A 144,179-nucleotide genomic window follows, 5' to 3' on the forward strand; every position below is an offset into this window, starting at 1 on the left:
GTCACCACATCACAGATAGACTTTTTATTTCTTTCAGAAGAAAAAAATGAGTCCAACGCTGAGAGTCTGGAGAAACGGTCCATTCAGGAGCAAACTGATCAAAATGGAACAAAAATCAAGATGTTTTCACCTATAAATGCCTGGACACATTGCAATGGAAAGACTGGAGATAACAGGCAGTGAAGAGACAGACTGAGAAACATACTGTACCATCAGAATTGCTCAGTTCCGGTCGTAAAAGACTTTACAGACTTGTTAAATGTATGTATTAGAGAGATCATGCTTAACTGACCAATAATGTTCAAACGAGTTGGGAGGGATAAAGATTAGTTTCATTATTTCGGAACCCCAGACTTGTAAAACGGTTATTGACCGCAGCTGTACCAACCTCATCCAAGGATTCCGAGTTTCACATATCTATGCATCTCTTGGAAATGGACCTCCAAATTCTACAACTTTCATATCTAATACTGCTAAAAGTAAGAACAAACTGCATTTAACCTAGGAAGGGATGCTAAGAATTTACATAGCCTTCATCTCTCAAAAATATACTGTAGCTTTACACTCACTGTATATGTTTCATGATTTTTCGATTACATCTAAGAGTAGAGGCAAGGTGATGATATATATACGAACATTAAAACAGAAGCGCCGACTGTGCAAATATTCGTGCGTCTCTCAAAAATTAACCTCCAGGCATCATGTAAAAGAGACATGAATTTAAATCGCATATGAAAGAATGACCTAATTTTTATAACCATTTCTTCATTTACTCATGCATGTATATCTATCAGGGCAGATCTTGAGACACTATTTTTTTTTTTCCTATATTGTTGCCTGACAACACATCCTGTGAAAAATACTCTGGACAAAATGATCTTCAGGTGAGTTATTCCCTACTGAGCAACGACCCCCTCATATACACTATCTTCCCTTCCATACTCTCATACCTTATTTATTCACCTTGTTCTCTGGTTACTCCGGCTCTTTAAAGCCACTTCACTTTTAAATGTAAAACCAAAGTTATTGATGCCACAGTTCACACTAAGACAAGGACAGAAATCTTAAATCTTCTCTTATTGCGCCCTCTATACAATATTATCAAGTTTAAGGATGGTTTTTCGCTGGTCAGGGAAAAAAGAATATATATCCTCCTAGCTACATCACATTAAAACTTAAGAACATTCCTTTTTCACAAGTTTCTCGCACCAATCCCTGCATCTCTCGAAGACATAATTTACTCTCTTTTCCACCCCCAGCCAGAAGTATGACTCACTCTTCCCTACATCTCTCGAATACTTTATTTACTCTCTTTTCCCATCCTAAAAATCAGACACACTCTACTCTCAGCTCCCCAGCATATAATGATGCAAGCCACGTTTACAGCCGGTTCATAATAATACCTGGGGGATATCTGAGGGACAGAAGATAGGATTCGTCTATAGCACAGTCAGCAGACTTGCTGAGAATAAATATTGACGCCATATCTATGCCCTATTACGGTTTCTATCCTTCTATCTGTGCCTTCATCTCTAGCTTCCTTTCTGGTCGTTCTACAGTATAGCCGCTGTTGCAGACGGCCATCGTTCTTCTCCTAGATCTATCAACAGTGGTGTTCCTCAGGGGTCTGTCCTATCACCAACTCTCTTCCTTTTATTCAGCAATGACCTTCAAAGCTGTACATCTAACCCTATCCACTCGTATGCTGATGACTCCACCCTTCACCTTTCCATTCAGTTCCCACAACGTCCATCTCAGCAGTTACTTCAACAAACAAGGGATGAGGCTATGGCACACCTGATGTCTGACTTGGCTCGTATCTCTGACTGGGATAAAAATAATATGGTTGTTTTTAATGCATCAAAGACTCAGTTTTTACACCTATCAACCCGACTAAATCTTCCACAGGTGTAACCACTAAATTTTAATAATACTCAGCTTAATCCTGCATCATCCATGAACATGCTTGGGGTTTCATTTACTCGGGACTTATCTCGGAAAGATCATATTGCATCTCTTGTAAAATCTGCTTCCAAGAGATTGGGTGTGCTAAGCCGACTCCGTTCCTTTTTTACCCCTGCACAATTGTTGAGTCTATACACGGGTTTTATCCGCCCCTGTGTGGAGTACAACTCGCATGTGTGGGGAGGTTCTCCACATACAGCTCTTCTCAATAGGGTGGAGTCAAAGGCTTTTCGTCTCATTAACTCTCCTCCTCTTACTGGCTGCCTTCAACCTCTGTCTCTTCACCGCACTGTTGCATCTTTATCTCTTTTCTATCGCTACTTCAATGGTCGCTGCTCCTCTGAACTGTCTGCATGCATTCCTCCACCTCTACGACAGGCACGTAGCACCAGACAAGCAGCAAACTCTCATCCCTTTTCTGTCCAACTTTCTAATGCAAGAGTTAACCGTTACTCCCAGTCCTTCATTTATGCAACAGGTCAACTCTGGAACTGTCTCCCTCTGTCTGTATTTCCTACTTCCTATGATCTCCAGTCTTTCAAACGCAGTGTGTCCAGGCATCTCGAAATGATCGGATCTTGAATTTGGCTCTCTCTTGTATTTTGTTCTTCTCTTGGAAGGAACAGTTTTTGCAGGCTCGTGGCCTTTGGTTCCTTCTTCCTAGCAAAAAAAAAAAAAATTACTCTCAAAACGTAGCAGATATGTGTTGTGAATCTTAACATGTCCTATTTTGCCTCGTTGTAGACTGACTGATCGATAAGATAGGAAGATAGATAGGCAGGTAAATTGATAAACAGAAAAATAAACAGAGTAGACTGTAGCACCAGTCGAGCAGGGCAGTACTCCCAAAGTGGATGGAAGGCTGATGATAAGGAGAGCTGGAGCACCAGTTTCATCAGCCCTCGGGACTAGTTCCTGACCACCCACCTTTGCTTAACTTTTTCAGTGTCTCAATAACACAGAGAGTAGGCCAGCATGCTCTCCAATTCAAGTTTCTCTATCAACACCAAACTACATGCACTGTACACACTACACTTCCTTCTCAAAGTTAAAAAAGTAAAAATGGCACAATTAATCATCCCTCGGAATCCTGGGGGGGGGGGGACTATATTTTCCTCCACTATCCGCTCCTCTCCCGGTGACGACTCTGAGAGATACCTGGAACCACTGTCTGACTCACTCCTTCTTCATTTCTGCAACATTCACGGCCTGTCCTCTGACTTTCTCTCTGTCGAACATCATCTCTCCTCCTTTAAGCCTCACCTTCTCTTCCATACAGAGATTCAGCTGTCTGAGGTAACTGACAGCAAACCCTTTTCTGTTTCCTCCTACTTTCTCTATACTCATTTCAAAGCCAAAGGTGGCTGTTGTGTATATGTATGCAATGATTTATCTTGCTCTCGTGTTCCTGAACTTGATTCATCTGAATTCTCTACTCTCTGGCTTCGGCTTTCTTGTCATTCTCTGACTAAATATATCTACGCTGTTCACTTATCTCCTAATTCTACTGACTATCAAAAATTCTTCGACTATCTTACTTCTACGATGGAACACATTCTATCTATTTCTCCTTTCTCTGAAATCTCCATTCTAGGAGATTTCAGTGTTCACCACCACCTTTGGCTCTCCTCTCTTTTCACTGGTCCACCTGGTGAACAAGCCTACATCTTTTCTATCCTTAATAACCTAGAGCAGCTTGTACAGCATCCTACCCGTATCCCTGACCGCCTTGGAGAGAGCTCCAACATACTTAACCTCTTCCTTACAACTAATCCTTCTGCTTACACTGTTAATCCTTACTCTCCGTTGATCACAACCTAATTACTTTGACTTGTCCTATTGCTCCAGCATGGCCAGTGGACCCTCCAAAGAAACGTTAACTGTGGCACTTTGGAGCTGCGGATTGGGAGGCCCTTAGGCAGTTCTTCTTTGATTTTCCCTGGAATGATTATTGCGTCCATGGACGGGAGCCATCTGAGTGTGCATTGCGCATTACGGAGGTTATTCTTTCGGGCGTGGAAGCAAGCATACATTCCTTTCTCATATCCTTTGACTAATGCAAGAAAGCCTTGGTTTAATCACGCTTGTTCTCATGTTGCCTGCAACAAGGAGAGGGCCTATAAAAGGTACCAGAACCAACCCACCCCTGAATTACATCTTGCTTATATTTTTGCCCGGAATCGTGCTGAGTCTGTTCTTCGCTCTGCTAAAAATAATTTCATCCGCACTAAATGCTCGCAACTCTCCAGCTCGTATTCTTCCCGCTCCGTCTGGCACCTTGCCAAATACCTTTCTAACAACTTTACCTCATCATCCATCCCTCCTCTATTCTATTCTGATGGCTCTGTAGCTATTTCTTTTACTGTTAAAGCAGATCTCTTTGCTCAGACTTTCTTCTCCAATTCCACCTTAGACGATTCTGGTAATGTTCCTCCATCACTTCCCCTCTCTGATTTCTTCATGGCTGACATTAAAATTTATTCAGCTCATGTATTTTCTGCCATCACTAGCCTTAATACAAACAAGGCATATGGGCCTGATGGAGTCCCTCCTGTTGTCCTCAAGAACTGTACTTCTGTGCTTACACCCTGCCTAGGTAAATTCTTTCGCCTTTGTCTGTCAACTTATACCTTTCCTTCTTGCTGGAAGTTTGCTCTCATTCAGCCAGTCCCAAAGAAGGGTGACCATTCCCAACCCTCTGACTATCGTCCAATTGCTTTAACATCCTGTCTCTCAAAAGTTTTCGAATCAGTTCTTAATAGAAAAATTTTAAAGCATCTTTCCTATCACAACCTTCTTTCTGATAGTCAGTATGGGTTCCGTCAGGGACGCTCCACTGGCGATCTTCTCACCTACCTTTCAGACTCCTGGTCATCCTCCTTTCGGGACTTTGGCGAAATCTTTGCCATTGCACTTGACATCTGAAAGGCTTTCGATCAAGTCTGGCATAAATCTTTAATTTCCAAACTGCCCTCTTACGGTTTATGTCTTTTATCTGTGCCTTCATCTCTAGCGTCCTTTCTGGTCGTTCTATAGCCGCTGTTGTAGACGGCTGTCGTTCTTCTCCTAGATGTATCAACAGTGGTATTCCTCAGGGCTCTGTTCTATCACCAACTCTCTTCCTTTTATTCATCAATGACCTTCTGAGGTGCACCTCTAACCCTATGCACTCGTAGCGGATGATTCCACCCTTCATCTTTCCATTCAGTTCCTGCAACGTCCATCTCAGGAGTTACTTCAACAAACAAGGGATGAGGCTATGGCAAGCCTAATGTCTGACTTGGCTCGTATCTCTGACTGGGGTAAAAATAACCTTGTTGTTTTTAATGCATCAAAAACTCAGTTTTGATACCTGTCAGCCCGACACAATCTTCCACAGGAGTACCCACTAATCTTTAATAATATCCAGCTCAATCCTGCATTATCCTTGAACATGCTTGGGGTTCCATTCACTCGGGACTTATCTTAGAAAGATCATATTACATCCCTTGTAAAATCTGCTACCAAGAAATTGGGTGTGCTAAGCCGACTCCGTTCCGTCATTACCCCTACACAGTTGTTGATTTTATACAGGGGTTTTATTCGCCTCTGTTTAGAGCACAACTCTCATGTGTGGAGAGGCTCCCCACATTCAGCTCTTCTCAATAGGGTGGAGTCAAAGGCTTTTTGTCTCATCAACTTTCCTTCTCTTACTGGCTCCCTTCAACCACTGGCTCTTCGCCGCACTGTTGCATCTTTATCTCTTTTCTATCGCAACTTCAATGGTCGCTGCTCCTCTGAACTGTCTACTTGCATCCCTCTACGACGGGCTCGTAGCACCCTTCTAGCAACAAACTCTCATCCCTTTTCTGTCCAACTCTCTAATGCAAGAGTTAACCGTTACTCCCAGTCCTTTATTTATGCAACAGGTCAGATCTGGAATTGTCTCCCATTGTCTGTATTTCCTACTTCCTATGATCTCCAGTCTTTCAAACGCAGTGTATCCAGGCATCTCGAAATGAACCGATCTTGAATTTGGCTCTCTTTTGTATTGTTTTTTTTTTTTCTTGGGAGGAACGGTTTGCTGACCCCTGGCTTTTGGTTCCCTCTTTCATGTATTAAAAAAAAAAAGAAAATAGATTGGCTGACTGGAAAGCGGGAATCCAGCACCCTTATACGTTATACAGTACGTTAACATGTTTTCGCCAATCCTTTCATCGTTTTACTTCTCTTTCTTGGTGATAGATGGTGCGACCATCAGCCACTCACTTCATGTAGAGCTGCCTATTTCTTGTTTCTTTATTCTATTTCTGTCTGCCTCTCTCTCTTACTGTTTTTCCCGTCATTCCTGGCATTTTTATTACTCTTTTCTTCACATCAGGTGTCTCTTCATTTAGTGACAACCCGAGTGGTTCTCTGTTACCCAGGAAACCATTGCTAACGCAAGGTGATAACAATATAACCAAATAATGGGGTGATGTGGAGCCTACTTTGACCCCTCTGTTAACTGGGTGGAGAGGCACATGCGACATCTATCAGGAAATCATACCTCCACCCTCTTCCCCGCGTCTTGCTGTGGCCAGGTACTGTCTACCACAAGGAACATCGGTTCATTACACGGGAAGGCCCTGGAGGGACAGTTGCTTGGCTGCGGTTGATGAGTCTGCCGACCTGACAGACCGGCTTTGCTCAGCAGCAACAACAACTACTACTACTACTACTTCTACTACTACTACTACTACTACTACCACTACTACTGCTAGTACTACCACTACCACTGCTAGTACTACTACTACTACTACTACTACTACTGCTCTTTCCTGTTCTCAGTCCTACTTGTATTCCCGTTTTCATTCCTGCTTCTATTTCTTGCTTCATCATTTTCCTTCTCTTTCCTTTATTGATTTCCTGCTTCCAGTCCTGCTTCCCCCTTGCATGTACATCTTATTCCCATTTCTCTTTTTCATTTTTACTGTCATCTGTTTTTTATTTTCTGTTTTATTAGTGCTTTTATTTATAAAATATTTCCATCTTCATTCTTACAACAAGAATTGTTTTCATTCCTACCTTCATTTCACACAACAGTTATTCTACAATTGTGAAAAGAGTCAAGTATCTTTTATCTGGTTTCAGGGAGGTTATGAATTATATCAGGTATAGGGGACACTTTGGACATTGGCAGATTCTGGCCTCTCTCTCTCTCTCTCTCTCTCTCTCTCTCTCTCTCACTGACCCCATTTCTCACTCCAGCCTTCCCCATCTTTCATATGCACTTCCCTTCATTAAATATAGCAACAGCCTCTCATATTCCTTCACTGCTTCACTCAGATTCTCACTATCTTGCACCGTTTGTGTTCCATAAGCTTAATTTCTCACTGATCTCTTTCCATGTTTTTTCTTATTCTTTTTCCTTTTTGCCACTTTCTCCCGCTCTCAGTCGCTCTCTGTCTTTCATTTTCTAACTTTCCTTCTGCTCCTTTCTTTCATTTCTCACATTCGTTCTTTCACTTTCTTTCACACTTTCTTGCCCTCACTTTCTGTCATTTTTATCTCTTTCTCTTACTTTCATTCACCCAAATTCTCTTATTCCCTCACGTACCTATTCTCACGCCCATTACTCTCACCTTCTAGTAACAGTTTTCGTCGCATTACGTGGATTCTTAAACGTCCTTACTAAGATTTTTTTTTTCATTTCATTCCCGCCACAGTCAGATGATTTATTTTCCGTTACCAAGAAACATTTCAGACTGGAATATTTAAATATGGCGTTCACTGACTTCATCACTTCTAAGGGGACTTCCCTAAGCTGAAATTAATGAAATATAATTATGAAGGTTTGATCTCACAGCTCAAGGTGTACGAATCTCTCTTAAGTCGAGTGATTTCGTCTGGTGGTGAAGAAGATAAAGGAGAAAAGACGACATTGTGTTGAATGAGTTAATTCCTTTGACTATGATGACTGCGATGCTGGAAAGTGAAGCCTTAATTTTTTTGTCATACCAGTTTTCCACATTCGTCCACACTAACCTCTCTCTCTCTCTCTCTCTCTCTCTCTCTCTCTCTCATTCAGTCTCCTTCCCCTTTCGACCAAGTAATTGCTCTCATATCCTCCTGCAATTCACTTCGCCTCTCTTTCAGTTCTCACCTTCTCTCTCCCTCTCGCTCTGCCCTTGCACTCTATCTCTTTCCTTTCGCCTGCGTTACGCTCAGTCATACTTTAAAACATCCTCACTCATACGCTTATGGTGTGTGTGTGTGTGTGTGTGTGTGTGTGTGTGTGTGTGTGTGTGTGTGTGTGTGTGACATGGTGAGGACCGAAATATTCATAAGTGAAGCTGTAGCGTGTGGCCAGGTCTCTGTCCTTGAAGACCATTTCCAAAGCATATAAAGATGAGAAAAGGTGTCAGTCTTTTGTGTATCGTTTACGGACACATTCAGCTCGTAGAGGCGTTCCATAAATAATCGCAATAATGATTTGGGACTTGCAGGGACAAGGTTGGAGAGAGAGACAGAGAAGTGAGAGAGAGAGAGAGAAAGAGAGAGAGAGAGAGAGAGATAGGGGGGGAGATGCTGAGCAATGTCGTATGTAGACAGGAAGAATAGTCAATAAATAAAACGAAATCATATTTATAGGGCTGAGTTTACTTATAACTGATCCAAATGAAAAATGCTTTTTTAGTCGACAATAGATAATTTGAGGAATGGGTGAATCCCCCGAGTAAGGACCAATGGACTATATAGCTCTGCAGGACAAGGAGAGATCCTTCGAGAGGTCGTTACTTCTCCCACAAGAGATACTCACCAGAAATACCCTACCCTGGTGCTGGATCAAACTGCCAACCCAACGGTCGTGAAGTGTGAGCTCTACCACTGAGCTATTCCTGCCTCCGTCGATAATTTGAAGAGAAATTTGTACATGTTTCTTTATATATGTCTCTGATAAATAACAAGTATTTGATCTCATGGGAAATGTAGCTTACATCCACAGGATAGAGGTACTGTCTCCACTTGGATCCTCTGACCACAATCTCATCAAAGCCTCAATAGTTAACCCCCAACACCTCCCCGTTCTGAACCTGTCAGGGTGACCCGGTGGCACTTTATCAAAGTGGAATGGATTTAGAAATTATCTTGCTGACATTCCATGGCAGTCTTTCTTCTCTAGTGATCCCAATTCTACCCAGTCACACATTTGTGACTTAATACTAGCTGGTATGGATTTATTCCTACCAAGTCAACAGTTCAGATCGAACTCTCCAAAATGGTTTGATGGCAACTGTGCCAGAGCAACAGCCCAAAAGTCATTAGCATATAACTCTTACTTATAATCAAAAACATCTGAATCACTCTCTCAGTTTAATATTGCTAGAAATCATGCAAAAGCTGTAATAAATCTAGCTAAATCAAACTTTCTTTAAAAGCAAGCATCAAAACTACTTACCAACCCTAATGACAAAAGAATATTCTGGTCAGCTCTTAATTCTTTCAGTAATAACTTTAACAAGGCATCTTCCATTCCTAAAATCTTCAGATGGCAACATTACAAATGACCCGCGTGGGGTATTTTTGCCTGTACATTTTCCAGAAACTGTACTATAGACGATACCAGCCAAAATGTCCCAGTACTAGAACTTGACTCTCCCGAAATTGCCCCACTTAAAATACAGACAAGATACTTAAAATCCATCCTAGACAGTTTACTTACCAACAAAGCTCCAGGCCCAGATGGAACTCCGCCAATTGTTTTGAAAAAGTGTTCCCTGAACTTGCCTCTGTTTTAGCTAAATTATTCAGACTATGCATACGTACTTCTTTATTCCCAAATTCATGGAAAGAAGCCAATATCCACCCAGTTCCGAAGAAAGGAAGTTCCTCTGACCCTTCCGATTACAGACCAATAGCTGTCACATCTCTTGGTAAGGTATTTGAAACTTTAATTAAATATGCACATTGTTAAACTTCTTGAATCCAACAACTTAAGTAGTGATAGACAATATGGTTTTCGCCACAAAAGATCCACCATTGACATACTCAGTCTCCTAACTCATACCATCCATTAATCAATTGATCTACATGGAGATACTTATGCAGTAGCTCTTGATATTTCTAAAGCTTTTGACAGAGTATGGCACCGTTTCCTGCTGTCCAAACTCCCTTGCAATGGACTAACGTCTTTTGTTTCTTTGATTTCTTCATATCTTAGTGACAGGAAAATAAGAGTAAAAGTAGATGATGTATATTCCAATTTCCACTCAAGTAACGCCGGCGTGCCGCAGGGGTCAGTTCTGGCGCCAACCCTACTCCTGGTTCATAATAATGATCTCTTATCTGTCACCCACAATCCCATCCACTCACACGCAGATGACTCAACACTACATAGTTCATTCACACTCAGACACCCATTTACAAAGTCTAATATCTACCTCTCAACTCAGTATAGCCGTCTCCATAAATCAAGACCTATCTACGATCAGTGAATGGGGACAAAACAATCTTGTCTCTTTTAATGCTAGTAAAACAAAATATATACAATTTACTAATAGACAGATATTGCCAGATTCGTACATTACCTTCAGTGCTACTAATATTCCCATCTCCAAAAGTATTGAAATTCTTGGCGTCTCGTTTAACAATGCCCTCAGCTGGACCTCTCATGTTGAATCACTTGCTAAAACCGCCTCAAAAAAACATGGATTATTCTACAGCGTCCGTAACTTCTTCGCTAATGAGCAGTTAGCTATAATTTATAATATTCATGTGCACTCTCAGCTTGAATATTGCTCACCCTTGTGGAATAGATGTGGAGAGGTTGCATTAAAACAACTAGACAAAATTCAGAACAAAGCTGTTAGAGTAATTAACAACCCTGCCATTACAAATAAACTACCTTCCCTGCAAGTAAGAGGGAATATTGCCTCCCTTGCATTAATTTACAGATATTTTTATGACAAATGCTCAGACGAAGTTGCGTCCATTGTGCCATCTCTCAATGCCTTCCCTCGTGCTACACGGGCATCTGGCAGCGCTCAAGGCTGGAATGTCACTCAGCCATATTGCAGAATTTCTGCCTATCAGAATTCTTTCATTCCCCGAACTGCATCTCTCTGGAACTCGCTTCCCCAGAGTTGTCTCCCTCCAAATTTCAACCCACAGCTGTTCAAGTCTAACTGTTATAGATATTTTATAAACAGAGGACACCAGTAATCTGGTGTATGGATAATTTTTTTTTTTTTTTAGTTTTTCCTTTCTCCGTTCTGTTATTAATATATATATATATATATATATATATATATATATATATATATATATATATATATATATATATATATATATATATATATATATATATATATATATATATATATATATATATATATATATATATATATGGTCAGTAATGCCTTTAAAAATTTCATTTGATTGTGAGCTTTTTCCTAGCGTTTTTATGGACTGTTGCTGCCTGCTGAATTGTGAAAGAACATATAAATAACCGAAATATTTTACCATTTTTCTTATGTGTCCAACTCTTGGCATAGGTTGCACAGCATGCTCCGAAGGCCCAGTAGTTCTCCTACATACCATACACCTCCACATGTCACCATTTCGGCGCTAACACCCACCTTCCATATTCAGTACATGCTAGGGCTGTCTCATACAGGACTGGTGTATTGGTATTAGAGGGGGTACTTTTACGACATGTCGGCTGGTCTTCTGGTAGATCAGTTAGGTCTGATTATATGGCATTCAAAACCTTAAACTGTTCTCCGTCCCAGCGGGGATTTGAGCCTGGGTCCGGTAGGACTGCAGGCCACCTCTCTACCGGTTGAGCCACAGCCTTCCCTGGCAGAAGAACGAGAGAGTCAACGTAAAAAAGGTGTGCAACTCTTTGGCGCTAACTGATCATGCACTATATTACACAGGCCAAAATGTCGAGGTCGTGATACAGCGAGGCGAGTCATGGTGGGAGTCGTGTTGAATGGAATCCTGTTATTATAAGTCATGTTTATCACGTTACTGTGAGTCGTCAACTAGTTTTAATCGTACACCTTTAGCATCACTATACGGTATCTCATGAACGGCTTGAGCTATCAACATAAAACCATCAGGGTATCAAGATACTGCCAAAATCTTGGATGAGTTCGAAAATGGGCACTTGCGGACAAGGCCAAGGTCACCCAAATGGCTGCCAATGGTCAGCTTATTTTTATCGCCCGCCTTTAGCACAAGGGCTTGAGCTATCAACGTGAAACCTTCTGGGTATCAGGATATGGCCTATATCTTGGACATGGACATGGTCAACATCAAATTCTGGCGGGCGGTTAGCATTCGGCTCCAGAATGCTTTTCTTACATAATAAACTGTAACTAATTATCAGTGATAATTGTAACCATCAAATACACCCTGTGAATGCGGATAAAACACCTTTAGCTCAGATTTACTAACTCCGATCAAGCCTTTAATTTGTATTTACCTGAGGACTCAGATACTATTATTTATGGTGGGAAAATGGTGACATCCATTTCTATGTTACGCCCATTGAGGTACAGGGGCTCGAGAATGGGCGAGCAAAGACTAGTATACAGTATATTAGAGTATTTACCATTCTACTTGACTGTATTACATGATCAAAAAATATCGACTACCCACTAAGGTGCCATTCAGAGTGGGGAATTTTAGTCACTAAACCACCAGATGGCTGTCATTCAGAATACAATTATTTACTTTGTACGCTTTAAATTCATCCACTGGGATCATCATAATTATACTGTATTCTGTAAGAAGAAATAAGAAGTTTCTTACTTTCTCCCATGCTCCCACTTTCATTTTATACTCTCCCACACTCTTGCACTTTCCTATAGCTCTTTACAACACTGCCACTTTTCTCACTTTCCTCTCACTCTCTCCCGCACTGATTTTCCCCTCCGCTCCTGCCCTGTGCTATTCCGGTGCTTGCCTTATACGTTAATATGTTTTCACCACTCTTTTCTTCACTGTACTTATCTTTCTTCGTGGTAGTTGGTGGCGAATATCATTCACTCACTTCATGTAGAGCTGCCTACATCTAGTTTCACCTTTATTTTATTTCTATGTCTGTCCTCTCATTCTGTATCTCCCGCATTCCTGACATTTCTATTACTCTTCTTTTCACTTCAGGCGCCTCTGCTCTTAATGACAAGCCAAATGGTTGTCTCTTACTCAGGAATCCATTGTCAACGCATGGCGATAACAATATAACTAAATAATGGGGTGATTTGGACCCTACTTTGGTCCCCATGTTAACTGAGTGGAGAGAGGCAAATGCGGCGTCCAACCAGAAATGGCCATGTACTGCTGTTTACACAGGGGAACATCGGTTCACTACACGGGACGGCCCTGGAGGGACAGTTGCTTGCCTGCGGTTGATGAGTCTGTCCGACCAGACAGACCGGCGTCACTCAACAGCAACAACAACCAAAACAACTGCTATTGCTACTACTACTAAAAATAATAACACTGCTACTACTACTACTCTTTCCTGTTTTCATTTCAGCTTTCTAGTTCTGTTTCCATTCCTGCTTTTACATCTTGCTTCATCGATTTACATCTCTTTCCTGCATTCGTTTTCTGCTTCCATTCGTGCTTCCCCTCTGCATGTATTTCTAATTCTCATTTCCCTTTTTCATTTTTACAGTCATCTCCTGCTTTTATTTTTAGTTTTATTGATAATTTTATTAATAAAACATTTCCATCTTCATCAGGATCATTTTCATTCCTACCTTCATTTCACACTACAATTATTCTAAGTTTCTGAAACGAGTCAATATCTTTTATATGGTTTTAGGAATGTTCTGAGATATTTCACGTATAGAAGATTCTTTGGGCATTCGCAGGTACTGGCCTCTCTCTCTCTCTCTCTCTCTCTCTGGGGGGCTCGGTAGCACAGTGGTAGCGCGCTGAGCTTGTGATCGGAAGGTCGCAAGTTCGAGCCTCGTGTACCCCCTCCACAATATGTCTACCCTCTATGTATATATGTCCCCCCCCCCAATGCATACATGCCCCCACTAAACTTGCTGACCTAGCACGCTTTCCCAGGGCCCCACGCCTGGGCGAAGGCATTATTGCATCAGTTCATAGCAGGCAGCCAAGACGGGCAGACTCCCTCCTGTAACCCCAGCGGGGCTATATGGCCTTAGTTGCCTAGCTCGGGGAATTCATTTCTCCATTTCTCTCTCTCTCACTGACCCCATTTCTCACTCGAGCCTTCCCATCTTGAATATGCGCTTCCCTTCATTTAAATATAGCAGATGCCTCTCTTATTCCTTTACTGCCTCACTCAGGCTCTCACTGTATCTTGCACCGTTTGTATTCCTTAATTTTTCTCATTTCTTACTTGCTTACTTTCTTTTTCATTTATTTCTCTCCATATTTATTCAGAGATGTGATTGTTATTTCTTTTTATTTGTTTCTTTTTGCCACATTCACTCTTAGTCGCTTTCTGCCTTCCATTTCCTTTCGTTTTGTGCGTTTCTTTCATTTTCTCACTTTCATTCATTCAAGTTCTTTCACACCTTCTAGCCCTCACTTTCTCCCATTTTCTTCTCTTTCTCTTACTTTCATTCACCCACATTCTCTCACTTTCCTTTTCTCACGCCCATTGGTCTTACTTTTTTTTTTTTTTAATCAGTTTCATTGCGTGGATTCTTCAAGCGCCCTCACTAAGATTATTATTTTCCATTTCACTCCCGCCACCGTCAGATTATTTACTTTCTGTTACCAAGAGACATTTCAGACAGGAAATTTTAAATATGACGTTCAATGACTTCATCACTTCTAAGAGGATTTTCGTAAGCTGATGTTAATGAAATATAATTATGAAGGTTACATCCCATATCCCAAGGTTTACAAATGTCCCTTAATTCGAGTGATTTCGTCTGGTGGTGAAGAAAATAAAGGTGAAAAGACGACATTGTGTTGGATGGGTTAATTCCTTTCACTATGATCACTGCGATGCTGGAAAGTGGAGCCTTAATTGTCTGTCATACAAGTCCTCCTCATTCTTCCACACTAGCCCCTCTCTCTCTCTCTCTCTTTCTGTGTGTGTGTGTGTGTGTGTGTGTGTGTGTGTGTGTGTGTGTGTGTGTGTGTGTGTGTGTGTGTGTGTGTGTGTGTGTGTGTGTGTGTGTGAAATGGTGAGGACCGAAACATTCAAAACGAAAGCTGTATTGTGCGGACAAGTCTCTACCCTTGAAGACCATTTTTAAAGCAGATGAGGTTGAGGGAATACTCCATTGTTTTGTGTGTCGTTTACTCTGACACATTCAGCTCGTAGAGGCGTTCCAGAAATAATCGCAATAATGATTAGGGATTTGCAGTGACGAGGTTGGAGAGAGAGAGAGAGAGAGAGAGAGAGAGAGAGAGAGAGAGAGAGAGAGAGACTGAAGAAAGTCGTATGTAGACAGGAAGAAAATTCAATAGATAGATCGTAATCATACTTAATGAGTTGAGTTTACCTACAACTGATCCAAATGCAAATTCTTATTTAGTCGACAATAGATAATGTGAGGAAAGGGTGAATCCCCCGAACAAGGACTAATGGACTATATAGCTCTGCAAGGAAAGAGAAATCCTTGGAGAGACCTATATTTCTCACACCAGATATGCTCACATGAAATACGCTACCCTGATGCTCTCTCAAATTGCCAATCCAGTGGTCGTGAAGCGTGAGCTCTACCATTAAGCTACTCTGGACCCAGTCGATAATTTGAGGAGAAATTTATACATATTTCTGTTGTACAGATCTTTGACGAATAACAAGTAATTGATATTATGGAAAATGTAGCCTATATATAGGCAGTAATGCCTTTAAAAATATCATTTGACTGTCAGCTTTTTCCCAGCGTTTCCATGGACTGTTGCTTCCTCCTGAATCCTGAAAGAAACTATAAATAAGCGAATTTTTTTACAAGGTGGCAGAAGGACGAAATAGTCAACGTAAAAAAAGGTGTACAAGCATTTGTCGCTAACTGATCTGACAGTATTACACAGGCCAAAAAGTCGGGGTCGTGTTATAACGAGCCAAGTTGTGGTAGAAGTCGTATTGTAAGGAATCATATTATAAGTCATGTTTAACTTGTTACTAGGAGTCGTGCTGTCCTGAGTTATGCTGTTAAAAGTCCTGTTATAACAGTTGCCATGTTATGAATAAATCATGGTATTAGGAGTCGTCTAATATCTCAGTTGGATTATAACAGGAAGCATCATCAAGGGTCGTATTATAATGCTATTAGTCGTCATGTTATTTGGATTTACATTATTGGTAGTCATGTCATTGGCAGTCATGCTGGTTGGAGTCATAATTGGCAGTCATGTTACGGGGAGTCATGTTGGTAGGAGTCATTATTGGTAGTCATATTATTAGGTGTCGTGTTGTCAGGAATCATTATTACCTCCGCCAACGAAGTTGGAGGAGGCTATGTATTCACCCATGTTTGTTTGTTTGTCCACACGAAATCTCCAAAGGTTCTCAATGAGCGTCAATGAAATTTTGTGTAAAGGTGACATGGGCCAAGAAAGAATTGATTAAATTTGGGGGCGGATCCTGATCCGGATCCGGATTCTGCAATGGCATTGGCGGAAGTATGAGATTTCTGAGTGCCTTCTAGGTGATAGTCATGTGATTAGGAGTCGTCTGTTTGGTAGGAGCCAGGTTATAAGGATTTATGACACCAGGAGTCATGCTATTGGGTGTAATGCTATGAGTTATGTTATTAGGAGCTGTTTTATAACAATGTCGTGTTTCAATGGGTGTCATGTTGTAACAAATACTGTTATGCAAAGTTAGAGTCATGTTCAACAAATTTAAGTCATGTGTTAGTATTTCTCCCTGTTTGCCTCAGAGTTCAGGTGAGAAAAGTGGGACGATGCTTCTTGCATGAACTGGGAGCTGTGGCGTTGTGGCTTTCTGGCTGGAGAGAGAGAGAGAGAGAGAGAGAGAGAGAGAGAGAGAGAGAGAGAGAGAGACAGAGAGAGAGAGAGAGAGAGAGACAGACAGACAGACAGACAGACAGACAGAGAGAGAGAAGCAATAAAAGGGAGACGGTGACGAGGAGGGAGAGAGACTGCATTACTTTTCACTATCGCCGATCAAGTGCTCCACCACTCACTTCATGCCCTGTGCAGTTAAGCATGGAGTATGGTAGCACTGTGTTTTAAAGTAATTATCTTCACTGGATAATTTCGCTCCAGTCACGTATGAGAACTGCAGGAGATCAGCCCTAAGTCGGTTATTTCGTCCATAGTTTCGAAAGTCGGGCGTCCACAATTCTCTCACACTATGTTATGCTGCGTTCCAGTGACTATGCGCCGACTGATAAACCAAAACGGTTTCCTTTAATCCAGGAAACCATTTACTACGTTGGGTAGATACCTAATAACCAACTGACGCCTGTTGGTTTAGTGGGCTAAGTTCCCAAAACCGGACTGAGCCCGTCAGATTATAATTCGAAGAACGCTTGAAGTTAATTGGAAAATAATGCCACTCAGGGTGTAGTGCGGATTGTCACTTTCACCTTAAATGTGGAGACTAAGTTAACTTGCCTCAGCCTCATTTGCTGCTCTTGGGCCAAAACAAAACAAAAAACTGGGGGCGGGGGGACTGGCTGATGGGTGGATGCATCAATGGATTACTGGACTATGGAAACAGGGATAATAGCCTATCCTCAGAGCACGATAACCAATAAGCCAATTTGGTTTCACAAATAATTAGAAGTTAAGTAAGGGGAGGCGGTGGCTGGATCGATAGAGAGTTGGCCTGCAGTCCTAATGGACTCCGGTTCGAATCCGGATTTTGGCAGGGAACAGTTTAAGGATTTGAATTTCATTAAAGCAGACTTTACTGATCTACCAGAAGACCCGCCGGCACGTCGTAAAAGCTCTCCCGTTAAATACCAATACTCCAGTCCCGTACGGGGCACCCCAAACATGTATTCATTATGGACGGTGGGTGCTAGCGCCGACATGGTGACTTCTGGAGGTGTATGATATGTAGGACTACTGGGCCTTGAGAACGGGCTATGAAGCCTATGCCCCATGTCAGACAAATATATATATATATATTTATATATATATATATATTCATAGATATATAGATAGATATAGATATATATATATTTATATATTTCTCTCTCTCTCTCTCTCTCTCTCTCTCTCTCTCTCTCTCTCTATATCTATATATATATATATATATATATATATATATATATATATATGTATATATATATATATAAAGTTAATAAAACAACACCACAACGCACACAGGAAAGCTTATAACCAAAGCTAACCGAACACACGACTGGATGCAATTAGGTGTAACTGGTAAAGAACGAGTAAGGGTGTGTGTATGTGTGTGTGTGGAAGGATTATGAGATGGATGTAGGTGAATGGTAAGCGTGTAAGAAGGGTGCAGGTATGGGAGTGGATCATGAGAAGGGGTGTGAGAGTGGTGTGAATGTGTGTGTGTGTGTGTGTGTGTGTGTGTGTGTGTGTGTGTGTGTGTGTGTGTGTGTGTGTGTGTGTGTGTGTGTGTGTGTGTGTGTGTGTGAGGATGATGTGAAAAGGAGTGTAGGTGAGAATGTGTGTGTAAGAGTAAAAAGTTTTAGAGTGGCAATGAGAGTGGTGTAAATTCAAGATCGGCCTAGGTGTGAGGACAGTATTAGTGTGGAAATAAATGTGGTGTCAGTGTGTTTTGAGTGTCAGAGGTAAAGAAAATGTCGGCAAGAGTGCATGTGAAAGTCGCAAGTGTGTGGGAATTGCTGTGGGTGTGACAAGAAACTTATTTTTCACCATGGACGTGGGTATTGAGATTCGTTTGAATGGTGTTGGTGTGGGGGCAAGAAGAGTGCAGGGGCGGGTTAAAAAGGAGTGTGAGTGTGAGTGAGAGAGAGCAGTGGGTATGAGTGCGAGTGTGAGTGTGACAGGGAGAGAACAATGGATGTGAGTGCGAATGTAGTATAGTATGTGTTGGTGTGGCTGTGTGTAAAATTAGAGGGGATGGTATACTGTATTTCCAAGAGTCAAATGGTGAAAGCATGCGAGAATATAGTGTGTGTGTGTGTGTGTGTGTGTGTGTGTGTGTGTGTGTGTGTGTGTGTGTGTGTGTGTGTGTGTGTGTGTGTGTGTGTGAAGAATGAGCCAAGAAACTGGGTACACTGCATTCCTCTGGGAACAGCAAGTGAGAATTTTCTTATTTTCTTAATATTCTCCTTACTCTTGCTTCTCATCCAGTGGAAATTTCAAAAATAGTAATTACTTCATACTACAATTACCATTCCTTCAAATGATAAAATATTTAAATATTTCCTTTCCATTTCAACTTATGTATAAGATTTAAGGGGAGATGAGGCACCATATGCAAAATTTGTATCTCTGAATATGATACACTGTATATACACATGTATATAAACATTAGAGAGAGAGAGAGAGAGAGAGAGAGAGAGAGAAATAGAAATTTAACGTGCTGTCTGTAATACAGTTATGATGCTCCTCCAGAAAGTAAAAGGGTGAGAGTAGGAGAACGAGAAGCAAACAGAGGAAAAAGAACACTAGGAGGAGTATGAGGATGAGGACAGCAGTAATATATTGTTGCAGAAGATACACACACACACACACACACACACACACACACACACACACACACACACACACACACACACACACACACACACACTGAACAGAGAGAGAGAGAGAGAGAGAGAGAGAGAGAGAGAGAGAAGAACAATAAGCTCTGGAGAGTGTAATATGGATGCTAATCCAGAGAAACTCCCTTTGGAGCTACTATGACCATATTAAGAAACTCTTTGAAGCTCTTCCCCTTCGCTGCTTTCTCATCTTGTATCTGAGCAATCTTGTTGATTCCATAAAGTTTAATTCAAATTAAGAACGATTCCCCCCTACACAAGCGGTTAATGAAACTGTATTTGACTCCTCCAGTAGAAGACCTCTTGTTTTATTTTACAAATACACAATATGGAACCCAGTAAAAGAAGGGTCATAGACAACTCGATCACAGTAGCTACGCCCTCGGGCCCTTTAATAAACTGTCAGGTGAGGTTCCAGTGATAAACTCCACGACTAAAAGGAATGCGGGAAGTTTTTGCCTTTTCAATTTACTCACTTATATCACTCAGGTCCTCATTTAAATGCATGAACCAATGATTCTTTGAAATTAATCCTCTGAAATTCAATTAGAACGAATTCTAATGTACCAGCAGATAGCCAAGTGAAGTCACGTCACGAGTATAAGCCCAGACCATCCCAATTTTATTCCAGTGCTCAGTTCTGGAGAGACTACCTGTACTTTCCTTCTTTATGGCAACGATTCAGTAAACACTTCGTGCAACGACTCTCGCCTGTTACATACCTACAAGTGGAATAGGAATCTATACTGTAAATACGATGGCTACTTATCTGGGAGAAGAATGTGACCTACAATAAAATGATGACTGTGTGTATATCTCCCCCATAGTCGCCAGGCATTAATGTAAGCCATCTTTTTCTATACAGTATTCATCGACCGACCTAGCCTCATAGTTTCGTGCAACGTTCAGACTCGGGTGTTGCAGCGGCTTTATCCCGGTGCTTCGTTTCTTCTTGCCAAACACGTTTCTGGTAAGTGTGCCGCACTCGAACACCTTTTCCTAAGCGATTTATTTTGTTTATTACACTTTACTGTCCTCTTCTACGGTACGTAAATCCATCCAATATCGCCATGTTCTGCATAGATAACACTCAACAGAATAATAACAAGACAAATCTAAAAATAAATCGCTAAGGAAGAGGTGTTAGGAAACTTCCTTAAACGACAAGAATACTGGCCTGTGTACCGTTGTCTCTGTGGATCGAGCAGTACAACTGGATACTTTGATTTAGATTTGAATAACTCCATGTCGTATTCCAAGAGAAGGTTGGACTTTACAAAAAGTTGATTATCCACCGTAATAACTTTGATGCAGTGAATGGCATGAAACTAAACCTTCTTTTCTTCGCTAACCAAACTACCAAGAACTTCACAATCGAACTAGAGAGAATTTTAAAGTATATCTGCCATACTGTGAACACTTCTTGAGATAAAGTTACGAATAATATTGACTATGTACCATGTTTTGTACACCCATGCAACTATCATACACTTAGCAAAGTAAACTGAATATTTAAGTGAAAATGCGGCAAAACAAGATGATTTTTGACAGTGCTCTATAATATGCGAACTAGTTAAATGTTTGAATATTACGATGTATTATTATTATTATTATTATTATTATTATTATTATTATTTTGTCTGCTGTTTCTAAACGATGCTGTTCAGGTTAGGAGGCTGCCCTAGCACTGAAGGGGCTACTAAAATATCTAACCTCTTCACTTCGAAAAGAGTATCCTTAAACTGAACAAAATAGTCCAGGAGAGTCAAGAATGAAGTAAATTAGACATCACTAGTCAAGGAGTTCTCATCAGTTTGGTGTCACGTATTTTCGTCTCCTTACCAATTGATTATGTCCTCCAGCTAAGACGAGACTTTTCGAACTAGAGAGGTAAGATATAACCTTCATTAAACCCTTCTCTATTTGGGAGTCTCATCTGTTGAGTAGAATAGTAGGAATATTACACAGGAAACATTATCATAGGGAAAGGTTAAACGCAAGATACTTTGTGATTACGTTCTAAGTTCTTACAGTAGCACTGTTATTGCTTACAGCGCTGCGGTGTAGAGAAACCATTGTATATGTCGATAAATTTTGAAGCTTCTGATGATGGTAAAACATGTCTACCCTTTCAGTGTCTTTCCTTGCTACACCCTAACTTGGGATGCAGGTTAATCACAACCATTAATGGGGTAAAACTGTTCACTCAAAATTCTCTAAGGATGAAGAGCTGGAAGTCATTTGAGTAGTTATAATTTTTGTATCGTCGGTCACTGTTTTCACAAGTTGCTTCTGAAACATGAATAAAATTCCCTTTTCTACTCCACTATGTTGTAACTTTGAGAACTGGCAAAACTGTCATTATAATTATCGCATTTATTATCACCATTAGCGATATTAAGTTACAGTACCATCATCATTTTGCATCATCGTCGTCGTCATCATCGTCGCCAATAGGCCTGTATTACTAAGGATTTCAGGGGCAGTGTCCAACTGTTTTTTTTAAATAACGTCTCAACAAAGCGTCGGACAATGATTTAACTTTGGCAGTGCATGTTTGAGACCCCGACCTAATTTGTAAAATTATGCTTTTGTACCAAATGTGTATGATTAAGGCATTTATAAGAGTAAATGTAGGGTAAACTTAGCTAAAATCGTCAGAGGCATGTAGCAAGGCTAGCTTCGGTCACGATACAAGCCCCGCCCACAATTCGGAACGTGACGTCGGTGTGACGTAGTAGTAATCACCGACGCAAGTGGCAGTTCTGTCTTTATGTAAGCTGCTTCAGATTCAATGCCTCAGGGTTACTCATATTTCTGAGCTGCGGCTGATTTTTAGAGTGACTGTACATCCCTCCAGACTCCCTATTAGTACATAGTATATGCATCGCCCTCTTACACATATTGTGACTTAAAACCACGCCGAGAAAAGAAAGGGATATGAGAGAGAGAGAGAGAGAGAGAGAGAGTGTACAGTATGTGGGGGGGGGGGTTAGAAAGATAGAAATGCCACTTGCGTCGGTGATTACTACTACGTCACACCGACGTCACGTTCCGAATTGTGGGCGGGGCTTGTATCGTGACCGAAGCTAGCCTTGCTACATGCCTCTGACGATTTTAGCTAAGTTTACCCTACATTTACTCTTATAAATGCCTTAATCATACACATTTGGTACAAAAGCATAATTTTACAAATTAGGTCGGGGTCTCAAACATGCACTGCCAAAGTTAAATCATTGTCCGACGCTTTGTTGAGACGTTATTTAAAAAAAACAGTTGGACACTGCCCCTGAAATCCTTAGTAGTCTGCTACAACATAAAGTTTACTTTTCTATTGCGATCTCATTAGAGAGTCAACAGAACTCTATTGTCATCATTATCCTCACAGTCATCATCATCACTGTGTGCAGTATGTCATTATCATCACACAGTGAAAGTTTTCATCATCATCATCATCATCATCATCATCATTATTAAAATAACTTTCTTGTACTATACTAGCTCAGTACAACAGAAAAAGAAACTATATTCCCCCACAGTGCTCTTAAATAATGTCCTAAATTTTACATTTTAATGCATCTGCGTTCGTACCCACCCTATTACACTCACTCTCAGGATCCTATCACTCACTCTTAGCTAGAGGAGAGTACAAGAGTTGTTACAATCATTGAACGATTAATGATATCGTATTAACACTCCCAGGCCCGTTTAATATATTCATCCCTTGAAAGATTCATATGGCGTTAATTGTGAGAGAATACAAAAGTTGGCCCGTCCAAGGAAAGGTGAGAAAGCAGGAAAAAATGCGTTCCCCCCCCCTCTCTCTCTCTCTCTCTCTCTCTCTCTCTCTCTCACACACACACACACTCTTCAGGAAAGGGCTTACATGCTGTTCCGCAGGATGAAGGTTGCAAGTGTCTCATTAAAACACTTTGTGTAAGGACTAGTGCTTGCCCACAAAAATTTGCGGGACTAGCTAATAGCCTTTCTTCACAAATCATTTGCAAATACCAATATCTTTGTTTCCATACAGTTCTTGAGTCCACAGTGACCATTCTGACCAACAAGTCGAAGAAAGAGTTTCAAATATTTTCGCGTGTCACGATTTCAACAATTTCGTTCTCTCTCGTCGCGCCCGATCACCAGTATTATTTTTCGATATATTTTTGACACTCCCTTGAGTTACCCCGACCTAATGCAAAAAGAATTAGGTCGATATCGACCACCATTCTCGTGAAAGAAACGAACAAACGCACAGACAAGCATTCTCTCATGTAGTGATTTCAGCAATTTTGCACCGTCACGTCTCGTCACGCGCAGTGGCCACAACAGGACGCAATAAAACTCTGTTCTGCTAAGTACAGTTTGTGACATAATTTTGCCTTATAGTTCACCTTTTCAAATGCAGGTTTTCCTTTAATGGCTAGTATTCCCAGGCTGAGAAGAGATTGGAAAGTTTATCAGCCATAGATGGTTCTCTTTGATATGATGCATTAGGAAAGAAAATCGTCTACATTCAAAAAAGGTGAAATAAACACAGTAGAATATCCCAGCAACTCACTGTACATTTTCAGGAAGTCATATACATGTTGTTACGGTCCCAACTTAATCTGAACATGACCCTAGTAGCCTGTAAGAAACTGGTCACTTTAACCTGTCTCTTTTGTTGAGGTTATATTGAAGGATTGTCTGTGTTTTGAATAGCAGTTGCATAAGGTGAGAAAGTGTGATATTTTGTGGATGCTGCAATGCAGTGAAGGCCATACGACACTGAGGCAGCAATATCAGTGGGGACATGATAGAAAAAAGTATCACATACCTTACACATCACATTGACATGGATCCTTTGTGTATGTGATGCTTACAGTAGTGTAATCTTAGATATTAAAAGAGAATACCTTGTGGTAAACAAGTTTTGAAACTCCTTGCATTTATGTATCTGTCTGTGCCTATCTCTATTTTTCTGCCTACCTATCATCTCTTCATAAATATCATTATTAGGTAGAAAAAGAAATTGAGGTAAACAGTAATTTGTAGGATACACTGTTTATCTTAATTATTTGGATATTATGTACGCAATTTAAGAACATACACATATGTTTGACCTTCCTTAACTCATGCATGCAGATCGCATATTCAACTTAATTTTCCACCTATATACAGTATGACTAGAATGTTGGGAGATATTATCATGGCATTGGCTCCAAGGGTGGGATTCTCAAAAATTTTATGATCAACTTACATTTTTAACTTCGATTCAACAAGAATCATGGGAAGATTCTGCTCATTACATTCCATGCTTTGTTTTCCAAAATAAAGAAATGAATAAATAGAGGAATAAATATCAGTGTGTCGATACACGCTATTATATAGGGATGGCCCTGATCCAGAAAGGATTTCCTTCTGAACTCCCAGACACAGAGGTTTTAACTTTTAGATTGGATATTCGAGCTTTACTGCACACACTACAACGGACAGCACCTAAAGCAACACGACAAAACGCTATAACACGAACGATTTAAACCTCAACATCTATTCCTTCTCCTCCTCCTATAGAATGGCCAATTTTTAAGGTATAACCGACCACTGTGGTTAATACTTTACAGATGAGATTTCCTTCTCCACCTGATGTGATACGTGATAGCAACTGAACGAAAAAGGTCATATGCTATAGGACAGGGGCAAGGTCAGCTTTTACAGATTTTATTCGATTTACACCAAACTTGGTGGGAGGGTTGAAGGCCAAAGATGTATGAAGTGATCAGTTTCATCAGTCGGCTAAAGGTGAAGGTCAAAGGAAAAGGATCAATTTAACTCAAAAACTTTCAGCCGATTTCAATAAATTTGTTGGAAATATTTAAGGCCAGCTAAATGTGCAGTGATTATCTTTTAAAAATGTCAAAGGGCACGGTCAAAGGGCAAGGTCAACTTAAAAATATCATTTATCCCGAAGGAGTTCCTTTTACTTCCCTGGAAGCGTTAAAATGATTTTGTTTTTTATCGTAAGCTACCTCTTGGATAGGCCGGAGGTATTTCTAAACAGTTAAAAACTCAGAACTTCCATTTTAATCATTAATCATCAGTATCGTGTTCATCCATTTTTTATTATTATTTTTTTTTTTTAGCTAACCTTAGTGAGGATACGGATGAAGTATTTTAAGTTTGGGAACAATAAGTTTAATGTCAAGGTTACAAGTCAGGATCAAAAGTTTGATCTTATATAACGAGCCGAGGATGTGCTCAAAATGGGTGCTTCATGATAATATCTCCAGACAATTTTATTTCGCTCAGGAGATATTTTTCGACTGGGAAAATGTTAGAACATTCATTAACCCCTTCACTACTACGACACTCTTCTAAGATGAGTGACTTTACATAAACCTTTGTAACTTTGTAAAAAAAAATTATGTAATCAGTGAAACACTTATGCACAGTGCTCATACATTTTATAACATGCGTGAAGATGTAGGAGCAGCATTGTGCCAAAAAAAAAAAGTAGGAACAAGATCAAATCAGAAAAACCACATGTACTTTAATTTTTTTTCTTTCTTCGTGAAGTTTTATTGAGGTATTGCGATTATATTTGAATAAGTGCACCTAGAAAGGAACTTGCCGTTATAATGGCATAACATTTGCTCAGCCGTGCAGTACAGGCATACGGTATGCCACTGAAAGGCAAAAATCTGGGTTGGGGTTGGCTGTGCTTTTACTGCATCGACCCCGTTTGTATTATTTTTTGTACACCTAATCCCTTCATCTTCATACATTTAATGAAATGCATTTTTTAATATTTTAATAATATTCTTGTCAGCAAGATTTTTATCTTCATTAGAAAAAAATACATGAAACGGTTTTGCACTCTCCTAGTCCTTGCTGAAAAAACAAAATGTGAATATGACAAGGAAGCGATCATAAATATGTTAAAAGAATCCCTCCTCATGCTCAAAGCGACCTGTTTCCAAGCTGATGGTAAAAAGGTAAAATTAATCTTGTAAATGCCCATTCATGGTGTCGTTTTCGCGTTAAATTAGCAGTCTCTGTAGCACCTCATAATGACAGTTTCATTTTTTGTATATGGCAGTTTATTTTTTCCCATGATGTTTATATAGAGTATGTCAGTTTTATTAATGGACTACTAACAACCAATACAACGTAAAAGTGCAACATGCAAAACGTATCGGAATGGAATAGGTGTTACAAAGCCTCTTATGCCACCATAAATACGAACAACGTACTCGTATTCCCAAGCCCGCGTTGACTCTAAAGAACAAAATCATCTTGTAACTGGTGCTGGTGAGGGATGCCTTCACGTGATGGCACCGAAAAAAACAGGGATCCCTACTCTATGGTTATAGAAACGTCCCTCAGCTGCCTTCTTGTCCCCGGAAAGGAGGAGAATGGGTTGGAGAACAGGGGCAACTTCAGTCAGCAGTCCTGTGACTTAATGTGCTGATGATCTTGGGGCCACAGCATGTTATTAATGTAAACTGTGTCAGTATTAAAATTAACAAAACAAATGAAATATTATAATAAAATACACAAATCTCAAAGTATCCTATTTAATCTAAAATCTCGCTCTTAATCTTCCATGAAGACATTTATATTTTCCAACTTTATAATCCCGCATTTGATCATTTCTGCATTGACCGAATTGGTGTTAACCAATTCAGCGGTGATCGTTTTCACAGTTACCATCTTCGCTTTAACCACTACCCTGTTGACCGTTTTCGAATTGACGTTCTGCTTTGATCGTATTCAAGTTGACCGCTTCCGCATTTATTTTGTATGCGTTGACTCTTTCCACGTTATTTGTTTCTACGTTTATTTTTCCTAGTCAGACCCTTTAATGTTAATCGTAAACACAATAATAATCATGCAACTGCCGTCGCAGGACGTGTGGTCACCGACGCTGCTGTTTATCCAATTCATCCGTTTTGCGGCTTACTATTTTCTGGTGGGTGAGGCCGCAAGAGAAACTATATAATTATCTGTGGAAACTAAAGCTGGTATCTATAAACTCTCTTAAGTGAGTTGTCTTTGGTTTTGATTTTAACTCCTTCAGTTGAATGAATTATAATTTCATTATTTACCACCTCTAGATGTATTTATTAATCTTATGATAGACTTCGAATTCTAGGGGTAATAAATAGTCTCCCTTAATTCCTGTACTGCCTGGTGACCAATCCTAACCAGAATCATCAGACAATAAAAAGAAAATGCGTCATCGGAATGAAGTGGTAAACTCTCACAACAGCTAAACATTTCAAAGTCAGACCAGAGTGAATAGTTAACGTGAAGGTGACACGCTAAAAAGATTCTTGATAATAATTGCCCACAGTGGAGACTGGTTTATTGCTGAAATTGTTTAAGATGTTTTATGAATACAGCACCTGATCTCTTAAGCAAGATATCTATCTACTTACTGTGTTTATTGACGGATTTAGATATATATAGGTGTGTGTGTGTGTGTGTGTGTGTGTGTGTGTGTGTGTGTGTGTGTTTTCAAACTGGAAAGACGTCACGGGGAGAGGAGAAATATTCGAGTTCGGGAGAAGACATCAAATTATTAACGCAAAAACGCGACAAGCGCAGTGATATACGTCTCGTTCTTTCAATGTTCCTTGCAGCTTGAGAACATCCTTTTGGTTTTATTCTTGTTGGTAAGAGACGATTTTAGCAAACTCTTTAACCAGACGACGTCTTTTATATCATGTTTCCTGCATTTCGGACAAGTTTATTCAGACTGGGAGAAACTGTATCGTTATATGTAACCTACATTAGCCCCTCCAACAAGCACTTTATATGTAATCCAAAAGCGCTTTATATGTAGTGTACATTAGCCCCTTCAACAAGGACGTTATATGTAGCCTACATTAGTCCCTCCAGCAAGCACGTTATACCTACATTAGTCCCTCCAGCAAGCACGTTATACCTACATTAGCCCCTCCAGCAAGCACGTTATACCTACATTAGCCCCTCCAACAAGCACGTTATACCTACATTAGCCCCTCCGGCAAGCACATTATACCTACATTAGTCCCTCCAAAAGCGTATTATATGTAGCTTACTTTCGCCCCTCCAACAAGCGCATTATATGTAGCCTACATTAGCCCCTCCAACAAGAGCGTTTTATGTAGCCTACAGTAGCCCCCTCCAACAAGAGCGGTCTATCCGAGTAGAATCAAGTCCACCGGAAGTAGAATGAGCCAATAAAATATGCCACTCAAGAGGTTTAGCTTACAGAAGAAACGTTTTGTTTGAGGGGAACAAATTATGCTATGTATAAAACCTATCGTTTAAAAGTCTTTCATGTTTTGAATAAGAATATTCCGGAGACAACAATAATAAATGAATAATAAGTCTTCCAATAGAGTGATAAGAATAGTTCCCACCCTTTCCCCTTCCCGCGGAATTATGTTCAATGAGCCGACGATGCCTGTGAGCTCTGTTTTGTACATTGTTTGGCATAGTTTTTCTCTCATCTGTTTACATACTATTTTGCAACAGTGTAAGACTGGACACATTGTACATAGTTCTGTATATACTTGTATATGCGAGGGTTAAATGAAAAGTAACGACTTCATGTTATTAACTAATGTTCTAAGGAGAATATACTGATTATTAAACCACTGAAATAGTCTTAGATGCGTCCTCCTTAACTGCCTATATTTACTTGTCAACATAATCACTTCTGTCAACGATAGACAAGTTGTTTAAAGCCGTCATGAAAGAACTCTTCGCTTATGCAAACCCCAACCCCACCCCATCCAGGTTCTGACATCCTTTTCCACTTTTGTGTCGAACTGATACCCACGAAGGCGTTCCTTCATTTCTGCAAAAAAGTGAAAAACTCACGCAGTCAAGGCTGGACTGTATAGTGGAGGTACTCGTAATAGATGGTGAGATCCAGTTAGCCGACCGATACCATGATGGTTCGCATGGTGTGACGTCGAGCAATATCATGGTGAATCAAAACGTTGTTCCGTTGCCTCCGAATTCTTCTTAATCGTTGTTTAAAAGTCTTAGTGTTGAAATATAGATATCTCCTTAGGGCCCGTTCACACATCGCCGAATGTGATGCCGAATGCGCGCCAAACCGTATTCGGCCGGGATTCGGCCAGAATCGGGTCCAAACTGCCCGAATTTGGCCTTTCTGTCTGCTGTCTGTTTGATGTCGCCGACAGTATACCGACGAAATAGAATGCAAACCGAACGCAAATCGAACGCAAACAGAATGCGCACAGACGCCAACCCGAAACTCCTATTTTGAAAATTAACCGTCATTTTTTCGGTGCGACATCGGTACAGCATCGACGATGCATCGCCGATGCTGTACCGAGGGCATCCCGAGTGCATACCGAACTTCCCAGCCCACCCAAGGGTGTATATATATGCGTGTACCAAAAAGCCCATCACACTCCCAGTTCCAACAGAGCAACAATGGACATCACAGCAGTCATCCCCAGCGAAGTCAACAAGCAAGCCGTGGCCCTGTGGAGCAAAGCACAGACGGACTCCCTGCTCTGCATCAAGTATCTGACCTACCTGTACCTGGAAGACGAGGAAAAAGACCACATTCCACCCCGGAGGAGGCGCAAGATTCGTCAGAAGACGTCCTGTTGGTCCCGTGACTGGCTTCAACAACAGAAAGAATTTGGCCAATGGGAGAACCTTCTGCAGGAGCTGATACTGGAGGACAGGACATCATTTCGCAATTTCCTACTCATGGACGAGGACTTCTTCCGTGAACTCCTTGAGAGAATTCGTCCTCGCATCGAGAAGCAGCGCACCTTCTGGCGGGAGCCCTTGGAGGCAGGTTTGAGGCTCTCCATCACCCTCAGGTACCTGGCCACCAGGGACAACCACCACAGCCTTTCCTTTGGATTCCGAGTACCTCCGAACTCTATCTCCTGCATCGTGTACGAGACGTATGAGGCCATCATCGTGGAGTACATGGACAAGGTGATCGTTTGCCCATCGACAGCCGAGGAATGGAAACAAGTTGCGAAGGGCTTCTCACGAAGGTGGCAGCTTCATCACACCATTGGAGTGATAGACGGCAAGCACATTCGTATGCGTGCTTCTAGCAAAAGTGGATCCTACTACTACAACTACAAGGATTTCTTCTCCCTGGTCCTGCTTGCTGTGGTCGACAGTGATTACAAAGTCATGTTTGTGGATGTGGGTGCCAATGGGGCAACTTGCGATGCCCAGGTATTTACCAACTCAACCCCACACAAAGCACTCTTGAATAACCAAGTTCGACTGCCTCCCCAAGAACCTCTGATTGATGGTGAACGCCCGGTGCCCTACTTCATCGTTGGAGATGATGCCTTCGCCCTTCAAGAATGGTTGATGAAGCCCTTCCCCAACCGAGGTCACACCTACGAGGAGAGAATCTACAACTACCGCCTCTCCAGAGCAAGACGAGTGGTCGAGAATGCCTTCGGCATCCTCGCGAACAGGTAAGTGAAATTTTGATGTCTACAAATGTCAGACGTGTCTATATATCAATACAATTGAGGAGTCAGTGTTCTTTGTCGCATGGTGCCATGCGAATAACGGTAAATTTTCTTATCCCTTCCAGATTTCGCTGCCTGCTGACGGCGATGCTACTGCAGCCGAGGGGTGTGGAAGCAGCAGTTCTCGCCGCCTGTTGTCTCCACAATCTCCTGAGGGAGCGGAGGCCGTCGTACTGCATGGCCAATGCTGATGCTGAAGACCCCATCACGCACAGGGTCACCGAGGGTGCCTGGCGCGATGGTAGGCAGTTGGACCCACTGGAGCCCCTGGTGAACCCAAGAGCTCTGGCGGCACCCAAGAACATCCGCAACTACCTGAAGGACTTCTACAACTCACCTGCAGGACGCGTGTCATGGCAGGACCAGAAGGTGGATGACTAGGAGAGCCAAGCTGTGTGATAGAATATATGCTTTGCGTCTTAGATTATGCTGTGTCATTTTGTAATACGTACATAATGTATTTCTATCATGCACTGTGTTCGTTGTGACTTGTAAAAAAAATTTAAAAAATACCATTGTTGGAGAAAACATACGCGGTTTTTTACATACCAAAATAGTTAAGCTCGCAATTAGTTGGTATAGTAAGAAAACTCAGTGTCACACTTTATTTACTTTACTGATAATCTTACTTACACTAGGAAAAATAGCATAAATGGCACGAATGAATAGCTTTCATTAATATACATAGTTATAAGTTAATACAGTTAGAGCTGGGTATATTTCTTGGGGGTGGAATGCTGTTGTAGGGGGGGCGAGAGACTTGAGTGCCTGGGCCAAGCTGTGTGATAGAATATATGCTTTGCATCTTATATTATGTTGTCATTTAGTAATATGTACTGTACATAATGTATTTCTATCATGCACTGTGTTCGTTGTGACTTGTAAAAAAAAAATTTAAAAATACCATTGTTGGAAAACACATACCGGTTTTTTTACATACCAAATAGTTAAGCTCACAATTAGTTGGTATAGTAAGAAAACTCAGTGTCACACTTTACTTACTTTACTGATCATCTTACTTACACTAGGAAAAATAGCATAAATGGCATGAATGAATAGCATTCATTAATATACATAGTTATAAGTTAATACAGTTAGAGCTGGGTATAATTCTTGGGGGTGGAATGCTGTCGTAGAGGAGTCGAGAGACTTGAGTGCCTGGGCGTAGTTGGATCCACAGCTGACTGGTTCGCTGGCCTGTTCATGAACGACACACCCATCAATTCCCTGAATGACAGGCTTGAAAAACTGGCTGACATCGGCCGGTGCTGGGGGGAGTAGGCACCGGCTTGCTGCTGCTGCTGCTGGTGCTCCAGCTCCCACACCCGCTGCTGCAGTTGCTGCATGTGGCTGGCAGCGTAGGTGGATGGCCCTGGGTCGAGCGGAGGAGGAGCCAGGCCAGAGTGCTGGAGCGGTGTTACTGCCGGTGTGGATTCTGTTTGTGCTGGTGCTGGTGAGGTCCCCGTGGTGGAGGCCAGCTCGCTCTCTCGCAGGCTGAGGAGGAGAGCTGTGGTGTCATGCTGGAACCTCATCACACTGTTCATCAACAGCATATCCAGCACCGACTTGATGTAGGCCGTGAAGTTCGCCAAAAGGGTGTCCTTGGGGCTCTTCGGCTTCAGGAACTCCTCCAGCTGCTTGGCACTGGCCTGGCTGTCTTCAATGTGTTTCGTGAGCTGTGAAAGTAAGACATTCATTGTAAAATACCACACAACATACAAAGTAGATAGGGTATTCACTGAAAAATTATAGGGCCACTCATAGCAAAGCGATTCTCACCTGGGCTAAGTAGGAGCTGGTGGAGGTTGTCTCCTCCCGACGCACTGCTGTCTTCTGGGCGTGTTTGGCAGAGGCCTGGGCTGCACCCCCTCCGTTGTCGCTGCACACAACCTCCACATGTTGGGTCGGATGCGTCTCATCCTCACTACGTGTACCTTCTCCCGGTTGGGAAAAGGGCAGCTGAAAAAAATATATAATAAAAATACTAGGACGATTATCTTCAGGAACAAAATTATGTAGAGTCTTGTACAGGAGTCTGTTCTTAAACTTTTTACAGGATTTTTTTTTTTTTACACTCTCAAGATTGTATCTGCGCAAAACATTCACCTTGGACTGTTGTGTCTTTGGCATCGACACAAACGACCTCAGGAAGCCGAAGTTGCCCCATATCCAGGCGTCCCTCTCACTCAGGTCCTCCACGATGGGGCCCTGGCCTGACCTTGTGCGGTGTAGCTTCACATTGCGAGTCTGCATGCCGTCAACCCAAACACGTAGCTGGTTGCCTGAAAAACGAAATGATATTTACTGCATATGCATAATTGCTGAGGCACCTCTATAAGTTCACAAAAATCACATGATGAGTGTTATATGAACACACTGCTTGTTACACACACGAAGTAAAAAATCACGGCACACACAAGAAACACTGTTACTCACTTTCGATGTTGAGCTCCTTGGCCTTGTCAGTCATCAATCTCGCCTTCTTGGTGACGTCCTTGTAGCAATTGGGCTTCTTGTTATAAAATATAGGGTGCTGCTGAAGCCACTCAGCCAAGTCGCGCTCCTGCCATTCATTCAGCTTGGCTGATGTGCGCCGGACCTTCTTGGGGACAAACACCTGTAACATCTCGCTGTCGTCGTTGTCGTCATGCAACCGCTGTTGGTCTTCTTCAGAGGAGATGTCCCTAGTGGCCATTTTTCGCTTGTGTTTGCTGAGACCAGCCTCATCACCTCTCATGCGACCTCTCGAGGTTGACACAGTAGCAGGTCTATCTGGGGGTGGAACCAGGGGCTCCACCACCTCATCGGGAGTCTGGCTGTCTTGCAACAGGCCGCAGTCTTGGAAGTGGGGGTTGGAGTCCTCTGGGAACAGGTCTTCGGATGCTGCCTCCATTCTGCTGTAGATGCTGTAGTGCGCCCGTTCTCCTAGCTCTGGAAAGTGTGACTGGGATGCTTTGGCCTTTTATATATGCCTCGGTGGGCAGTGTTCAAAATTCTGTATACATTCTTGGGACAATCGGTATAATTTTGGTATGTATTCTGTCCATATTCGCCGATTCATCACCGATATCGTACCGATTTTTAATGGTCATTTTGTCGCCGATCATACTGAATGCTTGGAATCCATACTGAAGGATTACCGAATGCGACCCGAGGGGGTCCCGAGGAAATGAGTTTGGGCAGGTCACACCGAATATTTCATGTTTGATGAAATATTCGGTGACTTGCCCGAATCCATTTCGAACACCCTGAAACGTTCCCTAAGTGTGCCGAATTGCCCAGAATTGACCGCTGAACGTTTCCCGAAGCCTATTCGGCATGCATTCGGCTTCTCTTTCGGCGATGTGTGAACCGGGTTTAGATGGTGGTCCCGAGTTCGTGGAAATCAATTTGAACGACGCCATTTGCATCTCAGAAAACTAAGGCCATGAAGTTTCCTGCTTGACCCTGAATTTTTCTTTTTTTTCTTTTGAGATGAAGTTTTGTGATGCCATTTCATAAATAACTTGTATTCATCGGCGAACTTCAGTAGGAGAGATTAATTCGGCAGTTTGAAATTCAGTCATTGCATGTAGCTAACTGTAGTATGCACCGAGTGTTCAGCACAACATTCATTTCACATATAACAGCAACATAACCGCACAACTCAACAGATGAGCCCCAACAGCTAACAGACGAAATGGTAATGGCAATTTTAAGCACATAGTCATATCTGTGCCACCATTATTTGAATGTTCATAATCATGGAGAAAGCAACTTTTCATTCAACCTTCTATATATATATATATATATATATATATATATATATATATATATATATATATATATATATATATATATATATATACTGTAGAGACTGTCCTGCACTTGACTGACATGGGTCAGACGAGCACCTGTAGTATATACTGTACATACGTCCAAGCTGTTTATGCGAATCCAGAAGGATGCTTGATACAATGGGCCGAAGAACACCTCTGTGACATTGTGCATCTTATGGGTCTTGAGCGGCAACTGATCAGTATGTCCAAGAAAAACCACTTTCTCACTCAAAAAGTGATATGCTCCCACCCAATGCTTCACACACTGGTATAAGTGTGGAAGGCTTTTGGAAATTGAAGTGAGAAAGTGCTTATTGAGATTTGGTGCTGAGTTGGCTATATCTGTGGTATGTGTAGTGTTCAACAGTGATCTCTATTTATCCAGACAGTGCAGTAAAGTTCAGAAGAAATCACGGAGGTTTGTACTTTTTATAAAGAGGCAGTTTAGGTACCAAAAAATGGAGATAACCTTTTTCTTTACAAACCTCGTATACGAGTATGGCCTCACCTGGAATGTGCTATGCCGTTCTGTTTACCGACCCTAAAACAGGATACCTTAACCAGGGACTGGCTAATAACGTGACCAGGGACTGGAAATTTCTCCCATCCATCTGGGACATGGCGTCCCATAAATGACTATAGGCATGAGCCTATTTTAATTAGAGACTAGCCTCTGCACGAAAAGCTAACTGAGGTTTTCAGAATCATTCGAGGAGTTGAAAATTTCGATAGCCCGTACATATTTAAAAAGCAGCTCTACGTGGTGTCATGTATTTCCATCACGAAATGTACGGTAACTTCATCACGCACATAACACTGTGTAACAAACTTAAAAACAATGTTTTATGTTGATTTTTATGCTGTTTCTGATCTATGTCACTGCGTAGATTTCGAATATGCTATTTGTTTTTGTGTAAATCTAGAGTTACAGGAATTATGGAACAACATATGTATGGTACAAGGACAGGAACTGCAACTTGTTACCATTTTGAGAATATTGAGAATGTCAAAGAATTTATATATTTCCGGGTGTATATTATGAACATAACCAGAAAATGAGCAACCAATAACATCACAAGGAAAGCAGAGCACATACAGCCGTATTCTTAAAAATAATCCCTTCCTTAAACTTTCACTTCCGGTCGAAGGAGTTTTGATTTCCATTGGTATTCAAACAGATTCCCTTGGAAGGCAAGGGAAAATGTTCAGGTTGGTAGCCCTGTTAAGCTGAAACTACCCATTCTGCTAATGTTTGTTATGGTGGAGCGTTAGAACTGTAAACTAATACGTCAAAACACGCATATCTCGTGCTGGATAACGAAAGCACAACATATTTGAGATATGGAAGGTCGCCACCATATCCATATTGTTGGTTTGTATTCAGACATAAACACCATTCTGGCCAACACCACAGTGGTGTTCAATCCTCAAGACAATATTTTGATAATAAATTATATTCGAGGAATACTATTAAATGTTATTCGAAAATGTTTGAATCACTTGTTAACGTCCGTCTCAAGTACTCGCATGGCGGTGCTCACTTGTTTCTTTCTAGCTGGAAGACATGAGCCGAACCACTCGTGCGACCTCGATGGCAGATTTTCTTTTTCCGGGCCAGTTAACAAGCAAAATACTTCTTGAAAAATAATCCTCGTGTGACCCTGGCCAATATGTGTAAGATTTGTCAGTGTCACATCATATAAGACTGGATGAATATGAGGTAATACGTCATCTGCTCTGTTTATGTCTGGCTAAACATCTCAGCCGACATGGGTGACACTTTTAAAAAGATACAAATAGCACTTTAAAAAATCAGTATATCGTTGTAAATTGCATTTACAATATTGTACAGCACGTTTCATCGATATTTTAAAAATATTTATGACAACAAACTACAAGAGAACGCAAAAAATTGCGAAGGGATATTTGAAGAGAAGGGTCATATGATTTCGTGAAGTTCCAATAATTTTGGCTGCTCGAAGGGAAGACCTTGCCCTTCGAGCAGCTGAGAAAGAGAAGGATTTTTAAAAGAATACCAGTTCAGTGAAGGATGACCTTCCCATACATCTAAAAGGGAAGGAAAGCTTTAAGAATACGGGCAATGGTGTCTAGAAACGCACTTTTAATCTTGAGTTTCTTCTTTAGCTGTGATGACAATCGCGCAACAATCCCCAAACATAATCGCCCATCATCGCCTCGTTCCACTTGCGCTGTTATCTGGTTTCCATCAGCAGAATGTCCTGCTGGAACCGTTCACCATGTGCGTCACTGAGTGCATCCAAGTTGCCTTTGAAGAAATCAAGGTGGGAATGCAGATAGTTCAATTTGATTGACATTCTGCATCCAAGCCAGTGGAATGAGCCGATCAGGTCACTGACGAGCTGTGCGGAATCTGGTCTCATCTGGTTGCCATGAAAACGTTCCACAACCCCTCTGAAAGCATTCCAAGTTCACTCTTGATCATCGCTCATTTTACCCTGGAGTTCACAACTTGAAAGCATTCTTCGAAGTTGCGGCCCAGTGAATATGCCAGCTGTTTTATGTGTAGCAATGGTAGCAATACCTTCTCTCTTGAGATCAGTGGAGCTCTCAGAACGTTGCACAAGCCTGGTGTGAGATTCTCTCTGAGAGGCCAGTCTTTCCTAACCAAATGTTCTGCATCGCTCCGGCTGTCCTACAAGCATAAAAAACATGAACCACCTTGCATTCCAAGTAGGAACGAAATCATTTTGAAATCCCCACAGACCTCCCAGTTGTGATCTGAGTGCTTGATTTTTGTCAGACAAATCTTCACATTCTCATAGCCTTTTTTGATTTCCACGCAATGTGCAACTGGAAATGATGGAAGTTCGTTGCCATTATGCAAAAGTACAGCTTTTAGGCTCTTTACGGTACTGTCTATGAAAAATCACATTTCTGAGGCCTTGTAATCCACTCCCGTGGCTTGGAAAAAAAAAATCTAACATCAAAACAAGAACACAACGAGGTTTCTTCACAAAATTTGAAGAAGGATGAAAACTTGCCGTGACAATTCCCACAATCCAACCTGCAACTTGGATCCAACAAGTTGTCACTTAGACGTGATGCCAGCGGCTCGGCATTGGACTTGGTGAGTCCTAAATCTCGAACCAAGTCATCCAGTTCTTGCTAATTGAGAAAGTGTGGAGTGTCTCCAGAACATTCTCAAACATACGAGTCATCATCACTCTCCCCTATATCAGCGACGATGTCCTTATGGTCAGAGACAACTTCCGTGTCTGCAGGACAGGAATCGCCAGCTCATCATTGTGAGGCACCAGAGAGATCGAAGAAGGCAAATTTGGATATACAATGTTCTTTCTGCCCTTAATGCTCTTTGCACCACTTATATCAGCCATGCAGAAATAACAATCACCGTGGTGATTCGAAGGCTCCCACCACACTCTCGGAACTGCGAAAGGCATCTTCTTTCTTCCTCCTCACAGCCAAGTTTCAAGCGTAGAGTGACAGCTACCACAAGTGTAGTGCGGAGCCCAATCCTTATCTTGATCCCCCATTGCCACGCCAAAATATGCTTTATATGCATGAACAAATTTGATATCAAGGTGGATTTTGTGGTTGATCTTCTTCGGTCCAACATATTCGCCACATACATAACAAAATGTATCAGCTGACAGCTTGTAAGAACGTCTGCTGGTCATTCTCATCAACAGAAACACATTTAGGAACAGCACAAAAACATGTCGACCAGCCAGACTAGCAACGTAAGACTAGCTCATCGAATGAACTGACTATCCGCGTTGCTTGACGCAATAATTGTCATATTAGTGGCATCTGCATGTGTGTGTGCTTGTGTGACATGGTAAGTGATACGTTAGCCATCACATCGGCGTGCAGTAACAAGACTGGAAGTAAACAATTGCCAGTTGTTGACAAAAAACCTAGAGATGCTGTAGACAAACAAAACATACACCATTGGAATCAGAGTGGAAAACCGAGTCTAATCAGACAAAAAAAAAAAAAAATGAATAAACAAATTCTTTGTTACATAGTGTATATACAATAAGAGTAACTGATACTCAGTAGCGGCAGTTAACATTTCCTCGACCTGGCAGCTCAACAGAAGGTGAGACAAAGCTTTGCTAAGCTTACGTAAGTGGCAGACTGAATGCTTCCTCGTGTCCCGTAAAATTTCCTACGCTACCCGTTTTCCTTTGGATCAGGTGCACTTCCTTTTCCATGACCACACTGTGGGTTAGGGTGATGGATAAGGACAGTTCTTATTTTTACTATTCTCTTCTCTCAGTAATTGTGATTGGTACCCGGCATCTTCATTCATGGCAGTGTACCTCACTGGAATATATCATAAGAACTTGGGGAGTACAACTTATCGTTGTAACTTGTACCCCTCCATCACTTTTTTCCAGTCACATTGCCACGTCATTTAACTCCACTAATGTCATACTACCGGATCTGACTCTAATATCCCTGAGTATGATATTAATGGATTTTGGAAATAACTTTCATAGATAATATTCACCATTCGATGAGTGAGATAAAAATGGAAAGTGATTCGGAAAGAGGTAATTTTTACTGCCCACTTGTAACAGACAAGATTATGACTTTACACTCGCTGAGCTATGAACTGTACGCCTAGAGGCAGTGCACACCCTGTCGGGAAGTCCTCTGGGTTTCCGATATAGTCTGGACTCGATGATTTTAAGAGTTGTGACAGGGTTCCTGGAAGAATAGGTATTCTCTATATAACCGTACATTACGCGGGACAGCAGTGAGAATGGGCTTTTCATACTTCGATGCTATCATATTCTTTGTCAAAAATGGCATGATAAACCACTGCAGACTGTTAAGTAAGGGTTGACATTAAACACTAACCCCTTTAAAATAATGTGTTACAAGTTGAGCAAAAGGAATGGTTAATTTGTCTAGTTAAGGACCTGTTAACAATTAGTCATGATCTGTGACCCTTTAGCGGAAGTTCTTCTAACTGCAAGTGCTTTTTGAGGAAGATGGTTTGACATCCATTCTATCTTTATGTTGGCGTAATTAATGTCCTGTCTCTATCCTTGTCTATCTGTCTATCTGTCTCTCTATCTATCCTTCTATCTATCTATCTATCAATCTGGTATCTTTCTGCCTATCTTAGTCTATCTACCTGCTTGTCTGTCTATCAGTTTATATGTCTATCTGTGTCTGTCTGTCTATATATCAATTCATATCTATCTACCTATCTAGCCTTCTGTCTTTCTATCTTTTTTTTTAAGTGGGTACAATTGGAACATTCATTTCTTCCTCTTTTTTCTGCTTTGTCTAGGTAAAGAACCCATATACCAGTAAATATTGTTTAATGCTTGCAGAAATGTACCTTTGCTTCTAAGTGAGTGAATCCGTTTCTGGTTGAAGGATGAGGAAATTCAAATAATACATTGCTAAGTATTGCCATCTAATGTTTATTTTATTTATTTATTTATTTATTATTATTATTATTTTTTTTTTTTTGAAGAGGAGAGGTTTGATATATTCACTCTACCTTTGGGTTCCTGTACGTGGAGGTCTTATTTACCGCAGGAAACAATAATCATAATGCGAATTGGTTACTTCAAAGTGCAGGTGGTTTAAGTGGTGGATCATTAAATGCCTGTGATGCCTTGATGTTTCTTTAAGTGAAGGTTCCATATAGCTGTGTAATATTGTGAAGCTGTTAAATGTGTTGAAGTGAATGTCCTGTCCAACTAAAAATCTTTTAATTGGAGATTATATACAGATTCGTCCACACTTTGTGTTTGTCTTTGTTAAGGTCCTATCCAGCTGTGGGGCTCCTATGACTGACTATTAACTAAATAAAATCGTTTGGAGTAAGAAAGAATGAGAGATTTGTTCCGACCATAACTGAGTTCGATGTGCTTATAGAAGCACAGCTCTATCTTACGACAAACTTTAAATGAAGGTTGTTTTAACTTCCTTCTATTTTTTCGTTTTGGCGTGTGCCTGCTATGATAATGATCCTGTTTAGCTATAAGTGTCTTAAATGACGATCGTATTAACATTAATGCTAAGTTTGTGCTAGTGTGTGTGTTGATTACATGAGCTTTAAACTGTTATTACTTTTAAGGAGACAGGTGTGTTTACGTAAATAAATGCCCCATCCAACTGTACAATGTTTATATACAAATCGTTTAAACATTCATTCTACTGCTGTGTTTGCCTAAGTAAAGGACCCATGCAGCTGTGAAGTGAGAGTTGGGCTGAAGCATTTGATTAAAAGCAGCGGAAAGGAACTTGTAATGAGGGAACGGGAAGGGACGAGGGGAGCGAGTATGTAGGTAGGGAGGTAAATTAAAGGAAGGCGAATAGAATCAGTGTGGCGTGGTTTGAACAATGGGAGAATAATTAAACGGTGGTGCCGAGGCCATGGTGAGGTGAGGCGGTGTGGGATGGACAGGCGGAGAGGGAAAGAGAGAGATCAGATAGCCTAAAAGCATTATTCTTTGAGGGTGTAGAGTAAGAGAGAGAGAGAGAGAGAGAGAGAGAGAGAGAGAATTGTCAACAATGTGATCTGAGAAATGAACCACATACTCATTCACGTATATTCGACCCTACAGAACCTTGACTCTGTCTCATGTACACCCGGCTATCCAGATCTCGGTCAGCGATAATGCACATACTCTTCCTTATATCTTCACAGGTGAAACCTGTTGTGTAAAATTGTTACAGAAAACAGTAAGTACAGTAGGCTATATGCCAGAGTACCGGTATATTTCAAAATTGTAGGAAGCAGTTGGTTAGTTACGCTAATAGGAAATCCTAAACAGAACTAATTGAAATTTCAGAACTATCGCTCAGGAACAGTAAGCAATAATCTAACCTAACCTAACGTAACACAACCAAACCGAACCTTACCTAACCTAATTTCACCTAATCTAGCCCAACCAAATCTAAATCAACCAAACCAAACCTGACCTGACCTGACCCAACAAAACCCAACCTATCGTAACATAACCCACCCTGACAACGTAGAATAACATGATCCAAAGAAATATAGCCTATCCTAGCCCAAACTAAATTAAACAAATCTAGCCTAATATAATTCTGCCTAAGTCGTGATTATCTAGAAACAGTTTTAAAGCCGGTGTTGTTCCTACTCCGATCTGAACTAATATAGCAAGACTTTGTCCCTTTTCTCCTGTATTCTCCCCCACGCTTAATCACGCATTTTATAACGCTCTGTGCAGGATTTCTTTTCACCGGGAAATTTTCTGAATTCGTAAGTATTAAAGGGAAATGGGGGTGGGTGGAGGGTAGGAGAGGATATTAAGGTTGTGTGTGATTGTACTGTAGTGTGTGTGTGTGTGTGTGTGTGTGTGTGTGTGTGTGTGTGTGTGTGTGTGTGTGTGTGTGTGTGTGTGTGTGTGTGTGTGTGTGTCCGAGAATAATTTTTTGAAACATTTTTCTATGCAAATGGAGATCGAGAGACTGACTAGGAATGAGTATGAGTGAGAGGTGATTGATTGGAGGATGAGAGAGAGAGAGAGAGAGAGAGAGAGAGAGAGAGAGAGAGAGAGAGAGAGAGAGAGAGAGAGAGAGAGAGAGAGAGGGGTGGAAATAAATAAAACATACAGCTGAGGGACAGGCTAGGAGTTTTTTAAAGTGATATACTGATCTGCTTGATCTCTCTATTTTCATTCCTTCTCTATTGTTGTAGACACACATCACCCTCTGACCACACACACTCACCACTCTTTTGTTCTATTTTCTAATGAAATAGGTAGCCTGTACTCAGTACTCTCTACTTCGTGTGTGCAAGATGTCCATTACTGAACTATCTTCCTCGGTATACTGTATATCCCAGTCTGTTACACGCCATTCATCCAGGCATCTCGACGTGAACGGAACCTCGATTTAGCTGTCTTATTTGTTGCATTTTCGTTAAATGATACATAGCTTGAAGGCTCTCACACCTGAGTTAATGTTTTATTTGCATCAAAACGCTGGTAGGAAGGAGGGCTGGAAGACCAAGAAGAATGTGGAGAGATAAGGAGTTGGAGAACAGATCTAATTTTAGGTGGCAAATTCGGCTATTTATTTGCGCCTAACAATGCATGTGTAACACACAGAACGATGAAGAAGCGTGATAAACAAATTAAACAGCTGCGGAAAAGAACTAGGATATCTGCCTTGCCAAACAGTATACGGTTGTATGAATATGAGTGTGGTGATGTGTCTAGGGAGGAGGGTTGCTTACTGAGTAGGTTCATTTTTCAAGGCCATCCTTCTCCTACAGACAAACAGATTGACAGAGATAAGTAGATTTTTTTTTTTTTTTTTTTTTTTTTTTTTTAATAACAGAACGGAGGAAGGAAAAACAAATGGAGAAAAAAAAATAATCCATACACCAGATTACTGGTGTCCTCTGTTCATAAAATATCTGTAAGAATTAGACTTGAACAGTTGTAGGTTGAAATTTGGAGGAAAACAACTCTGGGGAAGCGAGTTCCAGAGAGATGCAGTTCGGGGAATGAAAGAATTCTGATAGGCAGAAGTTCTGCAATGTGGTTGAGTGACATTCCAGTCATGAGCGCTACCAGATGCCCGTGTAGCACGAGGGAAGGCATGGAGAGGTGGCACCATGGACGCAACTTCGTCTGAGCATTTGCCAAAAATATATCTGTAAAATAATGCAAGGGAGGCAACATTCCTTCTTACTTGCAGGGGAGGTAGTTTATATGTAATGGCAGGGTTGTTAATGATTCTAACAGCTTTATTCTGAATTTTGTCTAGTTGTCTTAATCCAACCTCTCCACAACCATTCCACAAGGGTGAGCAATATTCAAGCTGAGAGCGCACATGACTCTTATAAATTATAGCTAACTGCTCATCGGTGAAGAAGTTACGGACTCTGTACAATAATCCAAGTTTCTTGGAGGCGGTTTTAGCAAGTGATCTGACATGAGAGGTCCAGCTGAGGGCACTGTTAAGTGAGACACCAAGAATTTCAATACTTTTGGAGATGGGAATATTAGTAGCACTGAAGGTAATGTACGAATCTGGCAATATCTGTCTATTAGTAAACTGTATATATTTAGTTTTACTAGCATTAAAAGAGACAAGGTTGTTTTGTCCCCATTCACTGATTGTAGATAGATCTTGATTTATGGAGATGGCTGTATTGAGTTGAGAGGTAGAGATATTAGACTTTGTAAATGGATGTCTGAGTGTGAATGAACTATGTAGTGTTGAGTCATCTGCATATGAGTGAATGGGATTGTGAGTGACAGATAAGAGATCATTAATATGAACCAGAAATAGGGTTGGCGCCAGAACTGATCCCTGTGGCACGCCGGCGTTAATTGAGTGGAAATTCGAATATACATCATCTACTTTTACTCTTATTTTCCTGTCACTAAGATAAGAAGAAATCAAAGGAACAAAAGACGTTAGTCCATAGCAAGGGAGTTTGGACAGCAGGGAACGGTGCCATACTCTGTCGAAAGCTTTAGAGATATCAAGAGCTACTGCATGAGTTTCTCCAAAAAGATCAATTGATTGATGGATGGTATGAGTTACAAGATTGAGTATGTCAATGGTGGATCTTTCGTGATGAAAACCATATTGTCTATCACTAATTAAGTTGTTGGATTCAAGATGTTTAACAATATGCTTATTAATTAAAGTTTCAAATACCTTACCAAGAGAAGATGTGATAGCTATTGGTCTGTAATTGGAGGGGTCAGACGAACTTCCTTTCTTCGGAACTGGGTGGATATTGGCTTCTTTCCATGAATTTCGGAATAAAGAAGTACGTATGCATAGTCTGAATAATTTAGCTAGGACAGATAGATGCATAGATAACAAGAAGACCAGCGCAGGTAGATGGACAGATAGACATAGAACAAGAGAGATAGGCTTCTTTATAAACAGACCGATAAACAGATAGATGGACATACAGACTGACAAACAGACAGACAGAGAGATAAATACGGAATGAAAACAAAGCTAGATAAATAGCTAGCTATGGAGGGATAGATAGGAAGGTAGATATAGACAGATAAATAGACAAACGGTAAACCAGAGAGCTAGCTAGCTAGCTAGATAGATAGATAGGTAGATAGACAGGTAGATAAGTAGGCAGGTAGACTGATAGACAGTTAGGCAGATATACTGATAAATAGTTAGTGCCTCAAACTATGAGCCGTCAGAGGAGATAGGTAATAGACTGAGACAGATATAGAAAGAAAGAAAGAAAGACAAACAGGTGGATTATATACACATAAATAGATATACCGATAAACTGAGACTTGTATCCTCAAACGATGAGTCGCCAGGCAATATATATAAAACAAATGGTGCCAGGCACAACAAACCTCGCCCAACAATAGTTGTTTTATTGCTGTTAAATGCTGAAATAGGACTGGAATGTTGTGTCAGTACGGAAAACCATAAAAGTCTAAGGTAATGCTGGAAATGTTTTCAGGTTACGCTCTCTGAAAATCCGTGATCTTGCGTTTGACTCTTCAGTCACTCAAGGTCAAAGGTCATGGTGCCGAATAGAAGCCCATATGAGACTTCCTAAATCTTGATAATGCAAATATCTATCTTCAACGACTTTCGAGTTACAGCCCCCTGAATATCCGTGCCCTTGAGTTTGACCTTTCAAGGACTAAGGTCTGTCTATCTGTCTGTCTATTGCCAGACGCCTTAATCCCGTAAGGGGTGACCATAAACAAATCGCCTCCATGTCACCCTGTCTCCCGCCATTTCATTGCCCTGCTCCCAGCTCACACCCCCCTCTCTCATATACCTCTCCACTTCATCCCTCCATCTCATCCTTGGCCTCCCCCTTCCTCTGTCCCCCTCCACCTCATTCACATACATTCTCCTCGTCAGTCTCTCACTCTCCACCCTCTCCACGTAGCCAAACCACATCAATGTTTTTCTCTTAACGCTTTCTGTCACATCCACATCCACACCACAACGCTCCTTCACTTCCTCATTTGTCAGACAAAGGTCTTGGTGCCAAATGAAGCTCATATTACGAGTTCCTATATGTTCAAATAGTAAGCATCACTATCTTCAACCTGTTTCAAGTTATAGCACTCTGAAGATCCGTGACCTTGATTTTGACCTTTCAAGGTCACTCATTTACCTCCAAAATTTGATCGCTTTCTTTGTGACCAATGCCCATATATTCTGAAAGTTTCATGTAATTTCATTCAGACGTTTTTCCGTAACAAAGGAACAAAGCGGTGCCAGGGACAACAAACATCTCCCAACAGCAGTTATTTTATTTCTATTAAATACTGGCACATTTCTGCTATCTAGTTTCGGTACACAATTTATAGTCTAAAGTAATGGCGCAAATGATTTCAAGTTATGCCCTCTGAAAAATCATCATCTTGCATTTGTTCTTTCAAGGTCACACAAGGGCAAAGGTCATGCTGCCAAATGAAAGCCCTTATGAGACTTCCTATATCTTGGATAGCAAGTATCTTCAACGAGTTTCGAGTTATAGCCCCCTGAATATCCGTGACCTTGAGTTTGACCTTTCAAGGTCACTTATGGTCAAAGGTCAAGGTACCAATTAAAAACCCATATGGGATTTCCTGTGTGTTGATAATAATAAATATCTCTATCTTCAACATGCTTCGAGTTATAATGTAGACCCCCGAATATGCGTGACCTTGAGTTTAGCCTTTCAAGGTCATTCAAGGTCAAAGCTCTTGGTGCCACATGAAAGCCTATATTATGAGTTCCTATATGTTCAAATAGTAAATATCTCTATCTTCAACCGTTTTCAATTTATAGCTCTCTGAAAATCCGTGACCTTGATTTTGACCTTTCAGGTTCACTCAATTGCCTCCAAAATGTAATCACTTTCTTAGGGGACCAGTGCCGACATATCCTGAAAGTTTCATGTAATTTCATTTTGCAGTTTTCCTATAATATTACTAACAAAAACAAACAAACTCAACCATAAACAATACCTCACAGACTCCGTTAGGGTGAGGTAACAAACAAAGAAAAAAACAAACTGGACCAAAAAAAATACCACACAGATTCCTTCCAGGAGTGGTAATAATAATGACCAAGCCCTGGCCCGGATGCTAAGGCTGGAAAATAAGGTCTGACCAATAAATCTGACAAAATGTGGTGCTCCTTTTTAACCCCCTCATTTATTTTTCGGTTTTATAAATAAATTTCACATACATACAGCTTTATAGCCTGTCTCTGCGATGACGTCTTTTTTATTTGGTTCTTTCCACCTCTAGATGATTTTTTCTTCCTTTTTAGGCGCAGAGAGGCTTCGAACAGTGGGGGTTAGATGTAGCCTATATAATACCGTTCTTTACATGCGGCCTTTCCTAAATCGAAAAGAATCGCTTGGAGAGTAGAAATACAAATACTAATAATTCGTCTGCTACTACTACTACTACTACTACTTTTTAAAAATAAACTAATCACCTTCATCCACTGGGTACTTATATTGTGAAGATCAAAACCAACCTTCATATTCACCATTTGGAGTTGTAATATGAAGATTAACACTAACCCTCATCAGAGAAATTACCAATATGCCGGGAATCGAACCCGGGACTCTCAGGTGAGAGCCAGGCAGTATACCACTACACCACGACCAGGTAAAAGTTAACTCACGTTGTCACAATCTTGTAACCAACGTCCCTCCGCCCCCACTGTGGGCCTGAAGAGGATGAGTTAACCCCCTGGCACTCGGGCAAGTAGATGCTTTTAATCTATCCTAAACACTTACGGCAAGTCAGAATGAAGAGAGAACCTGTATTTTTTACACAGGAAAAATCATGAGAGAAATTACAAATATGCCGGGAATCGAGCCCGGGACTCTCAGGTGAGAGCCAGGCAGCATACCACTACACCACGACCAGGTAAAAGTTAACTCACGTTGTCACAATCTTATAACCAACGTCCCTCCGCCCCCACTGTGGGCATCAAGAGGATGAGTTAACCCCCTGGCACTCGGGCAAGTAGATGCTTTTAATCTATCCCAAACACTTACGGCAAGTCAGAATGAAGAGAGAACCTGTATTTTACCTGGTCGTGGTGTAGTGGTATGCTGCCTGGCTCTCACCTGAGAGTCCCGGGTTCGATTCCCGGCATATTGGTAATTTCTCTGATGATTTTTCCTGTGTAAAAAATACAGGTTCTCTCTTCATTCTGACTTGCCATAAGTGTTTGGGATAGATTAAAAGCATCTACGTGCCCGAGTGCCAGGGGGTTAAAATCATCCTCTTCATGCCCACAGTGGGGGCGGAGGGACGTTGGTTACAAGATTGTGACAACGTGAGTCACATGGTCGTGGTGTAGTGGTATGCTGCCTGGCTCTCACCTGAGAGTCCCGGGTTCGATTCCTGGCATATTTGTAATTTCTTTGGTGATTTTTCCTGTGTAAAAAATACAGGTTCTCTCTTCATACTAACCCTCATATTAAAATCCGTTGGCCTCAAGCACGCCAACGGCTGTGGTTACCAACCATCTACTGTTACTATTATTATTTTATATATTTATTGATATTACAGTGTGAATAAACACATTAAACTATTGGAGTCACTGGTCTATGCGACTCTCGACCACTGTAGCTTCGTAATCCATACCCGCCAGAGAGACAGGCCTGTGGGCTGATGATCTTGTGCCCCTGAGACATAGCAGAGCAGACCTCATGAGGGAGAATGACAGTCGACATCTTATCCACGCCATAACAGAAATCTGCGGTTGACGTTTCTTCTCAGAAAGAACCTCTGCCAGTCTCGAGTAGAATCTCACCGCCTCTTGACCGATCCCACCTGATGTTATGAACACAAGAGTGAATCGACCATGGTTCACATGTTGGATCCTTTCTTGATAGTTTCTGTTTTTTTTCTTGTTCATTCCTTTTGTGTGCAGCTTCAAGAGACAGTTCACGATGACATGCTGCCATAGGTTCAAATATCCTGATGTCAAAGAACGCCCTCTGCCCACGTGTCCAGAAACCTCGAGCACTGACATCCACTCTTGCATCATTTGATGTGTTTGCTGTTCTGCTGGTGAAGTGCTCGCCGTCCAAGGGTAGCAGAGCTGGCTCAATTGTGACATCATGGCACATTTCCTGCATCATTTTGGCAGTCAGGTCGCGTACTTCATCCTGTCAGATGCAAAACAAAGCCTCCCCTCTTGCATACCATGTCATGGTTTGCATCAGAGGCAGTGCTACAGGCACAATGTTGAAGTAGGTTCTCAATTGGCCACCCATATCTCAAGGCTATAACATCAATAAATTCTTGTTTGTTGAAGTGGAAGCCTTTTGCCTTGAGAGGCAGGGTTGTCAGCCAGTTTGATTCCCCAACCTCCTGTGCAATTTCAACTCTTCTGCACTGGTCTGGTGTTAGATGTTCAATTATGTGCTGCAGCTGGTCCTTTTGTCTTGCTTCACGCTCTTTGCTTATCTATGTCTTTATGTCTTTCTGCCTTTGGTGGTCGATTTCACTCATCTTAACCTGGCCGCAGATCTTCTGTGACAAGGATTCGGTGAGCCTGAGTGAATTTCTTTGTTCGTAGCTTGCCACAGCTGCTGGATTTATAATGCCAAGGCCTCCCATCCTGGGTGGTAGTGCTAGAAGGTCCCTCTCTTCCGGTGTGGCGATGTGGCCATTGGTTAGAGATGGGACGAATGAATCTCTGATAGCATCCTCCAGTGGTTGTGGCAGCCATTCGATTTCTAGTATGGTCCTCATCACAATGGTCCACTTGTACTTTGCACCATAGGCAAATGCGCTGTATGCTGCATGAGGTTCTGTTTTTGCATGGCTGGATAATATATGAATTTCTTCTACCCATGTCTTTACCTTATCATTCACATATTTGTCTTTGAATTCCTTAGTTCGTCACAGCACCTAGATGCCTCTGACCTTCCTTGGTCACCATCACGTTTGTGCCTCTAAAGGCCTCCTGTGCATCTTGATAGTAAGCTGGTTTCACGATCAAGATGGACTTACTTGCATTAGGGTAGTAACCTATTTCAGGGCCATGAGATGTTACAAGGTCCCACCATTTCCTCACATCATCCACCTTGCCAGCACCTATGAGATCATCTGCATAGGCTACCTGTTTTACATTGGTGGCCTCGTATTTGATCTGTTGTTGCAGCACTGGCAGAGCCAGGACATATATAGCCATGGCAATGGGGTCCCCCTGGGTAGTTCCTTATGTGGATTGGATTACACCGACATCATTAGCAGCTGTCTTACCCACAATGTAGAGGTCTGCTGGTTCTTTGTAGGTGTTATCCACATATTGGGCATTTAACCCTGATGTTTTGCAGCATTGCCTTCCGGTTGATAGAATTGAATGCATTTGAGGCATCAACTAATAGTACTGCCTGAGAGTCATCTTCCTCATGTATTTTCCTCATGGAGTGAACTACTGCCTCACCTCCCGCCTGCTGACCTGCACACACTTGGAGGTTGCCAACTGCCTGCTTCACATCATCTTTCATCACCTCCATGATGCATTTTCCTATAATTTGCCTTAAGACTTCACCCACCCCGATGGGCCTGCATCCACCAGGATTCTTATCAAGGGGGATTAGTCTGCAAGCCATCAGTGCTTCAGTGTTGTTGCACTGACTTGAAGCCAGCTTCCTCGCCAGTGAGGCAATGGTGTTACATAGGTGTGTTGCTGCCTCCCCAAACTTGATGTCACTGAAGATTACTCGCCAAGATTTTGCATCCAGGCCTGACGGCCCTGCCCTTCCCTATGTGTGCATTGCCTTCCGCCACACCATATCACCAGTTATCCTGTCATATATGATGGGATTGGGAGGAGGGTAGTTGCCCTGAAGCTTTGACTGGGCACTTACTTGTCATGCAGTCGGGTGTTTTTCTTTTAGTTGTTGCATTGTTTCATCTGTGAGGTCAAGTACTCTGTTTGGTGATTCAGCTGACAGGGATCTTGTCGCCATTGAGACCTTCCCTTGTCTCATCTTGCTGCCAAAAATCCTTGTCCCATCGTTGGTATTCTGATTTCTTCTGCTTCGGTTGTTTATTCTCATCTGCAAGGCCCTTGCTTCCACAAGTAGGTTGTCGATTTCACCTTTTCTCCATGTTTCACCCCGCCTTTGGATCGCATTAATATTTTCTGCAATGTACTGCCTGAGAGTCATCTTCCTCATGTATTTTCCTCATGGAGTGAACTACTGCCTCACCTCCCGCCTGCTGACCTGCACACACTTGGAGGTTGCCAACTGCCTGCTTCACATCATCTTTCATCACCTCCATGATGCATTTTCCTATAATTTGCCTTAAGACTTCACCCACCCCGATGGGTCTTGTTGAGGAAGAAATGTGGTATCAGTGCAAGGATCTTAAGAGAGAATGAGGCAATGGGTGAGTTATTGTTGTAAATGGCTATCAGGCGAGTGATTTCCTTGATCATGTCAGTTGTAGCATTGCATTTGGGAGGTTCGAAAAGGTTACTTGACGACCATCCAATTATTTCATTATATGTGGTGTTCACCCAGGTTACTGCATTTTCCCTAGATTTGCCCATCCACTATGTGGGATGACCTTCTCGCATAGACCTGTGAGGCTGTTCAGCTTCCACATTGTTTGTGTCACTACCGTTCTGGGGACACATAATGCCTAGATGATTCCCTCTTTTATGCACTCCTCTATGGTGGTCTTCATCCTGCTACTACTGCTACTATTATGACTACTGCCATCACCACCACCACCACCACTACTACTGCTACTACTACTACACTACTACTACTACTAATAATAATAATAATAATAATAATAATAATAATAATGCTATTACTAATACTAACTGGAACTCTGTAACTGTCCAACAAACAGTCACTAGCCTCCACTCACTGTTTCTTACAATGACCTGGGACCCATTGGGGAGATTTGGATTTTTTAAATAAAAAAGAAATTAACTCTTAGGAATTGGTCCACCAAGTTTCATTTCCAGGTTACTTGCTCAGGTCCCACTGAAATCTCCAGTGGACAAGACCACCTTATCTCATTCACAACATAATACTGATAGAACACTTTCTGACATGCACTACCACTGCCCATAAAGACTTTGGAATTTTTTTCTTATCTATAGTGGCCCTTGCCAGGACACATAACCTGGGCCCTTCAGATTCCTCACGCAGGCTCCGGTTCTCCTGAAACTCTTGCGAGACTCTGAAGCCAGAGTAATAATAATACCAGTAAATGGGTGGAGATTAATCATCATCATCATCATCATCATCCGGACCTCCTTTCCCACCCTAAGGTAGAGTGAGGAGTAGCAATGTCCAGACAGCCAAAATTTGCCCATCCAATGGGCCACACTTCCATTCACTCATCAGTCAAGCCCCCGGAATGCTGGCTTTATAAGATACGCCAAAACCATTCACCAAGTTCCGTAGCTGCACATGAATGTATCCAATTGAGTCAATGCGGATGCTTTCACATTAAAAAGGGGTGCCAAATCTCTGATCATGCACTTCTGAGGATATTCATCCAGCCTGCTCGATCTCTTGTCATTTCCCTAGCCTCACCGATTTCTAAACCTCTCTTCCTCACACACTCATCCACCATATCTCTCCACCTTTTCCTTGGCCTATCTCGCCGAGGGAACAAAAGGTTTGGGGTAGAGGCAGGTGGCGAGAGGGCAGTGGGGGAATCATCACCCCACCATGGGTAGGGCCCTGGATCCTCCCCCCTCCCTACTCAGGACTTAGATCTCATTGGTTTGCATCGATATGTCACAATTGGGCCAAAGCCTAGTGTCCACAGTTTTTTACAAAGGCTCCTTTATCAAACCTATTAGGCATCAAGCGAAATTCTGGAAAAGGATCGATCGATCTTATTAGTACTTTAGGGGCTAATAAGAAATCATATATGGGGATTCTATTGGCACCATTACATTTGACCTTGGGTGACCTTGGGAGGCCAAAGTCAAGGTCGCACATATTTTTTGTGAGTCTGTGCATCAGTTAACTCTTGAACAAATGAACGAATCTTCTTCAAACTTTTCACAAGTCTTGGGTATGTGGAATTGAGGAAGTAGTTCAATTTCAGTAATAATACACCAGGGGTAAGGGTGGGAGTGGGGGGCCTCAAATTTAGGATGCAGGCTGGGTGTAAGATATATGTAAATTATGGTGGTTCTTAAAAAATGAAAGTTTGAAAGCTGAATCTCCAAACCACTCATTTTACTCTAATGGACACTTAATGTAACATGAAATATTTTTATTAAAATATACATTTATTTAGAGGTCCCACCACAGAGTTAAAGTCTCAGCATTTCCTAAATTGCTGATGAAACTTGAATATAACCTCTGAGCCATGCAATTTAAGTATTGAATCACATAAGCAAAATTGTTAAGAAGCTCTAAATGCTTACTGTGGCAAATTTTGGTCTGTCTCCGAAGAAGAAAAGCGTAGGATCGTCATAGGCATGAAGACCAAATAGGGCGGTGATAACTCTCTCAAACATATTCCAGCTTCACAGAGAAAAGTTACTCTAGGAGATCTCGCAACTCAAGCGTCCCACAAATTCTTTGATAAGATGCAAATCAGGAAATCATTCCTAGAAGAGGAGCCCTGGCCCGGCATTGACGATTACGTTATGGCACAGGAGATCGCTGCAAGAATTCGTGTGAAGAAGGACAATGCAGAGTGGGCTGTAGCTCTAGTCAGGGAGTACAATGGTAAGATCACGCACAACGAACAACAACTACAGTTCCTATTGCAAGTTGTTGCTGTACATTGGTTAAGAATTCCTGATTCAAAGATGACAACCCTTACTTAAACAGAGCCCATTTACATATTCAATAAATTTTATTTTATATATGAATTGAGTTGTGGTAGAGTGATTCACACAAAGGCATTACAGTATCTAATGAGAGCTTCAAAAATGAAATGCAATCAAGCTATAATATCTACAGTAGTCGCAGAATTAGGCTTGGCAGGCGTTCCCCACCACCTTCCCCCCTGGCGGCCAGAAAGTGAAAACTCCACTAGTTGAAGCCATTCCCTGCGCTTCTCTGAGATCGAAAACAGACCAACATTTGCCATAGTATACAAGCTCCTTAACAATTTTGCTTATGCGATCCAATACCTAAAAATGCATGGTTCAGAAACTATGTTGAAATTTCATCAGAAATTTAGGAAATCCATCAACTTTAGCCCTACTGTGCGACCTCTATATAGATTTATATTTTGATGACAATTTGTCAGGCTACATAGTGTCCATTAAAACAAAATGAGGAGTTGGGAGACTCAACTTGCAAACGTTCTTTCTTGAAGAAATACCCTAATGTAGATACTGTAGACAGATAAAAATGTAGGTATAGATACAGATAGTTTTATATATACTGTATATAAAGAGTGAGAGAAAACGGCAATAATAATAATAATAATAATCTATCTATCTATCTATTGCCAGACGCCATAATCCCGTAAGGGGTGGTCATTTGACTCAGAGTTTTTTGTTTTACGGGGAAGGGCACTAACCCTCCACCAACCCGCTTGTTGACACATTGGGAGCACGGATGGTTTGGTTATATGGTTACCACCCAGCCTTGTAAATGGTTTCTTGGCTTACAGGAAACCATTTGGCTTGTCACTCAATGTAAAGCCACCTGTAAAGGAAAGGAAGGCAATAAGAAACGACAGGAAAGATGGGAGAAATAGGAAGAGAGGGGGGCAGGCACAGAAAAAGAATGATAAAGGCTAAGGAAGAAGTAGGCAGCACTACATCAAGTGAGTGGATGATGGTCGCCAAGACCTACCACTAAAATAATAATAATGGTAATAATAATAATAATTATAATAATAATAATAATTATAATAATAATAATAATAATAATAATAATAATAATAATAACAACAACAACAACAACAACAACAACAACAACAACAACAACAACAACAACAATAATAATAATAATAATAATAATAATAATAATAATAATAACAATAATAATAATAATAATAATAATAATAATAATAATAATAATGATAAAAGAAAGAAGAAACATATACTTTTATTCCTATAAAACTAAAATGTAAATAGAAGAAGAGTAGTAAATCCAGGAGGACACAGACAAAGAGAGGCTGAAGAAGATTAGGGAAACTTACTGTACACTGAGATAAATGAGCAAAGGGACATGGAGAAATAAAGTTGGGTACAACACTGGAAGTGTCATAGGTGCTTTGCAATTCTGAAATACTCGATAATAAAAATTTTACAATACAGTATGTGGACTCTACAGTGGGAAACTTTCGGTCTCACGGGTTGCATTTTGAAAGAAAGAAAATTATATTACATATCATACAAATGGAATACCTAGTTCTTGTATAAGGTAATGCATAAGTAGCTGTACCAAAAACAATGATAAATCCGTTTGTTCTCTAAGACCTACCGGTATACAGTATGTTACATGCCAATATCTATACTTGTGTGTGGCTGTGCGAAGTGTGGCAATAAGAGAGAGAGAGAGAGAGAGAGAGAGAGAGAGAGAGAGAGAGAGAGAGAGAGAGAGAGAGAGAGATTAAGTAGTGTTAATATAGCAATTTGACGTTTGGCACTGTGAAATATGACAATGTGAGGTATGGCACTGAGAAGTGTGCTACTACAAGGTTTGGTATTGTGAGGTATGCTAGTGTGATGAGTTATGGTGGTACTGAAAGGTATGGCAATGTAAAGTTTAACATTGTGTTTTGAGTTTGACGGGTGGCAGTGTAGCGTGATTTAGTGATTTTTTATAGGGCAATGTGAGGTGTGACTACAAGTATAAGATGGGGTACTGTGCTATGTGGCAGTGTGAGCCTTGGCTCTGGGAAGTGTTGCTGCGTAAGGTGTGAGTGGGAGAACCTGATTGTAAGTTCTCTAGTTACAGGTCATGTTGTATGGGAAGAGTGTAACTCTGCATAAGCAATTATTCTGCCTTAATAACCCTTGTACAGTCGATAGGCTCTATGTTATTCCCTCTACTTCTGGTACAGAAGGTGAAACTTGAGCTTGAGACGGTGGTGCTACAAAACATTTTCCACGTCACCAGCGGCAAATACAAATGTGAGGTAGGATACTCGAGGACTATTCCAGCTTTGAGAAAGACTCGGAAGTCAGAACTATGGGGAATGGATAAGTGGATGTGGGCTGTATCATTGCTGGTATTTCAGTCAGGCTAATTACTCATTAATTTCTTTAGCTGAGAAAACAACTAACAGCACTTTACAGTCTGAGATGCTGAAGGACTGCCCCAGCTTCAAGGACTCCGAAGTCAAGGTTATGGAGGTCGGAGGTGGGTAACTAATTCTTGATTTTTCTTCGGCATAACCGACTCTTAAGAATTATTTTCAGGATGCTGGGCAGTAAGAAATTTTGTAGCTCCTCTTCTTAAACACTTTTTTCAAGGAACACATTAACATTTAGTGTTACGGCTTGAAGCCAGCGCTCGCGAAACGAGGGCTGATTATTGTTTTGGTCGGTGCGTATCTGTCTGTATGTCTACCTGTTTCTCGTTGTTAACCAAATAACTCAAACAGTTTTGCTCCAGCTTTAACTAACCTTGGTACAGTGATTGACGGTAAGACAGGAGTAATCCAACTGTTTTTTGAAAAGTCAGTCAAAAATGAAGGTCACAGGGCTAAGTCAAATTTTGACCTAGAAAGGCCACCTTTAATAGTTTTCATCAGATTCTGACCAAGTTTTGTGGAAGGACTGAGGGTTAGGCAATAAATAAAGCAGTCTGTTTTAAGAACAAAGGTAAAGATCACAGGTCAACGTCAAAACACGATTCATATGCCTATGTGTGAAGAGGAAAAAAAAATAATTTATCTGAGCTAACCTTGATGGAAGGGTAGAGGGCTAGTAGTGGGATGGTGCATAGTTTCTTTTAGAACAACAAAAGGTTAAGGTCACATGGCAAGGTAAACGGAAATAGGCTTTATCTGATTTAGACCAAATTTTGAGAGCAGTTAGTCAGAGAGTAAGGTCGTACAAGTTGGTAAGCTTAAATATTTTTTATCCTATTTAGACCAAAATATGTGGAAAGGTTGTGAGTCAAGCAGGAGCGAAGTTTTTCGAATCTGAGAGCAATCGGTCTAAAGTGAAGGTCACAAGGCAAAGTCAGTTGTTTGGTCATTAGACCAACTGGCAGGCACATGTGTTTCACTTTCTGAGTGCTTTAACTTTTGCGAAATGTTTTAATGTTACAGTAACATTCGTAGCATTAATAACATACAAACAGGAATTGATGCATATTCTGCAAAATCAGCCGGTAAGGCTGAGGTGTGACGATATCACGAAAACAAAGTGAATATTTCCCACTCATAGACGATATTGTGTTGCTAATAAGAATATCTTTTTTCGGTATTCCAGAATGACCTCCGGTAGAGGTGATGAAATGACAGCACACATACACTGTGTGTGTGTGTGTGTGTGTGTGTGTGTCATTAAATAAAGAGTCTTTTCCTTGGTTCAGCTGGTTTTCTACGTGGAACGGATGTCGCCATACACTACTCTTTGTCTTCAGTTGACCACAAATATTCATCGTCCATACTGATTACGTGTTTGAACTGTCTCATTAATGGCTGGTGTGATTGTTATTCTGGGGTGCTTTTATGTCAATGAGTGCCGGGAAGATCTGCCAGGTCTGTTTTAATTAAATTAAATCCCCAAACTGTTCTCATTCCATGGAATTTGAATGAATATTGACTTGCTCTCTTACGTACGGTACTCTTTGTGAGTAACTTTTCGTTGGTTTTTAGTCTGTAGCAAAAAATACAATAATGCAATACCGGACCTTCCAGAGACTGAGTGAAATATGGATTTATTCCGGAAGAATAGGAGAACGACCATCCCCTTGGCAGTTCTTTCATCGACTGAAAATCCTCCATACGATGTTATTAAGCTTAGGGAGAAGTTATGCCAACGGCCATACCACGTTGAGTACACCGCTTCCCATCCGATCAGCGAAGTTAAGCAATGTTGGGTCTGGTTAATACTTGGATGGGTGACCGCCTGGGAACACCAGATGCTGTTGGCATCCCTACGTGTCAAGTGGGGTTGGTGGAGGATTAGTGCCCCTCCCTGTAAAACAATTAACTCTAAGCCCTTGGCCACCCCATTTGGGATACATGGCGTCTGGCAATGAATGAATGAAAAATACACCTTTCCTTCTGTAAAGATTAGTTTTCAAGCTCTCCTCTTGTGGTTGAAATTGTTGGTTTACATGAACATTACGCTGAATAAAAGACGCCACCATGTTGAACAGGGTATACATAGGATTATTGACTGGAGCTGTATTATAGTGTCCACCATAATAGACGGTCCTGTAGTAACATTATGCACATAATAGTAATTATACTGTTTTGATATCATATGGAATTTTTGACGTGAGCTGAGGCAGTGAGTTAGACTTTTGAATCTGCCTCCATAAAAGGTAAATTTGTCCTTTTGTTTTCCTGTCTACTTATAGCCTGCCACTGCATCCTGTGGAGAGTGGCCTGTGCAAAACGAAATTTCAGTCTGTGGTAATGTGCTGGTAGAGAGTTGTAGTTTAATAGTTTAGTGATGTGGTTATTTGGTGGAAGAATGGTGGTAGAGTATAGATTAGTCTTGATAAAAAGATCTACCCTATCTCGTGCACTGTAACACAGGAACAGCGGCAGGGTAGCTGCGTGTTAATGAGAGAGAGAGAGAGAGAGAGAGAGAGAGAGAGAGAGAGTGAGTTCTATTAACACAACCATCACGACTAATATAAGAACTGTGGTAGTGTGGCGGTGTGCTTGTTTGATATGTCCGATGAAATGTTTATGTAGTGTTGTGGCTGTGTACAGGATTAGCAAAGAGAAAAATCCCTACCACACTTTCTACACCACAGTACAAGTTCATTGTGGGAAGCCGTAAATTCACATTGAGCCCTTTGGCGTGAAATTAAGGCATAATGAATTCATTCCTGTGCTGCAAATGACGCATAATTTTAAATGAACCACATTAATGCAGTGCACCAGATAGTAGGAATATCTCTTGCCTGTATTAATTTCTTTACGCTTATAATTTTAATTCCCTCATGGAAACGGGTTACGAATATCTAAAAAAGAAATTGACTGAGTAGAAAACGAAGTTTGGGACTCATTGGGGGACTTCTTTTCTGGGACACGATCAAAGCTGTGAATAGCGCCGCTACTATTTTAATAGCGATGGTTGTAACGCCATTACTTTTTTAGCCAGTAGCAGAACTGAGAGCGCCGCTACTTTTTGGCTATACTCACGCGTTACCGCGCTCCTCGCTACTCACGCGACGAATACAGGTCCAGAGTCTATGAGTACATACACCTATGCCGACGGTTTGATTGTATTTATCAATGACGAAAAATAATACTTTCGTCAATTCTGTCAATTAATGATGTTTGTTCTACATTACATCAGTAGTTTATTAATTTTTATTTATTGGTAATGTGCAATAATTAGACAGGAATTAGCTAGTAAATTATCGGTGATTTAAATTAAGTAAAGATAAATAAGTACGTCAGCAAGATGTAGGCAACACACACACACACCTCTAACTATCCCCGTCTCTAACTCCCGCTCTCTCCCCCACTCTCTTTTTCAGACTAACTCTTACTCACTACGTTATTATTTCGTAACTGTATGTTACTTTCAGTTTAAAGTCGTGGAGAAAACATTGCTATTGTATAAGTAGCCTTTTAAAGAAAGCCCCAGTTCATTTTTACTTTCGTTTTCATACATATCTTAAATAGGTATCATTGAGAATATAATAAATCTATATAATTTGTGTCAATGGTAGCCCACATTTTTTTTTTTTTTTTTTGCCGTTTATTTACGTTTTCAGTAGGTATACTGGGTAACAGTGTAAAAGAACATTTGTTACATTATACAGTAAATAGCTTTTTTCCTGTACCTTCGGCTCTAAGCTTCATTAAAGTGACACCGACATGTATATGATTTTTTTGTTTTTTTTTAATATAGGTATATACTGACATTACTGGTACACAACATAACCACTCAGACTGACTAATATTATCGATAACAGTATATTGTGTATTGCTTTATCACAGATTTTTGTTAACCTTTCCTTCGTCTACCTTTTTCTTATCCAAAGTAGCAGGAGCGGGAACGCCGCTACATTTCGTATCAAGTAGCGAAACCAGTAACGCCACTACTTTTTCGAGCTAGTAATGTGAATGGGAGCGCCGCTACTTTTTATAAGTAGCGTTCCCAGCATTGGACACGAGTTAATTAAATTCTGGATCGGCAGTGAATTAATAACAATGAAAACGAGTTAAGAAGTATCTGGAAATTAATTTGAGCACAATAATGAACAAGCAGTATAAGGAAACGTATGCATGCATTGCCAGATGCTATGTATCCCAAACAGGGTGGTCAAGGGCTTAGAGTTAATTGTTTTACAGGGAGGGGCACTAATCCTCCACCAACCCCACTTAACACGTAGGGATGCCAACAGCATCTGGTGTTCCCAGGCGGTCACCCATCCAAGTACTAACCAGACCCAACGTTGCTTAACTTCGCCGATCGGACGGGAAGCGGTGATTTACATAAAGGCAGACGAGAGTACATACTCAGTAACTGAATGTTAGCAGTTTTTTTAGTGGATTTTACTGACCAGAATACAGGAATGAAGTCTTCATATAAGAGAACAGGGGCATGAATACCTGTAAACTTGCTTGATTGGTTAATACCAGATAAAGAACTGTGATCATAAATATAGATCAGAAGTATGTGAAAGCGACTTTAAAGGCACTGATAATAAATACGTGTCAGGAATATATGGAATACTTAGAAATATTCGAATATATCTGGATTAATTGGAAGTCACCCACTGTGAGGTCGTTTTGTAATTTTGGTAACTTCATATGATTTTTTTTCTCAATCATTGTACGATATTATGTTTAGTATCTTGTAGGTAGCACCAGGTGATTATATTCTGATAACGGAGCTAATTACACAAGGAAATAGCACTAATATGTTTGAAAATGTCGATAATATCATTTTGGTAAAACCTAGTCCCACATGCCACATCCTGTAGTGGGTGGCTTTGATAATAGGTTTCCATTGTCTGTCCTTGTATACACTGATTCAATCCCTCCTCCCACAACCACCACCTGCATAACATCAGTAAAGGACGCTTTGTGGGCGCGTGAAGAGCGAGTGAGAGCCATGGTATCACAATTATCGTCTGATATATTATTTCTTTATGATGATTGCTGAACAATGAAAATTATACTGGAGCGACAGACATTCTCTCTCTCTCTCTCTCTCTCTCTCTCTCTCTCTCTCTCTCTCTCACACACACACACACACACACACACACACAATCCTTTGGAAAACTAAAGATTCCAAGGGGTTCATTCGCCTTTATGAGAGAGTTTTTAGTTGGTAAAACAATTTATTTAATGAATGCATCGCATGCAGAAAGAATTTCAACTCTACTTCACACAGCAGTAAAGTTATTTGCGTCTGATGAGCGCGGCGGGCGGGTTGGGCCGGGCTTGGTCGGGCCGCGTTTCCAAATTTACGTGAGAGTAAACTTCGTTGTCTTGCTTCGCTTGCTCACTCATAGCAATTTCATATATTCGATCAGTGAGATGGGGCTGCCCTCGTTGCAGATAACGTGGTTATAATAATCTATTAACATTTCATATACGCAAGAGAAGATATTCTGCTCGAAATCGAGGTCTAAATGTACTGGACTTCAGGGTACCTCTCGCTAGTCAAGTAAACAGGTGTGGGTGACTACAGTGATTGAATGTGGCTGACATTTTGCTTATGATCATCTACCTTCTTCTTTTCAGATCCTAGGATTTCGTACCTCGATTTTTTGGCTTCGACTTTGCTATTTAATTTTCAGTCAAACTGTAGTTGTCCATCACTGACCTCATTGCTTTCGCATAGTCTGGTGAGGGAAGTAACGTCTATTACGGTTTTCTTTACGATGTTTTTAACCACTCTTATCTCTCGCTTATCGGTTGGATGTACAGTACTTCTGGCATTTGCCACCTCACTCTAGACACAGTGATTTTTTTTTTTTTTTTTATCAAGAATTTTATCTGCGTCACTGCCCTGAGCGCTAGATCTGATTATGGCATCGTGTTGGCTGCTTTCGTTTCACAGCGTAACTGGTGTTTGGTTACCCATAAGTTATGTATGATGTTTTATGTGACATAACACATCATAGTTTTTTCAGAATACGAAAAGGTTAGTAAAGGGAATGGCACAGCTGAAATTCCCCATATTGGGATAGACATGCTTTATCAGATAGTTATATCGCTCTGTAAGCCCTCTGTTTTCAGCATTTGTCAAACTCTCGTTCTTGTCAGTGTATCACACAAAGCTTGTTCCTTCACGATACTCCTGTGGATAGCTTATGAGTGACTTTATGGTGGCTGCCCGTCAAGGACAGAAACAGCCTCCATTAGTCTGTTCTCGAACCTGTCGAACAGATACATAAGACGGTTGTTTGTGAGGGAGATTTCACTATCATTTTGACCAAACTGTGTTCTGTATTCTTTCGTTAACTTACCAACAATAGAGGAAATTTCTTGATGGAAGAAGGCACAGACGATGTAAGGATTAAAATTTGTTAATTAGACAACTCAACACTTACTGAAGAAGCACGGATATGCCACCTTTGCAACCGAGAATGAAACGAAAATCCGTCGTTAAAAAAAAAAAAAAAAAAAAAAAAACTAACATGTGGATATACTTTAATCACAACAAATCGAAGAGGTGTGTTAATATCTTTCCTGCCATATTTGAAAACTAAAACTTCATCTATCAGAGAATACTGGGATGACGCCACTCAAAGGCTCACAGGTTCATAATATGAAGTGCGTCTATGAAACTTTATTTCCTTCATCTCACAATGCAGTCAAGTCAAAGATTCAGGTTGCAGACAAAGAATCAGTAGAAATTAAAAGGTTTTTCAATATGGTTACTTTCCCATCTTTACCACCGAAGCATACGTCGTATCAGGGGATTTAAAGACAAGCCCACCCACATATAGACTGAGTGATATGAACGGTGAGGAGATTATTGGGAATTTGTACAAGGTGGAAATGGTGAAATATAACATACCAGAACATGGCTAGAGAACTGTAAGTTGCAAAATCATTCTTGGTGGACGCGCAATAAGGACTGGAGGTTACAGTAATCAGAACTGAAGTTCACGAAATGAAACGTGGTGATTGCACAAACAGGATTAGAGGCTGCAGCAAACATGACTGTAGGTTGCAACAAACAGCGATTGGGACTGAAGGTCTTTAAATTCTGTAAATAAATAAATAACTTGTTAGTATAAAACAAAAAAATTATCTCGTTAATCAGAGAGAGAAATGTAAACGGCAGTTTCGAAATTATGTGAGACAGACATGTACAAAGAAAATCTGATCTTCTAAATCCGCTCATTTAGCCGACTAAAAAAAACAAATTGTCCCAGCATGTCAAACGTCACAACCTCAGCTTCCTGCCATGGAAAGACCACAACCTCAACTTCCTGCCATGGAAAGACCACAACCTCAACTTCCTGCCATGGAGAGACCACAACCTCAACTACTTGCCATGCAAGCACCACAGCATCAACTTCCTGCCATGGAAAGACAACAACCTCAACTTCCTGCCATGGAAAGACCACAACCTCAACTACTTGCCATGCAAGCACCACAGCATCAACTTCCTGCCATGGAAAGACCACAACCTCAACTTCCTGCCATGGAGAGACCACAACCTCAACTACTTGCCATGCAAACACCACAGCATCAACTTCCTGCCATGGAAAGACAACAACCTCAACTTCCTGCCATGGAAAGACCACAACCTCAACTACTTGCCATGCAAGCACCACAGCATCAACTTCCTGCCATACAAGCACCACAGCATCAACTTCCTGCCATACAAGCACCACAGCATCAACTTCCTGCCATCCAAACACCACAGCCTCAACTTCCTGCCATTCAAGCACCACAGCATCAACTTCCTGCCATCCAAACTCCACAGCCTCAACTTCCTGCCATTCAGCCTCAACTACCAACAGTACCTCATCTCATATCTACATCTTAACTAAACCAAGTTTTAGAGTCGCGTAGGGATAGTACTAAACTACCTGAGAATAATGGTGATGCGTTATAGAGATTACTACCTTGCCTATGGTCTAAAACTCACTGTTGATGGTTTAGGATTTACACTGGGTGAAGATGCAAATTGTACTGAGGTGAAATGATGTCATTATTGATGATACAACTAATAAAGTCAGGGAGGAATTGTGAAGATTCCTGAACTTAAAAGAACCTGAACTTGTAACAAATGAGGACTATGAAACGTATACGAAGATTATGCTCAAAACAAAACGATTCTTAAATCAAGTTTTTAGTGTTATAACAGCTAAAAGTAAGTGAGCAAGCATAGTAATACCAATATATCAGATCTACGTAAATCATTGATCACGTCGAAGCAGCATACCTGATATCATACAGTACTTTAAGACATGTGAAGGTTGTAGAACTTCTATTATTCTCCCATTATATCCAAAGCTCATTCTCGACCGCCATTTCCAGAGATACAGGCTGGTAACACGAATGTTTTCAATGAATTACAGACCATTAACGAGCTGCGCTTGGGAATATTTGATGAAAATACAATAAGAAATATTTTTGCTTCATAACAAATGGAGCACAAACTATACCTGTCACAAGGTGATGCCAAAAAACTGAATCAGGCCGTTAACCATCAGTATCTGTATCCCTTAGGATCAATCAGAGAAAGGCTGGAAACATATCTGTGCTGCTGGAACAGACACACAGGGATGAAATCAGAAAACAAGTTCTCTTTACCTTAAACCTGTGTAAAATTGAGGTTACATAGTTTATCTAAATTGTGGCTTCTTTATATATATATATATATATATATATATATATATATATATATATATATATATATATATATATTATATATATATATATATATATATATATATATATATATATATATATATATATATATATATATATATATATATATATGTATATGTATATATATATATATATATATATATATATATATATATATATATATATATATATATATATATATATATATATATATATATATATATATATATATATATCAAGTTTACGAGCAGCAGCGGGAGTCCTCGGTTCTCTTGCTGGCAGTGCTATCTCCATTGCTATACCAGTTAACGATAAAAAATCTGCTGATAAATAGGTATAAGAACTGCAAAGGCATAACCATGTGATGAAGGAGAGAGGAAAGGTTCTCATTTTAAAACCATAGCATAAAAAAATGACCGAAGTCTTTACTTAAAACCTTGACTTCAAAATATTGGCAAAGACCTATTTTTTAAAAATATACAATGGTTTAGCATTCCATATAAAGCACCAAGTCAGTTTAATCTGATGTTATTCACAAAAAAGCTTAACATTCATATCCTTTTCAGGGGATATATATGAGAGACACCTTACCAGAGTCTCCAAAGGAACGGGAATGCAGAACCTCGATTCACTACAGGGTCCAGAAACTCATTGGACCTGTTATTATAAACCATCGAAGACAATGGGCCATCACATCGACTCTCGGAGTTACTCCTCCTCTGGAAATCGAAGACCATATGAAGTGTAACCTTCTCAATGCAGCCTACCGCATACAGCAATTTAACAGTGTCATCTGCGGTCATCTGTGCTTAGGCGTTCTCTGTGGTATTACTGTCAAGAAATTAGACTAGCTCATCATTCTTTGGAAATTGTTTTTCCACCTTAAATAAACGAACCTTTACATATTCGGTAAAGGACCAGTAAACCGGCAATAGCAGCAGCAACGGGAATGATGCCGTCCTCTTGTTGTGGGATTTACGGTTCTCGAAGATGAGGGTAGCTTGAATACTACCCATAAGAGGTTGGTTAACATTGCTCATCCTCTAGAATTGAATGATGCAGTTATTTTAACCTTATGGCTATGGTGAGGTCTCAGATGAAGAACCACAATTTGAAGATTGAGCTTATGAATGCTGTAGAACAACTGTGTGAAGAACTGGTGCAAATGGGAGAACATGCTATTGATAAGTTTACTAGGGGAGATGCCTTGACTGATGAAAAGTTTAAAGGAGAAATTGAAAGAGCGACGGAGCTCATTAATAGCGGTGAGCATGAGTTGCTCAGAGTTCGTGAGCACTGTCTGTCCAATATCGAAAGGCTCAATCGTTTATCAACAGCAAATACGAGGCCAAGGATGCTAAGTTGACCATTACTGCATCCAGACTAAGAATTTGAAAACGGCTCTGGACACATCAACAAGCTTGTACGCAATCTCGAGACTTCTAACATCCTCTGCAACGACCGATGATTCTATGTATTTCATAGAAGAGAATCATATAACGGATAATTTGACTGAGTACTAAACCCATCCACTTGGGTTTAGATTTTTCTCCTTGTAATACAAAAGAGGTAGGTAAGAGGTATCAAAAGTGTCTGCTAAGCTCGAGTTTCTGTAGACGAGGAACTGGAGTCAAGTGACTCAAGGAAAGCTTTATGATGTCTTCGAATTTAAATGGTTCATAGCCGAATACGGTCCTTCCTTACTCTGCACTATAGCAGCCGATGGCAAGCGATTTCAAATACATTTACCCAAGTGGTTGACTAATCATTTGACCCCGTTTCACCTCAATATTATTAACGATTGCCGCGATTTTAAGCTAACCTCCCATGGACTCAGAGACACAGGCTGTCTTGCCTATCGCCAAATTACTTTGGAAAAAACTCATCTGATCCACCACAGTCCATCAACACTCAGCACCTTAAACCCTAAACCCTCCACACCGCACCACCTGGGGTTAGGTTCACACCCTCTTTTAAATATCATTCAGTAAGTCTTTTCGTCGACAGCGTCATATACAATTCCTTCCTCCAAAAATATTCAAAGCAGAATTTAAAACTGGGGCCATGCGAAAGTACTAGGACTCGGATCCTCGTTTTCACAATTACTCTCCTTCCAGCTGTTTTAATAGCGTTCTAGGAACAAATGTGTTTGCTTTGTTCCTTTAGTAATGATAAGATTGCCATTCGTACAGCAGAATACAGCCCCATTAAATTATTGTACTAAGTGCAAAGCTGAAAAAACTCTGCCACTACCTGTGTATTAATGACAAAATTAGTTCGTGTAGTTAAGTGTCAGTCCCAGTGAGCCCTTCTCTCTGATGTAGTATTAGTTTAATTCGTTCACTGTGTCCTCAGACGATTATATGCAGGTTCTTTAGAATCTCTGCTAGTGGTAAGAGTTGTGGGAGCTGTATCTAATCCCGCTCTCTTTCAACAACTCTTTCCCATGTTCAGTTGATCATCTGGGGAAAGAAAGCTTAAAAATCAAACTACCTCATCAGACTGAAGGGGTTAACCTAGCAAATATATGTGAAAACAGTGTGCATAACCATCTTATCTTATTTTGGTAGATTCAACTACATTCTAGTGAGACTGAAATGGGCAACTCTGTGTGTATCATTGTAACTTGCAAGCAGGCATTCGTATAACAATAGCAAAATTAATATGAAAACATAAACTACCATACTGAAAGGAACATTGGATAACGGGCAAAATAACTCAGTGTACAAAACCCTCTCCCTTCAGTTCTCAGGGCCGAGCATTAGACTCTGTCTGTGCCCTTGACTTCTGGCCATAGTTTTCTCAAAATGGAACTTCTTTATTCCTTCCTGACCCTTAACTCTTCCACCAAGTTTAATATCAGTCGAATCAAAACCACTTGAGTTGCCATTGCCCTATGATCTTAATCTTTTTAGACACTGTGACCTTGCCATTGACCTGAGAGCGTCGACCACTGGGACGAGGCCGTCATCGGATGGAGAGGGTTCACATGACTCCTCAGTCGTCAAAATCAGTCCAAAGCTGCACCCTGTGGATCGGGAACGAACGGTTGGACGGACGGAAAACCCTAATGAAACACCATCACACAAGACCCTTAACTTCATCTTCGGAAACAGAAACCAGCAATCAAGAAGAAACAATAGAATCAGTGCTGTAAATAACCCATAAAGACAGTGTCACTCTTGAGCTGTGAGTTTGCCTGGTACCGGTTAGTTAATAAACCAACTAAAAACAATAATATGACTTCATTTCAGAAAATTTCCATTAAGACTGTAAACGTGGAGAGAGAGAGAGAGAGAGAGAGAGAGAGAGAGAGAGAGAGAGAGAGAGAGAGAGAGAGAGAGAGAGAGAGAGGATACATTAGAAAAATCCTGGAATAAATCGTATAACTAGGTTTAAGGAGAGAGAGAGAGAGAGAGAGAGAGAGAGAGAGAGAGAGAGAGTAACAAGGCATTATCGAACTAGATGAGGTAAAACCTCAGACTGGAGTATTCCTGAGATCTCGGCTTCAGTATGAATAACACAATCAAGCTGATCAGAAACACTTTTAATTTCAAGTACTTTTCGATCGGAGAGAGCGTGTGGAGTTTCATGTAGAGATAGATGAACAAATGAGAGAGCTTGGGAGTCTTGTCTCGGTGTCATGACTGTGCTGGAAAACGTCAGAAGGCGATCCCAGAGATGGATTGTCCTTGTAGAGAGAATGGAGAATGGGGGATTGACTAGGAGAATGTAAATGACTGAGGTTAAGGGAGAGGCAGGTCGAAAATGATGTGGAGGAATATAATCGAGATGTAAACGAATGAAAGTGGTGATAGCCAAATGGTTGGGATTAGGGAGTGTGTATACTTATGGATAGACACTAACAGGGACCCTGTCGTTGGCCAGGTAAATAAAATAGTGACTTTGCTCACCGGCATTGCCTGGGTATTTGTGGAGCAGCCTCCCCTCACCCCGCTTGGGAGACGACCCCAGGAGTCCCATTTTACTAACTGGACTTGTGTTCCTCATTGCGCTCAATACTCCATGGACCTACTTGTATTCCTGCCCTGCACCTATGCACCTCAAGGACTTTTTTTACCGCTACCTATAAATTCACCCATCTACCCACCTCAGCCATTTAATCACCCACCCCGTCAACTCACCCACCCACCAATTTTCAATGGACCTATTTTGCCACTGCCAACCCAACAACCCTGCCCTCCCACTCACTCATGCTCCAAGCCCATTCATTTAGCCAGACCCCACCCCCCACACACACCTATCCTGCCCACCCACCCATCCACTAACCCACTCTCACCCACCCATCCTGCTCACCTCACCCACCCTCGCTGCTCTCCCTGTCCCCACCACATACCCTGCCCACCAAAATCATCCATCCGCCAAGTAATTTCAGCCATTATAACACTGATATGGTCGTAGGATAAAGTTAGGACTCTACAGTACAGTAATTTATCTCACAAAACACAACCATGTTGTCATGAATGGTGACTTAATTCGTTCAAATTTTGGCCGTCATGGGTACGAATTTCGAAGACGCCTTTATCCCGTAAGGGGTAGCCACATACAAATCGCCTCTATGTCGTCCTATCCCCCGCCATTTCACTGCCTTCCCTCCAGCTCACACACCCCTTCTCATATACCTCTCCACTCCATTCCTCCATCTCATTCTCGGCATCCTCCTCCCTCTCCCCTCCTCCACTTCACTCACATACACTCTCCTCGTTAGTCTTTCGCATTCCATCCTCTCCACATGGTCTAACCACCCCAGTGAAATTCCCCTAAAGCTTTCAATCACATCCACATCAACACCACAACGCTCCTTTTTTTCCTCATTTGTCAGTCTGTCTCTCCATGTAACTCCACATGCTCCTCTCAAATAACCCATTTCCACTGCTCTCACATAAATACATTCCCAGCAAAACAGTACCCTTGTTAGACTCTTCTGCAGCCCTATAAATGGTTTTTACTTAAATTCAATAACGGCCAAGTAGAAAGACACAATGGCGCAGTTTCAAAAATATAGATAAGATATAGATGTCTGGAGTTATGGGCAAGGCTTTGGTTAGCTTTGGAATATGTAATTTGGTATAGCAAACAAAACCATAGCCTTCTCATATTAAAAAAACAAATGCTTAGCATGTAAGTAGACTATAGCACCAGTCGAGCAGGGCAGTACTCCCAAGGTGGATGGAAAGCTGATGACCGGAAGACCTGGAGCTCCCGTTTCATCGGCCCTCGGGACTAGTTCTTGACAATCCCCCTTTGTTGAACTTTTTCAGTGTTCCAGCGACACAGGGAGTTGGCCAGCATGCTCTCCAATACAAGTTTCCCTGACTCTCAACACTAAACACATGCACATTACACACTACACTTCCTTTTGATTCTTTTTTTTTTTTGATTGTTTATTGGCGTCTAATAACCAAGCCTCGGGGTCCCCGGGGGGGGGGACCATAAATGCCTCCACCATCTGCCCCTCTCCCAGTGACGACTCAACGAGCTGCCTGGAACCACTGTCTGACTCATTTCTTCATTTCTGCAATGTTCACAGCCTTTCCTCTTTCTCTCTTCTGAGCACCACCTCTACTCCTTTAACATCTTCTTCTCTTCTTAACTGAGACTCAGCTGTCTGAGGCAACTGACACCAAACCCTCTTCTGTATCCTCCTACTTTCTCTATACTCATTTCAAAGCCAAAAGTGGCTGTTGTGTATATGTATGCAACAACTTATCTTCCTCTCGTGTTCCTGAACCTGATTCTTCTGAATTCTCTACTCGCTGGCTTCGGCTTTCCTGTCATTCTCTGACTAAATGTATCTGTGCTGTTTACTTATCCCCTAATTCTACTGACTATGAAAAATTCTTTGACTATCTTACTTCGACAATGGGACACATCCTATCTGTTTCTCCTTTCTCTGAAATCTCCATTCTAGGAGATTTCAATGTTCACAACCACCCTTGGCTCTCCTCTCATTTCACTGATCCACCTGGTGAACAAGCCTACACCTTTTCTATCCTTAATGACCTAGTGCAGCTAGTACAGCACCCTACCCGTATCCCTGACCGCCTTGGAGAGAGCTTCAGCATACATGATATCTTCCTTACAACCATTCCTTCAGCTTACACTCTTAATCTTTCCTTTCTGCTGGGCTCCTTCGATCACAACCTTGTTACCTTGACCTGTCCTATCGCTCCAGTACAGCCTGTGGACCCTCCAAAGAAACGTCGGTGGTGGCACTTTGGAGCTGCTGATTGGGAGGTCCTCAGGCAGTACTTCTTTGATTTTCCCTGGAATGATTATTGTTTCCATGACTGGGAGCCATCTGAGAGTGCTATGTGCATTACAGAGGTTATTCTGTCTGGCATGGAAGCATACATTCCTTTCTCATATCCTCTGACTAATGCAAAAAAAAAGCCTAGGTCTAATCACTCTTCTTCGAATACTGTCCACAACAAGGAGAAGGCCTGGAAAAGGTACAGGAGGCAATCAACTCCTGAATCACATCTTTTTTATGTTTCTACCTGGAATCACGGTAAGTCTGTTCTTAGCTATGCTAAAAATAATTTCATCTTTATTAAACTCTCCAGCTCAAGTTCTTCCTGCTCCTTCTGGCACCTTGCCAAAAATCTTTCTAACAACTTTACCTCATCATCCTTCCCTCCTCTTTTCTTCTCCGATGGTTCTGTAGCTATTATTTCTACTGATAAAGGAGATCTCTTTGCTCAGACTTTCTCCTCCAATTCCACCTTAGATAATTCCAGTGCTGTTCCTCCATCATTTCCCCCCTTTGACTTCCTCATGGCTAACATTAAAACTCCCTCAACTGATGTATTTTCTGCCATCACTGGCCTCAATACTAACAAGGCATATGGGCCTGATGGGTTCCCTCCTGTTGTCCTCAAGAACTGTGCTTCTGTGCTTACACCCTGCCCGGGTAAACTTTTGCGCCTTTGTCTCTGAACTTGTATCTTTCCTTCTTGCTGGAAGTTGCTCTCATTCAGCCAGTCCCAAAGAAGGATGACCATTCCCAGCCCTCTAACTATCGCCCAATTGCTTTAAAATCCTGTGTCTCAAAAGTTTTCGGATCTATTCTTAACAGAAAATAAGCATCATTCCTATTACAACTTTCTTTCTGATCGTCAGTTTGGCTTCCATCAGGGACTCTCCACTGGCGATCATCTCACCTACGTTCCAGACTCCCGGTCATCCTCCTTTCGGGATTTTTTCAAAAGCTTTGTCATTGCACTTGACATAATAAAGGCTTTCGATCGAGTCTGGCATAAATCTTTAATTTCCAAACTGCCCTCTTACGGTTCCTATCCTTCAATCTGTGCCTTCATCTATAGCTTCCTTACTAGTCGTTCCATAGCTGTTGTTGTAGATGGCCACAGTTCTTTTCCTATATTTATCAACAGTGGTGTTCCTCAGGGCTCTGTCCTATCACCAGTTCTCTTCCTTTTATTTATCAATGACCTTCTAAGCTGCACATCTTGCCCTATCCACTCATAATCTGATGATTTCACTCTTCATCTTTCCATTCGGTTTCCACAACATCCATCTCAGTAGATGTTTCAACAAAAAAGGGATGAGGCTATGGCATACCAAATATTTGACTTGGCTCGTATCTCTGACTGGGGTAAAAGTAATCTTGTTGTTTTTAATACATCAAAGACTCATTTCTTACACCTATCAACCCGACAAAATCTTCCCTCTCAGTCCTACATGATCCTTAAACATACTTAGGGTTTCATTCTCTCGGGACTCATCTTGGAAAGATCATATTACATCTCTTGTAAAACCTACTTCCAAGAGATTATGTGTGCTAAGCCGACTCAGTATCATCTTTACCCCTGCATAGTTGTTGATTTTATTCATGGAACTCTCCTATGTGGGGAGGTTCCCCACATACATCTCTTCTCAATGGGGTTGATTCAAAGGCTTTTCGTTTCATTAACTCTCCTCCTCTTACTGGCTGCCTTGTATTGTTCTTGGTACTAACATTGTTGATGCTCCTGGTGAAGAAACATGCAATTGCTGACGACTGGATGGCAGATGTACTGACATGTCTTGATATATTTGGCAGGTACATATCTTCCAACACATACCAGAACATCCTACGGTACCTTCATTTCTCAAACAACACATCCATGAACCCAACTGATGCTTCGTGAAAAATGAGGCCTGTTTTGGAAGATCTAATAGCCAAGATGAAATGGCATTTTGGGGCCTTCCAAGAACTTGTGATTGATTAATCTCGTGTTGTTTCGTGGCTGTTTTTCATTCTGCCAGTACATTCCATCTAAATGTCATCATTTTGGCATCAAGATATTATTTTGTGCAATGTGACTGTAAGATGGGTGTTGTCTTTGACATGATAATATACACTGGAGCGATGACTCATATTGCTGATAATGATCGTCTTGGAATTTCATGTGCAGTAGTAGAAAAATGATGGAAGAATACCTGGGTAAAGGCCACATACTTTTCACAAATAATTGGTACACTTCTCCTGACCATGCTACTCACCTTCATGAATGGAAGCTGCTGTGGAATTGTCAGAGCCAACCACCATGTCATGCCCTAGTATGGTGAGAATCAGGAGAAGAGTACTGTTCAGCAGACTCACTGGAAAGATCTTCTTGCCTTATATTTTAGAGACATGCATAATGCTACCTTGCTGTCGAGTGTAAACACAGGTCGTTTCATCGACACTGTGATCCTACATCAGGACGCTGCATCCAGAAACCACATTCAGTACCTGACTACAGTCAGAACATGTGCCTGGTTGACAAGAGTGACATGCAAATTGGAAGTGTAGCGTTTTGCCATTCTATCAAGTGGCATAAGAAACTATTTTTCCACTTGGTAGACGTATGATTTGAATGCACGTCATTACTATGTCCAGAGAACTGGAAAGATCACTATGAGGAAACTTCTTTCATGATTGTGTGTTTGAACTCCTTGAGAAATATGGTCCACAGATGTGTGCCGCATTCACAATGAAGTGCTGTATGGGATGTTCCTGACAGACTCAATGTCAGAGATTGGGTGTTGGTTCATTACCTGGAGAAGGTGCCACCACCATCTAATATAGGGCTGTCGAGGGCAAGAGGAAGGCTGCATTGGTCAGGTGCAACGTTTGCACAACCATGGGAAGGTGAAGGCACAAGAGGACGCTGACCACCCTGCAATGCCATGACTGCAAGATGCTCATATGCCTACTCTGCTTCCCAGAGTATTATATCCTGGTTAGGTGCTAAGTTTATTATATAGTAAAAGAACGTAGGCGTATAAGTACAATCTAGAAAATATAAGTCCAAACTAGAAGTAAGAAAGTAACAAGAACTTATGGGAAAAGGTGCAATGTAGAAAATTATGTGCTCTGAAAACATAAGAAAGTAATAATAAGAACGTAAGTCAGTAAGTGTAAAACAGAAAAATAAGTGCAGGTAAAAGTTTGAAAGTAGCAATACGAAAGTATGTGAATAATAACAAAATAGAAAAATACGTGAAAAAGCAAAACTGAGTAAGAAAGTCAGTGAAAAGGGTTTACTTTGTAAATGCCTTCCCATGACAGTGGTTATCGTTGTTTGTTTTTGAGCTGGTCAGGGAGCAGGGAGGCGTGGGTGATAAGTTCCTCGTCTACTCACCATCACAACCCAGCCTACAAGCAACAACCCACAACCAAAGTTTTAACAATCTTGTTAGCCCTATACTACCTTATTCTAATTATTACTACGCAAATGGTTGCTTTATTTTTTTTTTCTTTTGGAGGCAGTGCATGAAAATATTCTTTCCCGTTGGTTATTGTACATACAACATACACACTACAGTACATACAACAGTTATCGCTCACTCTAGCTCGCCTCTGCTGTGCTAAGCTTATCTCCCTATGGTTGATTCTGATCCTGACCGCGACCCTTTTATCGTTCGACAAACACAACTGCACTTTTATCTCCACACAGGACAAAAATAGAAACATCTTCCCCTTTTTTTGAGTATAGTATATTATCCACACAATATTTTCATCTTTATGCTTCATTACAACAACCCACAGCCACAGTGGTAAGACTGATGTCAGTGCTGTACTACCTTATTATAATGTTTTATTACTCCAGTTGTTGTCTGATTTAATTTCTGCTTTGGAAATGGGCATGGAAGTATTCATTCTCTTTGGTTAATGTACATTAACATACACACTACAACATACAGCAATTTACCGTCTATCTGTCCATAGCCAGATGCCATAATCCCGTAAGGGGTGGCCGTTTGACATTGAGTTGATTATTTTACGGGAAGGGGCACTAGCCCTCCGCCAACCCAAGTGTTGACATGTATGAAGCATGTGTGGGTTGGTTATACGGTTACATCCCAGTGCTGTAAATGATTTCCTGGCTTACAGGAAACCATTAGACTTGTCACTCAATGTAAAGTCACCTGAAAATGAAAGAAGAGTAATAACAGTGGTAGGAAAGATGGGAGAAATAGGAAGAGTGGAGGGGAGACACTGCTGGGGACTCCTTTTACCCTTCGACAGACTCAGCTGCCCTCTTATCTCTACACAGGCCAGTAATAGAAACATCTCCCTATGTTTCCAAGCAATGTATTGTATACTGTCCACACAATATTTTCAAATGAATGCTTCATAAGAAAAAGCATACACTTATCAATAGTCCATTAAAAAGCTTTTTCGGTCTCAGACATATTATACATTGAATTTGTTCATGAAACTTTATTCAATTCATTTACAATCACTTTTGCAATAATTAAGGCATTCAGATACAGGAAAAAACAACATTCTGTGAGTAAATTTCCGCTCCTAAGACTGCACCGGCATACAGGAGAAATTTCATGATTTTTTTTTTTTTTTCAGTGAATCGTGGTGATTCATGCGGTCGGTTTTGGAAGTTGAAAACTACATAGGCAGGTACCCCAGACCCTTATCTTCAACTCTATAAAAAAAAAAAAAGAACTTTGAACAATTATTCCCAGGCCCGGCCTGTGAGATTACAATATACCAAGCAGGTCAGCAATCTAGGCTTGAGCAAATACTGTGGTACCAATTATCTTTTCACCTTCACATCCTGATTTTATTTAAAGACTTTTCCACACACTGCAGTATTTTCACTGAGTCAAGTTCCTGTATGTACTACTTTGCCTAGTAGCTATTTTAAAGTTTATTTACTGTTACTTCAGGTGGTATAGGTTTACTGGGTTTTGTTCACAGGCAAAATTACAGTAATTAAGGTCAGGCCAAAAGTTGATATAGTTAAGTTTAGTGGCTTTCTGTGTTAGTCAAGTCAGAATTTGTTTTTGGTTAGGTTTAGCCCAGAGGTAGTCTAGATCAGTCAGCTATGTTGGTTTGGTTAGGTTAGATTTACTGGTAGGCTCGTAGTATGATGAATTATTTAGTCAGTGGTATCATTATTATTGTATTTTATTTTAGAAGATGTAAAACTCTTGCATACAGTTTTACCAAGATATCTGCATAGTACATGAGACATGCCGGTATTTACAGTATTTCAATATCGTACTCATTCTGGCATTTATTTGTCCATTTTTGTATGTTTCTGTGACATGGATTTCTTTTTTGCCATTTTTATATCACTGACACAAAGCTATTCTTTACCGTGAAACTGAAGAACAGTTTTAGAGACCCTTTCAGGTACTGACTCGAATTAAGAAAAAAAAATCTAAAATGAAATCTCTCGCAAAAAAAAAAAAGAAAAAAAAAATGTTACAGTTTTCACAATCTTTTTGTAAGTGCCTTACCAGACGCTGATCAAGGGTACATGGTACTAATATAACTGAACAAATCATTTGGTGCACTCAGAACAGAACTTTGAATGAGGTTATTCCCCTCCCCAACATGCTAGAATGTTAGCCTTTGATCAGACATCATGGATGCAATAGCAGATAAATTGTCTGTGCAATCTATTACGATTATACAGTTTAAGAAAATAAATAAATGAAAATAAAACACCAGACAAGAGGTGTTTAATTCTTTTTTATTGTAAGAATTAGTCATATACATTCTTGAAATGGCAGTTGGTTCAGACATGTATTAATGTAATGGACATTCTCAGTTTTGTTACTACGGTGAAACTGTTCACCCAAGTGAAGGATAGTGTAAGTCTGGCAGACTCTCACAAATATCATTAAAAATTGTTTCTCTAAAGTGACTGAATCAACTTCCAGCCTGGAAAGTAGTTTATTGTACAAGAAAAATCTCTGAAAAAAAAAAATCTCTCAACTTAGATGTTATCCTCATAATAGTGTTTCATCTTCATTCTTGGTTAATAATGTCATCTTTTACGTATCATTTCAGTTGTGTAAGACCCATAGTCACCCTTGGCATTTAAAGTCTGTTTGGAGGATAATATTTTCTGACAGAAACAGGATTGCCAGGTTAAACATTACTAGGGCCTGCTCCAAGCTCAACTGACCATGCATTTGTGTCTTCATCCTGTACAAGTTATCTTATTTTGTCTTACGTTAACCAACCAGATCATTGTCCTTTCTTACCTCCTTTAAAATGACTGCCGTATCGTAGTGACACGAAGTAGGATTTTTGTCGGCTCAACTTATTAGCGTTCCCCACCTCCAATTTCGTTTTCAATTCGGTAGATACTGTAGATGAAGCTTCAGACTGGGGATTACAATCTTGAACCAAGCAATGAACCATTTTTATTGTGTACTAACCTATTTTACTTTGGTGTTATGGGAGCAACAGCATAGTTTGTTATGTTTGTTTTGACGCAGCACGTGGTTGTCCCAGTTAGGTGACGTCATACTTTGCCTCTCTATTGCCTGTCTGTGAGTAACAAGAACAAGCGATAAAGATGCCACCGGGTAGATACATTTAAGTAGCCAAAAGCTACTAACGTTTCTCGAATGGAGTCAGAATTTTTCGTAATTACTATAATCCCACATTAAAAACACTCAGCTTAACATCCCCACATATTATTTTAATCTATTCAGTTCAGTGATGAAGAAGATTGAGGAGAAGAAAATGATGATGATGATGATGATGATGATCAATGTCTATCGACTGCATAAGGGTCATTAAGACGTACTGTACGGTACAACTGACCATTTGCAAAGCCCTAGTCTTCTTCTAGAATACGGCACAGAGCAGTCAAATTTACATTCATATCCACAGCTGTACATTTGGATGAATAGAGACAAGGTGGAAATAAATTTTGCCCTATACTCTGAGTCGATTTTATTCAATGATTTTACGGAACTGGAAAATGAAACGAAGAGATTATGATTATATACAAAATCCTCCAGTAAGAAAAATCTCATTCGCTGAGGAAAATCCAGTGGAGATAACAAGAATGAAAATAAGAAGCTGACGTAAGTAAGAAGTCAATGGTATAACTAAGCCCATTTTCATACCAGGATATAATTTCTATTAATATAAATACCGACAAAACTTTAACGTACATATTTTTCTTGTGCGTTTTGAAGGCTAAGGCATTAAATCATACATATTAAATGCTTTTAAGTAAAGTGCTACGCAAGAATAATGTTGGTTTGGGGTGGGTGGGGAGACATATAAAATTAGATTCCCTCCCCCTAGAGGTGTACTAGTTACCACATCCAGCTCATAACTGCAAGAACCTTAGGTCTCTTCTCAGGTCGTTTATATTGTTGGATATAATATTTTTTCCCCACTGTTCCTTTCCACTAGGCAGTAAAACTGGAGACCTGGATGTATCATCAACTGGTGCAGATCATTTCATATGGGAAAACTGGGACTTGGATGTTGTTGATATTTGAGAGGTTGCATTCCCGTTCTTTTGGGCGCCACCCACCTGGAGCAGACAACAATGACCATGTAAAAATATGGTAATAAAATACTAAAACAATCAAGCATTATAATGGCCTGTAAAGCGCTAAAAAGGGCTTCAAGGGATCACTTTATGTATTAAACTAAAGTTATGATGATAAAGAATCCTGATGTACTTTAAAAAAGACTGAGTACGAAGTCTCCGGGAATATAATTTGAGTTACGTAAATGAATGGTAAGACATTAAAGCCTCATTCTAGAAATCTTAATGAATAAAATTTGTCTTAGTGTGATTTTACAACACGTGAATATGTACTTTAAAATACATAAAAGGGCTCCTGCAGGTCATTTTATGAATTTTGCAATTTATATTTACGAGGAATCTTCAAGTTTTGTAGTTACAAATTCTCAGACTATAAATCTTTAACAGATTACTTGTTTGGGGGATCATATACGAGGTTTTAAGAAGGCACCTACAACTGTCTCTGAGGCTCTAGATTCTCCAGGGACTACAAAGAGCTAATTTCAAGTCAGCCACCATGACAAGTTTTGGCACAAAGGGTTAGCAAAACATGACTAGGAGATTATGGGTAATGTGGAGTAAGTGAATGGGCGAGGGATACCAAGAATGAGTTAGAGGGACGGGATAGAGAGGTATGGGAGTGAGAATGGTGTGAGTTGGAGAGAGGCCTCATTGGTGGTGGGTGACAAGGCATAGGGAAGGTGATTTGTTTGTGGCCACCCACTCAGGGATTATGGCACATGGCTATAGCCAGACAGATTCAAAAATTTGAAAATAAGCTTGTCCGCCATGGTTGAGTCTCGATCTCACTCGTAGGACACTTGCAGGTAAGAAGACGCTGACTCGATATGACTGTTTTTAAGTAACTTATGGGTTGATAAGTTACTATCATATAGCAAATATTTTCTGGCATTCGCCACACAAGTGAACCAAGAATTTATGGAAGGCTTCCATGTCCTTCATTTTGAGAGTGGAAGGAGGCAAGGTAGACCAAGAAGGGGGAAGGGTATGTCAAATTGTCTGTGAGAAAGGGAGGAATGGTAGCTGATGAGACGGCTCCTTTGAAAGGGAGGAATGGTAGCTGATGAGGCGACTCCTTTGAAAGGGAGGAATGGTAGCTGATGAGGCGACTCCTTTGAAAGGGAGGAATGGTAGCTGATGAGGCGACTCCTTTGAAAGGGAGGAATGGTAGCTGATGAGGCGACTCCTTTGAAAGGGAGGAATGGTAGCTGATGAGGCGACTCCTTTGAAAGGGAGGAATGGTAGCTGATGAGGCGAGTGAACCGACAAGGGTTCGAGTTGTTTGGCTGAATTACGCATAAAGGATCATATAACAGAGTTTGATGCCACTTTTTAAATTAATAGTCAAAATGCTTCTCCATATTACAGGCGTATTTAAAGCGCATATGTAAAAATTCAAGAATAAAAGATAACATGTCATTATTATGAAGTCTGTCTCTCTCTCTCTCTCTCTCTCTCTCTCTCTCTCTCTCTCTCTCTCTCTCTCTCTCTCTCTCACACACACACACACACACACACACACACACACACACACACACACACACACACACACACACACACACATCAACTGGTAGTTTCTGCCATCAACAAAAATTAAAAAGTACTCATTATTCAGACTGGATATCCCTCATTTAAATGTCCGTTATAATTTAACGACAGTGTCTGTCAGCTGGACAAAAAATATGGTTATTAAACTCACAGCCTTCGCTTCATAAATGGATAGTGAGGCTTATACATGTAGGTCTGGGTGAATGGCATGTGAATAGAGGAGTATAAATATATCCTTTACAGGATACAAGAGATACATGGCCTTATTGGGCCACTCAGCACTTCTCCAAATCAGAGGCATCTCTGTACCATGCTTCGTTATGTACCAAATGCTTTTGCGACACGATAGGATTCACAAAAATCTTGCCCAGATGGGAGCCGTTTCTGAACAGCTACCAGTATCATAATCACCACCACCACCACCACCACAGCTTCCATCATCACCACCACCACAACAACACAACTACCAACACCACCACACTAGCAACAACACATTTACCACCACCACCACCACAACAACAACAACACAACTACCACCACCACAACAACAACACAGCTTCCACCATCAACATCACCACCACAACAACACAGCCACCACCACCACCACCATCATCACCACCACCATCACCACCACCAAATCTACCACCACCACCACCATCATCAGAGGTACCATTGCCACGACCACAACCACCACAGCTACCACCCTCGTCATTACAGCTTCCATCACTATGATCACAGCTACCAGCAACACCACAACAGCTACCACCACCACCATCATCATCACAGCTGTCACCGTCACCGCCACCACAGCTACCATCATCACCACCAGCAACATTGCTACCACCATTTGCTGATTTATAAAAGTGTTTGTTCTTAGATAATGAAGTAATGGACATCGGAGTGAGAAAATACAACCACTCTCTCTCTCTCTCTCTCTCTCTCTCTCTCTGCAAAGATGCATGAAACTCCATGGAAATGCCCCACCACCTCTTCCACGGACGTGTATTGTAACCACCAATATAAACAATTAAGCACCGAAACACCCCTTCAGAAAAACTAGTCAACATGAAATTGAAACTGGCCCATCTGAGACCCAATTCCAACCTTCCAGCCAACTTTCATCATTATCCTTCCTCCAGTTTGGCTGAACTACACACACAAACACACACACACACACACACACACACACACACACACACACACACACACACACACACACACACACACACACAATTATATTACTGTATATTAGCTGTAATGATCGTCTGTTCTGATGCATACCCTGTCACAACAGTGCCATCTCACATTAGTGTATTTCTGCTACCTGTAGACGATTTTATAAAATTTAGGAGAATTTTCAAAATGGAAAAGATTAATATAGCCTTCATTAACTCCTTTACTACAATAACTCCATCCAAATTGAGTCCGGTAACCATTATGGTGCAATTTATACGACATTATTTCCGACTCAAGAAAGAGTATTTGTATACGCACGGGTTAAATAGATGATTCAATAATCTGTCACAGCAAAGGTCTTCTCAAATTGAATGAAATTATTTTAGAAAAATTATAAAACAAAATATTCTCAATTATCATGGACAATTTAAGAACATAAACCAAATCAGTTAAAGCAGACTAAACTATCTATCTATCTATCTGTTGCCAGACGCCTTAATCCCGTGCGGGGTGGCCACAAACAAATCGCCTCCACGTCGCCCAGTCCCCCGCCATTTCACTACCCCGCTCCCAACTCACACCCCCCTCTCTCATATACCTCTCCACTCCATCCCTCCATCTCATCCTCGGCCTCCCCCTCCCTCTCCCTCCCTGCACCTTACTCACATACACTCTCCTCGTCAGTCTCTCACCCTCCATCCTCTCCACATGGCCAAACCACCTCAGTATGTTCCTCCTAACACTTCCTATCACATCCACATCCACACCACAACACTCCTTTATATCCTCACTTGTCCGCCTGTCTCTCCATGTGACTCCACAGGCTCCTCTTAAATAACTCATTTCCACTGCTCTCATTCTTGACTTGTGTCCTTCCAACAACGTCCAAGCTTCACTTCCACACGTTAGAGTTGGTATCACAATACTGTCATGTACTAACATTTTCACTTCCATGCTCACTTCCCTGTTTCTTATCACTACTTTCAAGGAACTAGCAATCTTTCTACCTTGCTGTACCCTTTCAAGCACTTCACCCTCCAAACTTCCATCCCTACTCATCACACTACCCAAGAACTTAAACGTACTCACATTTTCCATTTCCTCACCATACAACCTCAGTGTACATTCACTGACATCACTTCTCTCAAAGACCATCACTTTACTCTTTCCTACATTCACCTTTAGATTCCGTTTCTTACACACGTTCGCAAACTCATTCACCAAGCCTTGCAGTTCCCCTTCGTCTTCACTTAACAACACCGTATCATCTGCAAACAACAGTACAGGGAGTGTCCAAACACTACCCTCTCTCACTAGGTCCACTCCAATATCCACTTCCCTACCTTGTATCTCATTTATTACCCCATCCATGTACAAATTGAACAACCATGGAGACATGACACATCCCTGTTTCAACCCAACCTTCAAAGAGAAAAATTCACTCAGTTCACCATCCACACGCACTGCAGCCTTAGCACCAACATATTCTACAGCATTCTACAACTTCCTATCTACTCCATATATTCTTAATACTTTCCACAGTCTTTGTCTATCCACCCTGTCATATGCTTTCCCCAAATCCATGAAGGCCACAAACATCTTCTTTCCCTTCTCTAGAAACTTTTCCACTGAAGATCTGAGAATGAATATCTGATATACACACCTTTTCCCTTCCTAAAGCCTCCCTGTTCTTCTCCAACTAATTCCTCTGTTATTTCCCTAACTCTTTCAATAAGTATCCTACCATACACTTTTCCTATTACACTAAGAAGACAAATGCCCCTGTGATTACCACACACTTCGATTTCCTCTTTTCCTGTGTATAAGGGAATAATTATACCTGACTTCCAATCCTCCGGGACTCTACCTTCTTCCCAGGCCAATCTGCACATCTTCCACATCCATTCTACTACTATCTCTCCCCCATACTTCAGCATTTCACCACACACTCCATCAAATCCTGGGGCTTACTCCAATTTGACTTTCTTCATTGCTTCCACAACTTCTATACTATTGATTTCTTCCTGTCTTCTCACCTCCCTCCTTCTCCCAGCCATTCCCCAGCCACTTATACTCGCATTACTTCCATTCTCTCTGTTCAACAATTCCTTAAAGTGTTCTCTCCATTTGCTCACTTTTTTCTCCCTTTTCCACTAGTAATCTACCATTTTTATTTTTCACTCCCCTACTAACTTCACTGCCACCCTGTCTTACTCTCTTCACCTCTTTCCAGAACATTTCTTACAGTCCCTCCACTTTACACTCACATTCCTTCCAAATTCCTCATCCACTCTCTTCGTACTCTCTCCTACTAATCTTTTCACCTCTCTCTCCCTTTCTACATATAACTCTCTTTTCCGCCTCTCAGCTTCTTCCACGCCCCTATTTCTTATTCATTCGTTTTATGCTTTCTTCTTTTGTGCCATAGCCTGTCTCACCTCTTCATTCCACCATGCTGTTCATTGCACCCCCTTCCGTCTTCTCTTCACCCTACACACCACATGACACGTTGCACATATTTCTGAACTGCAATATGTATATCGATAGCGAGAATTGACCTTTCTACCCCATCAAGGCTTTACAAGGGGACCAGAAATTAACGAGTCTATTAGTAAATGGCTTCAGAGAAGAGAGAGAGAGAGAGAGAGAGAGAGAGAGAGAGAGAGAGAGACCATAATATAACAAACTATACTACCAGCAAAGAAAGGTTTGTGATAGCCACACTAGAGTAAGGAAAGTATGAACGTTTCAGACAACAAAAGAGGGTAGGTGTTACTTGACAAAAGAAAGGTGGAACCACTGTTGGAAAATGTAGTTGTGTGTCTCCCATGTATGACTGGAAAGAGGACACGGAAACCAGGCAAGTATCAATCTTCCCAGTTTTGTTTGAAGATTATATAAACCTTTACCATGAATATGTTATGTTGTCACGAGTCGGCACAATTTACTATTTAAATAAACTCGTGACATTAAACTTTGGTGGGAAACCGTGAATTCTAGTGGAATCCCCATATGTATCTCTCAGTCAGCCGCCACATATTCACCCGATCGGGAATGTTTTCAGGACATTTTTCACTGTTTCATAAGTGATCGTCCTTGTGCGCGATGTTAGCACCTCCGCTGAGTGATATTGCGGGTGTGTATCGCTCACACTCGTTGGCCGTTAGCAAATGCGGCCCGACGCTCGCCTCTCTCCCGCAACTTGAATCAGTGAAGATTTGAGCGCCGTGGAAGCAGGTTGGGCCCAGTGTTTAGCAGTGCCGCCGTTATCCAGTTCCTGAATTCCCACCTAGCGTGATTTGGCGAGAGGCTCAGCGTGTGCAGCGTCCTTCCTCAGCAATGACGCCCAGTCATCCGCTTAGTCCACTCTATGACCAGTATTTCTTTTTGTTTTCCTAGGTTTAAGAGTTTAGCTTTTGAATGAGCGAGTGAGTGCGATCTCCTTATTTTGAAGTCATTTGAGACGCATGTAACGTAAATTTATTTCATTGTAATCAATAAATTTACAGTTCTTTTCTCTTGAGCTTAATGTAATGTAAACTCGTGTTTTATTATTCCACATTTAGCTTATTTTAGTTATAGCTCCTAGTTTGCATAAACGCTTTGCATTATTCACAACTGGTACTTAGGCCAGTCCCTTTTATTAACTTAAATCCGTTGTGCCATCTAGGAGTTAATTGCACCAGCAAGAACTTGTTTATCATTAATAGCATTAGTTATTGATTGTCAGGGGTGGAGTCACTTTCTCCAGAGGCAACGGTACTAATAAACAGCACGTGTGAATAATTAGTCTCTGCTGTGTACTGTTGAGAAAGTTTATAAATTCTCGTCCTTAGAGAATCGGCGAAGTAAGCCGGCATAAAGTAATCATTGCTTGATTTTCACAAGTAAATTCTTTGTCCCTGTTCTCAAGTATTATTGAATATTATTCTTTAATATTGCATATTCTCAAAACCCTGTGACATATGTATACCTAAATAAATATGTGTAATACTGTGATTGTTGTTGCTTATTTGACCTTTAATCTCTTGTTCTCAAAAGTGAAATGCAGAGTCCTGGACTGACCCATGAATTTTAACTAAATAGTGTACACAATAAAACAAAAATTAAGCTGTCTAAATGTAAATTTTGCTTTAAAGAAATAAAATTCTTAGGCCACAGACTAAATGCAGAGGGGATCTACACCTCTGAGGACAAAATACAAGAAGTAAGGAATTTCCCTAAACTCACAAATGTCGATGAAATAAGACAATTTTTAGGGCTCGCCGGGTACTACAGAGCGTTTATACAACAATTCTCTCACATATCAGAGCCATTATTTCACCTACTGAAAAAGCAAGCGGTATATTTCAGTGGGGAGAGGAACAAGAAATAGCGTTAAATTAATTAAAAGATAAGCTTACATGTGTGCCTTGCTTAGCCTATCCAAATTTCACAAAACCATCAATAATTTGCACAGATGCCTCCCTCAAAGGTTTGGGTGTTGTATTGATGCAAGAGGATAAACGAGGTAAATACCAACCCATTGCTTTTGCCAAAAGAGAAATAAAAGGAGCAGAGAGAAAGTACTGTACAACAGACTTAGAAGCCCTAGCGGTAATATCTGCTCTACAGAAATTTCGTGACCTTGTGTACGGATACGAAATTCACCTATACACAGACCACAAGCCTCTCGTGGGCATGTTTCAGGAAAATCTCCCTGGGGGAAGAGCACGATGGGAATGTGAAATCCAGAATTACATTTTTTTTTTTTTATAACAAAACAGAGGAAGGAAAAACAAATGAACCAAAAAATAAAATCCATACACCAGATTACTGGTGTCCTCTGTTCATAAAATATCTGTAACAGTTAGACTTGAACAGCTGTAGGTTGAAGTTTGGAGGGAACCAACTCTGGAGAAGCGAGTTCCAGAGAGATGCAGTTTGGGGAATGATAGAACTCTGATAGGCCTAGGCAGAAGTTCTGCAGAATGGCTGAGTGACATTCCAGCCATGAGCACTGCCAGATGCCTGTGTAGCACAATGGAAGGCATGGAGAGGTGGCACAATGGATGCAACTTCGTCTGAGCATTTGCCATAATAATAACTGTAAAATAATGCAAGGGAGGCAACATTCCTTCTTACTTGTAGGGGAGGTAGTTTATTAGTAATAGCAGGGTTATTATTCTAACAGCTTTGTTCTGAATTTTGTCTAGTTGTTTTAATGCAACCTCTCCACATCCATTCCACAAGGGTGAGCACTGAGCAGTATTCAAGCTGAGAGCGCACATGACTTATGAATTATTGCTAACTCATAGTCAGTGAAGAAGTTACGGACTCGTACAATAATCCAAGTTTCTTTGAGGCGGTTTTAGCAAGTGATCTGACGTGACAGGTCCAGCTGAGGGCATTGTTAAGTGAGACGCCGAGAATTTCAATACATTGTAAATGTTCACTACATAAAAGGTAAAGTAAATTTGGCAGCAAAAGCCTTATCGTGAAATCCATTAGCCAGTGTTGCTACAGTAAGTCCACTCGAATCACTCTCCAATAATGGTGAAACTATCCCTACAAATAAAAAAAATTCACAGGCACAGAGACAGGACCCAGTATGGTCTAAAGTAATATATTATCTTGAGCCAGGTGATGATGTACCATTACCCAAGTTACAGGTACCAGTTAAACAATTCACAATGGTAAACAGTGCCTTATATAGGGTAAATCCAGGACAACCAAATCATAGAAAAAAATATTAGGCAGTTAGTCATGCCTGGTACAATGATACCTCACATTTTAAGGATAATGCATGATAGTCCACAGGCAGGGCATCCTGGCAAGGACAGGACAGTCAGGTAGTCCCTGATGTCATATTACTGGCCAATGTTATGCTAAGACATATATAATCATATAGACAAATGTGAGTCATGTGCAAGACACAAAGGTTACACGTTATTACCTGCACCTATAGGGAACTATCCCGTACCTAACCAACCATGGGACATTGTCGCAGTTGATTTACTTAACCCGTCCCGTCCCGGAGACGTAAATTAACGCGGCAACATTGCAATGACATTGGAAAGTCCCTAATTTGCACAATTTTCAATTTTCGCGAGTGATTTTTGGCACGTATACACGGGACACCTTCCTCTACAAGATGCCAGGCAGGGACAATGCCTTACCCAGCATGACCTCCTTCCACCCCCCTTGCATGACCTTTTCTCAACAATTCACCTGTCATCAGTGACCTGGCCAGTAAAGCCATGTCATGCCACGGTACGAAATTCAGGGCCAGCGTGATTCCCCAATCGATGACAATGTGGAGGACAAATATTAGAGGAAGAAACAGTCAGAAATGATGATCAGGTAATGTGGTAAAAAAAGGTCAGGAATGGTGATGAGTTAGTGAGTGAAACAATGCTTATAATGCCTATATTACCGTTTGAAAACCAATATATTCTCGTACCACATATAAATTTGTACCAAATAAATAAATAAATACAGTTTATGAGTGGTGTAGAATAGTTATCCTCCCATAGAACTCGTTTTCTTTGCAGCCAGCCTGATAGAAAACCCTGTAAGGTAAGGAGGTACTCCTACCTGGATCGAGTATTTTAAACCTCAGGTGAGCGATTTCTCTATGAATTTTCAATGTTTCTCACCAAAAGCGGATGTTTGAGCAAAAAAAAAAAAAAAAAAAAGGTCCAAAAATGTTGGGACTGGGGCGTACCACTGCCCAGAAAACGTCGGGATGGGGCGGGTTAAATTACCCTTAACTACCAGTCACAATCAATATCTTTCTGTTGCTACTGATCATTTCTCACGATATGTGATCTTGGTTCCAGTTAAGGATAAAACAGCAGAAACAGTCGAGCGGGTATTCATTGATAGTTTTATCTGCAGGTTCACCATACCAAAGGTGCTAATAAGTGACAATGGTGGTGAATTTAACTATGAAATTTTGCAAGAAATATGTGAACAAAACAATATAAAAAAGGTTAATGTCTTGGCTTACCATGCAGCTTCCAATGGATTGGTGGAAAGGATGAATAAACAAGTATTAGATGTACTACGGCACAATCTCGAAGAAAATTATGCAAACTAGGATGACTGGATCCTCAGAGTTGAAGCATCAATTAATTGTGCAATTAACAAATCCATAGGAGATACACCTCATTTCATCATTTACAAGTCAGACAAACGTCTCCCTTACGAGACGTTAGAAGGCGAACAAATTCCTTTATATACTTATGACGATTATCCTAAACTTCACTTACGTGAATTTCAAGAAATACACACAAAGGTAAAGAAACAGTTAACGATGTCCAAGGAAGAAATGAAAAAAGTCATTTAATAAGAAAGCAAAAGAATGAAACATCTGCATAAGTGATATTGTCTATGGCATCATTCACACTATGGACAAGAAAGTGTCACCGAAATTTGAAGGCCCATACAGATTAATTAAGAGAAGCCACTAAGGTAGTGATTAAGTCACTATCGAGTGACTAAGAAAAAGAAATACATATTGATCACTTAAAAATAGTCTCAAGAAATGTAGCTTGCAATTATAAAACAATGGACAAGACCGAAAAGCCTAGTACACACGGTGAAAACCGGAAACAATTAACACACATCGAAGTAATTTGCGGTCGCATACCAGACAGACAAACATAGGTGCAGCCAATACAGCTCTCACTATAACAAGGCGCTTACATGACTTAGGAATCGATCTAGACTCCTTTTATAGGTAATAAAATTAAACAGGTCGAGATAACTGTAGTATTCATCGCTATCATCACCCTTAGCATAACTTGGATTAGATATCTAATACAGTTGCTCTTTCGGTATGTAAAGATGAGGCGAATTATTCCATGGATCATGTTCCTGTTGATATCAAGAGCATCACCTCATTTACGCCCTTAACATGTAGTCAGACAAGGGTGCCTGATCGCCCCAGCAGCCTCAATGGCAATTGTACAGGACATAATAAATACCGAAATTAGTTTGGGCGTACTGCAAGACCCACCAATAATGTTACAAAAAATATCGGGACCACTTAGAACTCTGGTAGCGGTATTAACATGTCCTTTCTCACATGATCATCCCACACAAGAAGTAGCTGAATTAATTCAGTTAACAGACTGGAAGCTAGAACAGGCTAAGCACATAATAATCACCATGATCCTGGACATCCCATCAGCTTAGGGCAGGAAGCATCACAAATACACGTAACGGATGTGGTTTGTTTGACCTAGGTGGAGCAACATTTTTGGATTGGCTACAGAAAATGATCTGGAGGAAATAAATAACAAATTTAACATAACTGCACAAATTCTTTCACACCAACATAAGTTGGCTGATACCCTTGATCTTTTACCTTTACCGAAGTGCCAGTCATGTGACGTTAGCAGCCATGGAGCGCCATCTTCCTCTATCCTCAGCTATCCTGATTAACTCCACATTCCTGATTCTTTCTTGTAAATCGCTTCTTATACAATCCATATGCTTTAATCGTTGTCTTCCTCTTGCTCTTCTTCCCTCTATTCTTCCAAGTAAACAGTCATTTTCAAGTTCGTTTACTTTTATAACATGTCCCAAAAATTCCATCTGTCTTTTCCTTATAGTCTTCATCATTTCTCTTTCCACTCCTGCCCTTCTCAGAATTTCTTCATTTATTACTTTTTCCATCCATGATATTCGCATCATTCTTCTCAAAAACCATACCTCAACTGCTTGTAATCTCTCTCTCATTTTCTTCTTTACTGTCCACGTTCGCACCCATATAATAGCGTTGACCAGACAAAACATTTCAGCACTCTTATTCGTGTCCTCATATCCATAGCTATGTTAGTTAAAAATGTTCTCATTTGTCCGAAAACTCCTTTAGCAATACCAATTCTTCTCACAATTTCCATCTCACTTCCTCCGTCATCTGATAAGCACCCAAACATTCAAAACTTCTCACCTGCTCTATATAGCTTCCGTGGTAATTAAGCAGGATATGTATCGCTTTTCACCTTTTTGTTAGTACCATTGCCTTTGTTTTCCTGATGTTAATCTTCATCCCTTTCTGTTGACATGCTTCCACTAAACTATCCACCAGTTCTTGCAGTTTGTCCTCCGAAACCGCTACCAGTACCGTGTCATCAGCATACCTCAGATTATTAATGTTCTTTCTACCAACCTTGACCCCTTCCAATTCCTTCAGTTCGTCCATTATAATTTATCCGTATAAAAAAAACAAGTCTGGTGACAGAACACATCCCTGTCGTACTCCTCTTTTTATAGTCACCCACCCCGTCTTCTCTCCGACTTGAAAGCCAGCTTTTTTATTCCAGTACAGGTTTACAATGATTCTTATATCCTTATTACCAACCCCGACCATTCGCAACATTCTCACCATCTCTTCATGCCTCACTGTGTCAAAGGTCTTTTCAAAATCCACAAAACACAATTATCAATCCTTCTGTACTTCCAGAGATCTTTCTATCAACATTCGCAATGCAAAAATAGCATTTCTAGTGCCTTTGCTACTTCGAAATCCATACTGCTCTTTTGCCACATAGCTATTTATGTTTCGTCTTATTCTTTCCCCTGTCACTCTTAACAATACTTTCCCCATTTGACTCACCACACTAATAGTTCTATGCTATACTTATATTTCTATGCTTATCACATTCCAGTGTTCTGGGCTGATACTCAGAACACCTTAATGCTGACGATTGTAAAGAACCTAAGGAAGGCAGAAGCATTAACTCTAGGAATTGGGGAGAAAGTAAATGCACTAGAAGTGATCATGGAACATATTGACGTAATAATACTACAGTTAGACAATACTAGGGCTCATTATCAATCTTTCATGAAAGGAATTGCTAATGCTGGTAACACAAGGACCACCATTAATCTACTACCCATTCACAGTCTCTGTCAAATGATTAGTCAAGGCATACATAAGCATGGTTTGAAACCTTTGTTTGAGGAAAGAAATCTGATGTTATATTATCCATATTTGGAAGCAACACTCACAACAAAATCAATAGTAGTTCATGTACCGTTCGTAACAGATGATTATTTCACAGTCTATCAAATATACCCTTTTCCTTCTAAGAAAGATGACTCATTAGTCACTATCAACATCAACACAAGTCATCATGGTCTCCAAGAAACAGGACGTTGTCACTTTCACTAGTGAAACAACAACTGAACACAAATGTCGCACATCATTACATGCATTTCATCTTTGTCCTGTGTACATCTTCACATTTCAGCCAGCTGAGACAGTCCCTTGTGAAATGGCTGTCATAAAAGATCATGACATCCCTCATCATCACAACTTCACATTCACTCCAGATAAACTCATCCATCATCAACGCATTGGACATTCACAGTTCTTCTACTTCACTCAAAATGCATCAGTTTTTGTGACTTGCCCAGGCACACCTCCATCCCATACATCAACATCTGGTGTATACATCTCTCCATATTACTGTGCAGTTCTGACACCTACACCATCCACTTAGCCCACTAAAAAATATTTATGCCATTCTTAACCACACACACAGGTACTTCCAGTCAGTATCTTGGATGAACTTAAATATAAGTGCACACATTAAGTTGACTTCACCCAAGTATGAAACTATGCAACTAATAAATCAGACAGTACAACCTTGGGAAGAAGCATTATGTTTATACCATATTATGTATACAGCTCAGCTCCAGTCATCTTTGTAAGTTTCTCCATCATATTTATTGTATTAATTTTGGCCATGCACAGAATGCAAGCAAGGATTGCTAACGTGGAAACAGTGTTTAAGAACTGTTCTGTACAAGTGAGACAAACTGAGTAAATATTGTACATATATATATATATATATATATATATATATATATATATATATATATATATATATATATATATATATATATATATATATATATATATGAAATAACAAAATATGGGTTACACATAATATAGGCTTTCTTTCATTATAGTATAATGTCTCATTTATATATGCATATATACAGCAAGTCATTCTCATACATATTGTATAATTGACTACAGTAGATATGCCATTGTATTATTTTGATATTACTAATATATTTATATATGTGTTATATATGTACCATTATATTATGTTACAGTTATATTACTACAATGACTACAAATATAATCACTACATTTTCACAATTATATAACTTTTACAATATCATGAATTTACTTAATTAGCTTACAAGTTGATTGTAATGTGTATATAGTGTGCATTAATATGTTATGACAATATTTACTGTCGTCAGTATGCCAGTTTCACGAGACCGAGCGATATATAGGCACAATATATTATGACACAATCCTATATGTAACTACAGTATGTAACTATATAGCTATAGGCATTAGTATATATCTCATAACACAATGTACAGGATGCAGTGTCTGCTGTAGACATACACGGTTTCTCACTAGGAACGTCAATCCGCATAATGTATAACCACAATCTTGTCCCAGACCATCAAGAGTCTTTAACAATAAGATGTATCTCAAACAATCCCTTCGTAGTACAGACGACCAAGAATTTTATGACGTATTCAAACACGTGGTGTAACCAGCCCTAGTCGGTTAGTCCACGTGAATGAAATCTACCAGACACTACATCACACCACATATCCTCTCCAAGCTGAATACAATGTCGGAGAGATTCCCTTCAGATCAGCAGGGGTTAGAAAGAAGACCTGATAACACGAGGGTTAGCTAGGAGGCTTTGCTGTCACGCTACGTTACGCCGTGACTCACTATTCGATATAACTGTACAATAAACTCCATAACCCAAAAGTGCTCTAACTCACCTCGCTGATACATAAAAGGGGGAAAGTGAGAAAGAAAACGAAAGAGAGAAAGGGACTACCTATTCACTCTAGCCGACGACACATGTGTAATAAGCAGCGACAAGTTCAAACCATACTACGTCTCACGACTTTATTCTGGCGGTGCTCCGATGATCTACAACCGACCACCCTGTCTCCCTACAAGCACATACGACCACGCTATCGAGACAACTCGGCCAAATTACCAAACTCCTCAATATGTATTATCAAATTGAACTTTTCATTAAAAAATTCTTAAAGCAAGCATTTATTCTTCGCTAATTATATGTACAAATGGAAATAATCACTCTCCTTATAATTAGCAGCATGTTGATTATTTTCACCCTATGTAGGCTAGCTGCTTAATCAGAGAGCAGACAATCCACCGTCTCCATCCTCTGTATTTTCATACATGTGATAAATCCATTTGGTTATGGGTTACGCTGGTTCGTTACCAAACGAATTTTCCATTACTAAATTGGCCCATATTTGGTACTGGAAAATACCAAATGACAATCCTGGCGATGAGTGTACCAGTGATTAATGAACACTCTTAACGTACAATATTGTTTTGGTGCCAGTTTTATGGAATGCACACCTATGTAAAATATTCACGGAAGAGACAGGCGCAGCGTGCGAGGTGGTTTGTGGAGTGAGGAGGAGATGCAAGAGTGCGCAAGGGACAGCATGGTGGAATGATGAGGTGAAACGAGCTGTGGAACAAAAGAAGAAGGCATATAGTGAATGGTCAGCGAGTAGAGGTAGGGGAGAAGATGAGAGAGAAAAGAGAGAGGTATATGTGAGCAGGAGAAGGGAGGTGAAGAGACTAGTGAAGGAGAGTAAGAAGAAAGTGGATGAAGAGTTTGGGAGGAATCTGAGTGTGAAATGGAGGGAGAGTAAGAAATTGTTTAGGAAGGAGGTAAAGAAAGTATGGCAGTGTGAAAGGGGATATAGTAGGGGAGTGAAAGATAGGAATAATATATTGTTGGTGGAGAAGAGAGAGAAATTGAGGAGATGGAAGGAACACTTTGAGGATTTGTTGAATGTAGAGAGTGAGAGAAATGCGAGTATAAATGGTTGTGGAATGGCTGGGAGAAGAAGAGATGAGAGGAGGAAGAGATCAGTAGGGCGGAAGTAGTGGAAGCAATGAAGATCAAGATGGGAAAGACCCCAGGAATTGATGGAGTGTGTGGTGAAATGCTGAGGTATGGGGGTGAGATTGTTGTGGAGTGGATTTGGAAGTTGTGTAGATTGGCTTGGGAAGAGGGAAGGGTTCCAGAGGACTGGAAATCAGGTATAATTGTTCCTTTATACAAAGGAAAAGGAGAGAGAGTAGTATGTGGTAACCATAGGGGTATTTGCCTTCTTAATGTGACTGGTAAAATATATGGTAGAATACTCATTGATAGGGTTAGGCATATGACAGAGGAGCTAGTTGGAGAAAGAACAAGGGGGATTTAGGAAGGGAAAAGGGTGTGTAGATCAGATATTTGTTCTAAGATGTTTAGTGGAGAAGTATCTAGAGAAGGGAAAGAAAGTGTATGCTGTCTTCATGGACTTGGAGAAAGCTTATGACAGAATAGATAGGCAAGATATGTGGAAGATATTAAGAATATATGGGGTGGAGGGGAATTTGTTGAATGCTGTGAAGAGTATGTACGAAGGAGCTAGGGCTACGGTGAGAGTGGATGGTGAGCTGTGTGAGTTCTTTGATCTCAATGTGGGACTGAAACAGGGTTGTGTGATGTCTCCATGGCTGTTTAATATATACATGGATGGGGTTGTGAAGGAGGTGCAAGGTAGGACAGTGGATGTGGGGGTGGCTCTAATGAATGAGGTGAGATTTGGAAGCTTCCGGTGTTGCTGGTTGCTGATGATACAGTATTGTTGAGTGAAGATGAATGGGAGTTGCAAGGTTTGGTGAATGAATTTGGGACACTGTGTAGGAGGAGGAATCTGAAAGTTAATGTAAACAAAAGTAAAGTTATGGTGTTTGAGAGGAATGAAGTCACAGAATGTACAGTGAGGTTGGATGGTGAGAATATGGAGAATGTGAGTGCATTCAACTACTTGGGTAGTGTGATGAGTAAGGATGGAACTTTGGGGGATGAAGTGCGTGAAAGGGTACAGCAGGGAAGGAAGGTTGTTGGTTCACTGAAAGCAATGATGAGAAATAGGGAGGTGAGTATGGAAGATAAGAAGTCACTGCTTGATAGTATTGTGATCCCTACCCTGACGTATGGAAGCGAGGCGTGGACCTTGCAAGAGGGGAACAAGTCAAGAGTGTGAGCAGTGGAAATGAGTTACTTGAGAGGAGCATGTGGAGTGACATGGAGGGACAGGTTGACAAATGAAGAAGTGAAGGAACGTTGTGGGGTGGATGTGGATGTGGTTGAGAAGATTAGGAGAAATACACTGAGGTGGTTTGGAAATGTGGAGAGAATGGAGAATGAAAGATTGACTAAGAGAGTGTATGTTGGTGAGGTGGAGGGAGGGAGAGGGAGGGGTAGACCGAGGATGAGGTGGAGGGATGGAGTTGAGAGGTATATGAGGGAGGGGGGATGAGTTGGAGGGAGGGTAGTCAAATGGTGGGTGACAGAGCGACTTGGAGGCGTTTTGTCTGCGGCCACCCTTTGCGGGATTAGGGCGTCGAGCTACAGATAGATAGATAGACATCATCGTTTGGACTAGGTTAGGTAGGTTATAATCATTCGGGGGTCCTGGGGGCGAAGCCCCCCAATTTAGGTTTCAGCGCTTTCAATTAGGCTTCCACTGCTATTTACGGTTTTAAACTGCATACATTTGAGTTTCGTTGGTGTGGTGATGTCAATTCCAGTCGACGTGACCGTCTACAAACACGCAATCGAAGGCATTCCCGTGGCTTTCAAAAATATCGTTAAGTAGGTATGTTTCGTTTGTTCTCCACTATTTTTTTTTATCGAAAATTAAATGGCAATTATCTGAGATATGTACAGTACTAAAATAATTTTCCTTCAAAAGGTAGGTCTACAAGAAAACATCCCAAATCTCTGTGTCACTTTCGGGTATAAATACAGATATTTTCCCCTCTTTAGTGACTTTTCTTTTCTTTTTTTTTTCTTTTTCTTTTTGTGATGAAGGTGGTCAGAAACCTAACCCCCTATTTCGTAATAATCTTATGGGAAAAATCGTTCGTTATTCGATCAGTTCGTTATTTAACCAGTTATTATGGAACTCATCTCTGTCGAATAGTGAGGTGTGTGTGTGTGTGAATATATATATATATATATATATATATTTATATATATATATATATATATATATATATATGAGCCTCTGTGGTACAGAGGTAAAGTGTGCGTTTCGCACACGGGTGAACCAGGGTTCGCGCCCCGCCAGGGTAATAAACTTTGGGAGTGTTCACCCAGCCACGTACTGCATTGGCGGACACAAGGGGTGCTGTGGTTGAACCAGTGTCGCTTACCATAAAGTATGCTTGCACCCAGTCGGCTTCTGCGGGCCGATTACACTTGGTTCATAGACTACACACACATCCAAAGCCACCCCAACACTACAATTACACTTACAAGCTCTTCTCACCCAACATACAGTCTCTACCAGACAGCCTAAGCCACTTGGTAGAGATACATTGGCTGTATCGTCCCGACTTCGGTCGGGATAGGCCGGTCCTGCAGTGGATACTCAAAACGGCTGATAATGATGATGATATATACATATATATATAATATATGTATATATATAATTATATATATACATATTGGTAGATAGATAGATAAAGAGATAGATGTATATACATATAAATATACATTTAAATTATATATATATATTTATATATATATATATATATATATATATATATATATATATATATATATATATATACACATATATATATATATAGAGTTATATATAGATGTATATATATATATATATATATATATTGAGGTGTATATATATATATATATATATATATATACATATATATACACATCTATATACATATATATATATATATATAGATGTATATATATATATATATATATATATATATATATATATATACATATATATATTCATATATATACATATATATAATATATATATAATATATATACACAGATAGATAGATAGATGTATATATATATATATATATATATATATATATATATATATATATATATATATATATATATATATATATATATATATATATATATATATATATAAGGTGGTCCTTATTTCTAAAGGGGAAAATTATTTCTGGATTATTTTGTTCGCTGGCAGGGCATACTGTGAGTTTAAGTGTAAAATCTTTTCAGACACGAAACTTTAACCGCATTGGATGATTTTTACTGATTGTGCATCTTACCCAAAGTTTGAGCCTAATAAGCATATTTATTGTTGTGACGATACATTTTTTTGATAATGGAAAATAATATTTGCTTTACATCAATGGAAGCTACATTCTTGTAATACCCGTATCTGTTTCTTTTTTCATGGATTTGCCTTTTGAGTTACTAATAAGCACTTATTTCCTATGACTGAAGTGAATTTCTTAAGGTAAGTGATGAGAACAGGAGCAAACCAAGATTTGGCTGTTGGCCAACCAAGTGAAAGACTACTTGGAAGTAAGTTACCTTCTTGTGGAGAAGTGTTTGGGCGCCTTTTCTACCTGTGGCGGATAAAGACACGAACATTGCGGGATTCGGCAGGTGTTCTGTCTGAGGAACTAGGGGGATTCTGGGAGGGCACTCACATTCCTGCATCCGAGCCATGGAATTGTATCCCCCAAATCGAATCCCCCTGTAAAGAATGAAGAAAGTTAGAGTAGACTGTGAACCGGAATTCAGAAAGAGAGGAGAAGTAGAGAAAGAACTTCCAAGAAGAGATGAAATATCTCTTTGACACTCCACACACGAATGCCTTCGACCTCATTAATAATCGTGACGATAAGGAGTGTCTTGTGTCTCAGACAGAGAAAGGGAGGCCTGGCTCTGTGCTGCGTATTGATGTCAAGCTCCACCAGAAAGAACGAAGACAGAGGAAGAGAGAGACAACAGACTGAACAGGAGAGGATAGGGCGTGAGGGATGTATTAGAGCTGTAGGAAAGGACATAGTGGAGCTGGAGGAGAGCCCAACTAGTGATGAAGACGAAACAGGTGACAATTATACAGATAAAGCAGGTCCTTCCTTTTCAGCTGCAACTCCTCCTCTGAAACGCCAACGAGCACGAACAGTTGTCACTTCTCCAGTTGCTACTGCTTTAGATAGGAAGAAGACTTTAAACCGTGCTGCAGCCCATCTGCTTTCTGCGACTTCTGCCTGTGGACAAGATCCAACAATGTATACCATCAACAGGCAAAGTATCCGCCGAGATCGAAACAAGAGTCGGAGGGAATTTGCAGAATGGCTGAAGAAATCATTCCATCGAACTGCGCCATTTGTAGTGCATTGGGATGGAAAACTAATTCCCGATGTGACAGGAGCAAATGTCTCTGAACGCCTTCCAATTCTCGTCTCAGGTGATGGAGTTTCAAAGCTTTTGAAAGTGCCCAGTTTGGAATCAGGGACAGGAAAGGCCATGGCCAATGTCATCACTGAAACCATGAGTGACTTTGGTATATCTGAATATGTGGTAGGAATGGTATTCGACACCACTGCCAACAATACCAGATTGTGGGCAGGGGCATGTACCTTTATTCAACAACAGTTGCACAAGGATCTCTCCACCTGGCTTGTCGTCATCACATTTTTGAGATCCTTGTTCAAAAGACCTTCACCATTTGCTCTGGACCTTCTTCTGGTCCCGACATTCACATATTCAAGAAGTTCAAAGCCAAGTGGAGTACTGTTGACACAATGCGCTCTCAGACCTTGAGTGACAATGAGGAAATGCCGGTGATTGATAGTGAGCAGTGTGATGAGCTCACAGCATTTTGTATGAAACAGTTGCAAGAAAGCCAGCCTTGAGATGATTATCGAGAACTGCTAGAACTGTCCATTGTTGTCCTGGGTGGTGTACTGCCTCGTGGAACATGGTTTCAGTGCCTTGGTGCTTGCTACCATGCCAGATGGATGGCTAAAGTTATATACAGCATCAAAGTCTATCTTTTCCATCATCAGACAAGCATCACATTGAAACACAACACACCGCTTCAATCAGCGGTTTGTTGTGTTTATCATGAAGCAATGCCTGAAATCATGGTTCATGGCAACAAAAGCAGCTCTAGCTCCGGCAAACCATCTGAGGCTTCTCCAGGAATTGTCACTGTCCTGACATTGACATCTCACAAGTCTGCTTGAAAGCATATGGTCGTCACTTGTGTTATTTGTCAGAGCAATTAATTGGATTGGCCTTTTTGGATCCAATTGTTGACCCTAAAGAGAAGTGAAAAATGGTGATGGCTCTTAACGGAGAAGGAAGCAAAGATCAACTAAAGAGAGCAACAGTTGACCTTGAGGCGACAGCACTGAATCAGAAAACAATTTCAAGTTTCGTGACCAGTAACACCAAGATCTTCACACTGTTTGGCCTTCCTCATTCATTCCTAGAATTCGATCCATCCACATGATAAAGTCGTGAGGATTACAAGGAAGCTAAGTGCATAGTCCAGGGGCTACAGGTAACAAATGATTTACTGAAAGAGGGGTAGCACTGAATCAAGAGTTTAATTCAGTATCGACCAAGAACGAAGATCAACGGCAATTTCTTCTACAGGTAGTTGAGCAACGCAGGCAAGTGTATCCAGATGTGAAAAACGTTACAGCTGGCAGTGATTACAAGCCATAAAACTAGGCAAGAATGAGTGGGAGTTGGGTTCCCATGATACCCCCCTCTTGTGAAGGGAGGACCCAAGTAACCCAATGGCATAGTAACAGTACGCCATAATGGTATAACTTTGAACATGATACGACACCAGTTAACCCGTCACGTCCCGAGGCTTTCCGCACCTATGACATCCCCCAGTCCCGAGCCTTTTTGGAACAAATTTTTTTCTTCTAAAACTTCCGCTTAGGTCGAAAAACGAAGGAAAATCATAAAGAAAGTGGTCCCTGCGGTCTATAAGTGGTCTGTACAGGTGCGGTTTCCCCCCGCAGGTATCGTATTCTGTAATGGGCTGGATATGTGTTTACATTTTCTATGGTAAGGAATAATGGGAGAAACAACACACAACACCTCTACATTTCTTGAATTTGAACTAATAAACAATAACAGTAACAATATAATGGATTTCAGACACATATATATGAAAAATAAGCATTGTACCATCGCGCGAGCATAGCGAGTTTGGTCCGAGTCGTAACATGCTATATGCTAAGTTTCTGGTATGAGTCAACCTATCATTTTTTCTACTTGTATACTTCTGTTTCAATGACAATTTACCAATTACAACTGTTTGTAAGTGTTTTCAGATGTTTTCATTCATTATGATGACCTGCAGCATAAGTTTAGCGCACATCAGCTTAGTAAGCGCACTCGCTATGACTCGTATTTCAACATACCAAATTGTTTTATCACTTTCCAATTATTTTCCCATTTACATAGAACCTTTCCTCCACCACTGTAAAGGTTTTCAATTATTTTCATTCATTACGAGGGCATTTAGCGATATGCTAGCGCCTATTCACGTAGCAACCACGATCTCAAACACTCGTGTTTCATCATCTACTTTATTTATTCACTCCAATTATATTTTCTCACTTACATTACACACGTTTACACCCCTAGAATGCACTGTACATACTTACTGCCATTATTTATTCAAGTGAGCGTGAGAATATCGCCTGAAAATACCCTCGCAAGGAATGTTTCGTCATACATAATACTCACACACTTATATACTAATTCACTCACACACTTATATACTAATTATTCACTTTATCACTTGTTGACTTTTATTTTGACTAATATGGTGCCTTATTCATTCGACTGAGCGTCAGGAAATCTTATCTTTATACACACGCTATGAATATTTGACTTAGAATATACATCATCATATACAATAATTTGAACTTATATTATACCCGTAAGAATGTCACATAATAATAAATATATAATAACGGGCCGTATTTATTGCACTGAGCGACAGAATATCGCATCATACAACCCTCTCTATGTAAGTTTCAACTTAGGGCAGATTTATATACTTACACCCAATGTTTTCACTTATGTTCTACCCGTAGGCACTTTATACTAATATTTGGAGATCCACATGACTGATAATTTCACTGAGCGTCTGTCTGTCGCATTTACCTCATAATTTCAGCGTCCTTTCGCATTCACACCATGCTAAAATTGCATCAACGTGTGATATTCACTAAAACATGGGTGAATACACAGACCCACGTCACACTGCACGCACTCATAGCGGGTGTCCTTCCTCTGTGTCGTGAGTCTCACCTGGGAATTACTGCACACGTGACACCTGCGCTGGGGCCTAGGTCTGTTGGGCTGGGGAGGGATAGGAGTGGGGAAATGGCGGCCGGATATTCTCTGGGGAGTCTGGGTAATAGGGGCAGTGCGGGGGCGCTGTTGGGGCCTTTCAACAGCATACTTAGCAAAGATTTCTCGTTTGAGCTCCCTCACAAACCCTTCAAATGTTTCCTGAACTCCTGTGGTCATGGCGTGAAGGTGGTGGCAATTCAGAGCAGTGATATCTAGTAAGTGAAAGAACAGTTTTTTATACCACTTCATCGTTGTCCTGGCACACTCTACCGTCGATATCATGGAGTCAGACTGGTCCACGAGGCGCATGTTTATATTGTAATCCATTACACACTCAGGTTTCCAAACACGACGCCTGCTCTCGCTATGGTAATCAACAGAATCAGTACGGTGCTTCAAGGGGCGGTGAACCGTGGACAAGAGGCTTACTTCTCTGTTGTGGTTCCACATTGTTGCAAGGATGTTGTTGGCTTTGAAGAAGACAACCTCACTCCTTGCAAGTTTCCGCCCTACCTTGACCATGTGACGCCGGTTCACCTTTACGGTTCCACAGACTCCCGTTTCATGTGTGTGAAGATAATGAGCGAGAAGAGGGCTAGTGTACCAGTTGTCGAGGTAGAGAACGTGACCGCGATGAAGGTAGTCTTGTATCATCGTCTTTACCACTGCTCCCGAAAGTCCTATACTTCGATCTTCTATTATGTCTGTCTGTGCACCGGTGTACAAGACTATGTCTTGCACGTATCCAGTCCTACAGTCACACATAACAAAGATCTTGAACCCAAAACGGTGCCTTTTGCTGGGTATATACTGTCTGAATGAAATATTGCCTCTCCACAACACGAGACTCTCGTCTATGACGAGATCTCTATAGGGATAGAATGAGGATCGAAAGGTTTGCCTGAGGTGATCAAAGACCAACCGAATTCGCCTCATTTTGTCAGTGTTGTTTGCATTTGCAGGGTCATGAGCATCATAAAAATGGAGGCGACTTAGAATTTGTTGAAACCGATTACGGCTCATCACTTGACCAAATATGGGGGTAAACATAACAGGGTCCCTAGTCCAGTAAGCAGGAATTCTATTCTTTCTTATAATACCCATCAAAAGGACCAGGGCAAAAAATAAGAACATTTCTGGAAGGGAGACAGGGTAATCATAGATCATAGAATGCCTACTCCTTGTTCCCAATCTTTCACTTTCTAGGCGCTGGACGCTTGCAAACAGGTTTGTTTGATAAACGATCTGATCTACGAATGCCTCACTGAAAAACAGGTGGAAAAAATCCAACCTGGTTGAATTACTGTGAATATCTGGTGCAATGCAGCCAGATCGCCCTTGCTCAGTGAAGGGGTGAATGAGGGGAGAAAAATCACTCCCATCCTCCCAATCCCACGACACAAATCCCTCGTCCCCATCACCGCCTTCGTCTGGGTGGGGAGGAGATCCTGGTTGGGGAGGTGGGGGAGAAGGAGTACGGAGGGCTTCCCCACTGTCACTCCTCTTCCCTCTGCCTTTACCCTTTCCCTTTCCCTTACCCTTACGGCCTTGAGGAACATTAGGGGGCTGTGGGGATGAAATAGTTGAATATTGGGGAGCAGAAGACGTGCTGGGGAGTGGTTCCTCCCCACCTTCCCCCTCCATTACCACACCACGTGCTCTCTCACGCAACCTTGCTCGACCACGTGTTAGGTGATATTGGGGAGCATAAGACGTGCTTTGGAGTGGTTTCTCCCCACCTTCCCCCTCCCTCACAACCCCACGTGATAATGAACGCACCCGCACTGGCCCACGTGATCCACTCTGCCGCCTCACACTACGTAGGGAGAGCAATGACTCACTCACGTCACTCTCACTTTCCCTAATCCCAGGACTTTCCATTTCACTCCCCACTCCCTCCACTTGACTTCCTAGCTCCCCAAACAGAATGCTAGGCCCATACCTGCTCATACGACGTGGTGTGCGCTCTGGGCCACGATGTGTTATGACCTCCCGTCTATACCACGTGGCAGCACGTCCCACGGCTCTGTCCTCATCCTCGTCCTCGTCCTTGACATCGAATTCTCCTTCCAAAGCACGCTGGGGATTGGGATATGATATACCACGTGCCTTCTTTGCTTCCTGCCCCTCTCTAGCAGCACGGTAAGTCACGTACTGCCGCTCCCTGGGTGACGGAACTTCCTCGTCACTGCTGGTGGTTTCTTCCTCCTCTGGCTGCACATAATCCTTGTCCATCTCCTCGTCATCCAGTGGGGAATCACTGTCGCCGGTAAAGGTGTCCAGGGTGACTTGAATCTCGCTCTCTGAGAGACCTCTCTTAGTCATGTCTGAGCAGGACCGTGGCTACCAGGTGAGTGGACGAGTGGCGGGCTAGCGCGGGTCGCGCGGGGTCGCCGAGTGTCCCCGCCTGGTGGCAGGTAGGGGAAGGTCAAGCGAGAGTACGTACCGCAAATCAAGTGCGAAATTTGAAAATTGTCGAAATTATGCACATTGCAATTGCACGACGTACTGGTACGTCGCCAGGACTGGCAAATGCAAATCGTTGCAATGTACCCATACGTCGTCGGGACAGGGCGGGTTAAAGTTATGTAATAGGCACGAAGATTTCCATACACCATTTTTTAATCAATAGGATCGAAGTCCCGCAGCAGGTGAAGAAAATTTTTAAGTTGAAAATTAATGATCACCCTAATATATATAATTGGAGAGACACACATTATGCACGTGTTCAAATGTTTTTTTACGCTCCTGGCCGGATATCTAACCAGATACTTCTGGCTGAAAGTCAGGCACTGTTACCACCAAATCATGGCGTGATAAAGGCTAAGGCACCTAAATACCATGGCGAGCCAGGAAAATCCGTTATGGGAGGATATATATATATATATATATATATATATATATATATATATATATATAAAATATGCTGAGACTGAAATATATCCTCCCATAACTGATTTACCTGGTTCGTCATAGAATTCTGGTGCTTTTATCACGCCTTGGTGTAGTGGTAACAGTGCCTGACTTTCATCTCGAAGTCTCGGGTTCGATTCCCAGCCAGGAACGGAAAACGAGGTTAACACTTCTCGCTTTCCGCACACAGTTTTCATCTTCTATCCTCTTAACATGCACAAACCATCTCAGTCTACCCCTTCTCATTACAACACCAGTACATTCTAAATCCTGTCCTTTCAACTCTTTAATCGCAATCCTAGCCTTCCCCCTCAGTTCTCGTGCGCGCGCGCGTGTGTGTGTGTGTGTGTGTGTTCTTACCTACCTAATTGTTCTTACCTAATTGTATCTTTACAGGAATGAGTCAAGCTCGTACTGTCCCGTGTCTTAAACCATATTTATCGTACATATCCTTAAATTTGTGAATTGTTTTGGCACACACTATTTCATTCGGTAGTGCATTCCATTGATCAATTGCTCTGTTTGGGAAACTGAATTTCCTTACGTCTTTATCACCTCTCTTCTTATGCAGTTTTTTGCAGTGTCCTCTTGCTGATGCTTCTCCATATGTTAAGTAATCATTTATGTCTATTTTCTCCTTCCCTGATATGCACTTATATAGCATTATCATGTCACCTCTTTTCCTTCGCTCCTGTAGTGTTGGTAGATTCAGTTTATTTAGTCTTTCTTCGTAGCTTAGGTCCATTAAGCTTGGTATCCATCTTGTAGCGGCCCTTTGAACTTTTTCAATCTTGTCTATGTGCTTTTTGAGATGAGGACTCCAGACTACTGATGCATATTCCAGGGTTGGTCTAATGAATGATGTTATTATCCTTCTTAGCATGTCTTCATTTATGTATGTGAATGCTATTCTCATATTTGCAAGCAGTGTATACATCTTCCGTACCTTCTCGCTGATGTGGTCAGCCGGAGATAGTCTGTTGTTGATGATCACACCTAGGTCTTTCTCTCTTTCTGATGTGTATAGGGTTTTATTTCCTAACTTGTAATCCCAATCAGGTCTTTTTCCACTTTTACCAAACTTGATTTCATGACACTTGTCCACATTGAATTCCATTTGTCATGTACTACTCTATTCATGAAGTTTATTTAATTCTTCTTGTAGCTCTTCACAAGAGTCTGTGTTAGTAATTCTCCTTTGTATTTTTGCATCATCTGCAAACATATTCAGATAGCTCTCATTTCCAGTGTTACTGTTCATATCATTTATATACACTAAAAACATGATTGGTGCCAGCACTGAACCCTGTGGTACTCCACTAGTCACTTCTTTCCATGATGAGTAGTTTCCTCTTAGTACTGTTCTCATTTCTCTTTTTATGAGAAAGTCTTGCATCCAACAAAACAGTTTACCTCGAATTCCTCCTTGATGGTACAGTTTCCATAAAAGTCTTTGGTGTGGTACTGTGTCAAAAGCTCTCTTGAAATCTAAATAGATACTGTCCACCCATCCTTCCCTTTCCTGTATTGTGTTTGTTACTCTGTCATAATAGCTCAACAGATTAGTAACACATGATTTTCATTTTCTGAAACCAAACTGTCTTTCTGTTATCATACTGGCTTCTTCTAGATGATTTACCTAAGCTTTTCTTATAAGCTTTTCTAATACCTTGCTTACAACACTGTTCAGTGATACTGGTCGGTAGCTGAGTGGATTTTGTCTATTTCCTTTCTTGAATAAGGGGACAATATTTGCTTTTTTCCAAATATCAGGTAGTTTACCTTGACTCAAGGATTTCTTGAAAATTAAAAATAATGGTTTACTTAACTCCTTTGCACATTCTCGTAGTACCCAACATGAAATTTCATCAGGACCACTTGCTTTTCCTCTGTCTAATCTACTTTTTTTTTTTTTTTTTTTTTTTTTTATGTGTCCGACTCTGGGCAAAGGCTTCAGGGCCTATATCTCGGGGGCAGTAGCCTATCCCAAGGCCCAGTAGTCCTCCTACACCTCCACATGTCACCACTTCGGCGCTAACACCCACCGTCCATATTGAATACATGCTAGGGCTGTCTCATACAGGACTGGTGTATTGGTATTAGCGGGGGTACTTTTATGACATGTCGGCGGGTCATCTGGTAGATCAGGAAAGTCTGCTTCTATGAAATTCAAATCCTTAAACTGTTCCCTGCCCCAGCCGGGATTCGAACCTGGGTCCATCAGGACTGCAGGCCGCCTCTCTACCGATTCAGCCACTTAACTCCTCCTGTATTACTTTTTCTGCTATTTGTATATCTGGTAGTATGTGTGGACATGCATGTTCCACATAGTCCCTCTCAAATTTTTCTTCTTCTGTAAAAACTAATTGGAAATTCTTATTTAGTGCTTCACAAATATCTTTCTCTTGTGTATAAGTGATTCCCTCGTCCGTAATTGATTGTATTATATCTTTTACTTTGGTTTTCCTTCTGATATAGCTGTAAAACAGCTTTGGTTGATCACTACTTTTATTTATCATATCCTCCTCAAACTGTTTTTGGGCTTCCCTCCTTATTCTTGTATAATCGTTTCTTGCCTGTTTGTAATTATTATACGCCTTTTCACTATAATGTCTTCTGTATCTATTCCACAACAAATCTCTTTTCTTTTGATTTTTTACATTCTGTATTGAACCATTTCTGTGTGTGTGTGTGTGTGTGTGTGTGTGTGTGTGTGTGTGTGTGTGTGTGTTTGTGTGTGTGTGTGTCGCAGGCTGCATTTTTTATTATATAAAGAAGGAACCAAAGGCCAGGAGCCCGTGTTCTGGTGCCAATATTGTTTCCCATGACTGGTTGTAGTTTCACACTATCGTTGCATATTACATATAAAGCTGTTTATTCATAATTAACAATGTGCAACGTAGTATGAATGATAAACAAACGCCATTTCACTGTAAAGTGTGGCTTGGAATAGGATGCGCAATCAGACATCTTCTTTTAATCAAAACCTAGAGTAAAGGGAAGGCGATAGAGAAATATGAATTGTATATATGTTTAAGTCTTGGGTGAAATATTTACCTTGTTGTATACCTTAATGTAATCAATACTATTTTATTGAGGTGTATAATGCACATGGTATAGTTATGATGCCTCTATTCATGTATAAATCCCAGTTGTCTGTGGAGGTTTAGCACCTCTAATTTAGCTGACTGGGCGCCACAGCCAGAGGGGATGGCGGCCGGCTAGGGCAGAAAGCACGTATCACTAGAACGAGAGGGACGTACAACTCTGAGCTCTCTGTGTATCACAGTTGTATCTTTCTGTGGCCAATAAACAGAAATTTAATTTGCTCAGTTTTCTTCACCTGCATACGCTACCTTCTACATTCCTTCAACAGGATTCTACACCGATTCCCACCATCTCCAGTGTGTGAGAAGACTTTGGTGGACTGTGTCAGCCGGAAGTGACTTCGACCAGGAGCAACGTTACCTTGCTTATCAACTGTGAGGTCTCGACTCAGCTGATATATATAAAACTGGTGATCAGCTGTGGGATTCCAAGCTGATATATTAGTGACTAGTTGAGGAATCCATACAGGCAAAACATATTTTGTTGGTTGCAGTTGTGGGATTCCTGCCTGCTGTTACATATTTTGGTGGCAGCGGTGCGACGAAACCTATTTTTGGTGCCAGTGGTGCAACAACACTTGGTGTTCCATGCTGGGATACGACAAGGTGCAACCACACGTGATCCTGCAGGTGAAACAGAAAAATCTTACTCTCCTGTGCAAAGAGACTAACTGTGTAGTGAGTAAGTAGAACAGATATCAGAGTAAATTTCGTTCTCTCTACATCTCTGCCTGGCAAGATATCTTACCTTCAAGCACGAACTGACAATTATCTCGCCCTCGTACCGAGGCCAGTGCGGTGAAGGGTTGAATCGTCTGGACACATCTAGCAACTCTGGACGTGGAGGCAGGGTGAGCGTGCGGCACTGCGGTGTGGTGTGTGGCTGTACGTGATGCGGTTGCCTCCGCCTCGCAAGACTGGCAGTCACCCTAGGACCAGCGTGCAGCGTTGTCGTTTTGTGGATATTTGTATGCCAGCGTGGTTTTATGGTGTTGTCTGGCAACCCTCTGTGGTCAGGGTCGACCACGTCCACATCTGTGTGGTCAAGAAAACCACCCATCGATATAGCGGCAAAAGCGACATAGGTGTTTGTATACAATAACTTAGATTAAATGCGGCTTGGGATGTTCTTATGTTGTGGTTTATAGCTACAATAGGTAGCTATTATGTTGATGCACGCCCAAATTAATAAGATTTATGCATTCATTACATTAATAAATTTATTCATGAAAGTTGTGTTATTTCCCCTCAGTTATATTTAACAGTTTATTGAAATCATATATTTATTATCTGTTTAGATGTTGTGTTGTTATTGGCCGATATAGTGTTTTCATGGGCAGCTGGTCCCCAGCACTGGTGAATTTTATCCTCCTGCCAGCTGTGCCGCCAGTTCTTAAACACACCCACTCAATCTTCAGTTTAGCTGCAGTAAGTGTTATTATTAGTTGTATTATATATATATATATATATATATATATATATATATATATATATATATATATATATATATATATATATATACTGTCTTCGTTGTCCTGCAATAGTATAATAGCCATGTCTGTTGAATAGTAACATACCCGATATATTATGATAGTCTACCATTTGTAACATACAGTTTTCTGTTAGGGAAAAATAAATGTTGAAATTTGATATTAATGGTAAACTTGATAATGCGTGAACGTACACCAAAACTGATATACATACGGTACATGTATAGGTTGCCATGCCTCCGAAGCGCAAGCTGAGAGACGAATGGCTAGTAAATTAGGAGTTCAGTCCGTGGTTGACGAGGGTGGAGGGCGATCCTGAAAAAGCTTTTTGCACTACGTGCAACAAGGAGCTGAATGCTCGATCAAATCAGTATATACCAGAACTTCAACCACTGTACATCGTTCAAGATTAGTTATATAAAGAGCAATACTTTTGTAACTGTATTCTTATGCTGTAGTTTAGAAAATGAAGGACAAGAGAAAGCCCGGAGTTCCTTATCTCCTAGAGGCTTTGAACTTATTACATTCTAGTGAAGAAGAGACTACTCAGAGTAGTGACGATGAAAATGAACAAAGTAATGGACCAACTGAGGATTTTTTCCATACAGAGGCTAATATAAATACAGAAACACAAGAAACTGGCTCAGGGAATATTGATGCTGAGGATCATAGCGATGACAGTATTGATAATAGTGAGGAAAACACAGACAACGAAGAATGGTCAACTTGCGAAGAATACAACAATCAAGAAAGTCATACAGGAAATACTATAATTTTCTCAGAATCGGACTCTTCTGAGGACGACGAGCAGTGTGACAGTGATAACTCCGACAACTGTGTAAGACCCTTTAAAAGGAGGAAATATTAGGTGAGAATTTATTATATTTAAATGATGTTTTATGCTATTATCATTTATCGTCCTGGGAAGAGGTAGCGGTAATTTATTATTCATCTGTTTGATTGCATATGTAGTTCAATAGCATTATTTACAGGAGTTATTATTCACCCAATGTGTAGAGAACGGTCATATAGTAAACTATATATACAGTAACAGAGGGTGAGTGCTGATACAAAGACTGAGACTGTGTTTGACGACGGACACAGGAGCCTCCCACATCAAGATAAAAGATGAAGATCGGCGAAAACAGTAGTACTATGGAAAATCACCAGCCCTGGCGGTAGCCGGCAACTTCTCCACGCCGCTTGTCCACACTCAGTGTGGTTGGGCCGACAACGCTGCCAGCGTGGTGGGTGGATCGTCTTGTGGTTGAAGCAGAAACCTTGCAGAGCGTGTGGACTTGCAGTACGAATCTACCCGGGAACTTCAGCATCATATGACACCTAGGTAGTGTACATGCACAGTGAACCTTCAGACACACTTTTTGCAGCACATGTTAGTTAAATAATGTGAAAAAAAAATAATAAAGGTTTCTCAGTTTCCCCTCAATACATACATTTTCTGTACGTCTTGTCTGCGTTCCATTCTCTATTGCTCAAAGCCATAACTAATCTATTGTGTCAGTTTAATTTTTCCTGTACTGGGGAGGGAATAAATTCTGACAAGGTTAGATGAATACAGTGAAGAAGTGAGGACAAATTAAGGGGATATTCAGACAAACCAACCACGACGGAAGAAGAGTCTAGTGAATTAGACTCAGAATTTTGTGAGTGAATTGAGACTTTGGTTACGAGAATTCAACCTCTACAGTGAAGGATATCTTGGCCTGAAGATAGTCAGGACACTTCTGAGGAATTGGATAGTGGGGACTAAACACTTTACATTTGCGTTCTGGTCATTCTTATTCAACAGTTCCTGAAAGTTCAGTTAGGTCCAAGGCCACTAGTCTTGCTAATAAGGGTACTCCTAGTGAAGAGACTGGATGTTGAACAGGCTACAACAGCACCATTGGCCTCTCAACCAGATACTCAAGGTTCAATAATCTCTGAATGGAACCTATCACATACCCTCTTACACCTCAGGCATGGTCAGTTCACCATTAACCTTCGGACAGCAAGGACAAGACCATTTATTTGCTAATGTTCCTTATGCTAATCCATGGGGCATGAACACTAACAGTATTGACATGCGAAACAAAATTTCTTTCCTGAGACAGAGGACGTAACACTACATGTGCCTCACAAAACCAGTTCCTTACGGTAAAGGATTACTATACTGCACCCGATTATTATGAGTTACACAGTAAAGAAATAGCAGTTCTATCTAACAAGCACCATCTAGCCTTGTCGGTGAACTTCTCGTCCCAGTTACGACCTTTTTACCTTCATTCAGTGTTTCTACCTCGAATGTAAACAGGCTGTCTCATGTGCTCAAAGAGATACAGTTCCTCACCCACCTGAACAAGACTGATTTAGAACCATATGTACTGTCCTATCTCCCTTCATACCTTTCTCCTTCCTATTTGGTCCTGGCGTTGGTCTTCTACTTGTTGTGGTCTTGTCCTGTGTTTGTGTTTGGGGTTACTTTCTACGAAGCCGAATGAGAAACCCACTAAAACCACAGATCCATACTTGCGGATTGCTAGTGGACATGGCTAAATAGTTAGCTACCCTAAACATTGGTTAGGCTACACAGTAGTTTGAACAACAATGTCGACGGGGACGTCGAAAGGTATGTCCGAGCGATGTTCTGGTACCAATATTGTTTCCCATGACTAGTAGTAGTTTCACACTATCGTTGCATATTACATATAAAGTTGTTTATTCATAATTAACAATGTGTAACGTAGTATGAATGATAAACAAACGCCATTTCACTGTAAAGTGTGGCTTGGGATAGGATGCGCAATCAGACATCTTCTTTTAATCAAAACCTAGAGTAACGGGAAGGCGATAGAGAAATATGAATTGTATATATGTTTAAGTCTTGGGGGAAATATTTACCTTGTTGGTATACCTTAATGTAATCAATACTATTTTATTGAGGTTATAATGTACATGGTATAGTATGATGCTTCTATTCATGTATAAATCCCAGTTGTCTGTGGAGGTTTAGCACCTCTGATTTAGCTGACTCGGCACCACAGCCAGAGGGGATGGCGGCCGGCTAGGGCAGAAAGCACGTATCACTAGAACGAGTGGGACGTACAACTCTGAGCTCTCTGGGTGTCGCAGTTGTATCTTTCTGTGGCCAATAAACAGAGATTTAATCCGCTCTATTTCTCTTCACCTGCACACGCTACCTTCTAAGTTCCTTCAACAGGATTCTACACCGATTCCCACCATCTCCAGTGTGTGAGAAGATGTTTTGGTGGAGTGTGTCAGCCGGAAGTGACTTCGACCAGGAGCAACGTTACCTTGCTTATCAACTGTGAGGTCTCGACTCAGCTGATATATATAGATTGGTGATCAGCTGTGGTGTTCCAAGCTGATATATTAGTGACTAGTTGAGGAATCCATACAGGCGAAACATATTTTGGTGGTTGCAGTGGCGGGATTCCTGCCTGCTGTTACACCCGCAGATTGTTCTCTAGAAGAAAAACATAAATACAGGATAAGATAGAGCCAATTTCAAGATTTGTTCATTTCGAGATGCCTGGACATACTGCGTTTGAAAGACTGGAGATCATAGGCAATAAGAAATACAGACAGAAGGCGATACTTCCAGAGTTGGTTTGTTGAATACATGAAGGACTGGGAGTAACGGTTAACTCTTGCATTAGAGAGTTGGACAGAAAAGTAATGAGAGGTTGTTGCTAGACGGGTGTTACACGCCCGCCGTTTTGGTGGAGGGATGTAAACAGACAGTTCAGAGGAGCAGTGACCATTTATGTAGCAATACAAAAGAGAGAACAATGCAACAGTGCGGCGAAGAGACAGAGGTTAATAGAGGAGGAGTTAATGAGGCGAATAGCATTTGAGTCCACTCTGTTGAGATGAGTTGTATGTGGGGAGCCTCCCCACACATAAGAGTTGTACTCTGTACAGAGGCTAATAAAACCAGTGTACTGTATAATGCCAACAACTCTGCAGGAGTAAAGTAGGCACGGAGTAGACTTAGCAGAGTCAATCGGTTGGAAGCACACTTTAAAAGAGAGGTAATATGTTCTTTCCAAGATAAATCCCGAGAGAATGAAACCCCATGTATATTTAAAGATGACGCAGGACTGAGCTGAATACTGTTAAAAACTAGAAGGTACTCATGGGGAAGATTTTGTCGGGTTGATAAATGAAGGAATTGAGTTTTTGATGCATCAAGAACGACGAGATTATTTTTATTCCGATCAGAGATTTGAACCACGTCAGACATTAGGTGTGCCATAACCTCATCCCTTGTTTCTTGAAGTAAGTGCTGAGATAGACGCTGCAGGGAGCGAATGAAAAGATGGAGGGTAGAGACATCAGTGAATCAGTACAGAGGGTTAGATGTACAGTTTAGAAGGTCAATTGCGAATACAACCCTCACTGCCACGTAAAAAGATTGGACTAATTACGAGAGAGAGAGAGAGTCCATAGCATATCTCGTCCAATGACCTGAATAATTATGCACACATTATGCATGCTTTCGGAATCGTACTTGTCCATCATTTATAAAGTTTTATTCACAGTCCATAACATTACCTGTATTTACGATGTGGGAGACCTAGAACAAGTTAAAGAGTTAAGGAGCGAAGGTATGTCTGTCAATCTGCAGGATACATCTATATGTATTGCTTCAGTTACTGTAGATCCATTGTAGGATTCCTGGTACTCTTCCAGAAGGGAGAGTGACAGCTAGAATTTAAACTTTTCACACTGGCAAAGTTCGAATGGAGGAGTGTCTGTGTGGAGGCTGATGCATGTAAAGGTTGAAGAGTTGTAATGGCAATGTTTTTGTGTAGCAGAGTCTGTATGATTCACCAGAAATATCGACAGAGTGCGAACATATGTTGCCACGTGAAAACACATGTTGTCAGCACCCACGTTACTGCACACCGTGGTTGGGATTCCATCCCATTACACGGGTGTTACACAACCCGAGACATATACCCGTACTAACAACAGGGGAATCCGTAAAGGAGTGTAAAAGTGTCGTGGAAAGACAAGGCTGTTACGGAGCAAGAACAGAAACGAGTGCGTGACAAGTGGGCATTGGTCACCGCCACCACTTTCAGAACAGAGAGATAAATAGATAGAGAGATAAATAGATACATTGATTAATGCATGTGTGTGAATATATACATATATATATATATATATATATATATATATATATATATATATATTGTCAGACGCCTCAATCCCGTTTGGGGTGGCCACAAGCAAATCGCCTCCAAGTCGCCATGTCCCCCGCCATCTCACTGCCCTGCTCCCAACTCACCCCCCCCTCTCTCACATACCTCTCCACCCCATCCCTCCATCTCATCCTCGGCCTCCCCCTCCCTCTTCCCCCCTCCACCTCACTCACATACACTCTCTTCGTCAGTCTTTCACCCTTCATCCTCTCCACATGGTCAAACCACCTCAGTGTGTTCCTCCTAACGCTTCCTATCACATCCACATCCACACCACAACGCTCCTTTACATCCTCATTCGTCACCCTGTCTCTCCATGTGACTCCACAGGCTCCTCTTAAATAACTCATTTCCACTGCTCTGACTCTTGACTTGTGTCCTTCCAACCACGTCCAAGCTTCACTTCCGTACGTTAGAGTTGGTATCACAATACTGTCATGTAGTAACTTTTTCACTTCCATGCTCACTTCCCTGTTTCTTATCACTGCTTTCAAAGAACCAGCAACCTCTCTTCCCTGCTGTACCCTTTCAAGCACTTCACCCTCCAAACCTCCATCCTTACTCATCACACTACCCAAGTACTTAAACGTACTCACATTTTCCTATTCCTCACCATCCAACCTCCCTGTACATTCACTAACTTCACCTCTCTCAAAGACCATCACTTTACTCTTCCCTACATTCACCTTTAGATTCCGTTTCTTACACACTCTCCCAAACTCATCCACCAAGCCTTGCAGCTCCCCTTCGTCTTCACTCAACAACACAGTATCATCTGCAAACAACAGTACAGGGAGTTTCCAAACACTAACCTCTCTCACCAGGGCCACTCCAACATCCACTACCCTACCTTGTAGTGCTGCTCTCGGGTGTCTGCCCTTTCCTCTCCTCCATCCCTCTTTCCTTCCATCCTCTTCTGTCTTCTTTTCGTTCATTCTTTCCTTGTCCTTCTGCCTGTGGGCAACTTTATACTCCCTCTTCTGTCTTTCTTTCCTTCATTCTTTTCTCTTCCTTCTGCCTGTGGGTGACTCTACACTGAGTGACGAGCCAAATGGTTTCCTGTACACCAGGAAACCATTTACTATGCTGGGTGGTAACCATATAACCAAATTTTGGCGCCTGGTGGTTTAGTGGGTATTTATTGCTCTCCAATCGGATTGAGCCGGTGAAGGTTTATATCCAAGGGATGGTTGGAGTTGATTGTTCGTGTAATGCCACTCAGGGATGAGTGAGGCTGGTCACTCTCATCTTAAAGGTCAGGACCAACTGCCTAGCCCCGGGCTCCTATGCTCCACATGGGGCAATGTAGGATTGGATGATATATATATATATATATATATATATATATATATATATATATATATATATATATATATGCAAAATAACCACACGAGAAATGAAAGGAGCGACAGTGAGTACTTTTGTATATTCGTATATTACATCTTCAGACAGAGTGAGACAGAAACGTAAAGGGTAGAGGTCTTTTATGCACACCCGCAGCAGGTAGTGGCACACAGAACAAAGGATGACCTGAATTTTTACCTGCGGCTTAACTTATGGTCACCTGCAGCAGGGAGTGGAACACAACAAAGGATGACCTGAATCTAAAAATGGGTGATGGGTGGTAGGTACCTTTCTTTTTTCTTCCTTAGGGATGCACGTGACAGAGGAGGAGGGAGTAGGAGGGAAGGAAAAGGGAGGGGGAGGGAGGGGGAAAAGGGGAGGGGAAGAGGGAAAGGGGGAAGGGGAGATGGGGAAGGGAGGAGGAGGAGGAGGTGATTAATACTGCTGCTTAACTTAAGACTTAGAGGATTAATGCTAGGTGTGTCCCACACAGGTGTGACTACAGTACCAGGAGATGACAGGGAAAAGTCAGTTGTTAGTCTGGGGGATACTGCTTTAAAATTAATTCAGTTAATTTATCACACTTAAAATGACCATAGCTCATGTTTACATTCTTTTCATATGTGCCAGAAATTAGACAAGATTCTATTACATTTCTTTCATCTAAGCTTTTTGATCTTGCTAGAATCTTGGAGCCTGTCCAGTCAATATGGTGACCACTGGATGCTTTGTGCTGAAATAAACCATTACTCTGTTGGGCTGTTCTTACGCTGTATTTATGTTGTGAGATTCTAGTTTCCAAATCTTTTCCAGATTGTCCTATGTAAAATTTGTTACAGCTTTTACACGGGATTTTGTAAACAACGCCTGAATTACTGAAAGGGCTGTTCTTGATTTTTTTTTTGATGGTGTTCTCATATTTGAATACTACTTGTACATTAACTTTCCTCAGTATGTGAACAACATCAAGAAAATTTTCATGGAAGGGGAGGACAAGGGTTCTTTGAATGTTCTGGCGATCTGGCTTATTAGTTTTCCCTTCAAGGAAACGTTTCTTGGCTGTATTGTGGCACTGAGTTAGTATGCTTTGTGGATATTTTAGCTTCTTTCCAATACTCTGAATCATTTTTAGTTCATCATCTAAAAATTCTGGGTCTGAAATTCTATATGCTCTTAGGTACATGGATATGAACACAGATCTTTTTACATTGATATGATGGTTTGAATAGTAATGAACATATGGCATAATATTTGTAGGTTTTCTGTATACCTTAGTCTTCAAAACATTTTGGTCCCTGATAATTTACATCCAAAATGTCAATTCATTATCCATTTCCATCTCATGAGTAAACTTAATCGATGGAACTAACGAATTCAATTGCAGGAGAAATTCATCAATGGGAAGACTGTTAGGCCAGAAGCACAGGATATCATCAACGTATCGGAGCCAAACTATGTTTTACTCCTTTATGGAGGTCAGTAAACGTTTCTCAAAGTATTCCATGTAAATATTTGCCAGAACTGGGGAGAGGGGATTACCCATGGCCATACCATGTTTTTGTGTATAAAATTTGCCTTCAAAGGTAAAAGAAGAGTTCACAATGCACAATTTAATTAACTTGATAATGTTTTCAGAGGGAATACCATCAATGTTATTACCCAGAATGCTTGGCAGGAAAATTAATACATCATCAACAAGAATATTTGTGAATAATGAAAATGATTCAGAGTATGTATATATATATATATATATATATATATATATATATATATATATATATATATATATATATATATATATATATATATATATATATATATATATATATTGTTACGGAAAGAGAGAAAGATAATGTACACTTTAAGTGAGAATACTAAAAATCACTACAGTCCCGTAAAGTTCCAGGTTCAAAACAAAAGAGTTAGGTAAAATTACAAGTTAAAGTTTAATGCACAAACTAACAACAAAACATTCAGGACTCATAAAGATAATGTAATGGCAAATAAACAGGTTAAATATATGGTTAACTGCAATAGCCTCTATTAACACGAAATTAGCAAGAGTAAATTTATCTAAGTCAGCCCTGATGAAATGAGATACCAGATAATACTCAGTGAATGCCAGATAAATAATTACAGATACAAACTATTATCAAAAATGACTGACATAAAGAACCCCACACGAATCACAAAAACCTCACCAGGCCTACAAATTAAACTTACGCTATACAGTACAAGAAAAAATGCAACAACAGTTATACTCAAATTACACACAGCTGCTAGATGTTTGGAGATTTAGCACTCACAATAATAATAATATCTGTACAGGGGAGGACAGAGATGTGAACAAAATGAGGAGCAGATCTAAGTGGCAATGATGCAGAGATTGAGCTCATTATATAGGGGCCGGCAGAGCCTGACACAACTTGTAAGAGGGACGCGCAAATGAAGCGATGGGGACAAACGGTCGACAATCCCGCACTGAATAACAGAAAGGACGACTTACTCTACTATAACGGTAGAAGGGGGGGACTGAGGCAGAACACGCTCGTGATCAAACATGTAGCATACTGTGCGTTAAAATTACACAAAGGATGATGAAATCATAGGCTATGTAACACCTCCCCACAAAGAAAAAGAAATTTACAAAGGAAATTTCTTATTACTCTAAAACAATCTGTCTAAAGTCTAGATAAGCAATCTGCAATAACATTTTCTTTCCCCTTGACATGTTGTATGTCTAATGAATACTCCTGAAGAAGTAGACTCCATCTTGTCAATCTCTGATTTTTATCTTTAAACTTACTAAGGAATTTCAGTGGGTTATGATCGGTATAAATGACTATGGGGTCAAAACCAGAACACAAATAAAATGAAAAATGCTGTAAACCCAAAATCAAGGCCAAAAGCTCTTTCTCAATAGTTGAGTAGTTCTTTTGAGGTGGAGTGAACTTCTTACTGTAATAAGATACAGGGTGTTCAATACTCTGATCATCCTCTTGCAGCAAAACAGCCCCAGCTCCTGTATCACTTGCATCAACAGCCATCTTAAAAGGCTTAGCAAAATTTGGAGTAGCGAGCACTGGCTGACTTAATAGAATAGCTTTAAGTTTGTTGAAAGAGGATTCACAGTTATCGGTCCAGACAAATTTAACTCCCTTTTTCAGTAGGTCTGTAAGTGGTGATACAAGAATAGAAAAGTTAAGAACAAATCTCCTGTAATAACCTACCATTCCCAAAAATCTTTGTAGCTCTTTCCTACTTTTAGGACTGGGAAGATCACTTATAACCTGAACCTTAGCTCCTGGTGGTGCAACATGTCCATCACCAATTACATACCCAAGGTACTGAACTTTAGCTTGACCAAACTCACACTTTGATAAATTAGCTACAAGATTAGCCTGAACTAAACGGTCAAGAAATTTACTGACATGGCATAGATGATCTTTCCAGTTGTCACTGAAGATTAATACATCATCAATATAAACAACACACCCTGCCAAACCCTCTGTTACAACATTCATGAGCTTCTGAAATGTGGCTGGTGCATTCTTCATACCATACGGCATTACAGAACATGCAAAAGCCTTTCCTAGTGTTACAAAACATGAGATCTCCCTAGCACGTTCAGTCATAGGTACTTGCCAGTATCCCTTTAACAAATCAAACTTACTTATGTACCTAGCCTTTCCGATCTTGTCTATGCAATCTTCTACACGAGGGAGAGGGTAAGTGTCTGTTTTAGTTATCTGATTAACACGTCTGTAGTCGATGCAAAGCCTCTGTGACCCACCTGGCTTAGGGACTAGAGTGACAGGAGAACTCCACTCGCTCTGACTGGGCTCAATCATCTTGTGGTCCAACAGGTAGCCAAGCTCCTTCTGGATGAGAGGAACTTTCACTGGGTTCACACGGTAAGGAGGCAGTTTAATTGGCTTTGCGTCTCCAACCTCGACATCATGCATCAACACAGTAGTTCTTCCTGGAGTGGCACGGAACACTTGCGGGTACTCCTGCAGTAATGCCGAAAACTCCTGCCCTTCCTTGGGAGGTAGATGAGAAAGCTTAGTCTGGAGATCATTCATGATATCAGGATTCTTCCCCAAACTATCACTCAGGCTCATGCTGCATGGGAGAGCTTCACTTGCAGACTCGGGTGGAACAGCTACAGTGCAGACTGGATTATTTTCGTCCCGCCTGTGATATAACTTTAGCATGTTGATGTGACATAGTTGCTTGCTCTTTCTACGATCTGGTGTGGCGATGACATAGTTGACATCACTGAGTTTCTTCTCCACGAAATAAGGGCCACTAAACTTGGCTTGAAGAGGTTGCCCATGAACTGGTAGCAGAATCAAAACCTGATCTTCTGGCTGAAAGTGGCGCAACCTGGACTTCTTATCATACCAAGTCTTCATCTTCTCCTGAGCAGCTCCTAAATTCTCTCTCGCCAGCTGTAAAGCAGTGGACAGCCGTTCTTTGAACTTCATCACATACTCCAGCAGGTTGACGTCATCTTCCTCCGACAGCCAGCATTCCTTGAGTAACTTAAGGGGTCCTCTTACTTCATGGCCAAACAGTAGTTCAAAAGGTGAGAAGCCCAGTGATTCATTTGGAGATTCTCTTGCAGCAAACACAACGAATGGAAGACCTTTATCCCAGTCTTTCTGATGTTCCAAACAGTATTTCTTGAGCATCGATTTGAGTGTTTGATGATATCTCTCCAACGCTCCTTGGGTCTGGGGATGGTAAGCTGAAGACGTGATCTGGGTGATGCCCAACTCTTTCAGAGACTGCTTGAAAACATTCGAAATGAAATTACTTCCTCGGTCTGACTGTACCTCCTTGGGCAGACCAAACTTTGTGAAGAACCCTAGCATTTCCTTAACCACGTTCTTTGCTGAGATGTTTCTAAGTGGAATGGCTTCAGGATAACGAGTAGCCATATCAATCAGGGTCAACACATAAGAAAATCCTGAAGAAGTCTTAGGAAGAGGGCCCACAATATCCACCAACACACGGGTGAAAGGCGCCTCAGAAGGAGGAATGGGAACTAGAGGTGCAACCTTTTCGGTCTGATTACACTTCCCCACAACTTGACAGGTGTGACAAGACTTACAATACCAGGAAACATCCCTGAAGATACCTGGCCAGTAGAAGTGTTTCAAAATGCGTGCCACAGTCTTCCTCACTCCAAGGTGTCCTGCCAAACTGGAATCATGAGCCACTCTAATGATATCCTGCCTACAAACACGAGGGATGACAACTTGATGTACAACCTCCCATTCACAGTCGGCTGATGCTGTTGGGGGTCTCCACTTCCTCATAAGTACTCCTGACTTTACATAATAACAAGTAGAAGCACCGGCTGACTCTTCTTCACTGTAAGCAGAGTTAGCTAGACCTTTCAACTCAGGGTCAGCAACCTGCAACTCAACCAACTCTTGACGAGACAAATTATCAACACTACGGGGTACTGCCTCATCTGGTGAGTGGTCCAAATTAGCAAGAAAAGTGTCGGCTAGGATAACATCATCATCATCATTATCCTCTAAATCACCAGTAACTTTAGACTTAGCCCTAGTGACAGCACATGCAGGGAACACATCAGGGACATCACAATCCTGGGATGCAGCCACTGGCTCACTAGACAACTGAGGAGCTGGACACACTTGACTTCCACCAATATCATTTCCAAGTAAGAAAGTTACACCTGACATTGGGAGTGTCTCAACCAACCCAACCATAACGGAACCATTAACAAAACCAGACTCTAAATTCACTCTGCACAGAGGGACAGAGAAGTAATTATTCCCTACACCTTGTAAGATTACAGTTTCATCAGAGGAATTAACATTAGAGCCTAGAACACTGGTCAGCATAAAGGATTGGCAAGAACCTGTATCACGATATATTTTAACTGATTTCCTGTCATTACTGTCCAGAGGACTGACAAAACCATCAGACAGGAAAATAGCACATGAACTCTTGAGAGTGTCACCCACGTTACTGCTCAAAAGAGGAGCTCCATCATGAGAATTTAAGTTACCCCTCAAAGCAGGTTCAGTTAACTCAGTTAAAGAATTCTGGGAACTCTCAAGAGTGGACACTAGACCAATTGACTGAATATTTAAAGACTCCTTTTTGTTCACATCACGCTGTCTCCTGAAACATCTCTCCGTAGTATGACCAAGCTTACTACAATAAGTACATTTACTTTTCTGAAATCTAGAGGTGAAGCTGGTATTTACTTCCTGAGAAACATCATCCTTATTCTCTTTCCTGTTACCTGTACTCTGAGTAGAGGCAACGTACTTACTCTCAGCTTTCCCTTTTTCTCTAGAATATCTCTTGTGAGTGAGAACATACTCATCAGCTAAAACTGCAGCATCAGACAAATTATCTATTCTTTTCTCATCGAGATATAGGCTTACATCTTTATAAATACACCTCTTGAAGTCCTCCAGCAAAATCATCTGCTTAAATTTACCAAAATCAGAATCCACCTTCTTAGAATTTAACCACTGCTCTAACAGATCTTCTTTGATTTTTGCATACTCAACATGGGATTGCTTATCTTGCTTGTAAGTTGTCCTAAATTTTACTCTATAGGCTTCAGGAACAAGCTCATAGGCCTTAAGAATCAAGCTCTTAACTACATCATAATTATCAGACTGATCCTGAGGCAAAGATGCATAAGTTACTTGAGCTTTTACCGGTGAGAACAGTTTGAAGGAGTACTGGCCAATACTCCTTAGGCCAATTAAAACCTGTAGCTACCCTCTCAAACAACTGAAAATACTTTGTTAAATCAGATTCATTAAAAGGAGGGACAAGTTTAACATTTTTAGCCACATCAAAATCATCAGAGCTAGATGATCCAGTTCCACCTTGTTTCATGCGATACTCATGGTCTGCCTGAATCCTGGCAAGTTCAATTTGTGCCTGTATCTGTGCCTCCTGAATCCGAACCTGAGATTCCGCCTCCTTAGCCTGAGACTCAGCCTCCTTGGCACGTGCTTGAAATTCAGCCTCCTTTACACGAGACTCCGCCTCCTTAGCACAAGCCTCCTGCAGGGCTAGCTGTAACTTAGCTAATTCAATCTGCGTTTGCTCATTTGGAGGAGTTACATTAAACAAGCTTTTATTAATCATACCAACAATTTGATCTTTAGAATGATGAGAGTGAACTGCAATTCCCAATTGTTGAGCAACAAGCTTAAGTTCATTCTTTGTTCTGTTTTCTATATCACACACTCTTTGCACATTTGACAAAAAATCTTTGGCTTCATCAAGTGTTGTAATAGTAGCCATCATGAATAAGTAACAGTCACAAAATATCAAGCAATATCCTTATGATAATATCCTGAATATCCTGATAAGAGGTCGCCAAATTTATGTTACGGAACAGAGAAAGATAATGTACACTTTAAGTGAGAATACTAAAAATCACTACAGTCCCGTAAAGTTCCAGGTTCAAAACAAAAGAGTTAGGTAAAATTACAAGTTAAAGTTTAATGCACAAACTAACAACAAAACATTCAGGACTCATAAAGATAATGTAATGGCAAATAAACAGGTTAAATATATGGTTAACTGCAATAGCCTCTATTAACACGAAATTAGCAAGAGTAAATTTATCTAAGTCAGCCTTGATGAAATGAGATACCAGATAATACTCAGTGAATGCCAGATAAATAATTACAGATACAAACTATTATCAAAAATGACTGACATAAAGAACCCCACACGAATCACAAAAACCTCACCAGGCCTACAAATTAAACTTACGCTATACAGTACAAGAAAAAATGCAACAACAGTTATACTCAAATTACACACAGCTGCTAGATGTTTGGAGATTTCTTGAGCACTCACAATAATAATAATATCTGTACAGGGGAGGACAGAGATGTGAACAAAATGAGGAGCAGATCTAAGTGGCAATGATGCAGAGATTGAGCTCATTATATAGGGGCCGGCAGAGCCTGACACAACTTGTAAGAGGGACGCGCAAATGAAGCGATGGGGACAAACGGTCGACAATCCCGCACTGAATAACAGAAAGGACGACTTACTCTACTATAACGGTAGAAGGGGGGGACTGAGGCAGAACACGCTCGTGATCAAACATGCAGCATACTGTGCGTTAAAATTACACAAAGGATGATGAAATCATAGGCTATGTAACAATATATATATAAAACATTACAGATTATTCAGTAAGGATGTGTTTCCAACAGAGTTTATGCAAATGCAACACACTACAGAGTTTATGAGAGTGCAACACCAGCACCATTTGCTGTACGGTATAACTCACCATCGATATCACCTTGCATATTCATCTGCTAACCAATCTATCTATTTATCTATATACCTAGCTGCTTCCCCCAATGAAAGGGAGGTAGCCGAAACAGGACAACACGCTCCCTATTTACTCATCCATTCAAACACATTCATTCTTATCTTAGCCCCAAAGGGGAGAAGGGACACATCCTCACTGCACCACACCGCACGAGGGTCAACTGCGCAGTGCAATCAGTGACATCCGTAGCAGGGCCCGACAGCAGAGCTGGTTTACCCCTGCCACATCATAATATACCCATCCCCTTACCCGCACCCGACCTGACTAGCTGATCAGGCCAAATGCGGGAGAACATCCCCTCAGGGCTGCGTCATCATTTATTCATTCACATTTTCTCTCCATTCATTTCTGTCACGCACAGCCACTCTTCCTTGCTCAACAGACATCCCTCTTGCATCCAAATCTCTCTTCACACTGTCCATCCATCTTATTCGTGGTCTCCCTCTCAGCCTTACACTTCTCACATCAGATCTAGTTATCTTTTTCTCCAATCGCTCATTATCCATTCTCTCCACATGCCCAGACCATTGCAACACCCTCTGCTCAACTCGATCAGCCATCTCCCGCACAACTCCAGTTCTCCTTCGCACTTCATCATTTCGCATTCGATCCATACGTGTCACTCCACACATACTTCTCAGTCACCTCATCTCCATTACATTCCAACTTTTCCCCTCTGCTACACCCATATTCCATGTTTCAGCCCCATATAATGTAGTCGGTACCACAACACTCTCATACAGCCTTCTCTTTACATCCATTCTAAGCGGACGACGTCTAAACACTTTTTTCATTCCTCCCAGCACCTTTCCTACTTCATTCATTCTAAACTTCACTTCTGCATCTTTTCTTCCATCCATAGCAACATGTGACCCTAAATACTTAAAACACTCTACCGCCTCAAGCAATTCACCATTCAAAACTATATTCATCTCCCTACCATCTACCGACCTCGTACACTTCATAACTTTACTCTTTTTCTCATTTACTTTCACTTTCCTCCTTTAACACACCCTTCCAAACTCCTCTAACAACTGTCTCAATCTCTCCTCTGAATCAGCCACCAGTGCAGTATCATCTGCAAACAGCAGCTGCTTCAGATTCCACTCTATACCATCAACATTCACCAGACTCAGACCTCCACCTAAAACTCTTGCATTCACCTCCCTTACAACACCATCCATATAAATATTAAACAACCAAGGCGATATCACACATCCCTCCCGCAGCCCCACTCTCACGGGAAACAAATCATTCACAGTATTTCCCACTCTTACACACTCTCCGCTATTTACATAAAAAAAAATTCACCCCTTTTAGTAACCTACCATTAAGTCCAATCTGCATTAAAAAAAAAAAAAAAAAAAAAATACAGCACCACTCACTACCTGTAGTATTTCCTATGTTCATCACTCTCCCATCGTGTTGTTTCTAGATCGCATTGTCCTGGGAGGAGGAGCCATTGCTGGGTGGCAAAGCACCTTTAGCTCCCAACTAGGAGGACGTTGTTTGATTCCTCAATTCTCTGGCTGGCCAGACTCTTGGACAAAGTTTGTATTTTTCCCTGGATCATGCAATGGCTTTTGTACACTTGGATAATGAATGAACAACCCACCTCAGACTCACAGTGCAAAGGTATGGGGATGAACACTGTCACTAAGCTCCTCATGGAATCTATCCCTTTACCTTTTCTTTGTACCTGTGTTCACCCAGTAGTGCAACTGGGGTCCTGGATATAATCGGATTGTTGCATGACAATTTGTAGGTGAAGATTTGGACTCAGCAAAAAAACTGATCGCCTGCTTTACTGACCCCCCTGTAGTCGACAGACATTAATTGGACTCTTCACCTCATACGTTAAAAAAGCTCTTTTCCGTATGTACATTAGCTCAGTAGTGGTGGCGTAGCTAGGGTCAATTGTGTGGAGGGGCACATGGGGGGGCACTTGCTTTTCTGAGAGGGCCCAGCACACATACCACATGATATTCAACTAGCCATGTTTCAGGTGAAAACCATATACCATTTATTGTACTGATGAAGAACTAAAAAAATGAAAGAAACAAGTTGATTTTGTTACAAAAATGATTCTTGCCGCATTCAGCAATAACAGCACAAAATTAACAAGCATTAAGCTAAAATACAAAATTCATGTATGAACATATGTATGCAAATAAGTACTTTATAAATACGACTCAATTACACTTTCATATGTGGAATATGGAAATGATTTGCAATCTTATGGGTAGTAACTTAATTATAGCACATTAGTTATAAGTGTACATTTTCATATACCACTAAACCTTACAAACAATAGCAGTTGAACACATTTCAAAATATCTGGATATATCTGTTGTTATGTTTCTGTGCAAACATATAAACAAAATGATCCGTGCCATTTTTTTTTTTTTTTTTTGCTCTGTTAGGATGAATCCCAGAAACTCCAAGCGATGAGAGTCTGGTGTCAGTCATTGTGCTTTGCAGGTAGTTTTTGATGAGTCACATTGAGAAGAAACTCTTCTGATATGATGCTGAAGTCGCTGACAGTACCAGTGTAATGTTAATGAGCTTTCAGAAAGCTGGGAATGTTTTCTTATATGGACTCAGGAAAGCTGAAAGTTCAACTAGGTTGCTAAATAATCCCTTCATTTTTCTTCATTTCCACAAGTCTTTTTGTTTCTCGCAGCACTACATCTAGGTATTCAATGTCCACACAGAACTGTCCAGCCATAGGTTTCAAAGTGCCAAAATCAAGAAACTCTGAGCTACGTGGATCAAGCAGAGTCACTGATTTGAGCAACTTCTTATTGGCATAACTGAAACTTGAATGCAGTTCTTCAAGTAATCTATCCAGTACTTTGTAGAACAGGTCTATACAATACTTCTTCTCAAATGAATCATGGCTTTCCTCTATATTTGTTGGCCAGTTGATTCCAGACCCACGCTATCCTGGAAATGTCTAGAGGGACTAGTCCCGCTCTTCTGTGCTGGATCTTCAACAGGTACATTAACTTTGTTTCGAACACCTTCAGCTTTCACCCACAGTTCATGCCAGCATTCCTCATTCTTATGAGAAGCCAAGTATTCTTCAACTGTCTGAACCACGTCTGTTGCAGCTGACAGCCGAAGCAATGGAGACTGCAATATGTCAGATAACTTTGTTGTCTGCAAAATGCTGGTGCACATGACAACTGAGGTAACTGTACTGTGATCAATATTCTTGAGTCAGCTTTTGACATCAAGGGCGCGTTTTCCTGTGTGTGTCTTAGCTTTTTCTTTAAGAGTTGCCATGACTACAGGAAGTTTATCTGGAAGGACTTTCCAAGATAAGTACTGGCATGACCATCTTGTGTCAATTAGTTTCTTCAGCTTCTTCATCTGCTTTCCAGGATACATTTCCTCTTGTTTTATTTATAAACAGCTCATGAGGCACATGTGAGGACATGAAAACATACAGGGTCTCAAGAAGTCTAAAGAATTTATCAGCTAGTATATGCTGACTCTACAGAATCAGCTATGATCAGATTCAGTCTATGGTTGTAGCAATGGATGTGCAGTACTGTACTCGGCTCTTGGAGTATCTTCTGTAAATAATTACTGAACACCTCTATTCAAACCACTCATCACAGAGACCTCATCATGAGTTTGTCCTACGTAATCATATGGATCAAATTTTAAGCATCTGAATTATTTTCTCCTTCAAGTACTCGGCATTCAGTTAATACAACAGGGCAAAACCCAAAAATTCGTCATGGATATTTATTTGGAAACGATACCTTTCAACAAGTGACAGCGGTTGCTTCACCCTGATGTCCTTGTTTTCATCCACTATGATTGAGTATTCAGTGCTGACATGCAGTTCTTTAATATTTCATCTCTTAAAATGCAAGCAAGAATCTCTGTCATTTCATTTTGGATTTATTGGACTGCATACTTTACACTTTGTGTTCCTGTCAGCCTCTGTTTTACGGCACTCTCATGCTCACTGACTAGCTCCAATATATCAAGAAAATTGCCTTTGTTTCGGCTTCCATTGTCCTCCATGTGACCTCTCTGAGCAGTTTTCTGTCTTGCTCTTAAGCATAGTACTTTTCCAACTTGTTTCCCATAATGTTTTTTCCCTTTCTCTGTTTTTTATGAGCAGAAACTAATGCAGTATTGATGCTCTTTCCTGATTCTACCTGGCACCGAAAGTCTTTCCATGCACAAAATGTGGCATTTGTGATATTGACTTCTCTCATGCTGTACAAATCCAGAGTCTCTCTCTCTCTCCCCCCCCCGCACTGTCTGTAACTTGACTCTGTGAAGGTTTTTTCTGACATGTTTTGGCCAGGAACGGGGATCAGCCTACAACTGAAGCAGAAATCTTCATCCGGACTAACTGAATACTGTACTCAAAAAATGGGTACAGTTCATACCATCTGGCAGAGAAAGCCCATCCCTTTTTGCCAAACTGTGCACTGGGAAATGTTGACAGTTTTGGTTTGGGCTCATCAGTTCGTCCAACACTGATGTAAGATGGTCCTGGAGGCTTATGAATCAGCTTACATGTTGCTTTTTGTTCTACTGGTGTTTCCCTTTATGCTGCAACACTATCTTCATCAGCTATGTTGTCATCATCTCCCACAGACTGATTCACTGCTGTCATCTAGCCACACATTTTCCTCCTCATCAGAAGGATGCATGGAACTAATATCAGCAGCAAACTGGCTTTCTCTTTTGGCACTTGATGCTCGGATTCATCTGCTGATGGTTTTTCAGTCAGGAAATACTTGATACTTCTCTACATTCTGACTAAAAATATCCTTCAGAAGTCACAACCACTGAAAATATTGTTGCGAACCCCCAGCCAGATACACTATTCACACTTTCACTCGTCACTGCCGACTATACCGTCACCGTAACTGCTATGTTATTCTCTCACTCAAAAACTGGCCACTCGCCAAACGTATGCTTTCAACTGCAAACTGTGCCTCTAACTCTCGTTCACTTTCATTTATACAACAGCTGTGATATCAAGAATATTCTGGGATCGCGGATATTCTCGATAATGCTAGAACATTCGACACCACATAACTAAACGATTTAACTAATAAAAACATCAACAAATTAATTAAATAATATAATGAAATACACACAGGTTAAACTGAGATTAAACTGAGAAACACGCAATATATTTATGACTTAAAATTTTGTGAGCTCTCTAAATTATACAATAACACATTGCCTCTAGAACATTCCAGACTCTTAGATAAATTAATCCACATAACATTTATCAATAAACACAAAGTGATAAACAAAAGCTAATTGTCAAAATAAAAATATACTGTAATTAAAAACTACGTGCCACAGTCGTAACAATATAAATGGAAATAATTGTGATTTTAACACAAGACTGTACACTATCATTTCAATGCCAGTGATAATGATATACAGATGAAGGTGCAGTTTTGCCAGTCATAGTGTTGCCACATGTTATTTGAATGCATGAAACCCTTTTGCCTAGAATTTTCTGCAGGGGGCAGACACCTGGAGAGGCATAGGCCTTGAATGGGGAGGGGCAGTTTACCCCCCAGGCTCCCCCATTTCTACGCCACTGCTCAGTAGATCCTGATATTCTTGTGGGCTTAGGAGACTGTGGACTGTACTGTAATCTCATGGGCATGGAAGGTAAATTACTGTACTGTCATAGGTTAGGAGGCTCAAAACACTCCCTTTCTTTGAATTATTTTGCTCTTTGCTCGTCTGAAATCTCCTAAATGAGCTTCAAATTTTATTACTATAATTATATCATTGTTAGCACCTCTTTCTGTGCAGTTTACTTTGCACATGATGTCCAAATACAATATTCTTTGTTATTTATGTCATTTTGTGATTGGCAGGTACTGAAGGAGGACGTTGGCATAATTAAGGTATCATTGATATTACTTAATGGTTCCGCTGCCAGATTATCCAAACGTCATTCAGCTATCTATTTCAGGAAAGGAATATGGAAGATTGTAGAAGACTTCCTGTTGTGCTCTAGGTTCACTTTCACATGAACCTGGGGATAAAAAAAAAAAAAACGAAAAAACTAAACCAGCACAAACTCCGCCAATACCAATTAATTCTTTTACTTACTTCCGCATTTTCTGTCTCCTGTCAAACATATGTTTTTACAGTCTCAACTAGTCAGTTCATTTTACGGTCTTAGTCTGCCCTGTAACACAGAGAGTGTATGCCTCCGCCAAAGCCAATAACATTTTAGATTTATCCCAGCATCCGGATCCAGATTGATCTCAAATTTAATCACTTTTTCATTGACACACTGTCCACCTATCCACCAGATTTAAATGAAATCTGATAACTTTTTGTACGCAAACAAACAGACACAGGTGAATGCATAAACTCCGTTCACCTTCACTGGAGTGATAACAATGGCTGACAAAGACTGCATATAAACGAAATTGTTAAGGTGGTATGGAAGAGTTGGTAGAATGCTTCCAATGCACATAAGGAATAGACTCTGATTCTCGTGTATTCAAGAGACTCTCAAACAAATATTCCTTGGCAATCTGTTTCTTGCTGATTCGCCTTCAGTGTTATGATGTTTGACATTTTATTATTGATACCAACAAACGAATAAAGGTATCATCGTATTCCAGTCATTATTTTTAATCTGCGTGCCATTTCTTTTGAAAAATTTGGTCACTGTTGCACGTTCCTTCTTTCTTCTCTACTTCTTTCTTTTGTTAGGTAGACGAGGGGTGAGAATTATTAGAAGAGAGAGAGAGAGAGAGAGAGAGAGAGAGACTATTCCCTTTCTGTTCCTGATGCCAAGATAAGATTCTGGCGGGTTTGAGAGAGAACTCCCTAGTGGTAAAGCGATCGATGACTGTGCCGATATTATCTAACCTCTCCAGTTCCGTAACACTCCTTTAGATTTAATAAAATCGTCTGATATAATCGACTCTACGATAACGTATAAAAGAGGCCAACGTATTGCAATATATATATATATATATATATATATATATATATATATATATATATATATATATACCACACGGGAAAAATATAAGAAAAAACGAGAAAACAAAATAATTGAAAATGCCAAGAACTTATCCAGAAACGTTCCCTTGTCGCTTCAACTGTTTTCTTTTCTTGGGTTGACCAGGAGGCGAGAAATATTAGGGGTGTGGCTGGTGTCGCGTAAGTAATGGCCAGACTCGGCCTTTGGACGTCACTGGCCTGTTGCTAGTTCCTTGGCTGGAGAAGGGGACGGAGGGAGGGACCACTGACACAACTCAAGTTTTGAGAAGGGCCAATTGCTGCTTCCATACTATATCATCCATGTCGGAGAGGAACGCCTTCACATGGTGGCACTGATATATCGGGAGACTCTTCTGCCCGGTTTAAAGGATGTCCCTAAGCCCCCTCCCTATATCCCGATTTGAGGAAGATGGACAGCAGAAGGTGCAAAAGTACAGCCTACAGCCCACTGGTTACAACTTTGAGATGAGTCAGGGACAACAACAGTATCATCATACATACATGCATATACAAACATACATACATACATATATATATATATATATATATATATATATATATATATATATATATATATATATATATATATATATATATATATATATATATATATATATATATATATATATATATATATATATATATATATATATATATATATATATATATATATATATATATATATATATATATATTGTTGGGTCAATAGAATTAGGTTACGGTAGTGTTTTCAATCGGGAGACGCGAGAAACAATCTAGAAATTAAGATACTCCTAACCATTACCTTATAAAGTTTGATTTTTGTATGCACAGAAAAATTGTTATTATTCCAAATATTTTTAAGCATTCCCATTGCCTGATTAGCCTTCTTTAACCTTTCCTCGAATTCAAAGTTCAAAGAACCATCCTTGGCTAAATAAGTACCTAAATATTTAAACCTATCAACTTGCTTTACAACCATACCTCCAATTACACATTCCTGCTCATTTTCCATATTCATATTGATTATTTCAGTTTTTCCACAATTAATAACCAAACCCATCTTGCGACCTTCACTCACCAAACAGTCCAACACTCTCTGCATCTCTTCTGGCCCATCACAAATCAAAACTATATCATCTGCATAATCTAAATCCAAAAGTTTCCTGTTCTCTCCCCAAAGTATACCTGCACCGGTTTCTGTTCCAACGCGTTTCATAATGTAATCAATGACCAATATAAATAGTAAAGGCGATAGAACACCACCTTGAATTACTCGGACTTGACTTCAAACGAATCACTCAGACAACCATCAACCATCACTTTACAAAATGTGTCCTCATGCATGTTCATAATGACCCTCACAAACTCCTCTGGTATTCCATAATGTCTCATGATCTTCCCCATAGTCTCTCTCGAAACACTATCAAAAGCCTTTTCAAAATCAACAAAACAAAGACTTAACGGTACTCTCATTTCATTAACTTGCTGCATCAAATGCCTAACTATAAAGATCTGATCATTGCAACCACGTCTCTTTCTAAAACCAGCCTGTTCATCCCTCAGAATACCCTCAACCACTGGCTCCAACCTATTTAACAACACTCTACTGAAAACTTTCAAAGCTATCGGTGACAAAGAGATTCCCCTCCAATTACCACATTCACTCAGGTCTCCCTTCTTCGGAACTTTAACAATTACACCATTCTTCCAAACTGATGGTAGTAACCCCGTCACCCATATCTTATTGAATAGCTTGGTCAAGATCATTATTAATCTATCCCCCTCCACTTTAAACATTTCCGGAAATAAACCATCCTCCCCTGGTGCCTTATTATTCTTTAACTGTTTTACTGCTTTCTCCACTTCTGCAAGCCTCAACTCTCCTGTTTCTATATTTAAATCTTCCTGAGCAGACGGTATATCCTCTTCTGGTGGTATTGGTCTATTAAGAACTGTCTCAAAATGCTCTTTCCATCTATTTTTAATATCTCCATCTTTGGTCAATAAATTTCCTTCCCTGTCTCTAACTGGTATTTCCTTGCGTTTACCTGCATATATATATATATATATATATATATATATATATATATATATATATATATATATATATATATATATATATATATCTATCTATCTATCTATATATATATATATATATATATATATATCGCCATTTTAATATTTACTGAGTTCTTAAAGAGAGGAAATTGTCAACCAACCCATGCATCCATGGCCTTATCAGTCTAGGCCTGCTTCACACGAAACTGAAAATCATCGGCGGGTTGATTTGTTCTTCTAGCCGGCAGAGCCACAATATTACCAGCCATTTGACTGGATCGGCCACCGAGCCGGCATCGGGAATAATTTATATAATAAAACGGTGGGAGAGTCGCGCTTGTCCCTCACGAGTCATTTACGCGGAATTAATTAGTGGCATTAGTGAACCATTTTTTTTTTTTTTTTAATAAATAACAGAACGGAGGAAGGAAAAACAAATGGGTAAAAAAAAAAATAATCCATACACCAGATTACTGGTGTCCTCTGTTCATAAAATATCTGTAACAGTTAGACTTGAACAGTTGTGGGTTGAAATTTGGAGGAAAACAACTCTGGGGAAGCGAGTTCCAGAGAGATGCAGTTCGGGGAATGAAAGAATTCTGATAGGCAGAAGTTCTGCAATATGGTTGAGTGACATTCCAGTCATGAGCGCTACCAGATGCCCGTGTAGCACGAGGGAAGGCATGGAGAGGTGGCACCATGGACGCAACTTCGTCTGAGCATTTGCCAAAAAAATATCTGTAAAATAATGCAAGGGAGGCAACATTCCTTCTTACTTGCAGGGGAGGTAGTTTATATGTAATGGCAGGTTTGTTAATGATTCTAACAGCTTTATTCTGAATTTTGTCTAGTTGTCTTAATGCAACCTTTCCACAACCATTCCACAAGGGTGAGCAATATTCAAGCTGAGAGCGCACATGACTCTTATAAATTATAGCTAACTGCTCATCGGCGAAGAAGTTACGGACTCTGTACAATAATCCAAGTTTCTTTGAGGCGGTTTTAGCAAGTGATCTGACATGAGAGGTCCAGCTGAGGGCACTGTTAAGTGAGACACCAAGAATTTCAATACTTTTGGAGATGGGAATATTAGTAGCACTGAAGGTAATGTACGAATCTGACAATATCTGTCTATTAGTAAACTGTATATATTTAGTTTTACTAGCATTAAAAGAGACAAGGTTGTTTTGTCCCCATTCACTGATTGTAGATAGATCTTGATTTATGGAGATGGCTGTACTGAGTTGAGAGATAGAGATATTAGACTTTGTAAATAGATGTCTGAGTGTGAATGAACTATGTAGTGTTGAGTCATCTGCATTTGAGTGAATGGGATTGTGAGTGATAGATAAGAGATCATTAATATGAACCAGAAATAGGCTTGGCACCAGAACTGATCCCTGCGGCACGCCGGCGTTAATTGAGTGGAAATTCGAATATACATCATCTACTTTTACTCTTATTTTCCTGTCACTAAGATAAGAAGAAATCAAAGGAACAAAAGACATTAGTCCATAGTAAGGGAGTTTGGACAGCAGGGAACGGTGCCATACTCTGTCGAAAGCTTTAGAGATATCAAGAGCTACTGCATGAGTTTCTCCAAAAAGATCAATTGATTGATGGATGGTATGAGTTAAGAGATTGAGTATGTCAATGGTGGATCTTTCGTGGCGAAAACCGTATTGTCTATCACTCTTTAAGTTCAGGAGAAGTTCCAGAGGCGTGGAAAACCGCAAACGTAGTGCCCATCTTTAAAAAGGGTGATAAATCAGCTGCGTCGAATTATTGTCCGATAAGTCTAACGTCAATAATAGGAAAAATGTTAGAGTCAATTTTGGCAAATAAAATTAGAGAATACTTAGAAAGATTTAATCTTATAAACGAAAGTCAGCACGGATTCAGGCAAGGACGATCCTGCCTCACAAATTTGTTGTCATTCTACTCGGAGGTCTATGAGGCAGTAGATAGCGATAAAGCTTACGATGTTATTTATCTGGACTTTAGTAAAGCTTTTGATAGAGTCCCACACGAAAGGTTAGTTAGAAAGGTTCGAGCACACGGTATAGACGGCGATATCTTAAAATGGATAGAATCCTGGCTGAAAGGACGAAAGCAGAGAGTATTAATAAATGGAACTAAGTCGGACTGGGGATTAGTAACTAGCGGTGTACCACAGGGTTCAGTACTCGGTCCCTTATTATTTATCATATATATAAATGATCTAGACTTAGGAGTCAATAGCAGAATCAGCAAATTTGCCGACGATACAAAAATAGGGCGTATCATTAACTCGACTGACGATTGCCATAACTTACAAAAGGACCTCGATACATTGTCCAAATGGTCTAAAACTTGGCAAATGGAATTTAACGTTGAAAAATGTAAAGTACTTAACGTAGGCAAGACCATTGGAGATACTAAATACAGCTTAGATAACAAAGAAATTAGCAAATCGGAATGCGAGAGAGATCTAGGAGTTTTGATTAGTAATGACCCTAAACCAAGGCAACAGTGCATTAATGCGAGAAATAAAGCAAATAGGGTCCTATGATTTATTTCGAGAAGCGTGAGCAATAGATCATCTAAAGTAATACTGAAACTTTATCTAGCATTAGTAAGGCCACATTTAGACTACGCAGTACAATTTTGGTGTCCTTACTATAGAATGGATATTAATTCGTTAGAAAATGTACAGAGAAGAATGACTAAAATGATACATGACGTCCGGAACCTGTCATATGAAGACAGACTGAAAAGACTAAGTCTGCATTCGCTAGAGAGGCGTAGAGTAAGGGGAGACTTAAATGAGGTGTTTAAGTGGATGAATGGTATAAAAAAGGGAGATATTAGCAAGGTACTTAAAGTGAGCATACAGGATAGAACTAGAAATAATGGTTTCAAACTAGAAAAATTCCGTTTCAGAAAGGAAATCGGTAGAAATTGGTTTGGTAACAGAGTAGTAGACGAATGGAATAAGCTACCTAGTAAAGTAGTTGCTGCCTCTTCCATTGAGAGTTTCAAGCATAGGCTAGATAAGCATATGACAAATAAGGGGTGGATATAGAATAAAGAAAATCTTATAACCAATACTAATTCAAAAAAATTTCTTTTCAGGTTACACTATGATAGTCTCTATTCTCCTTTCACACTTTCCTGTAAAATGTCCACGCCAGTTTTTCTATACGGCGTGGTGTTCTTTCTGACTTTTTCCTGCCGGCTTCGGCTGGAGGGTTTGGAGGGCGGGGGAGAGCCTTCTTCTTTGCTATCCTTATCTCATTCTAGTAGTTCAGTTACTCTTCTAGGAGCTGCCTAGCATGGGCCAACCGGCCTACTGCAGTTAACCTCTCTTCTTATGTTCTTCTTATGTTCTTATGTAATTAAGTTGTTGGATTCAAGATGTTTAACAATATGCTTATTAATTAAAGTTTCAAATACCTTACCAAGAGAAGATGTGACAGCTATTGGTCTGTAATTGGAGGGGTCAGACGAACTTCCTTTCTTCGGAACTGGGTGGATATTGGCTTCTTTCCATGAATTTGGGAATAAAGAAGTACGTATGTATAGTCTGAATAATTTAGCTAGGACAGAGGCAAGTTCAGGGGAACACTTTTTCAAAACAATTGGCGGAATACCATCTGGGCCTGGAGCTTTGTTGGTAGGTAAATTGTCTAGGATGGATTATACGTATCTTGTCTGTATTTTTAAGTGGGGCAGTTTCGGGAGAATCAAGTTCCAGTACTGAGACATTCTGGCTGGTATCATCTATGATAGAGTTTCTGGCAAAGGTACTAGCAAAGATATCTGCTTTCCCACATGGGTCATTTGTAATATTGCCATCTGAAGATTTTAGTGGGGGAATGGAAGATGACTTGTTAAAGTTATTATTGAAAGAATTAAGAGTTGACCCGAATATTCTATTGTCATTAGGGTTGTTAAGTAGTTTTGATGCTTGCTTTTGAAGAAAGTTTGATTTAGCTAGATTTAATACAGCTTTTGCATGATTTCTAGCAATTTTGAATTGGGAGAGTGATTCAGATGTTTTTGATTTTAAGTAAGAGTTATATGCTAATGACTTTTGGGCTGTTGCTCTGGCACAATTGCCATCAAACCATTTTGGAGAGTTTGATCTTTTATTATTGTTGACTTGGTATGAATAAATCCATACCAGCTAGTATTAAGTCGCAAATGTGGGACTGGGTAGAATTGGGATCACTAGAGAAGAAAGACTGCCATGGAACATCAGCAAGATAATTTCTAAATCCATCCCAGTCTGCCCTGTCAAAGTGCCATCGGGTCACCCTGACAGGTTCAGAATGGGGAGGTGTAGGAGGGTTAACTAATGAGGCTTTGATGAGATTGTGATCAGAGGATCCAAGTAGTGACAGTACCTCTATCCTGTATTGATCTGGATTATTTGTCAAGAATAAATCCAAGAGATGGGCATTATGGTCAGGATTATCAGGTATTCTGGTTGGTTGCTTTACCAACTGGGTGAGATTAAACGATTCCGCAAACAGCTCGCATTCTAGACCAGCGTCGTCAGTCCGAGCAGAATGCAATAACCATTCAACATTGTGTATGTTAAAATCACCCAAAATGGTAATTTCATTGCCAAGGGCAAGGTCAAGGTTACTCAACTGAGTGGATATGGAGTCAAATACACTGGGTTCCGAAGAAGCATTGGGGGAACGATAAACTACACAGATATATTTGGTAATGTTTTGGCAATTTAATTTATATAATGAGTAATCAAAACTGGATGAAGTGAAGTTTATAATAGTGTCAACTGCATATTGGGATTTGATATAACAACAGGTGCCGCCCTTGTTACGAAAGTTTGTAAGGAGATGGTAACCGGGAAAACAAAATGGAGATATATCGGTAGAGGGTGAGATTTGTGGTTCTGTGAGGAAAAGGGCCAAAGGGGATATGGACTGAAGGAAAAAGTGAACTGAGTTTAAATTTGTGGTAAGGCCGCGGATGTTGGTAAAGAATAAGGCCGCACTGTCACCTCTTCGCTGACGAGCATTCCCGGAAATAGCAACAGTCGCTGCCGGCACAGTCGCTTGATGGCGACCGGGAGGACCCTGTGCCTCCAGCCCTACCCTGCTGGTGGTGGCAATCCGAGGTACCACCTCATTTGATAGTAAGATTGCAGCGGCCATTACTAAAGATGTGAATAGAAATTATATAATCCACACCTAGGCTATGAGATCAATGCATATGCTGTCCATGGGTTATAAGTACCTATAACAACCGGTAATCTACTTGGTATATTAAGAATCTCACCATTTCTTCCATATCGATATATTTTCCCCATAATCATCATCTTCATTAGCACCATCATCATCATTATATTTCTAGCTTTTTATTCTGTCGATGCATGACATGAGGTAGGATCCAAAAACAAACAAAAGTACCGGAATGAGAAAACTATCAACAAAAGACGTCATCGGCTTTAAGGGTTATTCCTTTCACGATGACTTATCGTTATTTTATTCGTGTTACCTCCACACAGTTTTATTCCTTTTAGGACCGACATTTTGAACTGCTGCATATAGCTTTCACTAACACCATCATAACAGCAGCTCTTCCAGAAGCTGGGGAGAAAAATCGCCCGTAACTTTGCTAGTCCAGCCATGATCGACTTCAACACGTCAGATATTTTTTAAGAGTTTTGGGTCTGCAACTGCGCCCCCCTCCCACAACATCCACGCTTGGTTCTTTCGGTGTCCATGACCTACTTGGGCATTTATCGGTACATATACGAAATTTCATCTCTTTATCTTCAAACATGGAGGATGAGGACGGCAAATGGGCCGCTCCCCAAACCTCCTACTGCATGTGCCCGGTACCGCGACGCCAGTACCCAAGTACTGTATACGCATACAAAATTCAATTCCTCCTAATGCATGTACCGCGGTTCCAGTCCCCAAGTACTGCATACGCATACAAAATTCAATTCACCTCTCTTGAACACTGTGGAGATTTTCTGGCTAGATTGGAGTCGGGGTGTGAGGTTGCACCTCATCCCTGAACTCCTTAACGTAGTTTCAGTGGTATACCAGTTAATTACGTCTACCTTTTAGCAAGCTTCGGGCCTGCGTAAGGGAAAAATTAACAGGCAAGCAAATATTGAAATTTATTACATATATTGTTGTAAAACTGGTAGACCCTCTAACGCTATGACATGTTTCCATTATGTGATAACATTTTTTGTTGCCCCGCCATTACGCAGTGAGGTACACCCGCTCTTTCGCTACCCTAGCCTCATTAATGGCAGAACCTAATGCGGATGTAAATTTTGGGCCCAGTGGTAACTGGGAATATGTACGCTAGCTCTAGTCTTGTGGAAATAATCACGCAATGAAATGCTATATGTTTTGATTTTATTTATTATTCTACTTCTGAACTTTTAATGAAAACTTATTAAAAAGTTATGAGAAGGATTTACATTCAGGCTCTTATTACAGACTTGTAACACTATAAAATCGTCTGTCAATAGCTGGGGCAGAACACTACTGTAGAAGTCTTTCTACTATGAAAGGGTTAATGAACCCAGTATTAATATATAATAATTCCATTCTCACTAACAGGAGATGAAACTTATCTGACATTAAATATAACGCATTATCAGCGTTGTCCCACCCTTGAGCGGGTTTGTATAAATCATTCTTAACTAAATAATGTCTCGAAGTTAACTGGAATAGAATACACGATTATCCTCACTGAGAGAGTTAGAGACCCTGTGTACTATTGATATACTTAAATCCTAAGCCTTCTTCTCTTCGTCTTGTGACCAGTGCCTTCTCATCCCCCGTTCTGAGTGAAGAGCCTCATTCCTAGTGGCATGGAAGGCTTCGTATCACCTCTTTCTCACCTATTTACTTTTGGTAGTACCGGTACACTTTCACATTCCCTTGAAATTCATCCACATACGAGTAATCCACAAAATATAAGAAGATATTGGGGTGTAAGGTGTTAAATAATTCTCTTAATTATAAGTGCTATGAAAAGTACAAAGGCACTCAGAATACGTTAATCATAACCATTCGTCTTCTTCCTCTGTTTCTGGCCAGAGCCATCCAATCTGTTCTTCAGAGGAGATGCGGCGGCAGAAACTCCACTGACCCTTTTGTTCCATTGGAACACACACCGCCACGACAAGAAACGATTTTCTTTTTCTTTTTTTTTTCCTCAGCGCCAAAAATTCCCGAGCAATTGATGTTGGGTGGACCAGACCCCAAGTAACCACGGAGGTACAGTTTGGGAAAAAAGTTAGCCCAATACACCACTTTTTTTACTTGTCACATTCTTCAGCTGCTTGATAATCCCGAAACGAGAGAGGCTTTATATGTTTCCCTACTCATACATGATTCTCCTTGTTTTGATAAGAAGGTAACTGATATACTGTAAGTGAGAGGTGCACATTTTTACATAGTAGGTGAACTTATATACCAAACAGTACTACCGCCAGCCCAAGCCCTCTTGCTTCTCTTGATTTAAACATCATTCTGGTCAGTCACAAGCAAGCTACGAGTATGGCACGGATCTGTTTCCAAATAAAGGATTATCTGCTTAGTGCCATACGAGACTTCGCAGAATCTCTTAGTTAGCTATACCTCATACCAATTAATCTGGCCAGGCATGTATGGCAACACTGTTCCTGCCGAGATTCTGATTGGCTGGAGGTGTTTGTTCGATTTCGTTGTTGCTAAAACTGATACTCTCTTTATTATCAGATGTGATACTGAGTTTGTTGACAATACAATCGTCAAAAGCAATAAGATCCGTTATATACTTAATAACAATGAAGTTTTCGTAGGAAGATAGAGATATTGAGTCAACAAAGTATTATAACAGTCCAAGTCAAGGTCAACATTCGAACAATTCCTTTAAATCTCCGACACTCCGTAATATACCAGAAAATTAAGGAAACCTGCTTAATCTGAGCGTTGGTATAACACTCATTTAAATTTTAAAATCAGTCCGCAGCCTTAAATCGTGCCACAACTCTGAATAATTGAAATTCTAATGAAAAGACGAGTTCTGCGAGGAGGGAGGTTTGAAAAAATCGCGAAAAATCAAAGTAGGCTAAAGGAAAACTATTTCATTATATCCTCTATTACAGTACGGACTGATCTTAAAATTTAAATGAGTGTTATACCAACGCTCAGATTAAGCAAGAGCTGCGTACTGGAGTTTGAACTCAGAAGTAAGAAGGTTAGCTAGGAGAGATAAAAGAAGATGTGTGGATGAAAAGGTTGCAGAGACTGAAATCCTAATAAACAAAAATGATGGACAGAGTCAAAGAATAGCATATGAATCGATTAGAGAACTGAGTGGTAATGCAGGTAAACGCAAGGAAATACCAATTAGAGACAGGGAAGGAAATTTATTGACCAAAGATGGAGATATTAAAAATAGATGGAAAGAGCATTTTGAGACAGTTCTTAATAGACCAATACCACCAGAAGAGGATATACCGTCTGCTCAGGAAGATTTAAATATAGAAACAGGAGAGTTGAGGCTTGCAGAAGTGGAGAAAGCAGTAAAACAGTTAAAGAATAATAAGGCACCAGGGGAGGATGGTTTATTTCCGGAAATGTTTAAAGTGGATGGGGATAGATTAATAATGATCTTGACCAAGCTATTCAATAAGATATGGGTGACGGGGTTACTACCATCAGTTTGGAAGAATGGTGTAATTGTTAAAGTTCCGAAGAAGGGAGACCTGAGTGAATGTGGTAATTGGAGGGGGAATCTCTTTGTCACCGATAGCTTTGAAAGTTTTCAGTAGAGTGTTGTTAAATAGGTTGGAGCCGGTGGTTGAGGGTATTCTGAGGGATGAACAGGCTGGTTTTAGAAAGGGACGTGGTTGCAATGATCAGATCTTTATAGTTAGGCATTTGATGCAGCAAGTTAATGAAATGAGAGTACCGTTAAGTCTTTGTTTTGTTGATTTTGAAAAGGCTTTTGATAGTGTTTCGAGCGAGTCTATGGGGAAGATCATGAGACATTATGGAATACCAGAGGAGTTTGTGAGGGTCATTATGAACATGCATGAGGACACATTTTGTAAAGTGATGGTTGATGGTTGTCTGAGTGATTCGTTTGAAGTCAAGTCCGGAGTAATTCAAGGTGGTGTTCTATCGCCTTTACTATTTATATTGGTCATTGATTACATTATGAAACGTGTTGGAACAGAAACCGGTGCAGGTATACTTTGGGGAGAGAACAGGAAACTTTTGGATTTAGATTATGCAGATGATATAGTTTTGATTTGTGATGGGCCAGAAGAGATGCAGAGAGTGTTGGACTGTTTGGTGAGTGAAGGTCGCAAGGTGGGTTTGGTTATTAATTGTGGAAAAACTGAAATAATCAATATGAATATGGAAAATGCGCAGGAATGTGTAATTGGAGGTATGGTTGTAAAGCAAGTTGATAGGTTTAAATATTTAGGTACTTATTTAGCCAAGGATGGTTCTTTGAACCTTGAATTCGAGGAAAGGTTAAAGAAGGCTAATCAGGTAATGGGAATGCTTAAAAATATATGGAATAATAACAATTTCTCTGTGCATACAAAAATCAAACTTTATAAGGTAATGGTTAGGAGTATCTTAATTTATGGACACGAGTCTTGGTACAGCACAGTGACTATGGAAAATAAATTCTTGGTGTTTGAAAATAAAGCACTTAGAAGAATATTAGGAGTTAAGTGGTGGGAAAGGATACCAAATAGTAGAATTAGAGAAATAACGGGAGTGCAGCCGATCGATGAATATGTTAGATTCTCACGATGGAAGTGGCTAGGACATGTGTATAGGAGACAGGGAATAGTACGAGGTACACCAGGGTGGGTGGCACCTGGTAGGAGAGGTAGAGGAAGGCCAAAAGAGACGTGGGTGAGGACAATGAGACGGGAAGCTGGAGATGAGTGTTGGGGAGATCTTGAGGAGTTAGCACAAGATAGGATGTGGTGGTGTGAGTTCATCGAGGCCCTATGCATCCCCGAGGGTGCCACAGGAAATGATTGATTGATTGATTGACAGTACGGACTGATATTAAAATTTAAATGAGTGTTATACCAACGCTCAGATTAAGCAGGTTTCCTTAATTTTCTGGTATATTACGGAGTGTCGGAGATATAAAGGAATTGTTCGAATGTTGACCTTGACTTGGACTGTTATAATACTTTGTTGACTCAATATCTCTATCTTCCTACGAAAACTTCATTGTTGTTAAGTATATAACGGATCTTATTGCTTTTGACGATTGTATTGTCAACAAACTCAGTATCACATCTGATAATAAAGAAAGTATCAGTTTTAGCAACAACGAAATCGAACAAACACCTCCAGCCAATCAGAATCTTGGCAGGAACAGTGTTGCCATACATGCCTGGCCAGATTAACTGGTATGAGGTATAGTTAGTTTGTATATTTCAAACAAATATATATTGTATTGTATTGATCTGATAACGACATGGTTTCCATCGGTATAATACCAAAGAACATTAATTTTTAAAAACTATATCGCTAAGTTGAAGTGTAACAAATCTTCAGTGCCAATTAAATTGCCACCTATGAAGTCATCATTCTAGGCTGCTTCTCATTCATGAGGATGATTAACAAAGTCCATAGAGAGAGAAGCAGGAAAGGCGTCAAGATTATTATCTTCGCCTGCACACTGAGACATAATATGTTGTCTACGGATCACCTATAGCCACAGTCACCAGCCTTTTTGCCCACGTGCTTCTCTTTAATTCTCACCATGTCACATCGCGTTTTTCTCTTTGCCTATTTGTCTTTTTTCTGCTACTTTTGTGTAAGGACTGCCCTGAAATAATGTCTTGAGCCGTTTCTGTAATTCCGTCCATTTCACATCTCGTTCTTCTCCCTTGCTTATACAGGGTGTCCCCCCA

General features: G+C 40.6%; 1 non-coding gene across 1 annotated transcript; it reads left to right on the forward strand.

Moving 5' to 3' along the window:
- Positions 1-57,893: 57,893 nt before the first annotated feature.
- On the forward strand, positions 57,894-58,012 carry LOC145390501 (5S ribosomal RNA). The gene has a single exon (XR_013895651.1). It is a non-coding gene; the product is annotated as a 5S ribosomal RNA (ribosomal RNA).
- Positions 58,013-144,179: the final 86,167 nt, after the last annotated feature.

Source organism: Coenobita brevimanus, chromosome 14, assembly GCF_032717465.1.
Source record: "Coenobita brevimanus isolate Jiangsu-jjx chromosome 14, ASM3271746v2, whole genome shotgun sequence".
Classification (NCBI taxonomy): domain Eukaryota; kingdom Metazoa; phylum Arthropoda; class Malacostraca; order Decapoda; family Coenobitidae; genus Coenobita; species Coenobita brevimanus.